This window comes from Glandiceps talaboti, chromosome 22 (assembly GCF_964340395.1).
Source record: "Glandiceps talaboti chromosome 22, keGlaTala1.1, whole genome shotgun sequence".
NCBI classification, from domain to species: Eukaryota; Metazoa; Hemichordata; class Enteropneusta; family Spengelidae; genus Glandiceps; species Glandiceps talaboti.
Genome location: NC_135570.1, coordinates 5,807,409 through 5,950,321, shown reverse-complemented (window position 1 = coordinate 5,950,321; position 142,913 = coordinate 5,807,409). Strand labels below are relative to the sequence as shown.

Sequence of the window (142,913 nt, the reverse complement as noted above, 5' to 3'; positions counted from 1 at the left end):
CAGCCTCATTGAAACGGGTAACAAGTCAGAATGTACATTTTCAAGTGAAGGCCACTGATGGTTTGTACATAATAGCGATGACCAATGTTAGTATTGAATTCGGCAGAGCGGGTAAGTGTCATAGGAAATATCATCAGATACCTGGGTATTAGAACTAAAACAATCATTTGGTTTTGGTTACCCGACCCCACCTAGTTTTACACTGTTGATCCAAAACATTTCTCTACGTATTCGAGAAAAAATCGCGACAATTGTGAAGTCTCGTTAGAAATTGTGGATGTGGAAACTTAAAAAGACACTATAAAACTGTTCTCCCAATCTGTAATGGCCGTACATCTGATGGGGAGAAACCAATAACACAGAGCCCATACTGGAACAATGGAAAACATAACTTCCTGAACTAGAAACTCACATTGAAAATCTAACTGTTATATAATATACATAACAATTATATTGCTACTTTTCTTTGTCTTTTGCAGATACAGGGGCACTACACTGTGGTAAGTTTTGATATATCTTTAGGATGTTATAACTTGGCTTATAGTCCCAATGTCAATCAGCTTCTTCGCAAAGCCTCACGTATTTAACGATAATTTTGTTATGGAAATTTATAGCGCTGGGACATTTCCGTGTAGTTTGTCCATAGCACAAACGTACAAATTTCAACTCCAGACATCACACATACATACATACATACATACATACATACATACATACATACATACATACATACATACATACATACACCGTAGGATTCTGTACGTAATATTGAAAATGCATGAGCATTACTTGATATATAGCTTCTACTGAAATGGTTAAACAGTAGGAAATTACAACAATTGATTGTTTCTAGTCATGCGTTAAATGATATACAGATACGAAAAACAATGATATAACATTAGGTTATAACGAATTATTTGAAAAGGGTTTCATGGAGTCGTTTTGATTTAATTAAAAGAGAACAGTAAAGCAAATACATGAGATAGCGCTAGAGAAAGACGTGTCCTCAAAGGTGGGTTTTCGGATCGGGGATAGGTTGTTTGATATACAATATACCATAATATCGGGATGTTGTAAATCAGTACACTGTGGAATTGTCTTGTAAAGGTCAACTGTCTTAATATGAGAGAAAAAACTACATACCATATTCCATTACATGTATTTGGGGAAGTAAAGGCTACAACATGTGACTGGGTTGCAACACGCCTTACTTCTTACCCAACGAGGTATGGGTCTGACTTGGAGTAATTCATGTACAGTGACAAGTATCAGTCGAGTCAATGATTACATAGTGCATACTAGACGTATTAATTAAAAGATCTATACCAGTTCTCTCAGTCTTTTATTCTCTGATGCAAAATAATAAGGTTACGATGTTCAGTGTATACTTTTTGAAGAAATGGCATGAAATCAGAGGACGAAAACAAAGACTACGTTATTCTGAAGTTCCTACAAAGAACGTCGAAAAGATAGATTTTTAGACACTTGAACAGTAGATATATAAATATGCTCGCCGAGGTGCAAAACTTGTCGCACTTTCAAACTGTTTTACTGCTTATACAAAATATCTCTAATTAGCGCGCCCAGGGGGAACTATTACAATGAGCTCCGTCCGTCCGTCTGCCCATGCGTACGTCTGTAATACATCATTTCTCTGACATGCAATATTCAATTTCATTCAAACTTAGCACAAGAATGACATACTACCTATATGTGTTTTTTTTCTTCTTGAATAGTGGCCATATTTGGTGAAAATCCACCATTTATTTGTACTACAGTAATTCAACAACAAACAAAAACATGCACTCTATTCAAGTATCTGTCCGTATATTGTCAGATGTGACTCTTACTTTAAGCTTGCATCTGTTTATTTGACCCTGAAATTTACCTTGTGAGTCACAATGTACCACAACCATCCGGTACGGTAGTCATAGAGGTATTTGGGGTGGGTATATGTCTTCTACGAAGACTTGTTTCTTATTTTCTTGATGTAGTATTCATTTGGAATAAAATGTGTTTTATTGATATATGAAAGTGTAATGATATCCAACTCCAGCGATTTCTGCTGTTGTGAAATTAAAGGTCATTGAATCATGCATTTTTATTCAAGACCAACTTTCCTATTGCTCTGCTAAACAACTGATCTCGCCTCTAAATCTTACTTGATCTTGAGCAATGTTTTGTAGGAATAAAAATAGGTTAAACGTAAATTTGGAGACATTCTATTTTGCATGTACAGACCCTAAGCAGTGTTCCATATTTGACAACAAAACCGGTTGTGAGAGAGCATGTGGTATAGGCTCTCCAACTGGTAAATGTGTCTGGAGAGAAAGGAAAGGACAGGGGATGGTGTACTCCACCTGCTCCCCGAACAATGATACCTGTCCTGATCGTGTGTGTGATGAATGGGAAAACGAACATCCGACACTGTGTCTACAGGACTGCGTAGGTGAGTAGGGGGAAGACCTAGATTACATAACATTATACAGCGCTTAAAGAATTACAACCCATTTCCACAGAAGTTCATTCACAGTATTTAAAGATTAGACTTAAATTTTTACAAATAGTCGTTTCAAAAAATAGGTTTGAAAAAGCGAATGGAATATGTTGAAAGCCCAGGTGGTAAATGTCAAAGGCTTGTCTTTTGTAAATATTAAATGACCATGGTAGTCAACTTGAAAGGGCAATCCGTGATTATAACACGTACTAAAATAATAATATGTGTACCCTGAAGAAATGTTGCAAATTCAGCCTTGAACTCGAAATATAATGGATCTTTGTAGATAATTAGATGTTATTCCCAGATGTTTTCTTCATTTAGCCAAGGAAAATACAAGTGACCTAAGGGGCCTTTGTCACTATGGGCTGCTAGACGAAAAGTGACAAAACCCTTAGGTCACGACTATTTTCCGGCTGAATGAAGAAAACTATTGGAGAATAACATAATTATACCAGTGCCAATAACATGAATGAAAAATCGGGGAAAATAATGGCAATTTAGAATGTTTTAACTCATATTTCGAACACAACAGAACCAGTGACGTAGACGAGCGTTGTCGTGACGTAGAACGACCAGAGTATATATTCCATATTTTTGTTCAACTTGGCTTGTGCATGGTATAATGTATATGATTTATCATGATTTGCATTATTGCGATGATTAAACTGAGAAAATAATTCAAAATAAAATACATTTTGACAATCAAGTTGACTGAAAGATCTTTTCTTTGCATAATATTTTTCGAAATCTTGAGTGATTGCGTAAATCGGAGATTGCCAAAGTCCCCACTGGACAGCAGTCTCACTGATATTGAATATTCATAAGAAATCTAAAAACTGGATTTACATAATTATCAGTCGTGATTCAACACTGGTAATTTGTCATGTCAACTATATGCAGACATATTAAAATGTCAAGGGAAGATTTTGGATAAAATGATTGACGTAATCACACGAGATTTCGTGGTCACAAAGATTTCACTTTTTATTGTATATCTTATACATAAAACGATCACAGAAATTTGAAAGAAAAAGAAAACGCCAAAGAACAAGTTTAATCAAATATATAACAACAATATTGTTATTCTTTTAGACGGATCAAAGGTCTCAGGTTCTGTGGAGGCAACCGTTAGGGGTATTAGTGCTAAGGGTGTGTGTTACTGTTACCCCACTCTTGTGTGCTATTGTGGTGACCCAATAATACCGACAAACGCCTTCTACCAGCAGGCCATATCTAGCACTGTGAGATATGAGGATACCAATACTATGGGCAAGTATTATTATCTAGAATTCCATTTTGGCATTTAGGCCATAACTAATGCACACCCATTATGCTCAGGCTTAAGGTTATATCAAACCCTCAAAACACAGAAAATCACAGTCGAACCATCACCACCAGTGCTAGCACCAGTACATTTATTACCACAAACAGCACAGTCATATAACATCCATGTATTCCTATTATGCCAATATGCAGTATAAATGCATCATAAAATACCCCAGGATATAAAATTAATGGCTTTTATAATACCTTACCAGTTTTATCGTTTAACAATATACAAATATATCATAGGTGAACGAATGTATGGTAGGGATTAAAGAAAGGCGTCAATGCGACATTACGTTATTAGATTTTCTTAGGTTGTAAACGAAAACAAGATACTCAAGAGATTAGGAATTTGCATTGTGTCATCACATTTGAACTACTATATGACTGAAAAACAAGTCAAATTGTATGAAGTCAAGGCTTACACCCTGTAGGCTCACAGTGTCAATGCTGGCAAATAGTCACCTAGTGTAAAAACACATACGCAGGAATAATATTTCGAACTTAATTGAAGTACACAACCTCATCCACACCATCTAAAACATCCGTGAATCTAACAAGGTAAACCTTCCAATCTAAACCATTTACATGTGACTAATCAAAACTCTTTACTAATTTGCAAGCAATGCTACAAACCACATACACTGTACATTGATGGATGTCTCTGACGTTTGACATTTCAGGTAACCAGGTATTTCCAATTGAAACGGTGGAACAAAACTCTGTTTGCGATAGGAACTGCAAAACATTGCTTTCCTTTGGTATTTGTTCAGGATCACTAATCTTAATTGTTGCTATAGCAATGTTGCGATACAATCAACGGAAGAAACGGCGTCGAAGTCCTAAAAAGTATAATGCCAAGGATATAGGTAGTAATGTATCCATAAGTGCCATTCCGTCGGATTATTTAGACGATACGCCGCCACTTGTACAAGAAGTTGCAGACACATGGCTTCCAAACCATAGTCGATTTTACAAAACAGATGTAAGAATATTTACAAGCTAAAGCTCACATTTCCCTGTTTGTCATTACATACATCTATACATCAAACCTCTACTGGAATTGGTATTAATAATAGCTGGATTATCTTTATATTCACTGTGTTACCATGTATGTGTATTCTTGTTTAATACCTTAAGCAAACAGTCGCGAACATAAGAGAGGCAATGAACATTATTTATTTATTGACAAATTGAATGTTTTATGGAAAGTTTGATCACTAGGTAACCATATATGCGCCAGAAAGTACAGTAAATATACATTAGTTTGAAATAAGTATAACAACTATGAAAATCATAACAATTATGGTGCCATGTACTATGGGTTTAAGACTAAGGTCTACATTCGAATAGATACAAACGTTTTGTTATTTTTATAATTAATTGATTAATTATTTATTTATTTATTTTTTCATTTATACGAGGGGGGGGGGGTTCCAATCTCAGTAAAATGTGAAGCTGAAAGGCAACTTTACTAGGGTAATGTGATGGCGCTGATTCCAAACAGCATGCCTTCTCAGCAAAATTTTGCGATTTTACTGCTCGTATTGGCAAAATATGCATAATTTGGACTTTATAGTAACAAACAAAGTAAAAAGAAAGTTTCGAAAATGAATTCTTCCCATTTTGACTAATTCAGATACTTGTTTGGATTGTCTAACATCTATAGACCTTACATTCTACTCGGTTTAACATTTTATGACCATTCACAGTTTCTCTGCACTTTTACAGTTTGACCCAAAATGGGAATTTTCCAGGTCTAATCTTCTATTTGAGAAAGTGATTGGTGAAGGCGAGTTTGGACGTGTTCTGAAAGCCCAAGCACTCAATATCAGGGGATTGACAGGTTATACACCAGTTGCAGTAAAGATGATAAAAAGTAGGCAAACCAAATATTGTAATATTGTTAATATTGTAAGTAATATTGTGTCTTTGATTGAATATATTCTTAAATTATACAAGACACACATACACAAATAATCACATACACATACATACATACACACACACATACATGAATACATACATACATACATACACATACATACATACATACATACATACATACATACATACATACATACATACATACAGACAGACATACATACATACATACATACATACATACATACATACATACATACAGACAGACAGACAAACAGACAGACAGACAGACATACAGACCATGGTATATGAAAACTAACATTTTCTCTTGTGGTATTGAGGATGAAATGGTAACCCAGGAAGGGTTCAAATGTGATATTAATAGTATTGCCCAGGCGTTTCAGATATTTCATATAATAACCTCGTAAATAAATTGCAAAAATCGAAAACGAGCATTAGTCACGTGCTTGTTGGTTAATTTATTCATGAAGGTTGTTCCTTTAGGCATAGTTTTATCTACATTTCAAATTTTATTGCTGATGAAACGATCATAGAATTCTCCATATAAATTTTATTAGCAAATGGAAGTAATTTAGTAAAAAGGGGGCCATTGCTCCTTCCGGTGTGTTCATATTGTGAATGAAATAGTACGGGAGACTTTTGTATATTTCGATTCATACTCAATTCATTCTAATGGTTTCAATAATCGTATAAATTGTTCAAATGGCGGAAATGAATACACCACCAGCATTTGACAAGCAAGAGTTTCTACCAATTGGTTTGTTCTGGATATGTATTAAGACGAAAACGAATCTAGTGTTCAGAGGGTTGGCGACATAATTCAAATTGACATTTTCAAATTACTATGCATTAAATGGCTCGCAGGTGGTCTCGGCACTGTCATCATTTTCTCTTGATGGACCCCGAACACAAAGTGTATTACAGAACGTCTGATTTGAATACCAGAAAAGTGAATATTTTTCTTATAAAAATGGCTACAAGAGAGCGAGGGCGTATTGATATAATGTGGCGATTGTCATGATTAATATTTCAAAAATCTAATTTCGCAGATGGAGCTTCAAGCAGTGAGCTACGAGATTTGATGACAGAACTTCACCTTCTGAAGCAGGTCAATCATCCTAATGTCATCAAATTGTTGGGTTGTTGTACACATAAAGGTAAATATTATGAACATTATTATATATCCAGCTTTCTTAATCATGGACACTGCTGTCCTTCGAGCAATATAACAACTTAAACAAGTCTTTGTCGAAGACATATTTCCCTACATTTCAACGTAATCATTCACACGCTGATGTTTTGTGACAAATAAGGCACAAATCAGTCATTATCGCGGCGAAGGTCATGAACAGCTTAATGTGTTCTGAACAATCCATCACAGATCACTGCAACGCGAAACATAATTCACGTTTTGAAGTCATCTTAGTTACGGTCAGATTTTAAACAGCAACTAATCCTTCATATTGACATACGATATCGTGACACATGTGCAAAGTTCTATTCAGGGGCTAGAGGTAAAGTTTGATGTTTATTGAACAAGACTTGCCATATAATAGTACCCTCGGTACCTTGAGCTACATTGAAACTGTTTATTCTGATATGTTTACTGTCATACAAAGATCTGTTCTAAATACATACCAATTTTGTAATATAGTTAAGGGTCTCGGAAGATACTTAGTTTCCTTTCCTGTTTATAGGTATATGACAGTGTCACTTACCCATCTAAAGACATTGTCTAATTTGCTTTACTTGAAGTGGAATTACATGTAGCTGCCACTGTTATAAATGCATTGAGGGCGTTTAAAACAGAAAATATGGCTTTTACGCTAATGCAAACGCGTCTTCTCTAAGAAGAGAAAGGTCAATTGTCAAATTTTGGGATATACAACATGAATCAATGGATGGGTTAGTTGGCGTTCAATTTACATAGATATTACTTTTGCTTTTCTGGAGCTTAGGTAGCACCTTTTTCTGTTTTATTAGTATATATAATAATTTGTTAAGCCTGAGATAATGAAATTCCTCAAAATCATAATTGGAATGGAATAAATAACACTAAAGATGCACACACCGACTCACTACAAATGGAAACACATAAAATCAGCTGTGATACACTGCTACTACCCGGCCCACTGCAGTAGACTATATAACATGTATACATCGAAACCTTTACCGACTTCAGTGGTTACACACACAGACACACAGACACACACAGACACACACAGACACACACACACACAGACACAGACACACAGACACAGACACAGACACACACACACACACACACACACACACACACACACACACACACACACACACACACACACACACACACACACACACACGCACACACACTATTTCGGCGAGGTGAAGTTGGCTGTATAATTCCCAGTAACCTGATCTTATCAATATGACTTGGTTGATGTGTTGTACAACTTGTTTGCACACACCATACCCATAAATATAAATTTTTCAGGATATTTACAACACCCATACGAGTCATCACCACTATGCCAAGATGAAGGCAAACTATAGACATTTACTCGAGTCAGTTGTACACATGTTTGCCTTACAGGAAATTCAATTACATTTCCCCTTATCGCATATGATTATATTGCTTCGGCTACTTATCCTCAATGGAATTAAGTTTAAAATAGTATCAATTACCCAAAAAGTTGATTCGACCATGCCAAAGGATACAAAACTGACTAGATCCTCTCGACACATGAGTGTTTGGTAATTACCTGTAACCTGTCTATACTCGAATGTCAAATGCTATCTCAAATCATGCAGTGGTTTTGCTCTTACATCTACATGGCTTGCTCATGGTTCACTCAAGTTAAGAAAATGCAATTATGTTGGTAAGGGTTTCGTCAGGGCTTGCTCATGGTTCACTCAATCCACTGAATTAATAAAGCTGTGTAGTATTGATAAATATTCACTTTGGTGACTCTTTCACTAGATTTTGTTGTCATGTGCAATTGAAACTAGTGAACCTGCAGTAAATTGTCGTCTGGCCCGACGAAAACCCTCTTTATATTGCTACATTTCATGCTCTTTGCTTAAAAGATAACTTTGTTACATTGCTATGCATTTTCTTTGTTTGGTGGAATATTCATGATAATGGTAACTCAAGTTTAAAAAATGCAATTATGTTGGTAAGGGTTTTGTCAAGCCATACGATGAAATGTACATGTAGAAATGCTAAACAGAATTCTGACGTACCGCAAGACATTCTGCTTCAGGTCATCTGGATTCATTCGTATCATAACGCCTTATTGATTCACTTATAAAGCGATCATTTGCCTAATAGAAAGAACACTTCTCCCCAACCTATTTGAAAACCATTTATATACACTTTCGACACTCCACATTCAACATCAATTATTTTTCGTATGTTGACCAGGTCCACTTTATCTGATAGTGGAATACTGTAATCACGGTTCCCTCAGACACTACCTACGTGATTCTAGACGCCTAGAAACCTTGTATGTGCAAGACCAATTTAATCTAATGGTGAATGGAGACAATCCGTCCATAGAAGAAACAGTTACTTCCAGAGATCTGATGTCATTTGCATGGCAGATTTGCAAAGGGATGATGTACCTCACGGAAATGAAGGTACAATATATTTACCTTAAAGAGTGTTCGGTTACAGGGGTTAGGAGTGCAATTAGGGTTAGGCTTAGGGTTAGGTTTTAAGGCGGCGAATGATACGCTAATTTTACAGTAGATTTTACAATAGTGTTGACTTTAACATATTCGTTTTCAATCGGAATACTTTTCAGAACATTTTAATCATGTAAATGCCACAACACAGATTCTTTAACAAAGTAAATATACTTGATATGCACAGTGTTAAGTTTGTCAAGAGTTGTCGTTGTTAACATTTCATTTTATGCTATTATTATGCTATATAAAAACGTCGGGGTATGTCACATATCGAATACCACTTGCGTGCAGCTTATTTTGTTGTTGTCTATCAAGATTTTGCTGACATTGAAGTAATTTAATTATAAAGTTGAAATCGATCCTTAAGATCCCTGTCCCCTGTCCCTCCTGATTGGTGTAATACAATATCATTGGTTAAGGCGGTATATACAGGGAAATTAAATATGAATGGATAAAACGATATTTGAATGAAATCTCATCCTATTGTTTGACAGTTAGTCCATCGTGATCTGGCGACACGCAACGTTCTAGTAGCCGAAGGGAAAATAATGAAGATATCTGATTTTGGATTAACGCGGGATATTTATGAGAGTGATGCCTATCTGAAAAAGAGTAAGGTATGTTTTAACGAAACAGAAAGTTCTCTTTACTTAATGACAAATATGAACAGAAACTGTATATGAACTACGAACGTTATTTAATCATGACCCAAAATTTGAGTATTGAATTTTATCTTCTGCACATCATAATATCACAATACTAGTAGTTATCACAGCGTAAGACATACCGAACTTGTGATAGGAAAAAATTTCCTGTTGATGGACAATTCAGAAAGATAAAGAATGAAATTGCAATTTATAGCAGGCAGATATGAGTACACACTAAAATGGGAGGGTAGTGGCAGTACAAATTTTGTCTTCGATTGGTGCGACAACACTGATCGATACTCAGAGCTACATACAACCAAGTTAAGTATTATAGCAAAGGAATTTCATGAATACCGCCATTAAATTAGTTTAAGGAATAAATTAAGATTGATAGTCGCAATACGATCGATACTCCAAAGAGTGTTGGACGTTGGGCATGTTTCTTCCCTGAGTACGAAATTTGTAACTGGTACTTAAGGCTAAAGAAGTTCACTAGAATCTCAAGTTGACAGACATGTCGGGGTACTCGTATCCTATTTATCATTTTTTCGCCTTCTCAAATTTATACGGAAAACATCAACATTTTGAATGAATTCTCATTTTTGAACTTTAACACAGGGTTCTAGGTAGCTTAATAATACAGGATAACATCCCTTTTCCTGAGGTCGCCATGACATCATAAGCCTGATATGGATTAGTACATCATAAGCCTGATAGGGATTAGACAGCGACTTATTTTTTTCTAGTACCAGTCTTAAGATCTTCATATGACATCAAGTTACCCCAGAAATGCCGTGTGATATAACATTATGTTTGATTTAAGTGATTTTACAAAATTTAGTCAGATTTAACATATGTAGGCTTACTCGTTCAGCTATTTTATCAAGGGCATGATTTCATTGTGTATACAAATTTGGCCTGTTGTACCGAAATGCTGGGATTATTCATGAAATGTAATTCAAATACAGAAGATACTGCAGTGCTATTATTTATTTGCATATACATAGTCGAAGTTATACGATATTTTGCTTGGACCGAGTTTTACTCCAGGCCAAAATTATGTGAAATCTTCAAAAGGAAAGGAAAGAAGGAAAGACGTGTACAGGATGAAAGATTAAAGGAAATGCGATATGCAGGCTATTATGCCCTCACTACATCTCGTTGACACTGATCCAAACGTGCCCTTTTTCTATCTGTAGGGTCGAATACCAGTGAAATGGATGGCGGTAGAGTCTCTGTATGATCAAATCTACACAACGAAAAGTGACGTGTGAGTATCAATTAAAAATGCTGTTATCTTCGACTGAAAATTAGTCGGTGACTTAACACATGTAGACACCACCTCCTGACTAATATATCTACGTGGTCACAGTTGCTGACAAACTAGAGAAGTACGTGAATGTGTTTAGAGACCTGTATAATGAGGACATAAATGACGTGTAAACTTAGTCAATGCTTCATCAATTAACCATTCAATCAAAGATTCACCCATCCAAGTGTCAATCAATCAATCAATCAATCAATCAATCAATCAATCAATCAATCAATCAATCAATCAATCAATCAATCAATCAATCAATCAATCAATCAATCAATCAATCAATCAATCAATCAATCAAACTACTATCTACGGTACCTTACGTTCGTATATCCATCAGTCAATAAATCATTAAATCATTGAGCAGTTAATCGTTCAATTCATAAATGCATCTGTCAAACAATCAATCAATCAATCGATGAATCATTCATACATAATCCTGTAATGCTTACATGATCAATGAGTTAAACGAACACAACAAAAGAGACAGAGCATTCCTTCTATCATCTTACTGAGTTTAAAAAAAAAACAGCTCAAGTTGAACCTGTCGTTAATGTGTGAAACTTACATTTTGTCACACAAAGGTTTATATGTCTTCGCCAAAAACACATTTGTTGTATCACACTGAATCCCATGCAAATACAGCCACAGACCATGCAAATACTCATTCTTTCACAAAGTATTTGAACAACAGCAATAATGATGCACTATACTATCATTTTCTTTACCAAGAGCAGGACTAATATGACTCTTTAGTCAAACTGTCTTTCTAAGAAAAACTGAAAGACGATTGTGTCACTTGACAGTGTTGGGATTTAATCTCAAATTCCACTCATTAAGAAAAAACTGACCCAATACACACAACAGCAAGTGGTTTTGTAAGACAGAGTAGAGTGAATATAATTCGGCTAGATAGGTTTTGCATAGAAATCGACTCTATGTAAGGCATGATAATCTGACGGCACAGCAGTGTATGACGTCACAAGCTGATTACACATGTTTTTAATTCAATCACAGGTGGTCGTTTGGTGTATTACTGTGGGAAATAATTACACTCGGTAAGTATACTAGTTCTAAAAAACTGAAAGGGGAAATTCGTTTAATTATGGTTTTAAACCATGATTATCCGTCTGTTGATAAATTGCGAATTCTTTGAGTCACGACAAACGGGGTTGATAAAGTTATACATTCAAGTCTGTATCAAAGACAATCTGACCCACATATTATATCCTAGTCGAGTCACGACTTGCATAACCCGTACCTTTGATTGAACAAAGGTTATTTACGTGCTCGATTTCGTCTTTACGACTGCATCGGGGGTTGATCAATATACTATTACTTCATGTACAGCCTAGTTATGTGGTTGCCTTTGCATATCTGGTCAACCATGAACGGAAAGACACACAACATGTATGTCATATCATTAATCTAGCAGCTGGCGTCCAACTAAAATTATTATTGTTATAGAAAAGTTATGTCGGTGTTTTTGCATATCTGATCAACCATGAATTGTGAAACACACAGACCGTATATATCATGTCTCTAAGCTAGCAGCAGGCATTCAAAAAATTATTATTAATTTGTTTAGACGAATTTGCATATTCGATCAACCACAAACAGAAATATATGGATCGTTTGCGTCATGTGATCATATCAAAACTAACTACTGGCGTCCAACATTTTGACACACGATTATTAGCTTATGAAAAGAAACGTGTATTATGTAGTTTTATAAGGGATTTTCCATACCTGACTGGACTGGCATCATTCCCTTGTTGTCTCATAATCTTCAAATGTTTTGAATGTGTTATTCATTTAAATTCTCGGGAAGGAAAATGTAGTCAACTTTTTTGTCCTCCAGTTGGTGTCAGTGTCAGTGTAAGTCACCAGTGCTCAGATGTTATCGACCTGAAATATGGTTAGTAAACAGCGAACAAAGAGAGGATGATAGACAGGTGCACATATTACTCTAGCCAATCAGCAGACGAGAGGGTACTAAGACTAATTTGCATTCATAGTAGCCTTAGTCTTTGTAACTCTCTTTTGAATTTGCCAGAGTAATCTGTGTACCTGTCTATCATTCCCTATTATATTCGCTGTTAAGTGACCTCATTTTAAGTTGACACCAGCCCTTTGGAAGGCTTCTAGTAACTTGGAAAAAATAAAGATAAGAAGTTGACCACATTTTCCTCCCCAAAGTTTGAAATGGGTAACAAATTCGAAACATTAATTAAAGATTATAAGACAGAACCAATCTGCCAAGGGACTGGTGCCAGTTTAATACCTGACTAACCACGAATTTCAACACACAGACCATATTTGTTATATCCACATGCTAGTAGCAGGCGTCTAACAAAATTTATTATTAATCCACGAGACAAAAACGTGCATGGCGTAGTTCGTAGGTGATTTTCCATATTAAATATTTGAACAACCCTGAAAGAAAAAGTATAGACTGTATGTATCATATTAAAACTAGCAGCAAAAATAATTACTGGTTTATGAGACATGAAGCGAGTCAGATCCTGAATGGTAATGCAAAGTAATGTACTTTAGACATTTACAGTATATAAATGTACATTCATCTAAACCATCACATGTATGCATGCTATCATCCTCACTACAAGGGGTAGGGGTTGCTAGCGTAACACTTGGTTTCGAGGAGTGATTTATTCACGTTGATAATAATGTTTGATATTTCTTTCAATCGACGGCTCCATAAAACAAATAAAAATGCTTTGAAAGGAATGTCTTAAAGTAAAAAATAATAATGTAAAGATTTAAAGACTATCAAAATATATTACATGAGTTAAAACATTGTTGAATACACGACATCACGATATTAATCGTACACGAATATATCACATGTACATTTATAGATATCGAAAAGGTCATTGAGTAATATATCGTATTTCTGTTCATTTGCAATGACTAGAATAAATGGGTCGTAAAAATAAAGTGGGAGACATAGCAATTTAAGGACACGATGTGTCTATCTTTAAACTTCACGACATGTGTAGCTTTGATATCAATCAAATATACCTTGGGATGAATTGTCTTAAGCCCATTCGTCCTTTTTTCCAGGTGCTACTCCATATCCTGGTATCCCACCAGAAAGACTATTCCATATTCTAAAAACAGGATACCGTATGGAAAGACCTGATAATTGTTCCGATGAATTGTAAGTATCGCATTGTTACATCATTTCAGTTGTAGATATGCATTCTTTCATCTGTGACAGTGTTTAGAAGATTTCATGGGCAGCGGGCAATAAAACATACAATTGGCAAGGAATTTCGGATATGACATAGTCACTCTAATCGCCTTTACTTCGTCCCTTGTTCGTCACAGATTGTATAAAAATATAGACCATGTTGCTCTGCAACGACGGTCCATAAATATGACGAAACTTAGAGGCGAGAGGATATTTGTGTATATTTGACCTCTCTCATAATACCCTCTACTATTCGATTAAAATTGTTGTCCATATTCCTCCGATAACTGAATATAAGTGTAATCCTGCAAGTATTTAGTCTAGTTCAGTGTTTTCTTTTGATGGTACATTTAAACGTTAAAGCTATTCTTTGGCTCCTCCCTTTAGATACGACATAATGCTGAGATGTTGGAGAACAAGTCCAAAAGAAAGGCCAAACTTTTCTGAACTTGAAAAAATCTTTGAACAAATGCTTGAACAAAATAGGGTAAGTTTTCTCACTATACCTTTATTTTAAGCAGACATGCACGAATGCTTTGACCTTGTGTATTGTATTCAAGTGGGATCTTATCCGGAGTGGGGGGGGGGATTTTCCGGTATTGCTGTCAACAGAGATGACATTTGTATTGAAAGTGGCCTTGACAACGTTAACGCTGTAGTTTGGTACTCAGATCTAAATTTGGAAATAATTAGATCAATTTAAACAAACTCAAGAGCATCATCAAGTCTCAATGGAGTACATTCGTGAAAGAGGCTTTCAGCTGCATATTAATTGGTGTATTGTCTGTAACGTTATGGAAACTTTTCACGAACAAAAGTGATCGCTCATCAATGAAGAATAATCTGCTGATTTTGGTTTCTCATGGGCACAGTAGATTTGTAGACTGACTAACTAGACTGAACCATGAAAAACTTCATGATGAGTCATCGTTGCTTGTCTCGATAAACAGTGATTACTAAATAAAGCGTGCAAAATTCAGCTGCATCTTGTTTAATGTAGTCAATGTTACCTACGAACGTAATCTTTATTATTAATTTCGTCTCACATATTGAGATAAATCGACACTTAAAAGGACTCTGTTGAAACAGTTCATTCATCCTGATGACGTGTATTTAATTATTCAGCATTTAGTTAATTTTTATATAAACAAATACTCCAATTACTAATATTTTACAATTAACTATACGTTACAGAAATTTACACAAATAAGAGTATATTGAAGCTGATTCCCTTGCAAACTTTTGATCATTACGTCTATAAACGTGTATTGAAAAATGCAACGTGATCCACAATAATAGTCCCTGTGGAGTGGAAGAGAAATTATCTCCACATACAATTTAATAGCATGGGGTGCATACATGTTTTTCATAACTATATAATTATAACTTTTCTGTGAAATATGATTGCATGATCACGACATCCATTATATTTATCGTAAAAATGATAAGGAATGAGAATTTACGATCGAGGCTTAAGCTTGCTGGTTTTAAGAGTGTCATTGAGAGATCTCATTTTAACTCGAACACTGTGATAGCAATCAGACCTTTCCAACTCATTTTCACACAAGATAGTTGAGTGTTTCTGAAAGCTTACGTTTTTTGTGCCAAAAATGGTTTATATTTAATACGACGCGAAAATAGATATACAATATTTTGAAAAGGAGACTGTTGAAAAGTCCGAACAATAAACTGTTTTTTCTTCATTTATCCCCAATCTAGTCACCAGTCTTTACATGTCTTCACACTTATACAAACATTCGCAAACCCTGTTAAATCTGCTCATGAATTATGATAGGAACAATCCATGCCCTTGTGTAGTAGCATGGAGCATCTTCCTTGCCCAAGATAAAAGGAGCCAGCCGAGGAAGAATATCGCTGCATGGCATCTTAAAATAGACTTGGTCTGTCCATCATATTCTCTTTATATATCATTTTGTAAAATGAACTAAGAAGAGAACTAAGCACATGAAACATGATAAATTATTTTCAATTATCTGTAGGAATATCTCGATCTTAGTAATGATACTTCGTTGTCAGAAGGCGAGGCTGATCAAAGTGATGATGAAGAGGTGAAAGTAAGCCTCATATCATCAGAGAGTGAAGGTAAGTATGTAATACATTAAAAGACGCACATACACAAATAATCACATACACATACATACACACATACATACATACATACATACATACATACATACATACATACATACATACATACATACATACATACATATATACATACATACATACATACATACATGCATACATGCATACATGCATACATACATACATACATACACACACACATACATACATACATACATACATACATACATACATACATACATACACAAACACACTCACACACATACACACACACACACACACACACACACACACACACTGACCTACCGACTGACAGCATAACATATGAATACCACATAATCGTTCACTTCACAATTCTGATTTCTTTACATTACTCTTCTCAATGCAAGCTGTACAACACCTATGTAGTAGGTCTTATACCCATATAATAAATCAGAAAGTGTGATTGGACTATTCAATCAATACTGCTAATAGTTCTATAATATGGTTACATCGTCCTTTTGTTACAGACGGAAGTCAAGGAAGAACTAGCGACGAATCTCTGTACGGCGAAATCAAGTTCCTAACTCTCAGCAGATCATGCTCTGATATCCAGAAAGTACGGAATGAACAGAATAAAATGACTGAGTTACCACAGAGACCACGTTGCCATAGTAGCACTATTCCTAACATGTACAACAAGTGTGGATCAACGGAAGTTTGATGAGATTTCCAATTTTCTACGTTTACATTTTTAAACAGAACGTTTTGAAGGACGGCGTCCTTGCTATGGTGCTCACCAGCGTCTGTTCACGCAAGGAATGGATATACGAAGAGGAACACTGTTTCTCAAATTATGAAGTATAATTGAACTATAATAATAGAGAGATGAGAAAAACACAAAAAAACACGAATTTTCTCAATGAGTGTTAACGTTTTAAAAAAAACACCATTTCTATCATTGAGAATTCTATGAAAATTATTTTCATAAACGTGTCAGCAATGGTGGACAATTTATGTTTGTTTTCCCGGAATAGATGACTAAAAGAATTGTATATCCAGTTCTTTGATAAGTAAACGGTGTTTACAATAACGACCAAATAGTATTATTTGCGAGTCGTCGACGTCGATGATAGCCAATGGGGTTGACCATTATGGGGCCTGCTAACGTACATAATTCTAGTAGAAATGAGTTTAAGCGGGGATTCCAAAAACATTGTAAGTCAGAATCCCCTGAGTATTGAAAATGAGTTGAACAGGTATGTGATGTTACGGTGATGATACGACGATATGAAGAAATAACTGTGGAGTATTTATTAAATAACAAGCAAGTATTTTGAATCAAGAAAGTAAGATCCTAATATAAGGATGAAATCACATGTGTTAGAAAGAGATAATTTTACATTCAAGTAGAAAAAAATCGAAAACATAATCAAGAACAGTACACCTAGTAATCCCTCTACTCCTCCTTAAGCATTCATACCGTTTCCATGGGAACAATTAGACGTATCGGCTAAATCCATACGATTTGCAACACTTGGTTACACACGAAAAATGGCGTGTTTCCCCTCTCTCATCGGCATATTCATCAGTATTTGTATTAGCAGGTGATTAGAAACCATATTTCTAATAACTTACTGACCATGTCGAATAAAACATATTCATGATATAATAACTGAATGCTATGAGTTATTTCACCTGTTCAGATGAGCCGCACACATTCGCAGATTAAGTCAATTTGTCTTCGTTGAAATATTATTTTTTAAAGCACAGTCACTCTTTTGAAGACAATGCCGAGTGCGTGTATGCCTTAAGCTTGTTTTTTAAACATAAATTGATAATCTCAGTGACAGCACTTTTTGTGAAATGTAGAATTTACGATCACACAGGAGGAGTGCGTTTTCATTGTATTGTAATGGTTCGAATACCTTCAAACATGACATAAACAAAGTGCTTTTAAAAGGTATTTTACAGTGCCCCTTGGGCATTTTAATCAATCTGTTATATATTTTTCAATGAACTAACTTTTCTATTACCGTTGAAGATTTTATGTTCTTTGTAAGTTTCTTTTGTCCTGATTTTGGGGAACAGAAAATTAACAAAATTTATCAAGAAACGTGGAAAAATAACGACGGTTATATCCCGAAATAAAACAAATCGACGAAGTCTTACTTTATAGTTCCCGATCCAAAGGTGTATGAAAGTCATAGATAGCAGAAAAGGCTACACCAATAGAATCACAATCCTCACATGCTTCGCTCAAGTGTATATATGTATTTTAGTCTGTTGTATATTATTCACGAATAACTATCGGAGATCGATGTTAGATAATTATTTATAACTGTTCTGTTTGATAACGCCTTAAGATTACATTCTTAAGTTCACTGTTATAGTATCATTACTTATTTATCTATATTAGAATAGGAGAACTTGATTTGGTATAAAGTAATTGGTTTTGATGAGAGAGGTTCTTTTAAGGTCATCTTTCTAATGACATAGAAAGTACATACATGGATATCGTTTGCGTGATACTTTGAGTAATGGTTTGAATCTCCTACTATGGACTTGTAAATAGTTTGTTATTCAATGATGATTATGTATTAAAGTGACACATAAAATAAATCATTCTATTTATTGAACAAAACATCAGTGTCGCTGGTTTGATGACTTTGAATCACGCCATCAAGGCTCACGTGGTTCTGAATTACCTTCTAGTGGTGGAATAATCTCAAAGATTACCTTTTAGATATTTAAAATACATATAGGTGTGTCCTGAATTGCCTTAGAGTTCAATCACATGTTTTGGAAGACTCAAAGTTGCTACAGTGACAATCCATTTTTTGAGATATTGATGACACACACACACACAGACAGACAGACAGACAGACAGACAGACAGATAGATAGATAGATAGATAGACAGATAGACAGACAGAGTCAGGCAGTCAGTCAGTCAGTCAGACAGTCGCGCACTCACACACACACACGCACACACACACACACACACACACACACGAACCATAAAATTGCATTCCCTTTGGGATATAAAACGTAAACGGTTCCCTGCTTGAGGCAAGCTCCTCACACATGTCACTTGTGGCTGGTTATTTTTGAGAATGTGTGTTCGCACCGCCTCACATTATATATCGTTTGTCGTTTTATTACTTTGTTCTACATCACTATTATCATCGAGAATGTCATGATAGCTTTAAAATGTCGACACCTTTAGGGTACGATCAATACACCACGGTAAACAGTGAAACTCCATCTTTTGTATGAACAAAAGATTGACGTCAATGTAAACGTCCCAAGTGGCACAGGACGACGTCTTTGAGGACCTATCAAAAGATAGCTAGGTGACGTCACTGCCTCTGTACACAGCAAAGTCTATGGATGAAAGGTAAAGTTATATCCAGAAATACAGCAATTAATTAAATGTCCTACAATAATTTATTATACTGAAGTATCATGAGAAAGTGAAAGGAAACAGAGATTACTAAAAAATACGGTACAAAATATTAACTTGAATGTGATCGCCAGGATCTCAAAGATATAATTTATCAACACATTCTGATTATCCATCTACTACCAAACTAGAGTGACTATAGAGTTTCAATCAGGCAGCGTCAAGTTGTTTACATCTCATACAACTTTTTATACGAATTAAACAAACAAAATATAAATAAACAGTTTTGTATTTGAATCTCCCTTGTTTCACAGACAGTGATGTTGATTTGTGTTCACAGTGAGATAAAATGTGTCATTTTATATGCCTGCATACTACCAGTGTCTGTATTTTGTGTCATGCAATTCGTAACAAATACTTTCAAATTGTGTGAGAAGGTAAAGAACACCATGTTGCCTTACTGAAACTAGTAGTCACTCTGGTTTGGTAGTAACAAAATGAAAGACCAGTCTACTGTCTGCTTAAGTCAGAAACAAACCTACGAGATGATATCGTCTGAAGCACTATTACACTATTACAGCAGAGAGATTGGTTTCGACAAGCTAAGAGAGACTATTGTAACAAGTTGACATTAATGTATGAGTGGATGTTGATAATTAAGCGATAAACTTCACTCACATTATACCCTCACACAAATTGAGAACCCCAACATTCAGTCTGGGGAAGACCACTGCAGTGCAAAGTTTTATTTTTTGTAGATTTACAGTGAACATTTACAGTGCTTAAACTATCTGATGAGATCAATGGTGATGGTTTATGGTATTCAACGAAATGAAACGAAAGAATGTTTTCGATTCGTTTCGTTTCATTTCGTTTCGATTCGAATCATTGATTATCATACTCCAGTGTGATTAGTTCGCCGAAGTGTCACCAAACTATCTAATCTACTACATGTTACACTTGAACTTTTAGTGTGTGTGTGTGTGTGTGTGTGTGTGTGTGTGTGTGTGTGAGTGTGTGTGTGTATCTGTGTGTGTGTCTGTATGTATGTATGTATGTATGTATGTATGTATGTATGTATGTATGTATGTCTGTCTGTCTGTCTGTCTGTCTGTCTGTCTGTCTGTCTGTCTGTCTGTCTGTCTGTATGTATGTATGTATGTATGTATGTATGTATGTATGTATGTATGTCTGTCTATCTATCTGTCTGTCTGTCTGTCTGTCTGTCTGTCTGCCTGTCTGGCTGTCGGTTTGTTTGCTTGACGGCACTAATCTCACCACTGTCATATATTTACTGTAGTATAACGGACAATCGTAAAAGTCACGGTCCATAAGGGGAGAGATCTCGCCCCTAACTCTAAATTCGTACATATTGGTATCAAAATATTTGAATATTTAAACAAAATCAAGTGAATTTTGATATTTTGACTTTTAAATTTATACAATACTACGGTCACCTATATGTTATAAATAAAGATGGGACTGAAGGACTTATGGAGCAAGACATATATACAGTATTACACTGGGGTGGTCACAGTATAAACGTATCAATATATTATCGTACTTATGAAAATTCAAGCACGGTTATTTCAAGTCGCCAATTTGTTATTTAAATAGAGCATTCTCCAGCGGGAAAAATATGAAGAATTATTGGGTGTTACAGACAGACCAATCCAGTGTGTACGATCGGAAGTAAAATGGGTATGCTGGGTAAGAATACAATAATGTCACAGATTGTTCACAACAATGACAGATTCGTGTTTGTCCATGGATAAAATCGCCATCTTGAAAGGTGTATTGTGGGAAATTACCATTGTATTACCCACAATGCACCTTATAAAATGGCAAGTTTCCAACTTCCGTAATAGTTGTTCAAATCAATAAACTAACACTAGGCTTACATGTAATGTAAACACTTACATAGAAAATATATTTTTCATAGTTCCGTTGAATTCAATTCAAACTTCTTCAAAATGCCCACTAAGGCGCGAAACTAGTCTAAGACTGCTAAAAAAACATTATAAAAAACTGAAGATACTAATATCATTAATCAATATTTCAAAAAAATTAGATTTTTTATTACGAGAACATTCATTGTATTATTCATTTCGTCAATTTTAAAATAACTGTATACCTTTGTTTTTCAGAATTTACACTTCTTTCTCATTTGCATATCTTTTGTTCCTAATATGGTCACACGATCTTGCATCATCAAACCCTTGAATTCGATAACGATTTCTTATCTTCAATAGCATTGGAATCTTCTCTAACTTCAAGACTTTTGCCATCAGCGTTTGGATGGACTGTGACGGTAGGACGACAGAAATGGCGAAGGCGATGATGATAGAGTAATTCACAAAGAACAAAGATCAACGCCACGGTAGCTCCAATCATTAAAATATAAAAAACACCAACCACACTTTGTATGTCAATGTCATTCGTGTAACTCCGTAACTTTGCCGCGTCATCCTCACAATCACTTTCAAGTTCCCAAGTTTTCTTGCGATATTGTTCAAGAAGACCATCCTCTCGCATTTCAAGTATACTGCAAGATGAAATATATCATTATTTGCATTATTTTTGTTACATTATGTTTAAATATGAAGTGTTCAAACTCTATGTATAATCCTAGTGGAAACAGAAAACAGGTGTCTGACCTAATTTATCATCGTTATAGAAGATTTGCCATGTGGACAGCATCACCTGTGTATGTTAATTTCAACATTTTTATCTTTTGAGTGACAAACTATTTATAGATTTCTGCGATTGCGCCACCAACGTTGGATATCAGTTTAGCAGACAAAATCCCAGAAAAGAACAATACCCATCTTTATGTACAGTAGAATATCTGTACTTGCGTCATATCTACACACCTCATGGATATATCTTCTCTCCATGGGGCTCCCTCTGGAGTCACAAATCCGTATCCTTTCTCGTAAAAGGGTTTTCCTACAGTCATCAATTCGCAATCCTTTCGTTTTTCTAATTCCAGGACAGGATGATCCCACATGAAAGCATATTCTTCATTTTTGACCCTGCGGTAACCTTCGTTTACGTCTTCAACGTAGGCATCTTCAATGGAATTCATAAATGTCCACATCCGCTGAGGGTGAATGAAGGGAAAACACTTGACTTTATGGGTTAAAATTAAATATATAGAAGGTCTAATTTTAAGTTTAATTTATTATTATGCAGTGCAAATGATACGAAGCTACGGAGTGAGTTCAGATAGATTTCATCACTGAGAGACAGCATTTTGAATACACATCAAATATATAAACATATTTTTCTTTGTTGTCGACGATTCGTTCAGATAAAAGTGGGGTTTACTTTTATCAAAGGTTGAGTCTTAAGATCTTCCCTGTCCGACAACTTGTCGTTCTTCCAAAAATCATATTAGGTTTACAATAATATTTTCAAGTCTAAAAATTCCTTTACAGCGCCCCCAATTGCACCATCCATGTTTTTAAATGCTGGTAACACCATATTGCCAAAAAAGTTCATTACCTAGCAAGTGATGAGCAATGATATATGGTAGGGTAATACACATTTCAGATTCTTGAGGTTTATTCGATTTTTTCAGCTTTCCTGTTCATGTAATTCTATCCGACTGTTGTCATTTGCATAAATTCCAAAATAGCTTTTAGTTTGTGATGATCGTCTAAACCAAGTGTCTCTGGAAGCATTCGAAATAGCAAGTACTACTCATAAATGTTTGCATTTTAAAAACAAAAAAGTTACAAAAACGCAGAATTACTTGAATGTAAAAGTATCATAGGAATAAGCAGTCAACTGGCATCACCTCCCCTCACCCCTCGTCAAGACATCTTGGCTGACGGCACTTTATTTGTTATTAGCAAAGGAGAAGCTACCCGGGTAACCGTGCGAATATGGGCGGACATAATAGCAGCCTACGCAACTCTTCTATGCGCAAATACATTTATCTAATACACTATTATTGTCTAATTTGCTTCAAAGATTTACATGTACGTGTACATAACGTGACAATCCTTCTCGACTACAACTTACAGGAACTTGTAGACTAACTCTAACGATTCACATAGAGCTCTGGTAATCATATCTACGTATTATGCGATGAACAAATGCAATCTTACCTGATATGGATTAAGATTTGATCTTTTAAAAAATGAGACGACGCTGCTGTCTTTTATTGTTCCATACTTAATTTTGTTTTGTCTTGAAAGTTCTTCGATTGAGGAAATGGGCGTTTCCATGCGACTAACGGTAAGAAATGCAGTCAGATTGGCTGTGTATGTGGCGATGATGATAAGTGTAAAGAACCACCAGAAACCACTGAGTAGTCTGCCTGAGATCGAGTAAGGAGCAGTGTCGCCACCTATTTGGAATAAGACGAAATTTAACCATTCAAAATAAGTAGGATTAAGATTATGTATGTATGTATGTATGTATGTATGTATGTATGTATGTATGTATGTATGTATGTATGTATGCATGCATGCAAAACAGTCCTGGTGACCCAGAAGTACAATCCTGACGTTTGGAATGACAAGATATAAGTGGGTACAAAGCCTGACTCCTTATCTCACTGCAAGTTTTTATTTATTTATTAACCTTCCAACAGGCATTGCTCAATAACAGAAGGAAAGTTCAGTGTTAATGCAGGAGGAAACCGGAGTACCCGGGGAAAACCTGCGTTGTTCGGTAGAGTTAGACGGCAGGAGGGATGTAAATAAGTATTCGGGGCCGTCTTTCCGGTTCTCCCAGCATGCAACGTATTATTTAAACCAGAACGAGGCGGGGAATACCTCTAGCTCAGCGATTGTCGTCTGCCACTCAGTAGACTCAAATGTGTACTGTCTTTTTTAGATACGGGTGAAAAGGACAACTGCCGTGTCCCCTTACGTTTTCTACAATGTTGGCGTGATGAGGAAATATTACACGTTTCCAGTAGGGCCAAAACCATGCCGAAATGCGTGGATATGTGGTAGTATGATCGCATCTAAAAATAGACGATTATGGCAACAAAGTGTCCACCAAAGGTATGTGAGGTACATTTCGTAAACAATGCGAAGAGTCATGATTCTAAGTCGTCTTCATATATTCCAACTATTTTTCTTTGGCATAAAAACAAAGGCACCCAGAAGGAAGGGACTGTTCAAGTTTTAAAAAAGGTTAGTTTAACTTTGAGACATTATTATGTATAGTCTTCCCACCGAGTGCTGCAGCTTGTCGATTATGTACTGCATAAATGCTGTAAAGCCATACAGCTGATGATAAATGGTACAAAAAACTCAACTAATGCTACAGTTATTGCACTGCAGCTACTGTGAAACTATCCCTTTACAATGCTACTCTGCAGAACTGGACCTTCAAGTTCCAAAAGCTAGTATTATAGTATAGTACAGTGTAATGATGAGTGCAGTGTAGTGCATCACACACACACGCACGCACGCACACGCACACGCACACGCACACACACACACACACACACACACACACACACACACACACACACATCTTTATTTGTTGATATTATTCATTCAGTCAGTATTTGTTTCACACACACACACACACACACACACACACACACACAAATTTAAATAATTAAATCATTTGACATTACAGGAAGACACAAACAAAGGACCTGATAATTCAACACTGGAGTGGAAGTTAATCTTGATGAGGTGGAAGATGAATGTACAGACAGTAGATCAGGTAGGGAGCTATTTATTTATTAATTGCATTGTGTTGATTTTCTCCAGTGTTAATATTTGTATGTAGAAGGGATTAATTATAATAAACATCGTTTAAAACTACATCCCTCTTTATGACACCGTTTTCTATTTCCATTACGGCGGTGTCGTTTGTCACAAGAACATCAAGCAGTATAGTTGATGGCTTGTTGTTCATGCAGTACTGAAAACTGAAGTGTAAGATGTATAATTTATAAACCAATACAGCATGCTCACATTATGTGTTGTGATTACATGCACGCCTGTCTGTCATGGTAACGTTCGAAAGTTTCGATTTTACACTTATGTTACTTCCTCTGTTAGTCAAATACACTTAGCTTACAATCCTTTGTCATTAAATGCACACATACCTTGATTCATAAGTGAGGCCAGGGCAAACCAATAGCTGTTCATGAGGTTAAAGTCGTCGCCTTTGCATTCACATAACCCCTGTCTTGCAGAATTATAAGAACTGTAGGGACTAAATCTTGCTATAAGGAAAAGCAGAACTCCAACCACAAAAAGTGCCGCTGCAATACAGGCCCAGACTGGCGCACTCAAAGGTTCCATAAATGCAAATATACCTCGATGTTTTCCAGGTTTACGAATAATGACTCCTAGGGCATATTGATAGTAAGGTTTGGTAAAATCGACTACTTCTTCTCTCTCCGCCATGATAGTTATTCCAGCAACTGCCATGTCAGCTCTCTGTGGAATGAAGGAAATTTAAAACAACTGTTTGAAAAAAATCAAGTACATTTTATATGAACAAGCACACTATTTGAGTCATTTTAATGTCCATATGAGTTAACTGTTTGAACAGTGGAAAAGCAAAGTGGAATTAAAACAGGACACGGTCAAATTCTTCAGAACTGCTTAAAGCCTATCAAGTATTGTGGAAATGTTGATTTGTGCCCTTCAAATGCACATTAATCTCCGCCTCGTGTTATAGTGTTCACTGTTCTGTTTGATACAACCACACACAAACTAATAATGTACATTCTATGCTTTAAGATATCGAAGTCGTAATTTCTTACTACATTTTGTCTACATGAAATAAACCATTTAAGCATATGAGCCATGTTTTGGTATCTGCATTTGATGCATGCATGGAAGCAAATTTATTTAGTTCATTTTTCACAAGAAAATGTCGCAAGAGAACCTATATTCATTCAATATTGCTAAGCTTCTTGTTGGTTTCTGCATGGTTGTATCAAACAGAGCCAATGTACGCTAAACAGAAACAGGATGTACGTATCTGTGACAGGTTATGTATGTCTCTTTTTATACGACGTCCACCTAGATGTCAGCACAATTTCTTTTGGGTGCACCCAAACATTATATGTTATTTAATTGTTCAGTTAGGTCTGCTTAGCTTCCGTACTATGGATCTTCAAGTTACTAGTCATCATACTAAACGTGTCTCAGTCAGTATACTAAATATATAGTATTTGTTTGTTCAGCAGTGGAAAACTTGATATGAGTGACATAGGGCCTCACTACAAGTCGAAGATGAGTATTCGTATAACGTGGTCTTTGTCCCTATATATGGGGGTTTAAGGTTACTTACACCGTACGCTATTTCACCCACAAGTCCATCCCATGAACCATTAACATAGGCACCATATTTATTATCAGCAACTTCGTATATAGTGTACTTAAAGTTCAGCTTCCGTGCGATTTCTTTGAAGATATCCATACAGAACCCCGAAAACTCATACATTCCACCTCGTACCTCTGTCTTTCTAACAAATGGCTCTTCCTACAATCACAAGAGGAAAATTAATTACAAACTGGTTTGTGTAATCCGGATCCCACTTTGATCATTATTTTGGATTCGCATTCAACAGGAGTCAACTCAGAATGAGTGTGGTAAAAGGAAGATTAAAAGTACCATGTATGACACCCACCTAGTACGAATTCAATCCCAAACTCCCCTACCCAAATCCAGGGGAAACTTTGATTATTCCACCACTATCTTATAATAATAAAATGATAATACTTTATTTCAACTACATTAAAAATTATACAACCGAAACTATAAACAAATAGTCAACAACAACAACAACAACAACAACAACAACAACAACAACAACAACAACACACGCGCTGTGGAGGTGGTTGTGGTGGTGTTGGGGATGGGATAGAGTATGGCTGAATTTTGTATGCATTATTTAGGTAATGGGTAGCCTGGCGAAAAGTATGACCTATAAGTCAATTTTTTTACTCTTGCCTGTAACTTTCAGATTCACGATCGTGAGTGATTCAACATTATACACAAATAGTTGTATCGTGTTGAAATAATTGTTTTCTGTTGTATTTTGGGTAACCTCCGTGGCTGGGTTATCGACCTGTCAAGCGTTCACATAATGTCACACACAGAATGTTCTAGGTCGACCCATCCACCCTACTACGAAGGCTGACCTTTTGGGTTGAAGTTAATAAGCGTAGCAACTCACCACAATTGTAACAATCCGTAGTGTTCGGTTGTATAATGCTTTGAAGGTCGATTGAAATGGTGTGTGAGACATATTCAACTCATTTATAGGGTCCCAGGTGCCGATCTGGAGGCAAATAAAACAATGAGATTCAATGTTGTAAAAAGTGGATTACCTGTAATGGATAAACCACGCAAGTAGCAGAGATCGATGAAATAAACTCGCTTGGGTAACGATGAAAACGAATACGTATGACGTAATATGGATAGCAAAATTATATTAAATTTGAAACTTTGACGCAAAATATTGTTTTAATCAAAGTACACCGTTTTACGAAAGTACATTACCACACTGAGTCTACATATTTCTACTAAGACCTATTGTCAATTATACGTCATGTACAAAGTAGAATGACCACATAACTCATAAAGCGAATATAACATAAATCGCTGTTTCTTTGCCAGGTATCCATGAAATAGAGAAACGTAGATTTGAAATGGGCGTCAAGTAGACATGTGTTAACATTCAAAAGTAATCGGTGTATTAAACGTTGTGCAACGAGCCTGTATAATGTAGTGACTGGTGTAGATACTGTGATCCTAAGATAAAAGTAACCGAAATGAATTAAAATTCGAATGGCCACATTAGAGTCGATTTGCTAATATTAAAGTAAGAATAATGACTGTTAAGATCCGCTGTCTGGAATTAAAAGTCCATTTAATTCGAAGGTTAATTTAACAAGTTTAGTCGTTTGCCTTAATATGGTATGCTTGATTGTTTCACTTATCATGAAAGAGCTTGCCAGTTTAGTTGGGAATTGTGGTACATACCACGAAAAAAACACAGTGAGCCAAGTAAAGACTACGAGCAAAGACACAATTAGTTGAAAACAACAACACAGCGGATTCTAGTACTACAACAGTGCCTTGTAAAATCAGTGAATGTGCCTTTGATATGGGTTCACACATTGCTTTAATAAATTTGTTTATATCTGTGGAAGTTATAATGTAATAGTAACAGTCATACTCAGTGTTATAACATGTAGTGTTCTATCAGTAAACAGAGCCATGGGAGTGTTTATGATTTGATAAATTTTCGACACTAATGACATTGTCCCATTCCTGCTTTACCACAACCAAACAAACGCACGTCGTGTGTTTTTTCGTAGGCTTGTTATGAGAGTGTTTATATCACAACTCAGTGAATTGTCCTGCCACAGCTGAGAATACATATATAAACTCATTTCAAAGCAAGTCACTCACAGCCATGAAACCTTTTTCAATCTTTTTCTTAAGAAATCACCATGTAAAGTTCACATCAAACCTGGTATGTACCATAATTTGGCACCGGTCTTAAAAAAAATTAATGGGCTAACTATTACGTCAGCAATATTAGAATTGATGGGTATATTCATTAGTGTTCACGCTAGATCTGACCATGGATGTAAAGGTGACCTGACAGAGTGACTTGAATTTAATCATGAAATAGCTGGAGGTATTGAACGAAAAGATATTGGGAAAAGGTTATTTGTAAGTTACATACACACCTTTGCAATATCAGTGATATTATCGTTCGCTGATGACACACTGATAATTTCCATGTTGTTTTTATCATTATAACCCCCAGAATTGAACTCGACCATACCTGTCAGTCCATCTTCCAGTCGGGCCTTAAATCATACAAAGAAAAGAGAGAACAATTAACCTTTGACCTGAAGAATAAATTCACAGAATATGATATATATTGTAAAAGTTTCAAGCTATGAGATGAATACAACATACCATTCTGACGGCATCCATCAAAATATAACGGTCTCTCTCGGCTTCATCATGTTTGTGGACTCGTTTTCGGTTACGATTATCGGTTCTCAATGGTCGACAAATTCCAAGATCTGGTCTGGGCCAGAGGAATGGGTTGTATGCACGAATGATAATGTCAAACGCCTTGGCGACTGCCAGTGTAGCATCGTGAAGGTACAGAGAAGATATCTATATATGAAAATATCATAAGGTTTAAAGTTAAAAAATGGTAACCTCGTACGTGTGTGTGTTTAACTTCGTCTGCATGTACCCCGGATGTCAAGTCTATTTTCCTTGTTGACGGATGTCATTTTGGAGCACAAGCGAATATCACATATGTCTTTAAATTGTACAACAAATTTATCATTTGCATCTCCGTAATCTTATGCTCTAGTGGGACACACTCCTCTTCTAACACCATGACTAACAATTGATTCTGCATGGCTGTCAGTTACTAGTGATTCGAGTACTATATGTTCTGTTAATATAGTGCAAGGATGGGAGTGGTGGCATTGGTTGGACGCCAAATCATAAAAAATGCAAAACTAGATTATAAAATGAGTCAAATTGTGACCCACTCCTAATTTCATTTTCTTTTAAATGTGGCCCTGACTTGTTAAATCTAGCCCATCCCCTAATCCACCCTCCCCACCTGTAATTATTGCAGGTTCCCTTACACTGACATCCACATAACGCCTCCTTCTTTTTCGTGGCCTTTTACTTCCCTTTCCAGGTTCCCTGTAACGAATACGTTGTCTTAGAAACAACACTATTCCATCTGCTGCAGGCACATCTTTTAGCTCCGCGTCACTGATATCCTGATAATGGAAAATAGCAAATGCTTGTTTGAAATTGAACTATTAATCGACCTTGTCAGATGATACCACAAGAAAACAATTAAAAATACGATGCGAATTCTAAACGTTGCAATCGAAATGTTTGTTATAATTTGTTACACATTTTTTTATAGCTTTTTGCAATATATTAAGTTCCAAACACAGACTTGGTCTATATTTTTTACATTGGTTTTTCTAGTAGGAAACCATCACGATAAGATTGTTTCATAAATTAAAAATCAAAAATAAATACCGAATACTCATACATATGGCGATTCTAAGATAATGATACTTATGCAAAGAAAATGTAGCAATATTAGTGTGATTTTGCGATGCCAGAACTTCAGAAGATGAAAAGAAGCAATGTTAGTAGACTTTTATTGAGCCAGACAAATATCTTAGAAGGTTGCTAAGACTTTTGTTAATTCAGACAATAAAATGTTGCAATGTTAGGCAAAATAAAAACATATGTTTCCGATAACCGATCGATCCTAAGCCACCGATCCTAAACATTTTGTAAACATTCAAAAACAAAAGGATAACAAATTCTTAGTCTTCTTGACCTTCATACACATCTGTTTTCTTTCCTCAGTGATGCCTGCACATATTTCATCAAAGTTCACAGATGGGGTATTCTGACCGACATTTTGTTTGTTTTGGGGTCGAAGCAATATATTTCAAAATAAAAAGATAAATCAAATAAAACCCTGACATACCTACCCAATTTTTTGGGGCCATGTCATTGGAAACACACAATTATTTTACTTTTCGCCTTAGTACTTGATATTTGTCGAACAAGACGAGGTTCTACTTTAGGTTTGTTACCTGACTTTTATTGTATAAATCATTGCTTTTGATTGCTTACCTGGTTTAGGATGACCCAATGATACTCACGCGATCTCATTCCTAAATGATTAGCCTATGACAAGAAGAGTAAACATTTCAGTGACGTTTTGTGACGTAATTTCAAACTATAAATCCGTATTAAGCGATCAGTATTTAAAATTACAGGTGATTTTGGAATGCTTGCCTTATTAGTCGGTGCATTCTCTTCAAATATACCATTGGTGAATATATTTGTCTTATCTTTTTGGTTTGGTTTTATTTGTTCAAAACGTAATATATTGAAATAAAAATCATACGATGACGTAATACACTGTCAAATAACGGAAGAGCATGAAACTCCCTGAAATTACGCAAAGCACTCTAAAGTAATGGGAAAGTTGGAAAATCGTTTTATGATGAACGAAGACGTACCTTCAGCAATAAATCAAATGCATTATCAACATCACATACAACTACAAAGTTTTTCACATCCTTGACTCGGCTGAGTTGCTGTGTCGTCCACTGTGTGCCCCCTGTGTCACTTGACTTCTTCAATAAAATCATGTCTAGAACACAGTCGGATCTATCGGCGGCTTCAAGGATATACTGTATTCGGTGGTATGCTATAGCGAAATCAAACACATATTACAGCGAGCTCCAGGTTACTGTTCACTTGTTCTGTTTGATACAACCTTATAATTACCAATAGGAAACTGCAAGTGAACTATAACCTGCAGTGCATTGTATAAACAAGAGAGGTAAATAATTCCACAAACCTTTGCATTCAATAGTTTGTGATTGTGGTGAGGTTGTGACAATAGACGAAGACACAAAGTATGTCACTGACAGTGCCAACGACGAAATAGGGAACTTGCAATCCAGACTGAGCATGCTCAGACGCAAAGGACTATGGGATTATCTGAGGTTATCGTATTACCTAATCTGGAGCTACCGATAAAATAAACCTCCCACAATGGTCAGGGTGACTATGAATTGATCATTTGTGGTTACAAACAATATAACAATATTGTTCATAATACTAATTGATCAGCATTTATTATCACATTTCCCATGATGCAACATTCAACATGGCGGGTTTGCACGTTCCCTATTCACTGTGAAGAATACAATTTATTTATTTATTGTTGATAACAATGCGCTCGTTGGTCACAATACTTCTGTGATAGTTTGGTGAGATATAAAAGTAGTACATGAAGACAACATGAATTGTATGTGCAACAGACAATATAGAAACAGTGACTACATTGTATACATTCAACGTACAGTTGTGAAAGACCAGGTTTCTTTGGAATGGGGTCTTTTTTTTTAAATGACTAAAGATATTCAGGCAAAATTATTAATTATACAATAATAGACGTAAACTCTCACCGCTTTACCTTTGAATGTTAAAGAAATGTTTAGGGTTGGCGGTTTAAACTAGGTTTGGTCTATCTATCCTAAACACTCCATTTATTTTTTTATTTAGCATCAAAGCTCTATTAAAGGAGAGTTGGAGAAATCAGTACATATTAAGTATAAATTTTCAGTTAATTTGCACAACTGTCGGACTCTGTGGAACATAACACAAATGGATAATTCGGCCTTAGATTAACCTGTATGCCTGTAAGTGTGTAGGGACTCGGTAACTTTGTAGTTTCATTTAATTGTACATTCAAAGCATAACCTTTTGGTGCAAGCTTCACATACACATTGAAAGCCTCAAATAGCAAATGTCTGTTCAAATCAGACCTCACCTATATAAAATAAACAAGGGAATTTACTCGCGTAAAATACATTCATGCTGCTAGTTTCCGTCTGTGCTTCAACCTTCAGAGCGTCATGAATACGATTACAACTGGATATAAGGTGTAGATGTCATCTTAAAGATAACTATTATATCGAAGGTAATCTACGGAAGCTACAATCTTATGTACATATTGATTTTTGTCATTGACTTTTCTATAAAAAAAGCCAACACCTGACCTATTTTTGGCTTTTTAATAGCCTCTGAAGGCGGGGCTATTACAATGCGCTCCGTGCGTCCACATGTACAGCATACATCATTTCTCAGACATGCAATATCTTATTTCTTTAAATTGTGGCACAAAACTTGAGTGACATACCATATGCGACATATGCACGTCAGTTTGTTTTTTGATATATTATATATAACAATAATTGATATCCAAGTAAGACATACTGCATTTTATCAGCAAAATAAAAACTCAACATTGATCAGAAGGTTTTACATTTCCTAGAGGTTGTGGTCATTTTGAAGTTGTTCCTGTTACTATTTTCGTGGCAGTTATGCAGATTTTGCCTCGCCCTGGTAAAATATGCAAATTTTACTGGCCCTGGTAGAATCTTCTACTAAATATATTACTTACCAATCTCTGTATCGTAGAAAGCCACAACTTCCGTCCACTGGCGTAGTTTAACCAATGACAACAGTGCCATATCGGTCACCAGAGTGTTAGGATTCATACTAAGAGTGAATTCTTGATTTTTCACAGTGCATGGCTCCAGTGATATCTTTATGTACGGTACCATAAATACGTTGGTTGCACTCTGTAATGTTTCGGCCGCCTTGCATGACGTCACACTGACAATCACAGAGGGTTCTTTTTCATACATTCTACATGCTGCTAGAAAAATACAGGGGTCAGTGTACTGGTTAACAAGTGCATTTATGGTTATTATATTTAACAGCCCTAGCAATGCAGGCATGTCATAAATTTAAAGGTGTTGATGGCTGGTTACACTCAGTTTCAAAGTATGGGGTAACGGGTGTATATGTTGAACACAGAAACACGCTACTTTCCAGCAAATATAGAATTAGAAGAACAATATTGTCATAATATTGATCAATATGAAGTAAAACCAAAGTACCTCCTTTATTTAATAGTTAATATTCAGATTTTTGTACATAGCGGGTTTTTTTCAAATGGACTACACTAATTATATATCACATGTTGGGAACAAGGACACCACTGGTGGTTCTAGTTCCGCCTGGCCCGAGAGAGGGAAAATAGAGCCCCAAGTGGAGTCTGGATAACCGAAACTAGAGGATGGTAAAGATGGTAAGGGTTGGGAGGGTGTTTCTAATTGCTATTCATTCTGACTCACACAACCAACAAGTTAAGTTTGAGATATTGTCAACAATTGATAACTTCGTTTGCCACTCTGTTGAACGAGTAGCAAACATCTGTCATCGCTATTAAACACTTTGACATTTGTGTCGTTCCAGTGTTTTTTAATCTAAAACTCATGTAGCCGTGTTTCAATGGCGATGATGTCATCGTCCTACTGACGTCACACTCACCTGCTTCTATGACGTCAAATGCGTCTGTTGAAAGGAGAGGTTCACGATGGACAATAAATTCGGTGAAAGGTAAAATTGCGGGATCTTCTCGCACCCTTTTGATAGCCTCTTTCAACAAATGTCTTTCATCGCCAGGTGTCTCCTCCAATATAACACCTGTAATAGGTAACACGATAATGAGTACTTGTACATACATTGTACTTGAACAATGTATGTATGTATGTATGTATGTATGTATGTATGTATGTATGTATGTATGTATGTATGGTAATGCTATCTATGTATGCATGCATGTACGTGTACGTATGGGTGTAAAATGCTATCTAACTACGGCATTTGCACGTGGATGAGTGTATTCATATATTATATAATCACCGGTGAAAACTAATATAAATATCCCATTATTTTCATGTATGTAGTTTTGTATGTTCATCCCTTCATCTCCAAAGAGCAATTATCATTTAACTTTGCGTTGACTCTTATTGGAAGAAAGTTAATGAGTTTTGATACACTATTGACGTGATTGATAGCAGGAGTTGATTAAATTTCACCACTTCTAGTCTGTCTCCATCACAGGCTTAAAAGTGTAAAGTCAAACAAAAAATTGATTTACTGATTCTATCCTTCATCAATTTTCTTGAAAATTTAGTCATCGATTTTGTATGACGTCAACGGTTGAATGTCCTTGGGAGCTACACAAGTGACTTGAAAAGGGAAGAGATGCATGTTGATTTACTAAATCAGGCCGACATGGTTGACTGAAGCGGGTTATTTAAGCCTTAACCGTGTATTGGATTCTTCAAAACTGACAAGTAGTGTTAACCACATTAATTTATTTTCCATGTTTTCGATTATGTAACTTTCCCCCTGAAATTATATTGCCATGTTTCCATGTAATGTATCATTATCATTACCATCGATTGAAAAACAAGACGACAAACAGATTTCTTTTGTTTAATTGATTTTAAGACCCTTGAAAGTAATGTTTTGCATGGTACATGGACCTATTTTTAATAACGCATTCCAAAACTGTTCCTAGCACTCCCAACTGAGTTAGTTTTGTAGAGTGTTTGATAGATTTTATTTTCACAGTATAATTCCTACAGACAAAGTAAATACGGGATTTGTTGGTACAGATTGATCGAGTGAAAGCCTTGCAGAGGATCTATCTTTCGGAGTTATTAGTAGCTTACTTTTAAAGATCTTAAAGTGGCCCAGCCTGTAACTTTATGGTTAATTTTGGTTCATATTTGAATATACGTATGTTATTCCAATTATTAAATAAAACAAGTTTAATTATCAAATAAAAATATCTGTGTTGGTAAACCATAGTATTGGATTAAACTTTTAATTCAAACACAAACTTAAAATTGTTACCTGAAATTTTCGACTTTACACTTCAGTCTCTGTCAACAGATTTACCCACTATTCAGTACACATGACCTTATGGACACGTGAGCCTAATAAGCATATGAGCTCTGTTTGTGTTGATTACTAAAACTCCCTGATATTTTACAAGATACTGTATCCAGTGTATCGTCAAAATATCAATGCTTATTAGTGTTTGGGCAAAGGGATACTGCTGTGTTTATTGTGCCTCTGTTAATGTTATAGTCTAGAGTTGAAATATGTCTAGCTCTGTTTCAAAAACGTAATGTCCCTTGAGTGAAACACCAAGCCTACATCACATTAGTTATAAGATCTCACAATCGATGAATTGAAGTAATCTAAAAATACTCATTTCACCTGGCTGTATTGATAACCAGGCTCACTGCTGTAATATCCTTTCCTTGGCCTAATGTCCGCTCATTTAAAATAGATTTGGTCGTACGCGTGTGTTTGATTTTATTTGCAATATCACCACTTATGCTTTGCAGGCGACTATACCATAGCATAGGTCGTATACATGCCTATTCATTCGGCAGATATTTTGGAAGGAAATACACCTTCACTAATTTCAAAGATAATAAAGATATGACCAGAACAAAGTGTTCACTATAATTTTGATATCTTCGGAAGCAGTTAGTTATTGCGGTTAGAGACAACGCATTTACCATGACGCAGGCATTTGACCTCAAAACACATTCGTTTTGAATTCCAATACCGTCAAACAAAGCAAAAATGTAGTCTTAATTAAATGGTTCTTCAATATTGAAAAGATAGCAAATTTTTCAGAAATGGATGGATTGTGGGATAGCTTTGATGTATCTAATGTATAACGATAACCAACTAGAAATCCAGAGGCAGATTCCAGGGCATGACTGTAACAGGGTGTGTGAAACAAATTTTGTTACAGACTCTGTAAATATGGTAAAATTTGGTAACTGTATTCGCAGACATGTAACAGTTCTGCTGGCATCGGCATGTATACAGAATGGTGTGTGATTTCTGACAACGATTCTTCAGACCCTGTTCTGAACTTATAAACTGTACACACATCTCTGGCTAAACATCCCTATTTCAGTCATATGGTTCCAGCCATGTATATAGTCAGAAAGTATACACCTGTACACACGTGCCCGTACTAACAGACCTGCTACATGTCTATGAATACAACTATGAAATCTTACCAAATTTACAGACTCTTTAACTTATTCAACAGAACTTGTTTCACATACCCCATTATAGGGTCTGCACAGAGCCTAATACAGTCATGTCCCATAGTCTGCCTGTGGATTTCTAGCTGTGTAAACATCGAAGTTGAGTGAATGGAACAGGCAATTAAAAGCTGATTAATGAAACGAAACGAAAGGTTGTGTTCAGAGGGTGATATTTATCCGTTATGCTAATAATGTGCATTAGTCATGCTTGATGAATAGAGTAATTAAATCTACAACCAAAGATGAAATATTAATCATCATTCTTTATCATTTCCTAAAGACATAATCCCAACAACGATTGCCGCCAGTCAATTTGTTATAGTCAATTTTGTTACTTTTCCAACCAAATTCCTTATGATGAAAATAAGTGAATTCGAAGCATCATCTCTGCCGTAACTTGATATCAGAATCTCTGATACGATTAGATATCTCGTGACCTGGCTATGTCAGCTCTCTGCCGTACTTGTGTAAACTAGGTCGCGGTATCGATATTCTGCTTACAATCATTCTCATTCAACTGTTCTAATTTTCTGAATGATCGGTTCCTCCTTCTTCGTTAAAGTTACAGTACATGAATGATATGGGTATTATTTTCTCAGCTAAAAAACTGACTTCACTATATATGTTTTTGGTCTACTTGAAACAACAGTGTGAAATAACATAGACCAAGTCCATGTTTGTAAGGCTATGAGTTGCATAAAACTACAGATGTGTAATGTTATTGTACGTACAGGAAGTGATTTATATATAAACTTGGTAAACACAGACACATAGTACAAGGATATTTTCTACAATTTTCTACAATTATTGATACAGTCAGTCTGTGCATGTGTCTGTCATATGCCCATACTATTTCACCATGTATGGACCATTTGATTACTTGTGTGTTTATCATTTTTGTATTTATAAAGTTTGTTTACAAATTATTTTCCGTACGTACCATAAACTGTTCACATGTTTTGAAAGTTTTTTTTTTGAATTTATTGAGTTACAAACAAGGACTTTTGCTATATTGTTTCAGATTTGTTTTCAAGTAAGAAACCATGTAATAAAGTTATTTAATCGATTACAAAATTCCTTCTAATCCATACAGCCACTCTAACATTAGGTCTCTAAGGACTGCTAAAACAACAATTACAACTATGGACAAAATAGCGTTGACTTTGCTTGCTTGTTTGTGGCAATTGCGTATGAGACAAATTTTATACCAAGACGTAATGTAAAAAATAGCATTCGTAACAGACCAGGTAAATGACACTATGGATCACAACAACTTTGTTAATTGATATTTGAGAAGTCAATGAGTGTCCAGTCTAATTATAAGAAGACGCAGACAATTTGCTATGCAACGATTTGTTACAGAAATAAACAATCTTATGATAATGACATAATAATCCACATCAGACGGATAGACGGGTCTAAGCGTCGCAAGCAATTCTAATTTATTATTCCAAACTAATTATATGTTACGGCCCTATTTGATTCTTGGAACCATGACCAATATATTTTCCATGGTTTTATTAATATGTTTATTACGACTATTCTAATCGTAAACAATGTTGCTTATTGATATGTATCATATACACATATCTATCTAGCTGACAGTGATATGTAAATAATATTTTGTGGCATTAATATTTACGCTCTAGTAATTTATGATTTACTTGATTTGCACTGGTAATATTGTTTACAGATTGATCACATTTAGAGGCACCGTACAAGGCTGATACAGTACACATTTATTTACACCTGATATAGATGCTATGACTGGTTCGGATACAAACTGAACAAATCGCTTTACTTTAGTGTCATGGGTTGTATGTACACTGTTTGCCGATAACATTCAATATTGTCTGATGGCTGTTGGTGTCATGGAATTCTGTGACGGGATCATTCCCTCCCTGATGTGTAACAGTATAATGGAAAAGGTTGTAATGGTAATTTCTAGTAAATTGATAAAAGTATTAGACGTCATTTTCGCGATCCTCATAATGTCGTGATGTATAATGTAGCTTCGAAACATTCATTCTGACTTACTTAACACACCATTGCCTTTACTGACAAATCATGACTCGGTTGCTTGAAGTATACAATTATGCAAATATATGATTGCCGAGGAAATCTAATTTTAACCCAAAAGACCTCCATAAATTAGATTTTCGAAGTGAAAAACGCAACTTTGTGCATTTAGTGTGTGAATGTTGTCTCCCTCACTAAGGCGTCATCATTTACGTAGTTTTTGAAGGAAATCACAAATCAAATATCTGTCATTGCTTTGTATCATAAAACTTACTACTGTAACGAAATTAAATTAAAGAATAACCTCAATTCTACTGCCGACAATTTGAATTATGTTCAGAGTTGCTCAGCTAGAACTGAATTGGACATAAAAGCACTATATCATCACATGGAAGATCGATCAGAAAATTACTGGTTACTATAGGCCTGAGACAAGATCTGATAATTAAATGCAGTAATGTTTTTAGTGGTTGATCATGCAAACTGTCAGAATTGAAAACCTTCGTTTTGTAGATTTTGATTACCAAATGAAACCATCAATTTGGCCGGTTGCGATATGAAATAAACCTGCCTTTCTTTGCTTTGAACTATAAAATGAAACCATAATTGTGTAGGCTTGTTATAGAAACAAGATTGACCGTTGTCTAATTTTTTGAGTTTTAAACAGAAACCCTGTGTTGGTAATTATTAATTATTATAAAGTGAAGCAATATCTCCTTAACATTATATTTTAAAATGAAACAATCTAAATTTCTCGAGTTTTCAATTTATAAAGAGAAGGGACCACTGTGGGTTTCAACTATAAAATGAAATCATCTTCCTCTAATATTCAATAATAACATCATATTTCTCTTTTTTTCTTAAATATGTAGTGAGGCAATCGTTCTCTAGTTTTGAATTATCACCACACTTTATTCAAGTCTTCATTTATTCTCATATTCGTCACAAATAGGGAAATTATTGAGACGAGATCGGAACTTAGGCGGAAGTGACGTATAGGCCTTGCTAGGCAACTTCCATTTGATGTGTTGCCGACTGTCTGTATCGTTATATATTGTATAGCAATACAATTAGTCGACAATACTTTAAACGGAAGTGCCTTACCAAGGCCCATACGTCACTTTCGACAAAGTTCTGATCGATGGTTATTTCATTTAACATTCAAGTTGTCAAAGATAAGGAATTCGCAAGGTATCCTTTCACTTGAACATACACAGGATTGATGTGATATTATCTGTCTAAATTAAGGTAGAAAGTGCCAAAGGGACCAATTTCAAATTCTTAGCATCTCTCCAAACTCCAAAACCTGCCTCTAGTCCTTTCATAATAACGAAAGGTTATGTTCAAGGAAATCGAAAATATCTTTCTTCCCTATAGAGTTAATACAATATTCGGTATCCACATTGGAATTTTAAATGGCTCACTTTATTACCATTTTGACCTATCATTTCACAAATTTGTATGATCTAATGTTCTATCTTGATTTCAACAAAAATAGGTGAGATTTCTTGACAATAAAACTTCCCGAGTTCTGTTTTACAATGCGCATTCTATGATAAGACACTTTTGAATACGTCGCATACATTTGTAGTGCAGTGGAGATACTTTTCCTAAAGTTAGTAATGTATATTTTCGGTACGGCTATTTTCGTTAGTTTATATCCGTCGTAAAATTTATGAAACCTTCAATGGGAAACAGTGCAGTTCTTCGGATATGTTATGGTCTTCATTCCTAATCGTTGATAGCGATGTGTACACTGGCTTGTTACTCTTTCTTTGTTGAAAAAATGGATGTAAATGTATTCAGTGTCATTCTGGATTGCACCATTTGGAACATTTGGCAGCACAGCCAGAAATTAAGAATGAAACATATGACGCTTGATGAAAACAGAGACCGGCACCGCATCAGTAGTCTGTACGATCGCAAATTGAAGACCATAGACATAGCACAGACACACATCGAATACGTAATGTATTTATATCCTTATGACATGATCACAACTATTCGTCCTATCGATGATTTGGTTAAAAACCTGTGTAAAGGGTGTTTGTCTTCGGTTTCACGAAAAGTCGTGTCTTGTGTTGTGTCGTGTAGTCAAAACTTTTTTGTCGAACTATTTAAGGAAGTATCACATTTATATTTATATACATGTGCCAGTCTTTGTTACAGTCATGGCTTATGTGATATATGTATTTGAGACTACAAAAAGGTGTGTTTTTAAAAAATAAATGATGCTAACCTTTCTTGCAATCTGATCGCCGTCTTGTATAAAATAAAGACGTATTAAGATTTCCAACATAGCTATTACAAAATCATTTGCACGTACAGATAGAACTAGTTCTTAATGAAAAAAGAAATTTTCAGTGCGATAAAAATAATCTACACGAACTTGTTTGCTTGTAATGATTCTCACCATGAAAAATTAGTGTCGTTAGAAATCAAATTCAAGGTCAATTATAATATACTGATATAAATTCAAGATAGTTTAAATGACTACCTACCAAGCGTAACATTCCTCGGGTAATTTTCTCTCCGTACCACTTCACTTAAACATCCTATTAGCAAAGACAAAATGACAGCCTGCGAACACAAAATCATCCCGGCCATATCGGCGAATAAAACCACTATCAACTTCCACAACACCACAAAAGAGAGAGCAAGGCCCTGATTTTCTATCCGAGCGCTATTAGGTCAACTAAAGAGCAGATTAGAGTTCCGATTTACGGAAAACATGCACTTCCTCAATAATATCTTTGGAATGTTCCATTTGGAGGCAGGAGAGCATGCGTAGTTGAACTCAACAAATGCTCTCATCCAGGTGTGTCCTTAAGTAATAGTTTTGATAAATGGGTGTGGCTCTATACTTAAAGGTTGACAAGATATAATACATATATTTCAAAACATGGCATCCGTGTTAATAACGGTACTCACGTCAACAGATAAACCAATTTATTAAACCTGTATTTAGTATATTTTCCTTCAATTTGTACTTCATTCTATAAAAGATACTAATTGAATTTCAAAGGACTCCTGATTCAATCTATATTTGAAAATTATATGAAGTAAAAAATGAATTGATATCATATATCAATATCATTCGATTAATAGCTCGGTGTAGTGTTTTGTACATTTGATAATATTGTTACGTTCTGGTGATTGCCTAATGTTACGTTTCCAGTGTCTAATTAGCTAGATCGACAGAACGTACACGATTCTCCACTCTAACACTACATTCTTTCTAAGGTACTCACGATCTAATGAGCTTGTCTAAGTTAGGAATCAGCCACACAAGTATCGTCACTCACATGTACGCTTTTACACTCAGACACAGAGAGAGAGAGAGAGAGAGCGAGCGAGCGAGAGAGAGAGAGAGAGAGAGAGAGAGAGAGAGAGAGAGAGAGAGAGAGAGAGAGAGAGAGAGAGAGAGAGAGAGAGGGAGATACTGTACACCAACAGTTGCGTTGTAATTCAAAATCTAAAAGTGTCTTTATTTCTCCATATCCCTAACATATAAGTTCTAGTTGTCACCTTAAAATTACAGTGATGTTATTATTCTAAATATAATTTGCTATAAGTAAATGATCTCTCACCTAGATTCATTGTTCTAGAAGACATGGTGAACTTTCCACCAGATTCTTTAAGACTGAGATTTAAGATCATGCCATATGTACATTTTCCACGTGTAAGACAAGTGTTAATCACGCTATTGGAAAATTGGGTATTAATCTGAATTCGATAATTAGCAAGGTATCTTGTTTACAAGTATTAATCTATGTTGTTTAATCACTGGACAATAGGGAACTTGCAAACCCGCCATGTTGAATGTTGCATCATGGGAAATGTGATAATAAATACTGATCAATTAGTATTGTAAACAATGTTGTTAAATTGTTTATAACCACGAATGATCAATTCATATTTACCCTGACCAATGTGGGAGGTTTATTTCATCGGTAGCTCCAGATAAGATATTACGATAACCACATATAATCCCATAGTCCTTTGCGTCTGAGCATGCTCAGTCTGGATTGCAAGTTCCCTATTGTTAGCTACTAGTTAAGTATAATGTATTTGATCCGAATGAGTTGCAAATTATATTCTTTATATACTTCACCAGACTGTGAACACGCTTAAAATGTGAAGTAACTTTTCTATCACTTATTTACTAGCCTATATCTACTCACTAGACTGTGAAAGCTAAGGATTTACGTTACCTTGTAATATTTGTTAACATTAATTGTGGATATCTGCCGTTTTGCATGGTTCTCTATATGTTACTTTGAATGATCTTGTATAATATAATCTTGTTATAATTGTGTACGTTAATAAACTCGTCATTGTTAATTGCAACTAATAGCTTAATTTCATGAAAGTTTCAGTGAACAAATCGTTTCCATTTATCAGTTACATTAGTATTTGTCGACGCTATTTCCCTTCGATTGGATTATCATGAAGTCAAACCAACCGTATCTTGAATTATTGACAGTTCAACATACATCAAGTGGAGGCAGTGGTATTGCTGTCGCTGGGCTTTCAATAAATCTTTTGAAAATAAATCAGGTTTTGACAACATCTGAATCATTTTATTTTAATCATTATTTGGGCATGTTTAGTTGATATTGTATCAATAATGACGACTGTGTTGAATGGCAGTTGCAATTTCAATAAATAGTGCATGCGACTGGCCAATGCGACTGGTTACTGTTTATGAAATGCCAAAACATTTTGAAATGTCAAAATCTAGAACAGTTTTATTCATTTTGTTATTCTGTGTCACCAAGAACATTACTTTAGCAGTGATGTCTTTGTTCAAAATATAGGTGTTGATTAACCTATGTTTAATGTGGACTTTTTTTATAAAGAATAGTTCAATCCAAAAAGTTGGTGCTGTTCAGTTATTTTTGTATTAAAGTCCATTAATTTCAGAAAATCGAGATTTATGACAGAAGATTAGGCTACTAATTACACAAAACGTTCTGTAAAATACAAGCAGGCGTTCTGCACCTTTGAGAGTGTTGACTTCTATTTGCAAGTCGCCCAGTAAGTCGTTTGATTAATTACCTCTATCGATAACTGAAAGTCAGTTTGATATTTTAAGCCGAGACTGAGACGTTTGAAAATCGACAGGAAAATTTATTACACTGTAATACAAAATCTTTAACATTTAAGGCTCCCTCTCGATTGGTAATAAATCAAATCACTTAAGAACTATTTACAGAATTTGCTTCCAACAGCATATACTCCGAATGGCTTACAAATCTAAGCGTTTTAATGGTGTTTCCTCTCCGTATGTTATGATCGCTAACTGTCAGATCGTACGTCCGTTTGCAGCCATATTGGCGACTCGGGGAGCCACTGGTACCTATAAAAAGGATGTGCTTGACAAGTACCTAATTCCAATCACAATTACGTTTTATTTCAACTCCATGCCACCCTGTCCACACCATAGAGCGTGTAAAGAAGACATGCGTGTACATTAAAGAAGATTAACCATACTGATGTATGTAATTATATTTTAAAGACAGGCTTTCAAAATGATAAACTTGATTGGGTTCTTTTATAAAATTTACAAGCATCACTGTTCGTAATTCTCATGAATGCTTCAACCTGGATAAATGTCTATCAGTAGCCTTGAAACATTCGTTCATGGTTATTATTGTGTCATATTTATGATATTTACTAGTATGTATGTATGTATGTATGTATGTATGTATGTATGTGTGTGTGTGTGTGTGTGCGTGCGTGCGTGCGTGCGTGCGTGCGTGCGTGCGTGCGTGCGTGTGTGTGTGTATGTATGTATGTATGTATGTATGTATGTATGTATGTATGTATGTATGTATGTATGTATGCAGTTTAATGATTATGTTTTTCCTTTCATAATATGAAGAGGTTTCATTGAAATTTGTATGTGCATTGTCATATGAGTCCATGGCTAGTTAAAAGACATCAAACCATAGACGATTACTGTAAACATACAGTGTGTCAACACTGCAATCATACGCGTTTGAATATCATATCGATCCTCAAAACAATCCTTTGAAATAGTCGCTGATAGTGACGACAAGAGAGAACTAATCTGACCACAAACAATTTTTGATAAATAATTACATGTATTAAGTAGGAAAATGGTAGTGGGAAGTGAGAAAATGGCATTTCAGATTGATTAGTTGGCTCTTATTGGCACCATCTAGTAATATTTCAAAAGCCCGATACTTATAATGGATTACATCCTGCCGCGTGATGTGGTTAAGTGTATACGGAAGAGTATTTATAATCCATTAGTATGATGAGGAGAACAACTTTGGGCACCTGCAAAGCCAGTTTTAATCATCCATCCACAGGGCTCGGGAGGGATGAACAAATATCATTTCCTCTGCCTGTTTTCCCTATTTTCACCATATGAAATAATATTAGAAATCCAGGAAATCATGAAAACAAAGCTGTTTATTCCTCCTGGGCCCTGTGGTCCACAAGTAATAAAATAACGTTGTCCAGATAGAAACATGCGAAAAAGAGGTGCAATGGTTGTAATGGGTATCATGTCCTAATGTCAAAATTAAGACTTATTAGACTGAGACAGTCAAAAACATCAAATTTTACAACGGGGTACGGCAGTATATCAATTCCCAATATATATGAATAGTCGATGAAAACTAACCCCCCCCCCCCCACCGACTTCCACTTCCGGTAGAATGTTTGAATCAGTAGCGGCCATGTTGGATATTTCACTGCTATCAACAAATAAATGCGTATTTTACTGTTATCATAATCTACATCATACTCTTGAACTTCACCTACCGTCTCTGATAACAATAAAGTCCAAGTTTCTGGAGGGAAAAGAAATACCTTGTATATTTTAAGTATTTACCCTACTATGTAGTGAGACATGGATGCAGACCGCCATCTTGTTTACAACTAGTCGCAAGCAAAAGAAATCAAATATGGCCGCTACTGATCGACTCGATATATTATGGAATGTTGATGCGCAGGATTTGAGTAGAATATCTCAAATCTTATTTTTTCTCATAAAGCTTAACCATCTGATTCAGTTTCATTGTCAGTGGAGGGTTCTAAATAATTATAACAGTTCATGACTCTGACTTTGATCTCCACAATAAGGTCAAGTAATATGAGTAATACTTGCAGAAATGATGGATTGTTTTACTCTAAATATAAGTTTATTTATTTGACAATCAGATTGGAGATATTGACTCTAGGACCTGTTAGGTATATAAATAAGACGATCAAGTTTCTGATATCTCTTGTCTGTCTAAATTATTTCACTCTAGGGTGAAATTCAAAACTGTTGATGATTGCAAAATGTAATTGTTGTTGTTATAAAAGACGTGGATGGAATTACTTTTTGCACGAGTTTTCTTTATACACTGGTCAGGTTATGCAAATATATCGAAAGGTTTACATAGTGCAGGTAATAAATTTTCTACCATATATGTTAGCATTGACTTTGCCCATGTCCTGAGCTGGTTTCTTCTGAGAATTATTCATTCCTTACACTACTAGTATGGTATATACATGAACATATATACAGTCTGTTTCATACTAGTGTTCACTGGCTCTGTTTGATACAACCACATGGAAACCAATACGAAACTACACTTCCTACACTTTAACATAGCAAGATTGAATGAATATAGTTACATGTAACCATGCCGACATCAATGGATACATCAAAACATTGACACACTCGTGTATGCGTTCAGTTTATTTAGAAAAAACAGCAACAAATTATGATCTTGCTATAATCTTCTAGAATGTGCAGTTTCTTATTGGTGTCTACATGGTTGTATCAAACAGATACAGTGAACACTAGCATGAAAAGGGGGGGGGGGGTACTTGTGTTCTCAAATTTAGATGGATGATTTGACCATAGACTCTCTAATTCCTCTATTCATCATAACAATTACTAATAATGGATTATCAATCAATTGCGTTTTTAATGTCATAACTTTATTTACTGGTCACAGTATCGTAGTCTGTCTAACAATTGTACAACTTCCAGTTGTAATTACTTGTAATAAAGTCTAGTGTTGGAAATGTAATAGACTTGTCAGAAAGGTTCACGGCCATGCATATGGTTATAATTCGAGTTTAATCAGCGAATAGTATGGTTGAAATATGTATTAGGAATGATCATGTGAAAAGTGCTTGTGGTGTTCTCCCTTGCCAATTAACAGTCGGTCAAATGGCCCTTCTGTTTGACTTGTCATCATAAAGTTCAGAGTTGACCTGTGACCTCCAGTGACTTGGTAAAGGGTAAACGATTTTTCATTTATCATAGTCTGTGTGAACAGCCACGTAGATAGTTGCGATGTTATCTAAAAATAGAGCTTTCATTGAAATAGATTGATGGGAGTAACTATATTGAAGATGTAGAATTCTATCATGATTCATCGCTTCCAACATCTGAAATCGTCGATAAATTGAAGATTACGACTTTCCTTATTTATCATGCCAATTTGAAAGTGGAAATCTTCCTTGGTCCGTATGACGTCTTTCCTTTGTGATTGTTCTGACATCTGACATTTTTTGATAAATATCAAATTTATTTTGATTACTTATCAATGATTGAAAAGCAGGAAAAGAAAGAAAACACACGTAAACATCAGAAATGTATTGAGGCATTGTCATTTCCATTTACCCTATTATTATGTATGGTGACATGGGTGTATAGTTTAAACCGCTTACGCCAATCAAGAAGACAGTAATTATCCTTGATAGAGACTTACTCTGGGCTAAGATAGATATATATTGCCCTAAACAGATGAAAAAATATACAAATGATGTATTCGTTCATTCTCACAAGTCAGACAGTATATTTTCCAGCTGGAGCAACGAAACATAATCCTCTGTGAGGATAAATATATGCAAAAGTATGGTAATTTTCGGATGAATACATCGTTGTAAAATCGCGAGCGCCAGTAAATTTCCTCGACGACCGCCCTCAGGTATATATGTACACGTAAATTTTGTTTACGCTCGTCCTTCGATGCGAATTTAGCCCTCAACGACTAAAATGCCTGTCTGAAGAAGAGACAGAGTTTGAATGTGATGATTTTTTTCTATCTGTCTATGGGACAGGTTTCGATTGAGCAAATTCCATCCAGTTGTCTCTCTTTCGTGTCAGCATATTGTATATTACATGACTGTACATCCTTATCTTTACGGATGTTACCATCCTTTTTCATAAACGGAGATGAACACACACACGCATACATGCAGTTTGACATCGATACACATTAACAAATAATCGGATTATATTTCACCACCCATCTAAAAAGCGAAAAGTTTCACAACAGAGTTTACCATTATTTCATTTATTGGTTCTTTCTTCAAATGGTTTATGCGGTTGATATATCAAATGTACCGAAGTTTCCATGAAGGTCAAACGCTAAAACACTTTATCAAATATAAACTCTAAAACTGAGATTGGCACATATCGAATATCAATACTCACGTACATATCATTTTGTAGACAAATCATTATCACTCAAAACTTCTATTGTAGAATTTTGAATTCTCTAAAATCGCGGTTATAAAACTGTATGGTAAAGGTGTTTCTAAAACATTACCTAAGTCGTGGATCTGTACTAATACGTTCGCTTCATTTGATAGAGACCGAAATAGAGTCACAGATCCGTGACGTAGATAAACTGACTTTACGTTAATACAGGATCTCCAATCAAAGAAAATTCAACCTGTACTGGTTGTCATTTTACCGTCCTCAAAACAGCTCTAGTTAAAAATATAATGTTATGGCGCAATACCAGCCATCCAAAACACTCATACATAGACGGCGACCAGACACAGCTGTGGTTAACATATCCATGTAACTAATTTGTAATATTGCACAAACTTTAAAATATCACGTGATTAATATGTAGATATATCCGTCAACAAAGACAACTTTTGGAATCACAAAATATACTCTCACAAAAAACTATAACCCAGTATCTCAAAAGTTCAGTACATTGACAAATTTATACAATAAGAACTTAGATATATTATAAATAAAGCACACAAAAGTCTTGCAAGTATTTACATTTTACGTTACATTTTATGTAAAAATAAAATGGGTGGGGGGGGGGGGGCATCTCTGCATACATTTGATGTATGCCTAGCCTTTTAGTACTGCAACAGGGTGTTCTCCGGTCAGCACAACAAAAGAGACAGTAAATTAAATCGAACTATAAAAGAAGGCTTCACAATTTAAAAGGATGGTACGGTTTGAAGTGATTCCGATGAAGATTACGTGTTGGTCCGATAAAACCACCGTTGGAATGGTTTTCGGCATACGTTGATAGAAGCGTATTCCTCAAGAGAGGGCTGTACGGCAAAATGGACGGCAAGGCGTATGGCATACTCAGCATGGGTACATTGGGTCTTATCGTTCCCATATTGGGAAGAATGTACCGTTGACCCGAGGTCAATAGGTGTTCATGTGACGTCATAAACATGTCCTTTGATGTAATCGGTGATCTTGGGGTCGTTGTTGGAGACGGTAATAACAATGACTGGGCTGTTTTCAGTTGATGTTGCTGCTGCTGCTGTTGGTGTGAGGGTATCTGGCCATACTTTAATATATCAGCATGGGTTTGAAATGAAGGTTTGGAGCACAGAAATGGGCGTTGAGGCCATGCTGACCGATGATGGTGATGAAATGGTGATTGTGTCAGTAGATCTTCTCGTAATCCAAATTTAGCGAAACCTGGAACAATGAGATCAAAACACAATATTTGTAAACCCGACTCTTTGAACGTTCATGCGATTCAACACCTTAGAACAGTTTATATGCGGACACTAAGCTGTGTACATGGTGTGTACCACCAATAATTAAAGATAAATTCATCTAATTAGAAAGATTCAGCTGTTGCAGGTTACTGTGCTCTCTCTCTCTCTCTCTCTCTCTCTCTCTCTCTCTCTCTCTCTCTCTCTCTCTCTCTCTCTCTCTCTCTCTCTCTCTCACTCACTCAACTGCTTTGCGCATCTTAAGCAGAAGTACAATTTAATCATACCATTATGTCTGAGCTTTAATACATACCTTGTTCTGTTGCTGTTTTCAGGGATTTTAGGAATTCCACTGCGGGTCCTTGACCGTGTATGACATCATTTGATTTCAGTTGATCTTTCCTACATGCCTCACATCCACAGGTCGATGTTTTTGTCTCCTTATCAAGGCATTCTGGAATACGAAAGATGATTTCATTTAATATTTGACTAGTTCAGTAGGGAACTTGCAGACCCGCCATCTTCAATATGGCATCATGGGAAATACATTTATCATTCAATTGATGAATATGAACGAATCGCCGTATTTATGAAATATGTTGTCACATACATGTATAAAACTCAAGACTTTAAAAGTTCACATTCTCTCTAAGGCATCATATATAAGATTTACTTCTACTGCCGTACTGCGGTTATTGTTGTTAATTATTGCAGATCAGACAATGCCTGTAAACCAATGAATAACATTACATGGTAGATGTCCCTGTAAGCCTTGTTGGGGCGCCCTCGTCCTTCATCCAACCACTTGCAAAGACCAGACCGCTGAGGGCGGAATGACATCGCGTATCTTGCAGTCTAATATCCCTATATTGTGACGTCATCCTTACCTTGGCCAGTTGTGTTCTGGGCTTTTAAACTATGAATTATATTCTGTAAACCATCCTTGATGTGCATACGTCGAAACGATGTTTTGAATCCAGCTAGCGTCGCTTTGGTTACCCCACAGCCGCCGCCATGATCACCGTCTTCAGTTTTATCATTTCCTAACTTGTAAGCGTCAAATATTGCCATGGCAACTGGGAAAACCTTGCAGGAAGCAAGTTCATTCCCCCAGTACATCCAGAATTCGTTTATTATAGGTGGTCCAAGAGTAGGGTCCTTTAAAGAACGACAATAAACAGAGTGTCATCATCAACTTAACCACAATTATAGTGAGTAACATTCTTGGTAGCCTTGATTCAAAACTACTAAGTAATCAAATAAGTCTGGATCTCTTGATGCACACTTTAAGTTTTGTAAAATTTACAGTGATTGCACACAGTGAATTTATATGAAGATATCGCGTTTAAAATTCCATGACCTTGAATTAGCAGAGTTGAGGACTAGACCGAAAACCACTGGATAACATCGCCTGAAGGTTAATATCCCAAATCCATGACTTTATCCCCTCTCTCCATTGAGAGACACTCTTCTCCTCACAACTAACAATAGATTCACTGCATAGTTGTGAGCAGTGATTACACAGATTTATTCTGCTACTGTGGAATGACGATGGCAAAACAGTGCAAAGTTAGATGATGACATGCTAAAATGTTACCCTTCCCTTATTTCAAAGCTCTCTTTCATCAGATACTCACCCTTAGTATCAAATCAGCTCTCTTAAAATCGTAGGCACTACACTTGGTTGATGTCATGTGATCCAATAAGGCAATAAAACGAGCCGCGTCTTGCTCTGGTAACTTGGAGCCAACCTCGTTCAAGGCGATGTAAAAGTACTCGTGGAAACTTTTCAAATACGGAAGTACGGCAGTATCCTGTAGCATGAAAAACAATGAAGGTAATAAGGAGTTAGGCTGGTATACTACCATACTTATCATACACAATATAAACATCAAAACAATAGTATAACACGACTTTTGTTTCAGAACCTAAATCTCGATAGGGTTTAATTAACGTAAACATTAAAAAATATAGATGCAGTTGAATAATAATGTTAGTTTTATCATGGATGTATTATTGAAATGATATATCCATGGTTTTATACAGTGGTTTCCCGAAATGCTCAAAGTGTACCCTTGGCATGGACCTATAGCGGTATAACGACCCATTACACTTCCTATCCTAGGGGAGTATGCACTCCTCTGCAGCCTATGTCTGCGCATAGGATCCTTCATATAGCACCCTCTATCCTACCCGCTTGCCAATTAAACAGCTTAGTTGACTTGGACACAATCACCCAAGGACTTTAAAAACATATCGGAGTCGTAGCAGCGAGGCTCGGGCCAGCTACAGTCCTTGCAGATTCCGACTGGGGGGACACTCTAATCATTCCGAATCTGTCACGTGACCATATGGGTAACTACAATATTTAGTACCTTCAGCATTTGTACAATATCTGATGTACTTCTCTCTGGAAAAGTCTTAACCAAATGTTCTCTCTGAAATTCCAAAATCGTCTCTGCGCATGCCTGGATGACCTGGTCCCGATCAGTTGGTTTTAAGTCAACAACCATCACCTGTTTACAAATGGTATAGAGTTCGAAATATGTTATTTACACCCAGGTTTAAGTGAGAGGGGGGAGACAGACAGGGACAGACAGACAGACAGACAGACAGACAGACAGACAGACAGACAGACAGACAGACAGACGACGATGAAGGTGGTAGTGATGGTGGTGGTGGTGGTGGTGATGATGGTGGTGGTAATGGTGGTAATGGTGGTGGTGGTGGTGGTGGTGGTGATGATGGTGGTGGTGGTGATGATGGTGGTGGTGGTGGTGGTGGTGGTGGTGGTGGCGGTGGTGGTGGTGGTGGCGGCGGTGATGGTGGTGGTGGTGGTGGCGGTGACGACGACGACGACAGCGGCTATGATGAAAACAGCATGTTGTCTTTACTGTATACTTACAGGGAGACGACAACAGGAAAAGTGAGCCACTGGATCCAGAAGAACTTTCACAAGGCTTGAAAAGTGACGACGTAATCCCTCTATTGTACCTTTCTGCCATAATGTCAATTGAACGATAGACATGCAACCTCTGAAATAAAAAATAAACAAAAAGCGAATTTATAACCGTCATAAATCACCTCTGAGAGAGTGTAAGGATAAAACGTGACAGACGTAAGATCACATTTCACGTCAAATTCCATGAAATCTGATTTTAATATAATAGTAATACTGCACACTTCCCGAAATGAAAGGAACGGGTTTTTTCACTCTTTAAGTCCTTCTTAGTCTATTCCCATGAATTCAACCCTATTTCAGTAACTCCGATCGATATTCTAAACATGAGCAGAGTTTGTCTTACATGTAAGGTCAAACAGATAAAGTGCGGCAGTCGTCCAAGTACCCACATGCGCCACGGAGTCCCACGCTATGAAAGCCTCAAACCAACCTTTGTTTCTGAGCAGGAATATACACGATTTTGGAAGGAGTTTTCCCGATGTGAACTCAGACATTATGCAAGTAAACCAAATAGATAGGTAACTTGTCATATCGTGTTTGTCACCAAACAAAAAGTTCTTTGTCCGGACATGCGTCTACTTCCCACGATCATTGAACTTTGACTATTTGTGAATATCTCCAGCGATTTACACTCTCTTAATTTGACCACGATGGACATGCTAAAATCTCATTATAACGGAATGTTAATGTTGCCAATAGCATTGAACACTTACCTTTGGTAATTTGGTGCCATCGTTATAACAGTTTGGAACCCTTCAATCAACTCCAGGCTATCATCACACAGTAAAACTGGCGTCACGTGATGAACACGTGGTAACCCTTCTCGGAATTTCATTTGTTTAAGTATGTCCAACATGAATGGAAATGAGAACGTTATGTGCTGCTTGTCTGGCTTAATTGAAAAACTTCTGATCGCCTGAAAGAAAGAAATGAAAATATTTACCTTTTTGAAATTTTGGATTTTGAAAGTGTAAATATAGTAATTATTTTACATAAAGCAGTCATCTTTGGCAAGTACCACAGTGACTGTACTGTCGATCAGTCTTGGTCTATGATCCTTTACAGCAGTACGATAAGCAGATATTCGGATGCTGGCCGTCCTCTTAATAGATCGAAAGTCCATTAGTACATTTATATTTAATCGAATTGCATGTTTGAATTACTATTATAATCGTCTTGAAATATGGGACTGCCTCTCTCTCTCTCTCTCTCTCTCTCTCTCTCTCTCTCTCTCTCTCTCTCTCTCTCTCTCTCTCTCTCTCTCTCTCTCTCTCTCTCTCTCTCTCTCTCTCTCTCTCTCTCTCTCTCTCTCTCTCTCTCTCTCTCTCTCTCTCTCTCTCTCTCTCTCTCTCTCTCTCTCTCTCTCTCTCTCTCTCTCTCTCTCTCTCTCTCTCTCTCTCTCTCTCATATATATACACTTACCTGTTGAACATTATCAGGTAAACAGCCGATAACGTCCATTGTTAACACATTCTTCGGTTGAGGCTCTGTTGAGCGACAAGTTGGTGTCCTGTCGGTGACGTCACGTCTCTGGCGTGGTCTCGTCACTTTCTGTTGTGCCTTACAGAAATAAGTGACATGGTTTAGAAGACTTAGAGTGTGATGGAATATAAGCCGGTTAGATAGAAAGTTGACTGACTAGTCAAAATCAACGACAATACGAAATGTAAAAATGGTGTACATGTACACAATTTCTTACCAATCTTAGTTCTGCTTCAAAGACTAAAGCTGGATCGACGCCTAGTTCTAACATTTCTGTCGGTATTTTCCGAGTGTCTGGTCTTGGATGATCATGGATACCACGTGATTCAAACGTGATGGCGTCAGAACGATCACTCCATAAGTGTACTACTGGAAATCCATTATTTCCTCGACATCTGAAGATTGAGGGATTGAAATATAAGTGTTCATATATGTACGTGGTGGGAAAACATGTCAGTTGTTGTGTTATTATATGTATGTATGTATGTATGTATGTATGTATGTATGTATGTATGTATGTATGTATGTATGTATGTGTGTGTGTGTGTGTGTGTGTGTGTGTATGTATGTATGTATGTATGTATGTATGTATGTATGTATGTATGTATGTATGTATGTATGTGAAATGATAGATTCAAAATATCAAACTTACTTTCTGTGAACCAATATTCCCATACAAGAAGGATTAGGACAGGGTTTTCCGATCTGTTTTTCTCTGACTTTGTCTGATATAGCTGGACGAATAGCAATCGGTGCCCAATCAATGTGATGTTCTTCACTTTCTTCAACAAAACTCGGATCGGAGCAATTACTACAGATGATGACACCGATGCAAGCTTTCTTTAGGATGTACTTGTTGTGATTATTTGTGTATTTCATTGCCCAGCCTGTGTGAAATATGACAAATTTATTTTTTTCTACGGTTAATTAATAAACTACAGTCAATTATAACGACTGTAGCAGTTGTATACTCATAGCCCAGAGAGTTGTATTGGTGTAGAGAGCTACGATGCGTTTCACATTAGTGTTCATTAGCTCTGTTTAATACAACCACGCAGAAACCCCAAAAACTAATTTTGACGACAGTTTAATATACTGAAAAAATGGATGATTTTAGTGATATTAATGTACTCATCAGACGAGATAAAACTTCTGCTCCACGACTTTACTCGGACCACTAGAGTAAACATATTAAGTTTGAATAACTCAACAAATATTAAAACTGTTATCTTTACCTGAAACGTGACCTTGCGCCTCTGGGTCAGTCGGGCGATATCGCTTCTTCACACTGCCATTTGCCCATTCATCAAAATCGTCAAAATCATCGCTCTGTAGCAAAATGAAAAGAAAAATGTCTAATAAAGTCATAAAAACGCAATTTGTGCCAGAATGGTTACAAAATTTTGAAAGTTTTTGAAAAAAAATGTTCTTTTTCAATAAAGTCAGTACCTGTTCATTTGACTTCTCGTCACTACTGTATTGCTCCTCCGATTCAACACAACCTCGTTCCACGCAAGGAATTCTTGGAATATCCAACCTGAAATACGAACAGAAGATTTTAATAATGACATAAACTGTTACTAATATAGTTACATACATTATTTTTCTGATACCTTCTTTGTTGTCCTATTTTGAAATTCCATATCTCACGTGTGAGGCACCCAGTTCTTCAAATACGTCACTAATTTATACATGATAAACTTCACAAGAAATGATAAAGTTTGCATAGATTAAATGATAACAAGTGATAACTGAAAATGGTTACATTGTCCCAAAAACACAAATATGTAAGTTTAATTTTCTTATCTAATAATGGTATCTATTTGGGTTATCTCTAGTATAAGCCAAAGTAATTCATGTCATGTATCGTAAGGGCGTCTTTTCACACACCTTAAAAATGATATGTCGGTCAGTCGTTCGGTCGGTTTGTTAAAATTTTCAAAAAAGTAAGTAAGTGTACGTGAGTTTGTCAGAGAGGCCAGAAAACGTTCTGTTTACTGGCTATCAGTGTAAACAGTACCGTTCGTAATATTTAGGAGAATATCATGCTGTTGTAACTACGGTTTGCTAATGCATGGTGGACGATACCTGAACTGACGCTCATTTGTGTTTAACTCTCAACATTGAGGGCGACACCATAATTGAGCATTGCTCACAATCCTCGGAAAAAATCCACCAGAAACTGTCAGGTATGAACTCACCGTTCGTTGATTATTGATCCAAGGGCGTTATTAAAAGTAGAGAGTATTTCATTATGATCATCCAAACTAACAGTTCTTTTGTCATCTGTCTCTGCTGATGCCGTGGATCTAGAGAAGGACGCCCTCTCGTTATCCGAGTCATTATATGATAGGCTTGTTTCTTTTTCATGTTCATCTTTATAGAGAAAAGAAAACATGCATAAAATGTTGACATAATATGGATGAGTTGTCTCATTACGTGTTGTTTCGTCTTCCTGGTACTCAGTGATCGGTTGGCATGTTCGCGGGAGGTCTCCCATTTGAGAAAAACGACCTTTCAAAGTTTGAACAGGTCGAACGATATTTTTTGAAGAGCTATGATCAAAGAGACTGGTCGCTGCTAATACGAACAAGATATTTTGTGGATACAAAAAAGGACAGTGTGCTTTTGAAGTCGGATATATCCGTAAACTTTCGATTGTTTGTGGGTGATACTTTGGGTTAGAAATTAACTGCAAAAGGGGCTGACAGACTTAGGGAAAGCAAAAATGTCAACAGACTTCAATTTCCATCATTGTCATGACATGACAGAGGTGTCAGGACAAGTAAGTGCTATATCAGAGTCAATAATGCTCAAATTACTTTGAGGATCTGTTAATAATACTAGTATATATCTATATAGAGAGGGGGGGCTCTGAGAAACGAAAATGCTTTTAGGTAACCGTTTCTTGATAAAATCACATCAAATTTCGCCTAGAGTTCTCTCATACACGCAATTTTATATACAATATGATCACAGTCGTGTGTATCCATTGAAAAGCGATTTTTCGTGTCTTACCTTGTCCACTGTGATCTTCATTCACATCCTGAACTGTACCATCACTATCTTGTCCACCATCACTGCTATTACCGCCCTCAACGTCAACAATGTTGATATCTATCGCTGAATCTGAGCAAGGAGAACTGTGAGGGTCTTTGTATAGTGGGTCATCTTTGTTCTCTACGGGCGTCACTGTTGTAGGGGTTTCACCGCCCACAAGCTCCATTGCTAGAATATCGAAAAGAAAGGAAAATCAACCAATTTTACTTTATGAAATATAACAAACAAACATAGTTCATTTAGGCCGAAAAAAATAATTGTTTGGTTCCGGTTACCCGACGCCGTCTAGTTTTTCACTGCTGACCCTAAACGTCTATTTTTTTTAACGTATTCGAGAAAAAATAATAAAATCGCAAAAATTGTGAAGGCTCACGAGAAAAAGTGGATGCGAAAACGGACATCAACTTAAAAAGACAATATAAAAATGTTCTTCAATCTGTAATGGCTGTATATCTGATAGGAAGAAATAAATAACACAGAGACCATTTGGAAAACAATGGACAACCTGAACTAGACACTCACACATGGAAAAAATTAAATTGAATTTTAAAAAATCTACCTATCTACCTACCCTATTCTAAAATTGAGCGTAATCGGAACCACACAGTTTTTTTTACTAGGCCTTAACCAGACTGTTTATTCTATATGGTGGTGAATTACATGAAGCTTAAAATTGACGGATGGGGTGGATGTTGCAACCTTTTCTCAGTAGTTTCGGCCCCCTTTTAAAGAAGTACAAGGCAAGTTTAATGAGCTACCGAGAATAAACAATATAAATAAATAAATACGCTTTGAATATTTGACTAAACGTAATCAGAGTCAATGACTTTTTAATAATTAGTTTATTAGAGGACAGCATCAACAACAGGAGATAGAATCGGAAATCACAACAAACATGTTTTCTAACTTCTGATTTACTAGGCAATTGAATAATTTGTATTCCTTGTGTTTGAAGTCAGGTGGTTACTCACCTAGGAAAATGATGATGGGGTGGCTAACAAGAGACAATCCAGACATAAACAATGGCGAAGTATCTAGTCCTTTTCAGACATCCCATGAATAATAGACATTCCATGCCATCGATTTAACACCGAAAACAATATGAATCCTCTATATGAACTCCTTACCCGGGACCCCTTTTCAGACAAAACATATAATTCACACCTCCATTCCAAAGTTGGACGCCCAAAGAAGAGTACATATATTCTAAATTTCATAGCATTCGAATTCAAACATACAATGAAAACAAGAACGCGCAAAATTGCGTTTGCGTTGGTTTCTGTCCCCACGACAATTACTCATTCTTTGGGCAGCACCTACCTAAACGGCTTTTCCCATTCGGAGTAAAATCTCACCCCTCCCATCCCCTCCGGTTTGAGGTCTGTCTATTTTGAACGTTATTTTACTGCAGTACCAAAAATATACGGCTACGGAGCAACAGTATGACGTGCATTAGGTCTATACTCGCGTCTAGTGCTTAATGTCAAAAGTTGTTTTACTGAGTACTTTTTGTCGATATTGTCCATCCATGATTCCACAAATTTGTTGAATCACTGGTTTCTCTTTATCTCAACACATCTCGCTTGCCTAAATCATGGTATATTGTGTTTTCAGTCTACTTGTCTTTTATACCTGTCACTTCTGCAAATACCTTACCTTGAACAATCGTGAGAATGCATGACTAATCATCCCATATCATAATATTTTCATGAAGTTCAATCTCGATGGTACCAATCAAAAATTTGGAAGACAAGGTCATTTTGAAGGGAGAAAAGAAGTTATGCTTGCCGCGGTTAGCGACAATTGAATGATGATGATGTGAACAACAATTGACAATCCTGATTCGCACGGTAACTCACAATACTTGCGAACATGTACAACAAGTTCAATTTATAAGTTAAGAAAATTCTATTGATTTGACTGCGAAACTAATACGTGTGTTACGAACTAGCGAACGTTGTTAAGATCTCTCAGTAGGCTGAGTTCGCTGATAATTCAGACAAAATGTTGTATGATAGATTCGTGTTCTCAACCGTTACAAAAAATCATCACCGTCTAGCTAATATCATTTAGCCAATGGAACGCGTCGCAATTGTGCAAGAGTTAGGGAATACTTGTATATGAAACTGAATAAGGACACAGACTTGAAATGTTTGGAGCAGAGAGGCACACAATACGCATGAAAATCCATCAAACAATTATCACAGTGGGGTATTTCACCTAAGAACAAAATTGTCTTACCTTAATAGGGACAAATGGTAACAATTAGCAATTTATCCAAACTAGACCAAATTTTATGCGACGCACCAGCCTCAAGAAAAAAACATTGATCTGTCGTGCTGGGTCCTTACCGAGCTACTGGTCGCTATTAACTGAACAAGGCTGGAGTTGGACCAACATTCCAATGATCATTTATTAATGGTGTAAATAGTTTAGACTATTTCTAATCAATGTAGCATCGTTTGATCTCTTGTCAAATATGAGACAGTTTGCTAGACGGCCCCTTTACATATCGACTAAGTTATCTCACCCCTGCAATCAATATTCATATTTAATGCATGAGGCACTATCCATTATTAAAATGTTATATTATTAATGTAGACATCAGCAGCTAAATCTAGGAGATATTTTTTCACGGTCTAAATACTAGAATAGTTAATACCCCAGTAAGTCTTGCTTTTCAAGGCGGGTTAATTGATAAGGTAAACAACTGAGACGTGCTCCGTTGTCGACAGCGGCGTCGATTGTTCGCATTGCCCCGAGTAGTCGACCTTGTCTAGTCGTATTGTGTTCGGGTCGTTCCTCGCCAAGTTATCGTATAGCCTTTAACCTGTATTTAAATCAAATTGACTTAATGTCTCGAAATTCATATAAAACACAATGCTTCTGAGCTACGTATGTTGGACCTTTTCAAACGCCCCCCCCCCCCACAACAAAATACCCCCAAAAACATACCCCCCCCCCATAAAGAAATAACAACAACAACAACAAACCACCCGACCGTCATGTCTTTGATAGTAACCTGCTAAACGTGTTTTAAATTCGTTACTTTAGAACTGATGTCCATGTTCTTATTACACCATACGTGTCTGGTATCTTTTAATGTGTATTCTATATTGTTTAGAAATTAGATGATACATTTTTTCTATTTCTTCGATTAACGAATATTAAGTTAAGTTATTAAGTACACAACATGATTATCATGTGTTGACTGTTTAGGAATTTGTGCGGTGTTAGCTGCCAATGTCTTTTGTATCTGGCAATGTTTTAAATAAAGATTTATCCCAAATAGTACGGGAAGAAAGTATCACTTGTACAAGAAAATCGGTGAGTGTGACGGTGGCATTTTTAGGAACCCGCAGTGTTGTGTACAGTAACGCATCTACAATGGAGACCAGTTGATTAGAAACAGTCATTGTCTGGCTCGACAGATATCTTACTAACATCGTTACATTTCATCGTCTGAAGTGTAACAAAAATCATCTCACTAATATTGTTACGTTTTCTTTCCTTGAGCTACCATCCTCTTGGCAGACCATCTCGAAATCATATACATTGTAACAAAATGTAATAAAACTTTGACACATGGCATGGAAACATGAGAGGAGGGACAAACTTACTAGTATTTATATTTCCCAGTGTGGGAGGTTTTTTTAACATTGACACCAAAACGTCATTCTATTCAAATATTACACTTCCACACTCGATACACTTACTGAATTCTAGAAATAACTCGATATAAGTAATTCGCTTCTGATTTCATTCTGAAACTTAATTTCAAAGGTCCCTGCGTCCACTAAAATTATCAATTTATGCCATGACGCATGTACAGTGTAGACATACAATTTGCAAACGGCAAAATTCAAGCGTTTTCAAATTTCTTTATCAAATCATAAACACGTGGACTCGAGCATGAATCTGCCCTCAATATACAAATAATACATGTGACAAAAAATCATCGTGCGAATTCGAAATTGAAAAAAACCCCACAATTTTTAAAGACGCGTTTAAAAAAAAGGATTTTCACGTATTTTTTTGAACCAAAGGCATAATCAAATCATACCTTCAGATTTTGAGGCGCCGATCCCTTGAAATCTGTGGAAAAATTACTTGTGCTCGCTGCAGGACATACGCTGTTTGGACGCTGTGGGTATCGCAACGGAGGCGTGGTGTGTAGCCTTTAATTGAGTACGGTACTGGCTACTTCACAAGCTCGGAACGTGATCTTAGCGAGTCTGAAAAACACTACATCACTATATCGTCATTTCTTGCGGTGATAAGAGTTTTGAAAAGTAAAAAATAAACGCTCAAAGGGCGACTACTCGTAGTGATATTTGTTTTAATAATCTTTGACAAGATCTGATAATAATTATGATTTAAGAAGTTATTCCGGAAAGGTTTCATGTTAAGCTGTCAAAGAAACAAATAAAAACCAAAATTATTATTTCCCGCGCAGATGTTGTAGTACGGAGATATAAAATAGCATGATGCAAGAGCTTTTTCATATCAAAAACCACGACTTTCTCGATACCATTAAAAAGTCTTTGTTGTACTCTTGCTGAATTTCAAAAAAAAAATAAAATAAATTGAAAATCCCCTTTTTATGATTATTGGGTTTAACGATTGAAATTTAGAACTTTTACACACACAATGGCTAAGCCTGGATTGAAGCAACATAAAGAAAGTAAGGTTGTAAAAAATAAAATAAAGTAGTTACCTAATTATTGGAACACCAATGAACAATTCAACTAATTGGAGTGTTATGTCCTATTTCAGAATGAATATTCTATTTGGAAATGAAACATACACATAAAATTGTCTGGTGATATGTACATAGGGGTTCAAATCTCGGGTTCAACACGAAAGGTGGGAATTTGACAGGTGCAACCGATACTCATCTCGATATTTCAAGTGATTGTTAGTTTGTTGATACCGCTATTCACTTCTCGTGTGAAATGTTGATAATCTGCACACGCACATATTGATAACAAGTAACTCCGGTGACGTCATCATTTGCAAACTGACGCCTACCGCCTCTCATCCATTTTTCCCCGTTCTTATTTAAACTGTATCAGTAGGTGTAAGGTATATCATGTCGAACTTTAACCAAGGTTTGGAGATGATTGACGATTTCATTCGTCTTTTCTCCTTTTAATGATAATGATTGGCTGTGCGATTGATTGATTGATTGATTGATTGATTGATTGATTGATTGATTGATTGATTGATTGATTGATTGATGATTGATTGATTGATTGAATGACTCATTGACTGAGCGACTGACTGACTGACTGACTGACTGACTGTCTGTCTGTCTGTCTGTCTCTGTCTGTCTGGCTGTCTGGCTGTTTGTTTGTTTGTTTGGTTGGTCGGTTGGTTGGTTGTCTGTCTGTCTGTCTGTCTGTATGTATGTATGTATGTATGTATGTATGTATGTATGTATGTATGTATGTATGTATGTATGTATGTATGTATGTATGTATGTCTGTCTGTCTGCCTGTCTGTCTGACCGACTGATCGACTGACTGACTGTCTGTCTTACCGACTGACTGAATGACCAACTTTGTCATTTATTTATTTATTGAGCAATTCGTTCGTGCATTCCTTCATTCACCTAATTATCCTTTACAAAACTAAGTCGCAACTAAATTGTCAGATGACGAACGAACGAACGCAAAGACGAAACAACATAGTGACTGATATTATATACAGTGGTTGGTAAGTATGTAGATTGTGAGCAAGTGGATAGGTAGGTAGGCACTGAGTAGGTCGGTCGGTAGTTATAGGTATATATTCAGTCCATTTCATAGGACGCCAGCTGATGCATGGCACTGTCTGATGTATCACGTGTACCAAGTGATCAGACCAGATAGGCAGAGTTGTTAATAATGATACCATCTATATTTAGTCGTTGTCTTTACTACCTCGTGTGATATCTGTATTTGTTGTATTAAGTTAGCTCCACAAGAGTTTTGAAGACTGTCTATCTACAATCTCATATGTTTACAACTACACACTTACATACATGCAATGTCATGCTGACTGGTCGACCTATATCGAACCATAAATGTGACACACAAATTCACATACATACATACATACATACATACATACATACATACATACATACATACATACATACATACATACATACATACATACATACATACATACATACATCTCACGGGATGTTGTACATTGTGGGCTGTAGATGTAATGATGCAACATTTTTTGCTGCTTATAAAGATGATGATGATGATGATGATGCTGCTGCTGCTGCTGCTGGTGTAATCGATAATGCAATGTTTCTTGTTTGAATTTGCCCATACTTTGTAGGTAATTTATTTGAAGGTTCAGTAAATTATCTTTTGGTTAAGTTGGACTGCTTAGTTTTGGTTTGAATTTGAAATGTTAATACTTTGGATTTTCCATAAACACCAACATGTGTTGCGAACCTTTATTTACACACTAGATAAAGACCAATATACCGACAGTACTGCCACTGGTCGATATATCGACTCAACGGCATTTATCTTTCGTAAGTTCCCTCTACCCGGTTCCTCTATTCTACATCATTGAATCGAGACATAAGGAAGCGCCTAGACACCATCGAACAGACAGGGAACAAAACACAGCGTCGTTAATCGAGGCCTTCGGATCAATGTGAACATTCCAGCAGCCCGCTCTGAATGTGTTAGCCCAATCGATTATGTTTACTTATGACAATAGCGGATTACGCCCAGTTTTTTGTATTTTTCAATACGCGTCACAATAAATCCATACTAAATACCCAAACACAACTTATTCAACTTTTACACCGCCAAAGAATTTCTGTCTTCGATCACCCCAATAATATGTATGTAGGTCCTTAAATTTTCTGACCGGGATGCATGATTCCATACGTTATCTTCAAACTCAGAAATATTCGCCGCCAGCCGTTCTGCACAGTCAATCAATCCAGATTCTTTTTGCACGGTCGGGTCGACACTTTTCATCGTCCCCGGGAACACAGATACAAGTCTTTGAATAATTTAAAAATACAGACATATAAACGGCATTCAACGATTGAGTCAGTTCGAAGAGTTTTACTCCTTATCTATCGTCACTCTTTAATTATTCATAGAGTGGGTATTTGTGTTGAGTGTACTAATCTTTTGCTTCTCAGTAGTTTTCTATATAGCCTTTGTGTACGACTCCTCAAACAGCCAAAGTTCTCCCATGTGAATTTTTAACGAATTCACAATAACACAGTCACGCGCGCTCGCAACAATGACAATATCGAACAAAAACCACGAGTAGACATTAACGTCATATGCTTTAACACCGTGAGCACAAACGTTACAAAATTGTGTTTGAATTTTGTACTTTAACCATGATAGAATTAGATTTTTTATATCATAAATTTTACTGAAATCATGTTCAATGTACACCAATAACAATATACCAAACACAAAATGTTGAAGCTAAGACCACAAACTACGAATAAGTCCGTAAACGGGAGGTGTTGAATTAAAACGAAGCTAGAACCATTAAAGAAACGATCGACGATGAATATTAAAATATTAACTACGCCAGTAGTAAATAAAGCTACCCTGCGTGACGCCGGTACTGAAATTCATACTATGTATGTATGTATGTATGTATGTATGTATGTATGTATGTATGTATGTATGTATGTATGTATGTATGTATGTATGTATGTGTGTATGTGTGTATGTGTGTATGTATGTATGTATGTATGTATGTATGTATGTACGTATGTATGTATGTATGTATGTATGTATGTATGTATGCATGCATGCATGTGTGTGTGTATGTATGTATGTATGTGTGTATGTATGTGTGTGTATGTATGTATGTATGTGTGTGTATGTATGTATGTATGTATGTATGTATGTATGTGTGTATGTATGTATGTGTATGTATGTGTGTATGTATGTATGTATGTGTATGTATGTGTGTATGTATGTATGTGTGTGTATGTATGTGTGTGTGTATGTATGTATGTATGTATGTGTGTGTGTATGTATGTATGTATGTATGTATGTATGTGTATGTATGTGTGTGTGTGTGTGTGTGTGTGTGTGTGTGTGTGTGTGTGTGTGAAATGGTGTTAATGAAACCGTATATAGTCATCCTCAGCATCCTTAAAATTGAAATGTCGAATGTTCAGATATAGTCTTGGAAAACACCAAATCACCACCCACTGACCTTTTCCCCAAATATGTCTGTCATTCGGCTTTTTCCATGTCCCATCTCTTTTATACGTTCTCCCCTGTCACCACCCCACCACACACACCTTTGCTGTCACGTCTTTCGCCATCGTTATCAACTGAGGTACCTTGATCGTTTTGTATTTAATCCGTCCATAAAATCTAGAGTACAGAATGCTATTTCTTCACTACACTCATCTTTAGATAGAAATATAAGTGTTTGGAGGGTGAATGGCCATCCAATTTAATAGTGAATGTTGTTTCTGTCATGGGTGTGTTTTGAAGTTGATTCTATACAAAAAAAACACAGCATTCTCTTTGGCATGAAATGAATGATAAACTTGGAGATGAACCATTTTACTCATATCCTTTAGCAGTCTTTTGTGAACGTAGATATATTGCCTAATACTAGCATCTTGTCACGCGTACAGCTCACCTTCGTTTCTCGATTCAATATCTTCTTTCGCTTGAAAGCGCAATTTGCCAAAAACTGCAGTGAATACTGAAGTCTTATTCCACTGTACACATAGACTCAAACAGCGACAAGTCACGATCTGACACCATACGTGTATCTTTGTACGTGCTTTATTGAGGAAGACATCGTTAAACAAATACCCCACAAGGAACATCACTGCCGGTGGTAGGCAGTGTTCATTGCCGCCTTAATCACGATAGAGTCAGAGGTGGCATTGTGAACTTTTAAGGAAAGCCTCGTCGCAGAATGAAACTCTTTATATGCGTAGGATATCTCCAATTAGCTTCGAGCCATGAAGTGAAGATTTTCTCCGTATAAAAAAATTGTTAGTCGCACCTACAATGATCAAGACGTGTGACGACAAGCCATATTATATCCACGCATTACTCGCACAACACCTTTAGCATAGGATTAATTTACATCGACTGCTAGCATGTTTTTAAAGTTACATCTGTCACTGGAAATGTGATAAATTCCCTCGCCTAGTTTTTACCAAAATTAGCCTAAAATGTTGCTTTTCGTGTTTCAGATCACATAAATATACAACATCCAAGACAAAAGTATAGCTAATACAAAGGTCGATATCTTGACAGGACAATTATCAATCCGTGGAAGAATGGTTGGAAGTAGAAGTCGTTAAATGAGATTAGAGCATATATGAAATACCAACTCAGACAAGATGCGCAGGTGGTCAGTATTTGTTATGATGATTATGCTAGTGACTGTTTATCACTATTGTGGTCTGAGGATAATGCCTATCTCTATCTCAGTGTCTCCCATTATCTCTGTATATCTAGATCTGCCTCTGTTTCTGTTCGTCCCTCTGTAATCTTTATCTGTTTATGTCTGTCTGTCTGTCTGTCTGTCTGTCTCTCTCTCTCTCTCTCTCTCTCTCTCTCTCTCTCTCTCTCTCTCTCTCTCTCTCTCTCTCTCTCTCTCTCTCTCTCTCTCTCTCTCTCTCTCTCTCTCTCTCTCTCTCTCTCTCTCTCTCTCTCTCTCTCTCTCTCTCAGCAGTGCAACTCGTCATATTTCCCTGCAGATGAATTGGATGTATGCTCTGCATGAATACATAAATCACATGTCATCATACACGAATAATAGAAGACGTTTGAAATTCTATATTGTATTTTAGCAATGGATATTTGATGAAATATCTCATCGTTTTCCTTGGGTTCTAAATAAAATATGATTATGAGTTTTTATCCGAGTCGCCCACACGATATCAACGAAAATAAGAGAACTAGCCAAAATCCTGAAGATTACCTCAAATTTCAATCGACATGTTTTGTACGTGCAGTTGTGTACTTTGTTTGTTCGTTTACTTGCTTGATTATTTATTGATTGTTTACCTTGAAGGCGAATAATAAACAATATTGAATACATCTTAATCCGTTCGTTAGGAAAAGGCAATGTCACGCTTATATAAAATATAGATATTGACGCAATCGTGATTATTTGACAATATTTAGTGTTTTGAAAGAATAAAGCATTGTGTAACTATACGAGACAGATAAAATTGGCGGTAATTGGGAATCTAAAGAACTGCAGATGCATTTACATTTAATAATAACGATTAAAATCACATACATGTACAATTTAAAATCACGAAACGCGAAACAAAACGTCGTCTAACTTGACAGAAAAAACGTACTTACACGGCGACATGTTATCGTCTAGTTCAACAAAAATCTTACTACATGTGTATCAATATTTGTCAAGCAAGACGATAAAATATGGCAACTATAGTAAGATTTTTTTGTTGAGCCTGACAATTGGTTAGAATTTTGTCAAGTTGAGGCAGACGACAAAATGTGTTAGTATAGTTTTTTGTTGAGCCAGACAATTTGTTAGAATTTTGTCAAGTTGAAGCAGACAACAAAATGTGTGCTTTGGGGCGTTGATTTTTGAGTGCGGACCCAAAGATCAATTTGATTAGATATATTGCGTCATACTTTGTGTATTGCTACACAAATATGCTTACCAACATGTGGTTGCATACTGTACAGGGTGTACGATATTCTGATTAAATCATTCGACAAAATACATTCAAAAACATTCAAGTTTCAGCTTTTTAGTTAATCGGTTTCACTTAAGATATGATTATTCCATTATTATTTTTGTCAGAAGATCAGTTGTTGACGTAACACATATTTAATTTAATCTTCTTGTGACCACCCCGGATTTTTCCAATTTAGTCAACAAACTGTGCATTGATATTTCTACATTTACAATCTTACTACAGTATTGTGTGTACCCAATACTATAATAGCAAATATAAAGAAAGAAACTTGGTCTGAGTTGGTAATATGAAACCTTTGTATTAATTGGAATATGAAGAAATCAAGACACGCACATTATTAGCCCATCGATGACGTTGTTAATTAGCCAAATCAAAGTAGAGAAATGACTTTAAGCTGTAGCTAAGTGGATTGATTAGTTAATTGGATACTTGACTGGCACTCGTAATTTGATACAGCTCAGAATAAATGTACTGTTGAGTTAAAGCCACAACATCTGTTACGTATACTTCAGATATTTCTGTGACAGCCATTCGTTGCTGTGTGCTTGTGTACATGTACATGTATGTACAAGCACACATTATATTGTTCCATTATATTTAGAAATGTTCGGGTTTTGACCTGGCATTTTTGTGTCTCGCCAATTTTTCCTTTGAAAAAGAATATTTATTCGAAACGTCGGATTTAACAGCTATATATACGGACTGGTTTATTAGTTCCTTATGCATTTCTTTACATGTATGTATGTATGTATGTATGTATGTATGTATGTATGTATGTATGTATGTATGTATGTATGTATGTATGTATGTATGTATGTATGTATGTATGGGTACATTTATGTGTATTAGTTTGTCTGTGTGTATTTGTTACTTTATGTGTGCTTGTCTGTCTGTCTCTGGGTATGACTGCATGTTTCAAATTAAATATATATATACAGATCTCTAGATCCATTACCTGAGAATCGACATTTACCAAAATGGATGGATTCGCTCAAAGTGATGCAAAGTGTACATGTACTGATTGTGATTCTTGTCAATGTGAGTTGATTTGGTTTGTGACCTACTGAATTACAATGTATGCACAGTATATACATACATAATTCAATAAAAAGCAAATGCATAACGCGGCAAACTTGCTAAACAACAATGTCAGTTTAATCATGGAAAGAAAAAAATGAACCGTCACTGATCAACGTGACTATATTACTTGTACAATAGGAAGTCAAGCAACACAACAAACATACACGTGCTCGCCATGAGCGATTATTTGAACGTTTAGAAACGTTTATGACTTTCTTTCAGATCGCCGTTAGTCAGTCGTTTTATTTCTAACGCAATTAAGCCAAGTAAAGCTCAAAGGAATAACGCCTTGGGTTGATTTTCATTGAAAACAGAGTGCAGGCTCTTCTGGTTATAACTGGGCAATATACATTTGTCGAGTTCCCTACAAAGTTGATCATAACTTGCCATTTCCACCATCTACTTTCCCCCAAAAAATTCTCTGTATTCCATTGCATTTGTTAATGGTTTAATTGACAAAACTGAATACAAGATTAGGTGGTAAATTTTCCATATTATAATTAGCTAGGTCAGGTTCGTATATTTTATTTGTTTGTTTTTGTCTTTTTATTTGTTTACGTTATTTTTATTTGCATATTATGGTGTAAAGCGTTTATTGATGACTGATAGATATGTACCTACAAGTCCAATCTGAACTCTCAAACGCATCACAATGTTAAAGTTCAGTACAGTGGACGCCCACTACGCATGTCTGAATATAGTACCCACATCAAGTTCCAACCACCATGTCGGATGCCTCAATTCACACTGGAAAAAATGTCTTTCGTAAACTTTTCCTGTGAGACAAATGTTTGTTTGAGCGTCCCTAGTTACTAGATTTCGTGGGACCCCGAGGCGCGCGGGTGTGCTAGACGACAGTCGCGTTTTACCCAGTGTATGGTGTCGATGCATGCATTAGACAAATGTACATTTATTGCAAATTTCAGCGAACGCCACTCGTGTACAAAAATATCTGAACCAATACGTGAGATTCAAAAATATATCTAGATGTAAACATGGGCATATCATCTCAAGTTAAACTTGCTAGTGAGATTTGAAAACAAATTTAAAACAGAAACAACCCCCCCCCAAAAAAAAAAAAAAAAAAAAAAAAATCTGAGTGGTAAAACATTTGGCGAATAAAAGGAAAATTTTAACATAACTTGTAGGCAATACCAGAAATTGTAGAAATACGTCTTTAAATATAGATGTTCGGCTTTTCAAACATTCGCAGTCCTTTGAGTCGCATGTATATAATTCCTCACAATTCACACATATTCCCATTCATACTTCATATTGATGCGTAATCTGATAAATTATGGAATTTATACTAGGTAAGAATTGAAATATCACACCCCTTTACTTTCCCCCTTATTTATCTCTACTTCTATCATAAAAAAACAAAAATCATTTCACATATTTCTTGGTTATGTTAAAAAGAGTGACTATTTTTGAGAATATAATTGCAAAACTGACAATGAATGCCTTCTGTATTAATTGTGGAACCCACTTTTACTGAGCTGTCAGTTAATGAGATTACATTGTTCTCTTGTGATGTAATATTGTATGACTTCGTTACTTACATCGATGAAAAATTCGCCTCAGAAATAAACCCTTTTAACGTTTCCTTTTATTTTGTTCAAGAAATCTCCAACTAATTCTGTTAAAATCACGAAAAAAAAATCAGGCGTCACTGTACAAAATTTTGAAATCGAGATCAAAATGTTATCAAGATTACCCATTTATTGTCGGTTTCCTTATAATATGGCCGCCGAATACTGTGTTAACCACGTGGTAAAAATAAAATATTGTCGGTTTCCTTAAAACAAGATGGTGGACCACAAAGTTTCTTTAATTATTTTAAGAGAATCAGGAATAAGTTTCCACTTTTTCCACAGATTTTATTTTGATTTTCAGTGAAATTTGTCCTTGAGGCGCATTCTACCTTAATAGGCTTGTTAGTTAGTTGTTGGTCTAATATAGTCATTGCTGATTGTCGACATGTGTGTTTGTGTCAAATCCGGAGTATGATTATTAGTAACAACTGAGGTGTAGAACATATTTAAATGCTGTCAACGTGTATTTTTGTTCTAAACTTATTGTAGATTACTTACCTGAACAATGTTTGCGCCAAAATAAATCAGCGTGAAAATTTGATCACTTTCACTGGTAAGTTTTGAGTAATAATCGACAACAGTCACAAATTGGTGAACCACCAAAATAAAGCAGTGCTAAAATATGAAAAATTGTCATTCGGCTCATATTTTTGTGCGCCAAAATAAATACTTTCCTCGACAGTTGGAGTAGCTTCAATATCTATATGTAAAAATTGCACAAATGTGGCCTGATCACTGATGTAAAATTTATAATCAACTTCCTTGGACCTGATTATCACTTGCTTTTCACTATTTATGATATCCCGTCAGTGGAATAACATCTTTGAGCGTAAAAAAGAAAAGCGTGTAAAAATACCAAAGGGCGTACTGATTAAAAATTTACTGTAAACGTGTCACTCTCTAAGGCATCGTGAATGATCAGTGCAATATGATTGAAGTTTGCCAATGCGATAAAAATTTCAAATCATTTTATGTATAATTCATCAAGCTATCTACCGAGTCATATTCGGTACGAATCACTCCGATCATTGAAATGGGCTGAAAGAGATAAAAGCTATAATGTTTTGTCTTAAAACATTTTCATGATATATTTTGCTAAATTATGTATTCGCTTCTCTTGCCTCTTCAAATGCCTTGCTTTTATTGTTTATGTTTGAGTTTCTTTAAACGGTCAAACAGTATTCCCTAGATCGGTATATTGTGTCTTCAAAGCAGCATCCGTTTATATATTTAACAAAAATGTTTTGATTTTTTACAATTCTTTGACGGTAATGTGTTTGCTGTGATTTGCTAAAGAGTATGTAGTTACCCAGTGAATTAAAATACATTGTTTGTAAAACGATGTACTTAAACTTTTATTACACGATGATAGACCCTGTATGATTAATACACATACAAATTATCTTCATTCATTTGGGATCGAGCAAACCACTTGTCCTTCGTAAGTGTCCAATCTAGATATCTGACAGAATGATCCAACTGATAAAATTCGCACAAGCTAACCTGGTCAACTTTTCCCTAAAGTGAAAATACTTCCATAAAATCACGATTAAACTATTATAATATATAATTTCTGTTGATACATGTCTTCTATGATATCACAATTGTCTTCTGGCATTGTTCGAAAAGTTGACTACATATTAGTGATTCTAATAAATTACGTCATCGAGTACGGTTTTTCGGTTATATCTTAATACTGGGTTTGAGTTCAATCAGTTGTAAGTTATAGTTAAGTATGTTCCAGTAAGTACAATATTGCGAGTACCTTTTGGTTATGCAACAAAAATTACGTCCAACTCAGTGTATGTCCCTTTAAATTCGAATTTGAGCTAAAACTCGCATATTTACTCTCTATTGTTTCTCCAGGCTAGTAGGTAACCATAGTGTTAATGAAGCGATGAAGACCAACATTCAATTTGCAAAAATATCTGTACATTGCATTTAATGTGTCAAAACTCTAGGAAATGAAACCCTGGTGGTTTTGATGTACAATAAAATCAACAAAATGAGTTGTAACTATAGATTATGTAAACAATAGGATAATCACACTCAATATGTAGTACAATCGTTTATCGTCTCCCTAACAAGACATACATGGTATACATCGATATGGTCCTTGTCAATCTGTGTATATACAGGTTCATGTCATGAAGCCACTGAATACATGCAATAGAGCCAAGTTAAGTTGAAATAAAACGTCGACAAATATCTTACAAATATTGCTACATGTTATCGTCTGATACGATAAAAAATGACGTGCGATTATTACGTTTTAATCCATCTCCATACCTGAAAAAATATACACGTTGTTTAGATATATATATATATATATATATATATATATATATATATATATATATATATATATATATATATATATATATATATATATATATATATATATATATATATATAATGCCGCCGTAAACCAAACAGTTCTGAATGGGCTCCTCTTCATCGATGGGTTTATAGACAGAAACTCAGTGTAAAGTGGTATATATATATATATATATATATATATATATATATATATATATATATATATATATATATATATATATATATATATATATATATATATATATATATATATATCTGTGTGTGTGTGTGTGTGTGATTTGGCGACGATCTGACCATATAGCTCACCCAATAGCTCACCCAAACAGAGAATAGCCATGTTGGTAAGATTTTTGTCGCGCCAGACGATTCGCGTATATATATACTTGTAGTACACTTTTAACACTTGGACGAATCCCAAGATTAAAAAATTGTCGTATTGCAACACGGTGGGGATTGAAAGTCCGACGGGAAGAGACAAATTGACACACTGGAGAGAGGATAATAACGGAAGACTCGAGGAAATGTCAGCCATAAATAAAACATTGTGCACAGAACTTGCGGCAAGTCGATGTCCCATGCATGGTGAAACTCCTACATTGAATGGGAACAACTACACATGTACTGTAGTTGTAATAACGGAAACCTGTGTGATTGCAGAGTTTCCAATAGATGTATATACATATATCGACTCAGCTTGGATATGAAATACTATCGAGCAATTTAGTAAATGAGAGAACAGCCCGCATTTATTTCCAATTCAGGGAGATTCACTTATCTTAAGCTACGGCTTGATATCGTTTAAGAGGATTTGAAAAGTGTTTGCATTATTAAAGAATGGTCTCGAATTACACCATTTCAAATCGCTCTGTTTGATTGCTTGTGGTAACTTGATGTGGATATGCATAGAACTATCATACTGAGTCTAGACGAAATCTGTTTTTCAAAATATCCTTATTCTGGAAGTACCCATAGTTTTTTTTTAATTGTTAGTTAAAATTGCGATTATATTACAACCATAATTATCGCTTTAATAAAGTGATCTATTCGAAGCTGAAAACTTTCGAAACTGAAGCTAGCAAAAATTAATGAAACGGAAGATTGGGAAAAAAAGAGAAAATGATGGTACGTGTATTTTTAAGTATAACTGGTATGATAAAACTTACCTTGTTGGTGTGAATAAATAGGCTTGTCTCGATGTGTTAAAAATTAGATGTCATCCGATGGAAAGACTCTACGTTCAGTGACGAGTTATCGAGCGTTACGTTCTGTTTGAGTTCATACGACATCGACCACCGTCAGTTCTTTCCCGTGGAACTATCCACACACATATTGAACAACGATAAACAGAGAATGGCAGATACCACTCCTATGTGGGGGGGGGGGTGATTATGAGCGATCATACGCTGCAAATCATATGATCATGAATTCGTTTACAAAGGGTCACGTTATACCAAATTTTCATATCGTTCAATGTTGACTCAAGATTTGTTCGGCTCGTACTGTTTTTTCCTTAAAAATCCATCAAATTCCTTCAACACATAAATACCTGTCGTTTAGCATTTTTCTCCAATTCTTTCCACCCCTATGAGCGGTGATATGGTACATATACAAGCGTGTGAACAGAACTGCTGTTTCGGATCAAAGCAGGTTTTTTAATGGGTTTTTAAGTGTTTCTTGTTTACGTCCTCGATACTGAAACAAACCAAAATAAACAAGAAAAAAGTGTGGTTTATAAAAAAGAACTTCATTCCAGAAACGCTAATTTTGTTATGGTATTGACAAAACGGTGGAAAACCTAGAATAGTGAATGTAACAATCCAATATCATGTACAGATGACCTGAATGGCGGAGTTTGCTTTAGATATTTACTGTCGACATGTTTCTTTTTGTTGGTAATCACTAAATTGATCACAAAGTGCTAAAATGCACTTGACCACGGGGTTTGTAACGATCATGATAGCAAATTGATCAATTGTCTGGAAAGAGCTGACAAACAGACACCAACCGTTGGTAAATTACAGAAGTAGTTATTAGCTTGAATTCAACTGCACGGACCAGTGAATAACCAGGTAATAGCTAAGTATAGGATTGAAAATTGCATTAAGAGTTTCTCTACACTTTTCTCTCTTTCCTTCTCCACACCCATTTTCATCTATTACTTTTCTCCATCCCTCTCTCACGTAACCATTTCATTCCGTCACTCGCTATAGTCGATAGTTCCACCTTCTTTACTTTCTCTTTCAGACATTCCCCTCTTTCTAAGTTTTTCGTCACCATTCTCCCTTCTCCCTTCTCGTTTTCTTCTCTTTATAGTAGTAATTATAATGTTCTTCCTATATGTGTCTCCATTTTCCTATCTCCTACTGTATGTTAAGAAGTCTGTGCTTCTGACAGTCCATATGCATCTGTCTGTCCGTCTCTCCCTGTCTGTCTCTCTTTGTGTGTGTGTCGTTCTCTCTCTCTCTCTCTCTCTCTCTCTCTCTCTCTCTCTCTCTCTCTCTCTCTCTCTCTCTCTCTCTCTCTCTCTCTCTCTCTCTCTCTCCCTCTTCCCCTTTCTCTCAACATTTATTTTCTGTGACGACAATTTGTACTATACGGAGAGCTACATGTTTAACCCCGTCGGCAGAGCATACGCATCACGTATTTGTTTAGACGGCCACAATACCCTCTTATTGTCGTCTACAGGCGCAATTAAATATTTTTACGAAATAGTTATTCAAGAAATCGATTGCGAATCTTTCTATTGTAGCATTTAGGGTGTTAGGACCGAATAATTTACTAGTAGCAGGTCAACCTGACGTGGATTGAAGCGTTCGATAGTCACGTGGATATGTATACTCACTATTTTCAGACTATAAAAATCTGAAGTACGTAGAATTACAACAAGATATCATTCACATAGTATCGTACTTGAGATAACTTCAAGATCCTTGAAAACAGGGTAGTAAATTTCATTTCAATTCCAGTATGTCCAAAACAACGAATTGAACGATTTTGAACGTAAAGTTTGACCTTGGCTTAATAACGTCTGGCACGTTATATATATATATATATATATATATATATATATATATATATATATATATATATATATATATATATAGCTACTTCAGCTCCTCTTTGAGTTGTCAGTAACTGCATCATTCAGGAAATTTCACTCAGTCGAGAGGTACTTTCAGAATCAGTGCACTTTGACCAACAGGATACTGGATACAAGAAGATTTATTTCATATATAGCTCAACAGGTTGCAAGCCCAGTGATAAAGATCGACCCTAGCATGTAGCATTGATATGGCACAGAAAATACCACATATACAAAACACATGTTACACCACAACCCTGTCATCCGAATTGTGTAATCGTATCCCTTTGATGTGATTTTGAACTATAAATTAATTTATTCTTTTGAAAAGTGTCTCATTAATTCTGTTTGATATCACATGCTATCAAGATGTCATGCGTCAGTCCGTAAACTTGACTTGTTTTCATACAAAGAGTTACCAACTGTGACAAGACAATAATTGTATCAGCTGTTCCAGATCAATTGGAGGCCATTTTCTTATCATAAAAATCAGTGGACTTCAGATGAAGCTCATGGTTCTCAGCATGTTTTGAACCATTTTGATATTACGGTTGATAACAGTGTATGCGACAATATACTATAGTATATACATGTGCGTGCGTGCGTGCGTGCGTGCGTGTGTATGTGTGTGTGTGTGTCTGTGTGTGTGTGTGTGTGTGTGTGTGTTCTGTCTCTATCTGCCTGTCTCTCTGCCATTGTCTGTCTGTCTCTGTATCTCTGTCTCTCTCTCTCTCTCTGTCCCTCTCTCTGTCTCTCTGTCTCTCTATCTCTCTCTCTCTCTCTCTCTCTCTCTCTCTCTCTCTCTCTCTCTCTCTCTCTCTCTCTCTCTCTCTCTCTCTCTAATAAGCGAGGAACTCTATTGTGACAGGTAAATCTCAGTAGTGTATTTGACTGTTGACATTTCATCACAACGCAACGTAACTTTACGACATTTCCAGGTTTTCAGGATGGGAATGGCACTTCAGTTTTGTTATTGATAATGAGTATTTGACGTCATAGTAACTTGAAGAATTGTCCACTGCGAAGTGTAATAAATGTACAATATCTGATTCGTAACCTTGAGCTGTAACCTTTGAAGGATATTTTTGTTGCTTGTTGACTTTACCAATGACAGTGGGATCGATATTTTATACTCTATCGGAATTTATTTTTCAACTCTAAATCATTCTATATACCTCCGTGATATTCTACACGAGTATGAAAGCCAGTGTACTAGAGGGGTAAACGAAACGAGCGGCAATCTCTATTCCCGGATAGTATTTTTGCTTCGAGTTGTCTTACCCGCATTTTAATTCGGCTAATTTGACATGTTGCAAAATGTTGTAATACAAAAGCTTTGGGGGTTGTTCGCATTTTGAAATACCGGTATCGCCTAAAAGTCACCAAAGATTATTTGACAAGATAAGACATTTATTACTTCACATATCATAATGGCCGATAGTACAAAATATGGTATACCTACTGCGCAATAGTTGAATTGAACAATGCAAAGTTTGTTAACATGGAAGAGGTATATTTGGACGGGAGAGGTATATTTGTTTGTTTGTTTGTTTGTTTGTTTGTTTGTTTTAGAAAGTGAAACGCTATAACCTCCTCCAATAGTAGGGAGTCGTCCAGCTATGGTTTTCACATATCCACCCTCCATATATAACGGGCTGTGTGGGCGATTCAAAGTTCTCTCGCTTCAAGTTGCGAAGGCAACCATCTAGCTCGCTGCCGAAGCTAATAGATGCCAAATCAGTAGAATGAGACTATTTTACCCTATTTTATATTTAAAAAGGGTTGAATGTGTGTCAAGGTTAAGAGTGACAATAGTTACTGCGTGTGGTCTTCTCTGCATTCATTCAAAAGCATGATTTTTTTGTTCAAGGTTGATCATCACTTCGTCACGTGAATGTGTCAACGTACCATGGTCAGTTTCTCTTTCCTGTTACAGCGAGACTTTGTATTTTGAACCGATACTTGACCATGTGCATTTATAGCAACTCAAGTTATATTAACTGTCTGGTATAAGGGATTAGAGCCATAGGAGCCAAACTCCCATTTTTGTGTGTGATTTTTCATCTAAATTTATTCATGTGTGATTTGTGATCTCCCAAAAGGCCAACCTTTTTTTTCTAACATGTAACTAACTTGAATTAAAGTTGGCCCATAGTCAAAAGGCGCTACCGAAAAAAAAAGTTTATTTTTCATTATTTTCTAAAATTTGACATTTTTCAAACGCCCAATTTCAGTTTCAGCTATATATAGTTTGTTTGTTTGTTTGTTAGTTTCTTCTCTTATCTCAACACAATTATTCTGGGTAAAGAGAGATTATGGGAGAAAACCGTGATTTAAATTTGACTTATATGGTCATAAGGGTCTAGTGCCGAAAATATGTTTTTGGCCATTTTCTGAAAATAGGAGATTTCTAATGAAACTCTCCTCCTATAACATGCTGCATATATGTTTACATTATTGTGTTTGCTCTGAGGCGGTTGATGGTTGTTTATGCAACCTTGTGACACTACACAGATGTAATAGCAAATCATAACGAACCCCAACCGTGGTGGGGCCCTGGGGATGGGGAAGACTGAGTAGACGCCTCCGGATAAACAAAGATTTTTAGTAACTACTGTCGGACGGAGGAATACTATAAAGTGAAATTATAAGAATGATATATGAACAAATAGCTAAACAATGGTGAAATAAATATGTTGTAATAACTCTACCCTGGATTTATTATCGAGAAAGTAGAGAGAAGGACACGGTGACTTCTAACGCAGTAAGATTGAGACTACGTATGTGGCTTCTGCACTATTCACGCACTGGGAGCTTGCTAGACAACAGCGCGCTTTTACGCTAACAATTGAAAATCCGATTGCTTTCAAAAAAATGCTCAGCGCTATAACAAGCTGAGAGTGTGCTTTTCCAGCATTTCGATAAAAGACGCTCTGTGACTACGTGACAAATCTATCAAAATGGTATTTCGAAAATCCGCCCAAACATGTCGGCATTCTATAGAGTTTCGTCGAGAGGGCTTCCGGTCATCGCTGCGGCAATTACGAACATTCATTGATGTACCACGCAGGTATTGGAGGACGTTATTCACATGTGAAAATTTCACTTTCGCAACTTTGATTTGAAACAGATTTTATAAGTTGAAAACGTGTTGTTTTGCTCGTCAAAAACGAACGAAAAAGCACATAATTCCACTTCCATTCAAATCACGAAATTTTCTATATCATAGGTACAGCACGAGCTCGTCTGCCAAACAACTCCTACAATAGAAATTCGCTTATTTTCATATTAGCTTCTTCACGCTGAAAAAAAACGTCGTCAAAATTCGTCACACAAAAGATGTATGATGAAACAAAACGAGCACATCTTTTGTTTTCTTTACAGTCTTGAACACATTGTAAGAAAACTAAAACTCGTCTCGAATAGCTTTTGAAAATGCCGAATGTGAAATGCGTGTATGGAAGTTTGTCTACGTTTCCTGAGTGATAGAGACTCAGAACAATATCCTATCAATGTATTTTTATACACGTTGTGAATAAAACTTTTGAAAATTTCTTCCAGCTCACTTACGAAGAGAAAAAAACACGATACACATTCGTTTCTTTATATATATTTAAACTGCAACAGTCTTGGACGACTATACTGTCAAGACAAAGATATTGAAAATCATCAATCCTACATTGTAATTTATTCATTTTATTTATTTATTGTTTGGGTCGGGCTCAAGGCCCATATAAAAAAAATACACCAGGAATAAGAAAATGCATATAAAAACCCTAAAAAAAACTAATACAAAAAAAAATAAATAATGACATGAATCAATAAAGAATATTTCTCCAGTGCCTCCACTGGAGAGAATCATACATTAGTAAACACACTGTACATAAACATTAAATTACTACTATCTAAAACTTTCTTAACAAAATTATAAACACTTTTCCGGACAAGTTCACCAAAGACAAAACTGAGTAACAGACAAACATAGAACTAATACTACACTGCCTGGACAAATTTAAAAAAAATTCTAAAACAATTATTATACGCAAGTCGAACTTTGTTGTATGTTTTCAACTTAAAATTAGACCACAGATGACAACAGTATAAATTAGAACAAAAAGACTTGAATAACCTAACCTTAACTTCACTAGAACAAAATGATAATAAGAACATCATAATTCACTCACTCACTCACTCACTCACTCACTCACTCACTCACTCACTCACTCACTCACTCACTCACTCACTCACTCACTCACTCACTCACTCACTCACTCACTCACTCACTCACTCACCGTCTCACTCACCCACCCACCAGTACAGTGCAGTTGCAGATGGATTAACTTTATGACCCCTGACCTAAGTATATCCCACAATTCAATGCGCCTAGACCAAAACATGGAAAATGGCGTCCGAAAAACCTTCAACTGTAATTTGGCCTGACAGATCGGGATTATCGAGGCAACCAGGTGACCTTCGCCCAAGGTAGGTGAATATATGAGAAGTTGAAGAAGTAGTTTGTATCAGGTGGAATTTAAAATAGTAAGGTTGTAAGTAAGGGTTACCCACTACCTAGGAAGCCGTGACCGTGATAGGCGGGAAATACAAACTGACAGAATCAAACACGGAAGTGAACTGAACTCTGCAGCAAAACAGACGACACTGTAAATTATATTATTAATTTGACAAGAAAGAGTCGAGGTTCTTTAAAAAGAAATTAAACTCACACTTTCACTTCAAATACTAATAAATACAAGAGTTTAGGTTTCAGTCACTGTAATAACACATTTTCGTCTACGGTCAGAGCCTAGAGGTTTGTTATGTTAGTTTTGACTTTGAGTTGGCTTTTGAAAGATAAATCCTGTTGAGCAGGTCTTAAATTTCAATATCATCCGGTCCAGCCTGGTGTTTTACCGGCACAGTAAGTAAATATCTACTAGCATTTTTTGTCTATCTTGACAGCAAACGAAAAGTGACACTTCGACCCTTCACATTTATCCGAGATTGGGAAGTGAGTAGTCCTGTTGTTAGCCCTCAACCAAGGTCCATTTCAACAGTAAGTATTACGTGTACATACATCGATGTGAATTAATAATCAACTCTGCAATAGTAACTATATTGGTTTTATGGGTACACATACACATATACGTGTAGATCAAATTGTCCTGTTTGATTTTCAATTTCATTGAGACTGTCACTTAGTCACTACAGGAGTAGTTATTTTACCACTAGTCCTGCTTGAAATCAGAGTAATTGAGGACTCAATTCTGACATTGTCCCTTTTTTCTTCTACATCTTGTGAACAGCTGTGTTACAAACCTGAACTACCCTAGTACTGCCTAGTATCATAAATTAGAAGTTACAGGTCCAGCAGTCAAATGTCTGCAATTGGTTGACTATTTACTCATGTGACACCTCTTTTAACTAAAGATATCCTTACTCGGACCAAAACTCACAAAATTTGAATTTTTTGTAATTTCAATAGTTGGGTCCCTCTTAAACCAATTTACATATGCTCAATGTGTATACAACATAGCAGCATACTCTGCTTATCAGTATTCAGGAGGATGTGTGAAATCATGAAATGTCCCAATTTCAAAATTGATGGTTATCCGAGCTGGAGAAAGAGATGTGAAATTATAGATAGTTGATTGATCAGCAATATTTGATCGCTTGGTCTGTTATTACTTTTGTTATTGGCACCAAAGCATATTGCTTGCTTGCTTCGAGTAGGCTTGTTACATAGCTTCTCACCGGACAGTGTTAGAGAAGAACAATGTCAGACCTGAGTCCCAGTATGCCCTCTAATGATAGCCAAATTTTGTTGTTGTGAGTCAAAATTAGAAAAATTGGGATTTCTTGTGAGTCACCACATAGTAAGAGATGGGGGAACACCAAATTTTGGTGCGTCACTAGCAATTATGTGCGTCAGTGGCGCGTCAAATTGTCTTAGAGGGCACACTGGACCCAACTAATTCTGTCTGCAAGCAGGACTAGGATACCACATGCAATTTTCCATTCCAAAGTGATTACATGTATAGTTCACTCATTCTTGTAACCATGAACAATATATTTTCCATCTCAACCCATTCCGGTGGTCAGACCATTTTCTTTGCCAACACAATGGCGGAATGTCTTAGACAATGCTGTCAAAAAGAAGGTGTGGTTTGTGATGATGACTCAATTCTTGTCTATGTTTTCAATCATTACAGATTCCAAGAGATGGCTATCTATCTAGTGACCAGAATGATGTCAGTCAAAGAAGTGACAGTGATTACTCAATGCAGTCCAGTCAGTCATCAAGATTTATTCGTCCTAGTCCAGTACCTGTGGTACTAGCGAGATCTCAAAGTCCAGTCAGGTCACCACGATTCAGAAGTTCAGACAGTACGCTATCGTCTGGTCAAAACCTAACTGAGAGTCGTGACAACTCAGTCAGGAGGTCGCCGAGACTTACTAGTTCAGTCGACCCATCACGGTCTGGACAACTCCTAACTGAGAGTCGTGACAACTCAGTCAGGAGATCACCAAGACTTAATTCAGTGAACACACCAGGGTCTGGTCAACTCCTAACTGACGATCATGACAACTCAGTCAGGAGGTCGCCGAGACTTAATTCAGTGAACACACCAGAGTCTGATCAACTCGTAACTGATGATCATGACAGCTTGGAAAGTTCAGCAGTTACACCAAGCCAATTGTCTCGTGTCAGTAGTCAGCACTCACCAGTCCTAGAAGTACCAGAAGAACAAAATCTCAGTTCTGGTGGCACTTCAGCTAAGTCAACAAGACCAGCATCAACACAAAAATCAAAGAGAGTTGTGTCCAGTAAAAAACAAAATCACAGTCAAGTCTCTAATGCATCAAACAAGAAAAGTGAGTTCAACTTACAAGCTGGTTGTCCAGCACTCCTAGTTGCCAAACTATACAACCTTTTGTTATTCTAATCATAGTCCACCTCCAAACAGCACTTTTAGTGGCTTAACTATACAATCTTTTGTTTTGCTAATCATAGGGCCACCTCCTGAACAGCACTCCTAGTGGCCAAACTATACAATCTTTTGTTTTTTTCTATTAAGTTGCATGTAGCGTATATAAAGATGTATTCACAATACAAAACCTTTAGACTAAGATACTACTCACTGTACTTCTGGTTACTGAAAGAGTAATGCTATTTCATTTTTAGCACCAGCAGTTTCTGCTAAAAGAGGGCAACGATTCAAGACCCCAGCAAGTGTGCAGCAGAAGGTATCAGAGCCTGATGACTCTTATCAGGTAGTGAATACAACAATGCCAGCACCAAGGAGTAAAGCTGTTGTCAGAGTGAAAAGACGAAGAGAGCCACCGCCATCACCTAGTCAGCAAGATGATACACTACCAACTGAACCAGGTAAGTTATGCAGCATTATGCATGTATCAGCATTATAAAAAAGGTGTATCATACGTTGTTGAACACCTCTGATAATGCTGATGCAACATCAGTGAACATTTTAGATTTGCCTCCAAGTCTGTGAGTAGAAATTTTCACTTGTAACTTAGAAATGTATAAGCATATAGAGTCCATGAATATTTTGATTTCTGTCTATCTTGGAAAGCTGATGGCTTGTTTTTCATAGCATTAGCATAAAATGATAAATTTTACAAGAACAAGGATTTTCTTCCAAATGTGAACAGGTTATGTCAAAATGTGGAGTGGTTCTGGACGGAAGCGAACCATGATTGATTTAACCGATCTAGATGTTATACTTGATATGGTTGAAAATGTTACTCTAGATTACAGGTAAGGAAATTATTTCAGATGTTTTGTCTCTTACAATGGAGACACTCTTAGGCTCTGTTTACATCATGCTACTTCCAAATGAAAATACAACTACTTTGTTGCAATTTTATCTACTGTTACCAAGGAGATGCCAAAAAACAGACACTTACCTTAAAGGCCCGTTTTGGCTTAGGATTAAAATCAAAAATATCAATTAGGTGTAAAAACTTTTTTGAGAGAGCCGGAGAAAGAGATTGGGCAGAATAAATGACTGGTCCCATGTAATCCTTATTAAGATAACACTACTGCGATAATTGAACCATAGCACTTTACTTAGATTTTTGTTCATGTACACATTTAGTTTGTTTAAAACTCTTGTAATTCTCGACTCTTGGAATTCGTGCCTAAGTGGACAGATCACAGTTTGATGTTAAATTTTATTCATTTTGAATGAGCCAGAGAAGCCATCTTTACTCACTCATTCTTAGTGGAGATGTTTCACTGTCTTGTAGATAAAGTTACTAACATTATTATTTTTCAGCCCCTATGTATTTGTATTTTTAGGGTTTATTTCTAATTTTAATTTTAATTTGCATACTTTTTTTTCAGGGAGAATATAGATTCTGGTGCCTGTAAAAGAGCAATTAATGAATTCTTCTTACAGTTCAGGAAAGCTGTAACTGATTATGTGAGTTTAGTTTTCAACAAATCAACTACTGACTTTGTAATTATAGCTGGTTTCTAGAATGACAAACTGAAGAAAGGGTCTTCTGCTTTAGTATAAGAAAATATGATTGGTCGTAATGTTACAAAACATTATTTAGGTGATAACCGATAAGGCTAGCTTTATTGAAAAGACAGAAAATGTGTGTGGAGGGGAGGGTGTGTGTGTATGTGTATTGAGATGCTTATATATGTATGTACATGTATGTGTGTGTATGTATGTATGTATGTATGACATGTATGTATGTATTTTCATACATACATACATACATACATACATACATACATACATACATACATACATACATACATACATACATACATACATACATACATATATATATACATACATACGTATGTACGTATATATTCATACATGTATTTATTTATTTATTTATTTGTTTACTTTGTTTTTGTTTGTGTACTCACGTACATGTTTGTATGTGCATTTGCATGTTTACATATGTTTATAGCTCTTCTCTTGATTCATACAATTTTTTTTATTTCAATTTGAAAGTATCATATAATTTTATCAAGAATTCTAAATTTGTCTCAACTTGTCTGTTTGTCGTTATTTTATTTAGATTGATTTATCCCAAGAATTCAAACTGCTAAGGTCTGCTGTATCCAGAAACACATCTAGGACAAGGAATTTGAGGAAAACTATATTTCATTTCAGACAGGAAAATATAAGGTAACTACAATTAAGATATAACTCAGTGTCATTGTGTGTGAGCTATGTCATTAGCAGCCAAACAGGAAGCTTAAAAGATACTGGGCATCTGTCTGTCTGTCAGTCTGTCTGTCAGTCAATATATCTTCTGTCTGTCCATCCATGTCTGTCTATCTGTCTTTGTCCATCCATTCATCCATCTGTCTGTCTGTCCATCTGTTTGACTTTGTTTATCTGTCCGTCTGTCCATCCGTCAGTCCTTCCAGCTGTCCATATTGAGGTTATAGGAAAGATAAAAGATTTCATAGTTTGGCCACTAGGAGTGCTGTTCACAAGCTCTTTGGTGACAGGAAGTGATGGCCAGACTAGTGGAGTATGAAGCATAAAGGCAGCAGAAATGAAGTTACTAATCATTCTCTGTGTTGTTCCCACAATACTATTTTATCAGTGACTACCAGTAATCAAAACATGCCTAACCACTATTGTAATGTTCTTTTATGGACATTCAGAGTTCTTACACACACATTTCATTCATTGCTTCATGCAACCAGTGGTCATGACAAAAGTTTTAGCGCTCAATTTGCTGCCAAGTCTTATGCACCTTCTTGAGGTGCTTATCTGAGAAATGGGCAGAGCTTCAGTAATTGGAATATGGCCTATTAGCATATACCCTTGCGATTCTCCTTTTTTCTTCTCTTTCAAAAACAGACTTGATGGTGAAAAAGCTGAAAAGAAACAAAGATTAGACAAAAGCTACACCCACAGGAAAGCAATGGAGGAAATTAGTGAATTCTCTACTGATCTACAATACTTATTACAAGACTTTGCTGATACAACCAAAGATACAGACACCCATGTAAGTCTGTTTTATATTTCATAGTTGTATTTTTTTATTTCCTTACCTTGTACTTTATACTAGTATTTGGTGAGGAACCTCAGCCAAATACCTGGGAACTCAAATGATAGATTTTGTCGATATACAACCCCTTAAAACAGTCTGTTTAATGAAGCATTCTATGTGTCAAGGTACCGTAAGTTAGTCTAACATCTGGTCGTAAACATTTGTTTTATTTTCTTCGCCTAGGATTATAACTGTGCAGCTAACCTGCCAGCTATGATGCAAGATATTGGTAATACCATGAACACCGTTACAAGTCTTAGATCAATTAATGATAATCTACAACAATGGTTGGACAACCACTAGTCCGTGATACTCTACAGCGATGGTTGGACTACCACTAGTCTTGGTCCATTCACAACCACCTACAACAATGTATGGCCAACTGCTAAGTCATAGTCTGAACCTACTCACCAACAGAAACAGTCTGCTGCAAAAGACATTTTATTTGTCAAATTCTCATAACATTCTCATCATGTGTATTACATGTGACTTTTATGCAGAAGGCCACTTCAGCTAAAATAGGATAGATTTGTGTCCCTCTATCCTAAGGTGTTTTTACCTCCACCTGTGCTACTTTTCAGACTTCAAATAGATTTTTGAACTTTAGTTTTTGGTGCCAAAGGCTTATGAATGCAACTAGCTGTAACACTGCCCTCTGGTGACAAGTTGACTGATTTTAGATTTACACAAAAAACAAAAAAGACAAGGGGTGAATGTAGGACAGTGGACGGACTGGTCAAAGTCAAATACATGTATTTCCAGTTACATATATACACTAAAACCTAACTCCCTAACTTGAATGCAATTGTGTATTTATTGTACAGTCAGTCCACTGTTCTACAATTTGTCCCAGATGTTTTTATAAACTATGCCATCAGAAAGCGACAAAGAACTTTTTTACATACAGCAGAGCAAGACAGATATTCAAAACCAGAAAACCTGTTAAAATTGAGAGGTTTGATTTTTTATGTTTTCATTAATATTCAGGATACAAGAAGCATAAGATTATTAGTGGATATGAACTTACCATAACAATTCACTAAATTTAATAAATTTTTGTGAGTTGTTTTTCAATATGTGTGAGACACATTAATTAAACATTTGAAATTGTTTACTGATACCAATAGTATAGTATGCATGCATGCATGTATGTATGTATGTATGTATGTACATAAGTGTGTATGTATGTATGTATGTATCACTATGTATGTATGTATGTATGTATGGATGTACGTACGTATGTATGTATGTATGTATGTATGTATGTATGTATGTACATACATAAGTGTGTATGTATCACTATGTATGTATGTATGTATGTATGTATGTATGTATGTATGTATGTATGCATGCATGTATGTATGTATGTACATACATGTGTGTATGTATGTGTGTGTATGTATCACTATGTATGTATGTACGTACGTATGTACATACATACATATCTGTATCTATCTATCTATCTATCTATCTATCTATCTATTGATCTATCATCCATATCTATTATCTATGTCATCTATTGATCTATCTACCAGATCTATTATCTATCTATATTGATCTATGTATACTATTACTAGTATTATCTATTGATCTATCTATCTGTCATCTATTGATCTGTCTACCAGTATTGTATATTAATCTATCTACCATATCTATCTATATCTATTATGCATTGATCTATATATCAGTATCTCTGTCTATGTTGACTTGTTTTCTGTCATATTTATAGATCAGTCTGGTGAGAAGAGATATTTTATATTAACTTGATAAAGGACAGGAAACGACATTATCTTGTATTGATCATGTTCTTTGATGTGTGAACCTTGGCCTATTAAAATACAGAACTTCTTTCTACTTTAATCTCAACTGTACACTGGTTTCATGATGAATTGACCTAAATTGTCAAATGAATGAAAAAGAATGGGTATTGTTGAGTGTATTGAAAATATTGAAAAGGAAGCTCTAATGAGATAATGGTGTTGTGATCAAAGAAACTTAAACAACCGATTTTCTTTGTTCATGTACTCTATATACTGTAAACCTACATAGTTTTTGCCACTAGAAAATTTTGCGTTTTTTGGCAGACCTAAGCTAGTTCTAATTTTTACTAATTACCAGCCTGGTACATTTTATTCATGTATAAGAAGGCATTTTAGTCACTACTTATTTTGTGTTTTTGTTTTTTCAACAAAATAAGCCAAAATAAGTCTTTAGTGAAATTTTCCAGGTTCTAAGTACTTTTAAAGTGGCACAAGCTGAGTTTATAAACATTCTCTTCAAGTGAAAACACTTGCATTAGACCTTGATAAAACTATTTTAGTATCATGTTAATGTTAATGTATGTATTCTATCACATATAGGATAAACGTATAAATTATTTTAGACAGTATGCTATAACGTGTTTACAGAAACATTTCCCCTGTACAACCTATGTCCAACCTCTTTCTTTCTTGTAGGTTTTTGAGAGTAGAAAGCATACATACCTGTTTCCAAATGCGCCATATCGTAGATGAATACATGCTCCAGATGTGAGTGGTCAAATGTTAGTTTATCCCAATCAGGATACAAGAATGTAAGCTTACCCTTTGAAAGGATAACAAGGGTGGTGCTGGTTTTATTGTAGTCACATTTCTGCATGCTTTAATACCGAGAAACGTTATTTTCACCAAAGCTGTATCATGCAGCCACTCACCAACCCTGTGTCGTGCAGTCACTTACCAACTATGTATCATGCAGCCACTCACCAACCCTGTATCATGCAACCTCTCTAAAATAGAGAATTATAAAATTGGCAAATCTGGCTTAGAACAAGCCTGCTGTACACTTAGACGAGACTTTCTGGGAAATTACTTCTCGTTAACCTATGCTCAAACAACGAGATGGACGTGGCTTGCGAATTTATTATGTGTAATTTACATTTAGATCTATCACTTTGACACCATATTACAACCTACGTTCCTTTTTTCAATTGGCACTTGAAACCATCCGAACACAATTCACCGAAACATCGGAAATAGCTCAGTTGACTTGTAAAATTTGAAGCTAATGATTAAACCTATGAAAACAACATATCGAAGAAATTGGAAGGCTGCCCTCAGCGGCCATTTGCTGTCAAATAGTGATATAGTTTCAAATAAAAAGCCACTTTATAATCCTCTGAAATTAATTATTTGTCACCAGTTCGATATTATTTACTCGATTTTGCATTATTAAAGAAAATCAGTAATATCTTCTAACCGGCTGTTGATACAGGAGGCATTCAGTTTTGGCCTACGTGGACCTAGTTACTTCCTGAAATGGGTCAGACTAGAATTAAGTTATTCTCAAGATCTAGGACTCAAGAAAACAAATGTCGATATGCTCGGACACGAAAGAATGTATACAGACATCGTTATGGGTGTGCCACGCCAAGCTGTTCTGTCGCCATCCCTTTCTCAAAAACCCAAGTATGTTTACTACTTCCTTTGAAAAGAGAATGTCCCCTAATATAAGGATGGAGCGTGTCCGTTGAGAGGCATAAGCTTAAGGTTACTAATGATGATGTGTCGTAAACAATTTGCCAGCTGTTTTTGTGTCGTTGACAGTTCTTTTTACCGGACCGACACGGAGAACCTCTCATTGAAATACTCTCATTAAGATATTCTTTTATCTTCACAAGTGGTGCAAAACGCAAAAGCGATTTCGCATTATCGTGTCTGTGTTTGCGTCACCCCACTACAAGTAGTGTGAGTGTGCGCTCTAATAGTCGAGACTCGACTAAGGTCGTGACCTTGTTGGGAGTGCGGTCATCGCGGCATAATAGGAAATCTCGAACTACTTATTGGGCGTGAGACAAAACCCGCCCAAAGCTCTCTTTTGTAGAAAGTCGAGCCAACAGAGTGGTCGATTGTCATTCGTTTTGGGTGGAGTACGGTAATCAAACAAAAAGTTGAAAGGACGAACTTTGTAAAGAGGATAGACACAAAATAAAAAAAAATAGACTCTCGTGAAATCCAAGTTGAGTAAGCGATATTTAGTATTATCATAATGATTTATTGTGTATTATTTACAAAATAAAAGTTCATGACATCACGTGTTCAATTAACATATCATATTTGGTGACAGTTTTCACGTGGGCGAGAGTGTTTCACAAATTGCTGTGTTTCAGTCTATTTATTGAGGGCATAAAAGAAGTAATGAAGTGAAAGAGATGTTGGTCATACATAAATTGACAAGTTTTATCGCGTGCCGACAGTTCATAAGAACAGCATTGCCGACTTAACATATCTCACCGGCCGTCACATGTGTACTTATTTCAACACTGTGCTGAAAAAATCGCGGAACTACAACCAACATTTGAAGTAGTGAACACCATTGAAGGACTTAACCACAACTGTCAGACACTCGTAGTTACTTCAGCACGGAGACCATATGTCATATTTCGTGACCGAAGGATTTTTTTACAGTTTCGACGATTGACAGGGGCCTCTATGAATCATACACGTTTACTCGACTGTGTGTTTCTGCCTACCAAGTAAACAAACCATGTTTTGGCGGACATATACAGTTCTGCTGTGCCTAGTATGTATCCATTTCCAGTGTCCAACTCATGCAGTAAGTGTCATTTGCATTGTCTATGTATTAGCATAGAAGCCTTGAATGTCACAGTATATATGAACAAATACTATGCAATATAACATGCCAAACTAGCTAGACTCCTGTAAAAGGCTGTATCAAAATCCGATCTCTACGATTTATATAGGCCAGCATAAAACCACAGACTAGACAAGTCTTACTTGTCTGTGATAAAACACTTCTTCCTGGTTCTTTTGTTTTCGTCACTTTCGTTTCATTGTCATGCACAATACATATACTACAGTATCCGACATATATGCACTACTTATTCCAACCATAGGCAGGGTCTACGTTCTAACGACTAACGTAAACAGTACAGTCTGTATCGAACAGCTGTGAGTCCCGTCCTGAGACGGCCCGGTCCATTCACTGGGGCCAGTGCACTGTGTGTGAGGAAGCCCGCTCAACCGGCCAATTTTACGCCCCCTTTGCTTCTATAAATGCGCGGTATGGTGATGTTATACAGTAAAAAAAAAACAAGGAAAAAGGCAGGAACAGGTCAATTTCAACAAGGCGTTCCAGAATGACAGAAAACGTTACCCGTACATAGGACCACTGGAATGGTCTGAGCTTGCACCATATGTACTCAACTATCAGCTATCGCAGGTTTTATAGCGGTCCGGGCAAGGAATTCTAAAGAAATGTTGCTGAATTTCATTGTTGTTGTTTTTTTACCTTATGACAGCGTAGTACTTAACATTTGATATACTAGCAATTCTTTAATGTGTAGTTTGTTTTCAAATACATTGTTACACTCTGAGTATGCTGTTGTTACATATTCGCTGGAAGCTATTTCACAGACGGCGTATAGTCGACAGTCAGTTATAGTGGCAAGTGGGGTGAAATGAATATTACCGACAGGCTAAACCCTATACTTCCATTGTAAATACCATTGTCAAATTAATGTAATTATCCGGGTAATTAGGTGATATCAGAATGTCTGTGGTATGGTGGTCCAATCGTAGACAGCGTGGGGGTGGGCTCCATCTCTATATATGATCCAATACAGTCAAAATGTTGCGGTGAATCAACAGGTGGTCAATTTCGTCAACTCACGTAAATTTACAACCCACGTACCAAAAACCAGAGCGTGTGCCTGAATGAAGCGAGCCAATGAAAGAATTCACACAAAGACAAAAAATAGGTAAAATAAACAATACAACTAATACAAAAACAAAAGTGTCACCAACTTCCATGCTTTGGTGTAGGTGCTTTTATCAGTTTGTTTATATCTGTTGAGAATACAGTGTATATATAATAGTACCAGTCGTAACCAATGTTATTAAGTGTTCTATCAGTAAACAGAGTCATGGTATCCGGGCTCCTGTGGTCTTTATGCTTTGATAGTTACTGACACTACATGCATGTAATTACATGGTATGTCTTTGCATGAACCTTGTCTCATTCCTGCTTACCACAAGCAAGCAAACGCATCGGTATTTTTTCGCTGATTGTATGTGTTTTCCGCCGTATTCCAAATTAACACTAGGCAACAAATTCTGCGAGATACTAACATTTTCTCACATGTATGTGGATGATAAAAAAGGGATATTTATCACATGACTAGACTTATCTGAGTATTGTTACTTCTCGTAGTTACAATGTGAGAATTCGTTTTCTTACTGGTATCCTGTGAAAACTTGAGATTCCCACAGTTTTTATAACCGCGAAGATATTCTTCTCCTAGGAATCTCTATGAGAATTCTATATCTCACAGGACTGAATTGAATTGAATTGAATTGAATTGAATTGAATTGAATTGAATTGAATTGAATTGAATTGGATTGGATTGAATTGAATTGAAATTCAAATCCCACAACAAGAGATAAACATACAAATAACAAGTAAACATTAACATTCACATCCAAAAAAGAAAACGATTTAAAGTCGTGGGTGAGAGACTAGAAAATAGTTTTGAGAAACTAACCACTCGATACAATTGCATTCATACTGTGGTGACTGTAGTTGTTCAAATTAAATAACACTACTTACAAAATCAGAAACTTCTAACAACAACAACAACAACAACAACAACAACAACAACAACAACAACAACAACAACATATGTTTACATAATATAACACTAATAAACACACTACGTGGAAAGAATCGTTCCACAAGTGAAAATAATGAAATAACTGAGTGTGGCGTACAACAAACTGCCAAATAAGCAAAGGTACCTGACTGTTGTGAGAATTCTCTCATTTTCTTGCACAATTCTCACATAGGAGTGACAGCGTTAACATGACCGGATTCTGGCAGAACTTGTTGCCTCGTGTGACCTTTCACACTTTGTCTTTTCCCCCTTTCCCAACTAGAACTCCCTCTCATCCCTTCCGTTCCTCCGAGTCATGACGTAGTAAACTTTAATACGTACCGACTACTAATCCTGCGACGCGGTAATATTGATACACTTTTGAAAATATGTCTGTCTGTCTGTCTGTCTGTCTGTCTGTCTGTCTGTCTGTCTGTCTGTCTGTCTGTCTGTCTGTCTGTCTGTCTGTCTGTCTGTCTGTCTGTCTGTCTGCCTGCCTGCCTGCCTGCCTGTCTGTCTGTCTGTCTGTCTGTCTGTCTGTCTGTCTGTCTGTCTGTCTGTCTGTCTGTCTGTCTGTCTGTCTGTCTAACTAAGCTTTAAGACTATCTAATTAGTATAAGTTTTTGACTCGTTGCTCAAATCTATCCATTTCTAGATTTATGTTAGTATCAGGAATCCGGGATCAGAATTATAGCTGTACCAGCCACAACGTAACTGGGATAATATTTTTTGAAATTCTTTTGTTAGATAAACGATTTACTCGTAATATCGTACACCCTGAACAGTACTGAATCACATGTGGGTAAATGTATTCATGCAGCTGTACATACAATATGGTATGTCCAAATCCCATCAAATTTGATTTTTGGGTCCGCACCCAAAAATCTGCACCCCAATGTGATCACTATTTCAATCTGTTGTTGTACATATAGCAAGTTGTTAGCATATAGAATGTATAAATTTCAGTAAATATATTGTCTGATCGAAAATATCTCCCAGTTATAAAACGTTTCTTGGTCATATGTCTAAAACGGTTGTTGATGAGGTTGAGGGCGCACTAACATTGTTCACAAAGTGTAAAAACTTCCGTGCGATATGCATCAGGACTGCTTACAGAAATGTGCGGCCAAGACTTCAGATATATGAAGAATGAAGGTTTGTGTCCTATCCACTACACATAATCATGTATTGAAATGTGCGCAGATATATTTTTAGGTGTACATACTGCGGTAATAATAGTCCAGACTAGCAGACGACACTGCACGGTAACATGCTCGATATTTCGTCATATATACGTTTTTCGTGTTTTGTTCTATATTATGTAAAACTTTTTAATTTTCTTTTTCCCCCATCTTCATTCGATGTTTAATACAGAAGCGGTTTCAAGAAATGTCACATGCAGGAACAGGATTAAGCTGGGTTTGTTCAGAAGGTAAGAATATGTATATCACTGTAGGTGGGTGACTTTCAGGTGTTGGATACCCAGGAACAGAGAATGGAAAATTTGTGAAACTAGCTAAAATTTCCTATAATTGTTCCTTGAATAATAATTTTGGTTGAGAACAACAGTAAATTACTAGGGAATAACATATTCAAAAAGTCTTATTTACCACCCTTCAGGCCTCAAACAAAAACGGAATTTGTTAAATATGTTCTTTAATGTAATTGTAACTCAGAGTTTGCAAGTACTACAAAATATGAATCCAGAGCAATAAAAAGAACATTTTTGGTTGTAAAAGTGGAATAGTTTGAGTATGTGTACATTCGTTATGTTTCAGGTCAGTTTATGACTGACAAATTGTTTTTTTTACGACTCATATGTAAAACCTATATTGTGACAGGTTGGACAAGACAAGAAAGTATATGTTACAGTGTGTATAACCATGAAACAAGTTGGTCAGCAGCTCACCAAATGTGTTTATTGTAAGTCAGAAATTTTATCATTTGAAAAATTTTATCACTTGAAAAAGTCATATGTGAATAATTAATTTTGAATATTTCTAAGAAAGAGTATGCATGACCTAGTGGTCAGCTGTAACTATGGAATTTGTCATTCTGATGAGGATTGTCAACCAAGACAGATCGAAAGCTCAATGCTAAAACTTTGAACTGCTTGTGTATAATCTTCGTAAGACATTCGATCTACCAAGCTGATGAACATTTTTGTCATGAATGTATTTATTTGGCAATATGGTGCAATATATCCAATCAAGTTGATTTTTTAGTCCACACCCAAAAATCAAGTGCCCCAATGCAATCCCATTTTCAATCTGTCACTACTAATTATGGACACAATTGATCCCTAATATATGTACACTACTTATTGATATTTTAATTAACAATTTATAGTGACTATATTTTGGTTGTCCTTCCAAAAAATTTTAATATTCCAGTAACAGGTAGTCAGCTTTAATATAATTTCTATGTTTTCAGGCAAGGTGGAACACTAGTTACTATAGAAGGCTATGTGAAAAACCAATTTTTAGGAAACTTTGTAGCTGAGTATCTTTCTGACATTCAGGAAAATAGTACCACTTTATTTTGGACGGGTAAGTGTAAATTAAGTTACATTCTGGAGAGAGATGTTTTGAAAAAGAATTCGTAAATGAGGAGTCATGATGGTTGAATGTTTTAATAGACTGGCTGGCTTGGAATCTTCATATAGGTTTGAGCCTCACTGCTGTTTGTTTCAGAATGTCTAAAGTCCTTGGGAAAGATTTGAACCACGATTGCGCCTCAGTCAACCCAGCTGTATAATTGGGGACCTGGTAGAACAGATGCTGCAATGTGAATGCTTTAATCATATGTGCTTACATAGGCTGCTGTGGACTGTATGCTCCGCAGGGAGTTGAGGAAGTATAAAGGGCTGTTTTGCCGCTATAGATCCATGCCAGGGGAAATAATTGTTAGCACCTGGAGCTCTTCAGAAGATAGGTGTATTATAAATACACTTTACTATTATCACTATTATTACTACTAGTATTATTATAATTTAAATGCATATTTAATGACTTTATAATATAAAACAATAGTGGTTCTTGTGAGTCTTTGCATGATAGTTAGGGATGGGGAATATCCATTTTTTTATATCTTACAAGAAATATGCTGTGTGGCAGTGATGTGTCCTGTTGGCTTATAGAGGATACATACATAGGGTGGCACTCCTCTGGTGGGTAACCACAGGTACCAAAAACCACATACATACCCCCCACCAACCCTGTTGTCAGACAAAACTTCCAGTTTATTATATAGAACATTACATTACACTTGATATCCTGACATGAATGGAATACGCTTTTCTGCAATTTGATATAAAATTTATTTGATTTTTACATGACTAGGCTAGACTAGAAAAACATATGTACTAGTCTTAGAATATGCTAGACTTAGTCTAGGTTAAAGTAGACTATAGACTAGAGTAGACAAGAACAGACTAGACACAGTAATGGGGCAGTAGACTATAGACCAGAATAGACAACAGATTACATGAAGACTAAGTATACATAGCTTGTCAGACTATCGACTATTAAAACTTCTATAGTCAGGGTAAAAATAACTTCTTTTTTAATTTTGTTATTTGCAGGATTTCATGGTTCTTATGATAATTATGAATGGGGAGATGATTCCCTAGCCTCTGCCTATGAAGGATTCTGGTCATGGGAAGACCATCCATCAAATGAACACACCGATAACAAATGTGCTGGTGTAGACTGGTCCACAACATACCAAAACAAGTGGTTTCTTGGTGATTGCTCACAGGCATTTTATTATGTATGTCAACAACCTGCTTGCTTGGAAAGTATGTTGTAATGTTATTATTCTCAATTGATTGTATTTAGACTAATTCAGGTAATGAACCCAGCAAACTGATTAGAGTAAAAAGCAGTGTCACAACCAGTGTCTTGATGAGATGTAGACAATATTTAATGACATTTATGTTTTACACTCTAGTCTATAGCTATGTTCAGACTACAAATGTGAGTTTTACTGTAAGGTGGTGTAAGTATTATAGGTTAATTGTGTTGCATTCACGAGATGAATACTTTGAAATACAAGACTCAATCACTAACTGTGACACTAACATAGTAATACAGCATATTTCAGGTCTCTGTTCATTGCCTCTGTTTGATACAACCATATGCAGAAATCAATAAGAAACTGCGGATGCACATCAGCTATGCTTTAAGATAATACAATTTAATGAATACAGTTTCTTGAACTTTTTGTCTGAATGAAATGGACTAAATGTGTCACCATGCAGACATCAAAACATTGGCACTCGTGTGTCTGCGTCTAGTTGCAGTATCACGGTTTATTTCATTCACACTAAATGTAGAAAGAAATGGCAGTTGCTATCTGAAAGTGTAGCATATGCAGTTTCTTATTGATTTCTGTATAGTTGTATCAAACTGAGCTAGTTAACATTAACCTACAATGTGCTGTACACATTTGTCTATTCACACATGTTTAGAGGACTTCAGATGTACTGATGGTGGATGTATACCAAACTCACAACATTGTAATAGACAACCTGACTGTGCGGATGGATCTGATGAACTCAATTGTCCAGGTACAAACTGTTTTCTGGTTGTCTTAGGAACAGATGAATTCTACATTGATGTTCTTTGGGTTGAGGAGTAGAGTGTTCATTTTATAAAGGCAGAGATATTAGCATTGTGTATAATTCTTCTACCATCTGTTTAAAAGGCACAGATAAAAGCCAAGATAGTGTATAAAGGCAAAAGATCAACTTCATGTTTTTCTGAAATCTCAAGTAATTGTAGGTGATGTAAAATCATGACATGACTGACCAGAACACATAGTTTATGGAAATGCCTTTCTTTTGAGGAGTGCCATGGCATTCCCCTTCAAGTATTTCATATTGTCAGAGAAAATAATGTGGTGATATTATTTTTGATTGATTGATTGATTGATTGATTGATTGATTAATTGATTGATTGATTGATTGACTGACTGACTGACTGACTGACCGACTGACTGATTGATTGATTGATTGATTGATTGATTGATTGATTGATCATTGATTGATTGATTGATTGATTGATTGATTGATTGATCAATTGATCATTTATTGATTTATTGATTGATTGATTTATTGCATCCCTTTTTGCACTGGGGGCTCACTAAGCTTGATCTCATGTCATATGTTATTACAGATAATTGTGATGTTAAAATTGAAGGCACTTCTGGCATTATAGAGAGTCCGAATTATCCAGAAAACTATCCTATGTATTCCCATTGTGTGTATCAAATCCATGGTCCTGTTGGTACACGGATTTGGATTCAGGTGAGTTAGAAGTGTTTCTACTATGATTTTAAGTTGGAAAAAATTCCTTAAAGTGGCACAAGCTGAGTTGATAAACTTTTCAAGTGAAAATACTTCCATAAAACTTTGATTAAACTATTCTAGTATACCAATAATGTCAATTATGCATACCTTCTATGACATTACAATTGTCTTTGATGGTATTGTAGGAATTTCTTCTGCAACATTGTTTATTTGTATGATAATTACATGTCAAAATGACATTATTGGATCATTTATAAGTTGTATCTTAATCATAAAAATACCAGGTTTGAGATCAGTCAATTGCAAGTGATGGTCAAGTTTATAAATTATGTAGAATACTGCAAAAATAAAAAAATGAAATGCATTTTAAATTTGCAGTAAAAATTACATGCTCATTAATACAAAACTTGAGTTTCCACCTTGATTATGCCACCTTTGCACTCGCGCATCATGAGGTTATGTCATAATATTTTGTTGTATATTTTGTTGAAAATTTTAGATGGAAGAAACAGACTTGGAAAAGAAGTATGATTTTGTTACTGTCTATAAACATGGTATCATTGGTGATGACAAATACAAACGTAGATATACAGGGATACATAACAACTATAAAGACATTAATATGCCTAATCATTGTGCTGCTATTGTCTTCACAAGTGACGGTACTGTCTCTAAGAAAGGATTCAGACTTACATGGGAAGCCAGTAAGTATGGCTTATTGATAAATTAAAATTGTCAAAAACAGTATGGACTTGGCTATTGCATGTGTATTCATTTTGTATGGCCTCTTACATAATAGTTCACTTTCACGAACAAATTTCTAGTTCTCCTGGCATTTCATGTACATGTAAAGAAGCCATAAAACTGTTTTTATCAAACCATGGTGTGTAATACAAGTCTCTCCTGTTCCAACATGCTGAGCCATTAGTGTTAGTAATCCAATTTGTCTTTTGACTTGCCCTGTTTGTAACAGGTTGCATTCGTCGACGGTCTGATGTCAGCAGTTGTACATCTTAGGCTGAAGAAGTTAGTTTTAGTGCTAATAATTGATAATTTATTCCTTGCAGGAGACCATGCATGTAAGACATCATCCAAACTAACTGCTGAGTGGACACCTCAGGATCTATACAGTCCTGGTTTCCAAACTAATGACAATTATCCAGAAGAATCCACATGTGTTTGGATGATTAAGACATCCACAGATCAATGTGATAGTCAAGATGATCCTGAAAATATTAACGGTGATGAAAGTTTAGTCAGTACATGCCGGAATACAGATGTTGATGTATGTGATGGATGGAATGATATTGTTACATTACAGGTAGGGGCTGGTGAATATTTGATGTAAGAATTATACTTTGCTACCAAAAATTCATCCCATCTATATACTTTTATTGAATAAAATTACATTCACAACAACACTTGCACTCTCTACCATGAAATTACAAACAGTCTGCCAGCTTGGAAAGTTTTGAGATGAAAATGGAAATTTTGTTTGTAATATAAAGTTCTAATTACCCATTTATCAAAGTAGTTAGATTTCTTTATATTTCTTTATTTTTTTATTTATTTTTTATGTATTTATTCATTCATTCATTCATTCGTTCGTTCGTTCGTTCATTCATTCATTCATTCATTCATTCATTCATTCATTCATTCATTTGTTTATTTGGCAGTTCATTGCCTTTGAGACAGAGGACTCCAGTGACTTTGTGACAGTATTCAACTCTAGAGGGCACACTCACAAGGTACTAGATGTGTTTTCAGGGTCATCACTCCCACGTCCATTGATTACGACAGCAAGGTTCATGAGAGTTGAGTTGACCTCAGACAGTGACAACACATTCAAAGGATTTCATGCAACCTACAAAAAAGGTAAATTTATTAAATGGGGCAAGTCAGACAGGATTATTATGATTTGTAATCAATACTTGGTCGGTTGGTAGAGGTATCATCTCTCTGCTGGTCTCCTTTAAATAAACTTCATCCCATAACTTCTGAAGTGGTACTTTGTTTTGATGCAGAATTGTTTTCCTATAGGTCTTATTCCTGTTACCAGATAGGTTGTGTTCTTGTTACCATACATTTTATTCTTGTTGCTATACAGGTTATTAAAGTGAACTTATTGCTATCGATTGTATCCTTGTTGCTAATATATATGTTGTATTCTTGTTGCTATAGGTTCTTTTCTTGTTGCTATAGGCTGTGTATTCTTGTTGCTGTAGGTTGTCTTGTATCCTTGTTGCTATAGATTCTATTCTTGTTGCTATGTGCTATATGTTGTATTCTTGTTGGTACAGGTTATGCTGTTGTTGCTATAGGTTGAGTTCTTGTTGCTATATAACGGAAGTCATATTCTTGTTACTATAAGTTGTATTCTTGTTGCTATAGGTTGACTTCTTGTTGCTATATAGTTTGTACTCTTGTTACCATGGGTTAATGTATTCAGGTGATTAAGCATTTATTCCATTGTTGTTGTCTTAGGATGTGCTGATATCATCATGGATCAGAGATGTGGAACTATCACATCGCCAGGATATGATATCGCAAAATACAAGAATAAAGTAGAGTGCTCCTGGAAGATGGTCCATCCAGATGGATCAGCAATAACTGTATTATTTGATGCTTTCAAGCTCAGACTGACAGATCATATCTGTGTGAGTATGCAATCATGTACTTCAGTTTTCCCTAAGGACACTAAAGGACTGGGATGGACTATCTGATTCCATCTTAATGTAAATATTGTAAATTTCCCTTACTTGACATTGTGTTAGAAGAGCCTTTGGCTCAACAATTTATCGAGTTTAAATAAAGTCAAACAAACAAACAAACAACAAACAAATCATAGAACTTTCAACATTACAACAATTCAAGGATTCCATTGAACCAAAATAACTTGTTTGCATCTTACTATTACACATGTAGATCTTAAAATATGGATGCATGTCAGTGTGTTTTGTAGTTTACACCTATATGTCCAGTATTTTCTCAATCAGACAATCACAATATATTCACTGAAAATTGTTAAAATACCACCAATTAGACATTGTAAATGTAACCAGTGATTGATATTAATCAAAAGTAGTAGAGAAACATATTGAAATCTTGATCATAATTGAGGGCACAAAAAATTAATTTGACTCACTATACCGCCAGAAAAAATATGTTTACTCACAGGTGATGCAAATATTGTTCACATTTACGATATTATGAGTAAGTTATCGTACCTAACAAAATATATTCAAAAATACATTCCAGTTGCAGTTAGTGCAGCTTAACTAACTATAGGGATACACATTAGTTTTATTTGAAGGCAGCCAGAGTGTCTTAAATTTGCCAATGACTAATGGATATCTGTACAGGTATTTGATGGTATGGATAAAAATGATGAAGTCTTGTTAACTGAATATAATGGTGGACTCAAAGGCAACATAGCACCACCACCTCTCAGATCAGAAGATGGAAACATTTACATGGTTTTCTATAGTGATCGTAAGAAGAGAAATGAAGGATTCTATGCAAGGTTCTCACAAGGTTAGTTCAATTAGTGTTTATAATAACTTGTTGCAAGTACTTTCATTGATGTTTTGGTGTAGGAGTTAATAAATAGATTGTAAGACACCATCAATTAGATTCTTTGTTTGCCATCCATGTAAAACAGGTAGGTTTTTTCAGTAGCTTTAGAAAATACAACCAAATTTCATATGAAGACATTTAAGTACTGAATAATTAAATCATTGCATGATCAAGGTCCGTAGTATACAGATCAAAACGTCACATTCGTTTCCAATTTTCCGTTCCTAAAGTAACTATATTGTACTGTCCTATTGATTCTTGGAACCATGAATAATATACCAGACTAGAGTATTCTCAAATTTGGAATGATGATAATGGGTAAAACTCAATCACATGATTAAAGGACACAAATCATGTGACATGATCCTATGAGTTAGAGCCAATCCAACAAACAATCATATGATAGCAAAAAATCAAGTGGTTAATCATTTGAACTTCAAATTTTTATGGAGTGGGGGGTGGGGGTGGGGGAATTAGCAAACAAACTTTGTTACCAAATGGTAATATACCAAGAGGGTGTATATAATTTAATTGAAGCGTAGCCTGTCAACTGTTCATATTTTATACAACATCAATTCCAAATTGAAATGATAGGTTTGCATACTTCATTGCGAGTATATTCACTACATTTTATACTATTGTCAACTAATATTTATGAATTTCCCCATAGCAATCATCCATGCCAGGTATGAAGTTATTATAAATGCAGTTTGTAACTATAAGTTGTCCAGCGGGATGGCTGTTGTTTGGTATGACAGTTTTGTGTCCAAATCCTTGATGCTCCTTCATTTTGACTAAAGAGGTGGTGGGTGACACAATAACGTAGTTGAATTATCACATGATACAGAGAATCATTATAAAACAGTTGCCATGGAAAACAACAAGTCCTGTAGGATAGAGCGTAATTAAACTAACTCGCATTCCTTTCTCCCAACTTTGTATTTACAGATTGTCCAACCTTTGACCTATCCGAAGGGGTCATACTAAGTACAGATAGTAGGCAATTTGGAACTGAAGTTGACTTTAGTTGTGGTGATGGTTATTTATTTGAAACTCCTGAGAATTATACAAGGGTTACATGTGACTTTTGTGGTGTATGGAACTTTGGAAGTTTTGATGGACCACCTAGATGTAAACGTAAGTAGAATGTACAAACTATGAAATTATTTCACATTACACCGTGCATGAGCCAAGTTGAATAAAAAATATGGAATATATACTCTGGTCGTTCTACATCACAACAACGTCACTGGTTCTGCTGTGTTCAAAATATGAGTCAAAGTGTTAAAATTACCATAATGTAATTACTTTCATCGATTTTTTTAAACATTACTGGGGATGTTATTCTCCAATATTTTTCTTCATTCAGCCAGAAAATACTTGTGACCTAAGTGCTTTGTCACTGCTCGTCTATCGACTTGTAGTTGCAAAGGCTCCTTAGGTCACTCATAAAGTGACCTATAACTACTGAACATCTAGAGTCAGCTGATCAATACTTAGAGATCAGCTGTAACTGGAATGGGTCATTCTGATAAAATGGAGAATTGACAGGGACAGATTGAAAACAATATTGAACTGCTTGAATGTTATGACTTTTAAGTTGTAAATTTATTTATGCTAAGAAATTTGTTAGAAGCAGTATTATATGAGTGCACAAAAGAAGACCCCTTAGACTATATTAGCATTAAGCTAACTAGGTTGTATGTATGATTGGTAACCTTCTTTGAATGATAAATACATAAATATAAATAAATAAATAAATAAATAAATAAATAAATAAATAAATAAATATGACTAAATGATAAAATCTTTGACTATAATTTCATACATCAGTACATGTTTTCAAGAAATTGTTTCATAAAAAGTTTTAAAACTTGTTCCAAATTTATATTTTATTTTAGCTGTAAGCTGTGGTCAGCCTCCATCACTAGATAATTGTATCATTGAAGACATCACTAGCCGTACATTTGGTGGAGCAGTTACATACAACTGTCAAACTGGGTATGAAATCCAGGGCAATGCTGAGATGGGATGTCAGGCTGATGCCAGCTGGGGTCCATCTCATCCTACCTGTCATTGTAAGTACATACATACAACAGTGGAAACTGAACATTCAGCTAACTGATAGTTATAGGTCAAGTCAGAGGCCATTAACTGAAAAGTGTCCTGTTAACTGAAAAAGTGTCCACTAAATGAAATTGAGAGCATGGTTGAAATGATATGGGGAAGAGTTGGAAAGGAGTATAACTAAGGTTTTAGACACCAACTAAATCTGTTGTTGCAATGTATTGATATAAGCTATTGAATGGACATTGGTTTAATTGTACTTAAAGTACAAAATTTTAATTTAATTGTGTCTATCTTTGTGTCAAAAACATACAGTGAAACACCAAGCCAACATAATTTCAACTGTAACAGCACAATACATGTTGTGTTTGGAAGTATGTCTTCAAGCCTTGCCATCTTTTGTGTTTATCTTTTAAGATTTTTAACCATTGGGAAATTCTCCAAAAATTCTAGAAAAAAAAAATTTCAATTCCCAACAAAGAATTTGAGTTAGGATAAATTGTGTTGGGATTGGGTCTTCGAACCAAGAAAACTTGTTATGTTTTGTGTTAATCTCTAAAGATTTTAACTATCAGGAAATTCTCAAAAATGTCAATTCTCAACTGCTGATAAGTAAACAAAGAATTTGAGTTAGGATAAATTAATGGCAGACATAAAAGTGTTCACAAATGAATCAATAAATTCAACCCAAAATGACTTTTTTTTTTTTTTGCATTGCAGTAATCACCTGTGAAGAGCCAACTGCTTCTGTTAATGGGTTGATTGTTAATCTTCAAGAACTAAGTGATAGTGGGTTCCCCTATAATTCAGTAATCCAATATGGCTGTCTGACAGGATTTCAGCCATCGGGGATCACCACAGCAACATGCAGATTAGATGGACAGTGGACCAATGATCCCCCTATTTGTGAGCGTAAGTATTTATTAAGTTAATTTTGTGGCATCATTAATGGCATTAAAGAACTACTGCCACCACTGATACTACTTCTACTACCATCATCACCACCACCACCATTAATCAACATTACCACCACTACCATCATTGTCATTACCACCAGTATTACTTCTACCATTATAAGAACCATAATCACCACTATCATCACTACCACCATCACCACATCACTATACCCTCATCATTACCAGTGTACCACACCACCTATTGTCAGGCCACTACAACCACCACTACTACCCCATCAACATACCACTGCCACAACCACCACTACAAGTGCTACTACCATGCATCACTACCCCATCACTACCACACTATCACCACCACCACATGTACTACCACCCCATCACCATCACTATACAACCATCACTACTACCCCATCACTTATCACTACCACCATCATAGCCACTGTCACCACCACCGCCACCACCACCACTTCTACCACCACCACCGTCATTACCACTACCACCACTACCACTGATAGCATCACCAATACAATCACAACCACAAATTCCACCATTATCACCATCATCATCATCACCATCATCGTCACCATCATCATCATCACCATCATCATCATCATCACCACCATCACTAGGTGTATAACTAAATCTGATATTTCCCTCTTGTAGGTGCATTATGTGTACAGATATATATGGATGACACTACTAGTATACTGCTACCATCAGGACCATATAGAGTTGGTGATAGTGTAAGATTAGATTGTAAACCTGGATACACATTACCTCCTAGTGAAGTCATAACAACTACACAATGTGTTAGGTCTGACTTGTGGAATCCTGACAAGTTAACATCCTGTATCGGTAAGTTAACATCATGTATTGGTAATTAATTGATCGATTGATTGATTATCTAGAGTCCCTCACTTGCACCCTCCAAAATTCCATAGTACAAAGTTGAAGGTTGAAGGAAATGATTCAAATTACCGTATTTGGGTCTGGATGAATTCGGAGACAATATTATAAAAATTTAAGAGTTACTTCAATTCAAATCATTTAACATTCAAGCTTTGATTCACCAAATATATGTGATTAGATGTGAATTAAGCAGCAAGTTTTCATGCAGATTTATCTCCATGTGCAACACATTATTTAGATTTACAGCTAAAACAGAGTGTTCACCAGATACATTATACATACATTTAATTATCAGTGTCAATCATTTGCCAAGTTGACTGAGGTAGATGTTTTACTCACGAGATGTGCACCTTTTTTTTTTGCTGAATACAGCATGATTGCGACTGAAGAGAGAGTTTTGTTTAGGTTCATTCAACTTTTTAGATTCCCTCAATAACAATCATGCTGTGTGTTCAGCAGTAATAGTGTTGTTATCTATCAAGTAAAACAACAACCTAAACTTACAAAATGATCAACTTTGATTTAAAAGCCTATATGTTACATACAGTCTTCTGTTGGACATTGCCTGTTTTAACTGTGATGTTGTTTGATTAAAATTGTATTTATCACAACAGATAAGGATGAATGTCGTCATGAAATGGACAATTGTGATGACAATACACAAACCTGCCATAATCTGATTGGCTCTTATGAATGTCGGTGTACACCTGGATATGAAGTTTCACCCGATAGTCAATCAGAGTGTCAAGGTAAGAGATGATTGGTTCTTATGAATGTCGATGTACACCTGGATATGAAGTTTCACCCACTAGTCAATCAGAGTGTCAAGGTAAGAGATGATTGGTTCTTATGAATGTCGATGTACACCTGGATATGAAGTTTCACCCACTAGTCAATCACAGTGTCAAGGTAAGAGATGATTGGTTCTTATGAATGTCGCTGTACACCTGGTTATGAAGTTTCACCCACTAGTCAATCACAGTGTCAAGGTAAGAGATGATTGGTTCTTATGAATGTCGGTGTACACCTGGTTATGAAGTTTCACCCACTAGTCAATCACAGTGTCAAGGTAAGAGATGATTGGTTCTTATGAATGTCGCTGTGCACCTGGTTATGAAGTTTCACCCACTAGTCAATCAGAGTGTCAAGGTAAGAGATGATTGGTTCTTATGAATGTCGCTGTACACCTGGATATGAAGTTTCACCCACTAGTCAGTCAGTGTCAGTATCAAGGTAAGAGATGATTGGTTCTGCAACAAAACTGTTACAAACTGGTAATAAATAAATGAATAATTAATTATGGTAATTAATTTATTATCTTTGTCTAATTAATCCACAGATATTGATGAGTGTGCCAATCAATTATTGAATAACTGTAACCAACAGTGTACTAATACCGATGGTGACTACATATGTTCCTGTAATACTGGATATGTACTTTTCCAGGAGGATGGAACCAATGGATTCTTCTTGCCACCCGGAGAATCTGGATACAATTCCCTGGATTCATATATATTTAATCGAACTTGTGTTCGTAAGTACAGTACAATACTGTAGCCTTTTGTTTTAATCTTAAAAGGGAATGCTACTCAAGGAAATAAATTAAGTTATTTTTATAAACCATGGGTTCTTGAGAGTCATATGTCATTATTTTACATCATATAATTTCATGTGAATTGCCAAGAAATGCCAAATTGACACTAGTTTCACTTTCATTGCCCTAGCGTTTGTCCAGTTTTGTCTCAAGGGAGTTAGTCGAAATGAATAATTAATTTTCATGATTTTATCTGTTGGTAACAAGCACATAGAAGTCATGTATATTTATTATTCATCTAATGAATATGCATGCACTTGATTCCCATGAGGCAACACTGGATTACTGCTAAGACAATCACAGTACAATGAATGTGAAACAAGATTCAATTTAGTGTTTCTTGGTGATCACATACAATTTATGTGATGTTCTCCTCAGAACTAAAAGTTTATGAATATGCCTATATTTCCTGGAGTGTTCTTTTTTCCCTGTTAATGCTAAAGGGGAGTGCCAGCGAAGGAAATTATATCATTCTATAAAAATACTTTTGTAATTAATTAATTAGCCTTGCAAAACTAGTTAATACAAATTTGCCTCAATGGCTAAAGTCCTTGTGCAAGATTTGAACCATGATTGTGCCTCAGTCAACCCAGCTGTATAATTGGGGACCTGGTAGGATAGAGGTTGATATGTGAATGCTTTAATTCTATGTACTAATAGAGACTGCAATGGATCTATGTTCCCCAGGGAGTTGAGGAACAACTAAAGGGCTGCTGTGCTGGTATAGGGCCATACCAGGGGTAGTAATTGTTCAACACTTTGGGCACACTGTGAAAAAGTGCTACATAAAAATTAACATAATTGTAATTATTATTTCATATTTTTTTGTTTTTAGCCATGTTGTGTTACGCATCAGCAGATTTAGATCCTTGTGAGATTATTTATCCAATGGATGCTGTACAGAGAGACGATGGTATCTATATAAGATATGCCGCAGCTATCAGTATTATACCTCAGATGGGTTTTATAGTTGATGGTGCTAGTATCTTAGTGTGTAGAGATGGAGGACTTTTGAATGGTGATATGCCTCAGTGTATTGGTAAGTCAACAACAATTCTCAGTACCTGAAATAATAATAGAAAGTTACTGCCTAGGAACATCATAAAAATAATGAACATTCGATTTCTTGGTCGACACAACTTTCGCACAATCTACGTACTTCTAGCATGAGGTAAATGCTACTGCATGGAGGCCAGTGATTTCACAGCAATAGGTACTGTATAGCCAAAATACAAACCATTTGATCATGTGGCAATCATGTGACACCCATGTGACTAGACTTTTGACCAATGAAATCTTCTGATATTTTGATATTTTGTATATATCTGCAGCTGCTACGTGTACTGCTCCAGAAGACATAGTAGATGGTACATGGGTTAGCTCAGATCCTGGTAACTATGGTTACAGGAGTACAGTGGAGTATAGCTGTGATGAAGGATACTTTCTGACAGGGTCTCATATCAGAGTCTGTGAAAAGTTCTCTGAGTCATATTATCTCTGGAGTGGATTTCTACCTGTGTGCAGTAAGTACATTAGATTTTGTACTTGTTAATAAAGACCGGTATAAATTTTATCATAGCTTGAAAGTCATTTAAAAAAAAATTGGAAGAATGAACGTATACATACTACTACAGAAATCAAAGCTATAGACAAACAAAGATAGACACAAACTAAAACTGTTGTTGATGTACTACTTTTGAAACTGACATAAATGTACCCACAGTAGGGTGGTGTCTCAGGTAACAAATTTTCTCTCAAAGTGGTCACACATCCAACCTTATTCAGTGTTTACATTATCTTGATTACAGGGTGATTTTATCCATATAGCCCAGGCCCTGATTACAACCACTTGCGTAATCTACCACACGAAACAACAATTAAAGTTTTAGTTAAATGTTTCTATTGTATGCACTGAATGAAGGATAGTTGCTTTTCAATATCTTCTTTGGACTGAGGACCTTTAAAGTGGCACCAACTGAGTTTATAACAGTTACTTTGTTTCCTTGAGTGAAAATACTTACGTAAAACCTCAATTATAATGTAAACTATTCTAGTAATAATAATAATGAATAATGTTGGATTCTTATAAAGCGCTTTCCCACACCGTGCTCAAAGTGCTTTACAATTATTACCTCTGGCTCGGATCAGAATGGCACAACAGCCCGGCCCTTTAGTCTTCCTCAACTCCCTGGGGAGCATACAATCCATTGTAGCCATTTAAGTGCATAGGATTAAAGCCTTCACATTGGAACCTATATCCTACCAGGTCCCCAATTATACAGCTGGGTTGACTCAGGCACAGTCATGGTTCAAATCTTGCCCAAGGACTTTAGCCACTCAGAAACAAACAGCAGGCAGTGACAGGGCTCAAACCTGCAACCTGTAGATTCCAAGCCGGTCACGCTAACCATTCACCCATCATGACTCCACATTTTATAATGTTAAATGTTGATGCATGTCTTCTATGACATTACAATTGTCTTCTGACATTCAGTTGTTAGAAAGAAAAGTTTATTGCATAGTTGGGATTTCCATGACATTTTTTTGTACACTTGAAAAATTACATCATTGGCCCATGTTTAAGTTAATAATTCTGATACCAGGTTTGAGTTCAGTCAGTTACAAGTGATGTTTTCTTATACGTCAGTACCGTTTGAATATGGAGCAAAATTTACCCCCAAAATGTATAAACTCAGCTTGTGCCCCTTTAATCTTATTTTTATCATATTCAGGTCCTAGGAGTTTTACATAATTTTATTTTTGATGTTAATCCTATTCTTCAGCTGTTGAGTGTGGCTCATTAACAAGTCCTGTGGATGGCCTTGTGCAGTATGATGATACAACTGAAGGAAACACTGCAGTTTATTCCTGTGATATTGGCTATCAGCTGTTTGGATCTGAGCAGAGAGTTTGTCAGCTGGACGGAACATGGAGTGGTGATATACCACACTGTCAATGTAAGTCATTTCAAAATGGATGAGATTTACTGTACTGATAATGTACATTAATCGTCCAGATATAACTTGCACCAGTGCACGAGCATACTAGTGGTATTTGCACTGTAGTGCAATACTGCCAAAATATTATTGCATACCTGAATGCAAATGATATGTAAATGAGGATGCAGTCATTCATTCTAAAGGGGGAAGGGGAACACCACTTCAGGAAATTAAGGCATTTTCATAAACTATAGGTTCTGGATAGTCATTTCATGATTTTACATCTGATTCATTTACAATTACTGCAATTTCAGAGAAACACAAAGTTGATATTTTGCCTTTATAGAATATCTAATTGCTGAAATAACATGTTCATGGTTGCACAATGAATATTCATGACTCATCAGTGCTTATTCCTTTCAGTGTAAACATCTTTCATGAATATTCATTGTGCAACCGTGAACAATTATATTATTTCTGCTGACTCTCATGATAAAATAGCGCCTAGCAAAGATATCCTATAAAAGACATAAGATCAACTTGGTGTGTCTCTAAAATAGCAAGTAATTGTAGATGATGTAAAATCCTGAAGTGACTCTCCAGAACCCATAGTTTATGAAAATGTCTCTATTTCCTGGAGTGGTGTTCCCCTTTAAAGTAACAGAATTAGAATTTAGAATTTTAGAATTTATCAATCAATCAATCAATCAATCAATCAATCAATCAATCAATCAATCAATCAATCAATCAATCAATCAATCAATCAATCAATCAATCATACCCGTTTTTCATATCATAGCATTCAAACCTCTAAACGCAAACGGTGACCAATTTTATCTCTTTATTTGTATATAGTAAAATCCTGTGATAATCCAGGAACTCCAGAAGGTGGTCAACAGCATGTTTCTGATCTGAGTTTCTTTCTTGGAAGTACTGTATACTGCACTTGTAATGTTCAAGGTTTTGCCCCAGTTCCAAGTGAGCCTATAGAATGTATAATGGATGACTTTGCTCCAGGTAGGTGGAAGTCAAGTTAACTCATATCCATTTTCAGCTTCTCTAAGGGTCACCCCTTTTACATTGTTACAGCAATTGGTTAGTCAGTTTTTTTATCATGTGACACCAATTGGTTGGTCTTTTCTTGATAAAAAAACAAACCCATAGGTGTGTGTACATGTTGATGTGATATGACTGCCACAATAAGTTCATCATTGAATAATGTATTTTTGTGTTTGTAAAGTGGGAATATTAGAAAATCATTCAAAAATGGTACAGTGACAATGAATCTTTGTAAATCTTGATGAATGAACATTTTTCAAACCCAGAAATCAAAACAATCTGATGTCTTTATTTACCTCTATTTTTATCGATTTGTGTCCTTTGCATACATTCAATAGCACGTCGTCGTCGCAGGAATACAAACAGACAGCCAATATACCCATCTGAAACTAGGAAAAGAAGACAAAGTGATGAACCATACTGGAGTGCAGACATACCAATATGTGTTGGTGAGTGTACAGTATCGTAACATAACACTGTCAACACTGATACATATGGTATTAAGTACAAACTTGAAGTGGTCATATTAATGAGACAATGGTATTTCATATTGTTGACACACACCATTCATTAATTCATTCAACATTATGATGCAAAGGGCCATAACAAAAATGGATGCATTGGTATATACATGGCAAGGAATCAAGAAATAGGCACAGTTTAGTCTAGATTTTAGTGCTATTGATATACAGGTAGTCTCGCTGCCAGACTCGAGACTATCGTCCCTAATCTGTTTACCGAGCGGCACAGCCGCGAGAAGAGAGGGACCAGAGAGGAACGATAGAGTAAACAGATTAGGGACGATAGTCTAGAGTCTGGCAGCGAGACTAACATACAGGCAGACTCACACATAAGTGAAACTACATACAAATATAAAAAAGTCATTTAAAAGACAAAATTACAAAGTAAGTAAAATTGATGCACCTACATATTTCCATAATCCATTAATTTACAAAATAAAAATAAAGTAATACCATTCTATTGCAGATTATGTCGGTTTCAGGAATTTGTAGAGTTGATGGTTACTAAGTGTCAAGATCTGACAGGAGGAAGAGATGATATTTCACCTTGGAACATTAGAGTCTAAACAAAAACAATACTTTTATCATCAATTATCTACCAGTGTTCTATTTCTAGGTGTGGGCTATCTATTCGTGTGCATGTTCGTTCCATCTAAAGTGAAACAGTCCTTGATAAAATGTCTTTTACTGCTTATCATCCCTAATATCTGTAGATACTGAGCCACCTGTATTGTCCTGTCCTCCCACCAAAGTGATATTGACCAATGAAACTGAAGTGATTGTGACATATGATCCTGTAGATGCTACTGACAACGATGAAATAAAATCAATCACGTACAGTCAACCAAATGAACTTACTGTCAGAACACTGACGTATGTGAAAGTCACAGCCACTGTAACAGATACAACTGGTAACACTGCATCATGTGATTTCTACATTGATGTGCAAGGTAAGACATTTTTTAAAAACTTTCTTTACATTAATAATATCCACATGTTTTTGTATTAATTTAATAGTTTCTGTAATTCAAAAGAAATAATTTTTGTGCAATGACTATTGACAACAAAGACAATGAGATAAATGATAACGCAAATTATAGCAGTGGGGACCAGAACAAATCTGAATGTAGTTGGTCCTACAGTAGTAATCAAGATTAATACAACTCTGGTAATTTAGTTTTAGTTCTAACTCTAATCATTCTTGCAAGCCAGAACTGTTATTTTTTCCATGACACTGCGAAATAACGAAACCCTATTGGCTTTATGATGACTCTATACACTGTATACTTACAGTAAAGCTACATGTACAGAGTTCTAGTCTAAGAGCCAATCATGAACAAGAAAATGACATCTACCCCACATACACATTTGCTCTAAAGCACTAAATAAAAAGAACAGTAACTACCATAAATAGTAGATTGAGTGAAAGTTTTATTGAGAATTGAAAAGAAAATTCACATCATCACACAACTTTAGACAAAATGTCTTGACAAGAAACAATTTTTTTTAGTCTAATACAGTAGTAATTAACATTAATTTGATAATTAATTTGATGTTCCAAATTGCAGCAACTGATTGTCCAACATGGAGTCTAGGTGTACCAGATGAACAGCTCAGTTGTTCTGATTTGGCTGTCACTGACACAGTTGCTGGCTATTCCTGTAGTGTAACCTGTCCAGAAGGTTCCGACTTTATCCAACCTTTGCCTGAACCTGGATATTTTACATGTAGAGTTGGGACTGGTTGGGAGCCACACAATATAGTACCACTGTGTGTCAGTAAGTATAATGCTAAAACTAGACTAGACATATTTTAATAATGCCATCATACAGTGCTGGAAAGTATACACTGGCATTCTGTCAACACAGACAAATGCTATCTTTTCAGTAACATAAATATGTGACATGGTGGCTGAACAGCATAGCACCACAGCATGTGCATGTTGGTAATAAAGTACCATGTAAATCACACAGTGTTGGAAAGCTTACAATAGCATTTTCTCTAACAGAAACAGACAATTTCTATCTTTTGCATGTAAATTTAGGATACAGTACTAGGCTAAAAACAGTAAAAGTAACAGAATCTGAATTGTACAACTTTTTCTGAATAGTTACAAATTTCATGATAAACTTCATACAAGTTATAGTAATACATGCACATGGTAGTTATTTAGGTGCAAATTTTGCTTGTCCCCAAATGGACTGTTACATTCTATATTACCTTATTTGTCTAATTTGCGTGATAACATCTTTTAGCTCGCTTCATTCAAGCAAACTACCATTGTTTTTTCATCAGTTGTATAATGTTCACTTCATTCAAGCAAACTACCATTGTTTTTTTCACCAGTTGTATAATGTAGTATTACAGTAGTAATATTTTTGTTTTGTTTTTGACACAACAGTGCAAGAAAATCCACAGTGTCAGCTAAGTCTGGAAGGAACCTTCAATTCTCAAACTGGTGTAACAGAACGGTACTGCTACGATCTGTATGTTGAATTTCTGGAGGCTTTCTTCTTGGAGCAAGGAGAGACTCAGTTTCTCTTCCTGTGTGATCGTAATACTTTAGAAAATATTGAATTCTTATTTCGTGCCAAGATGTCAGTCTTATCTCCTACAGTTGTGAGTAGTATGAATGCTATCAATTACTGTAAACCTAGATATTTTTGCCACAAGAAAGTTTTGTGATTTTTACCGGCTTCAGCTATAGTTCTCAAAGACTAAGTTTTACTAATTATCAGACTGGTACATTGTTTTTATGTACAAAAAGGCATATTAGTCACTATTTATTTTTGCATTTTTGTTTTCTAGCGAAATAAGCAAAACTAAGTCTTTACATATACAATAGTTAAAGTGCAATATACTGGAAAGAAAATTCATACTCATATATTTGTATACGTGAGCATTTCTAATGAAAAGTGAACATGTTTTTTTAATTGGGGCATCTAACTTTCATTTTAGATTGAATTGATCGAAAATCATGTTCATGAATTGCAGTTCAGTTTGCTAAAAGGTCACCACATACACAAAATGGGTTGTAAAGAAGGTACTACATGTATATATCAGAATACCACTTGAACTTGTTTATCACCAACTGTTGATAAATTCAAGAAGGATATAAAGATGCATCTGTTCAGAAGAGCTTTTGAACTTTTTACAATGATCTGCTATTGTTCCTGTTCAGCCTCATAGAACATTATGTGGTAATGGATTTTGTCTGTTTTGTTTCCCCAGTGATGCCTGTATGTATTTCATCAAACTATTACAGAAGGGGTATTCTGACCATCATTTTGTTTGGTTTTGAGTCGAAGCAATATTTTTCAAAAAACAATTAAAAACATAAAATAAAATAAAATCCTGATCTACCTACCCCATTCTCTGAGGTCATCTTATCAGAAACACAAAATTATTTTTTTAGCCTAATCATTTTTATTTTTATTTTTATTTTTTTGCATTTTCTCTCAACCCCAGCTAACTGTAGAATTAGTAATTGGTCTAAACGTCGTTGGTGAAAACATCAAAATAGACAACATTGAGATTTGCCAAGACAACCTGTCAACACACATTATAAGTGAAATGACAAGTCTTTCTGTGGAAGTCAACAATGACACATGTCCTAACTTTGTGTTAAGTAGTGAAGGTTTCCAAGAACGGCAAGAATCTAATGGTGCTGCTTGTACGTGTCCTAATGGCTATTCCTTTCGGAATGATCATTGCTGTAAGTTTCCATAAAGTTAAAACTTTTACGTAAAACCAACAATAAAGGTTGAGACTACAATGCCTCTAGACATAAGGAGAGTCATCCAAGAACACAGAGAAACAAAAAAAGTACACGAAGAAGGAATATTGACTTGAATTTTTTTCAACATTGTGTAGTAATAAACAGACTCCACAACCAAGGGTTCTAAATACTTATGAGTAAAGTTTCACCTGTTCAGGTTGACAGGCATTGTCAAACTATCCATTTGCTGGCTTTATCACTAGGCATAGTGGTGCTTAACAGGCAAAACGTTACCCATAAGTTACTAGAACCCTTGGCTGGTCATTCTAAAAAGAACTAGTAAATAATATCTTTTACTGATTAGATGAACATATTTGGCCAAGACCATGGTTTATTACTTATGCGCACACAAATTGGATAGATGTTACTTATCCCAGGTTTTGTTGATGTTTACACCTCAATAGTTGAATGTGGCTTATCAAATATGTTTGATCATTGAAACTGAACTGAAACTGAGTATAATTTTGGCTGTATATGTTTGTTTTAAGTGAAATGTACCAAGGGAACTCATGAAATAGAAGACAGTTGTGTTGTCTGTAGCATTGGTACTTATCAGGATGAAGATGGACAACAGGAATGTAAATTGTGTCCAGAAAATCACTCTACACATAGGACAACAACTCAGAGTGCCAGTGATTGCATTGGTAAGACTTGAATATTGACTAAAGCTTAAACTGAGTTTGAAAAGTTGTCAAGAAGATCACACCATACATGGGATATGGGTAGTCAGCATTACACCACACATGGGACAGTAGTCAGCATTTCATGATTACATAGGTAGATTATTGAATGACTGTGTCATATGTAGTGTCTGCAGTTCTCACATAGTGTCAGTGTATTTTTCCCAAAAGTAAGATTTTACTGTATTGCTTTTTTATGTGTTCTGTTTTGCAGCACTTTGTTCTCCAGGTAGTTTTTCCAGCACTGGTATGATGCCATGTGACGTTTGTCTAGAGGATACCATAACAGCTATTTACGGTAACACTGAATGTCAGTCCTGTCCAGAAGATACTCATAGTAACCCAGAGTATACCCAGTGTATAGGTATGTAAAGCAAGCACTGAATGTCAACCCATCCTGCCCATAAAATACCCATAATAGCCCTGAGTATACCCAGTGTATATGCATGTAAGAAAGTTCTGAATGTCAATCCTGCCCAGAAGATACCCATGTTGAAATAAAGGTTTTTACTCAATTTATTTTTCAGAAAGCTGTGAAGTTGGCAGCTTTTCATCAAGTGGGCTTGAACAATGCACTGCTTGTGATGTGAATTTCTTTCAAGAGACAAGAAGAGCCACTTCCTGTGTTGAATGTGCAGACACTGAATTTACACAAGATGAAGGCGCATCGAGTTCATCAGATTGCATAGGTTAGAAGGGCACCTTTTTTGAAAAAAATGATATTTTTGCTTGGAATTTCTCCCATTTCCATTCAGGTGGAGAATATAATAAGACAGGGCTATATTTCATGCTCAGTATCACATGGTAGTGTTGTCAAGGCCTTTCCAGTCATTTCACAGTCTGTCCACGAGACCTAAGCCCAGGAATGCATAACACCTGTTCATTTACATAATGATGACATCATTGCAATTTGCAATAACTTCTGATCATGTCTTAGATACATTGTCATTTACATATTGATGACATCATTGCAGTAACGTCTGATCATGTCGTGGATACATTGTCATTTGCATATATATTACATCATTGCAATAACATCTGATCATATCTCTAGATGCATGTTTCAGTAGTCCATGTCTGAATGGAGCAACATGTTCAGCATATTCCCACACATGGCATTGTGAGTGTGCAGACAACTACTTTGGGTGAGCTAGTAAACACTTTCAGAAAATTTGTCTAAGTTGATCAAATTTTACTTATTACAATTTAGTAATTAACATTATTCAGTAAGCCAATATTAAAGTATAGCACACAAAAGCCGTACCTACCTACCTACCTACCTACTTCCAAGTTTTAAACTTTGTCACTTGAACATTTTCGTTATTTTTTACCTTTGTGATTTTGTTAATTTGTTAGCCCTGTCATATATAGTCTAGTTCTCAGAAAGACAATAGATTGTATAGTCTTGCCACTAGGGGTGCTGTTTGAAAACTGCCTTTTGACCAGAAGTGGGGGGTCATGATTGTCAAGTGCTATAGCCTCCTTTTGAAAGAAATCACTATCCATGTGTTGCACATCAAAAAATCCAAAAATCCAGCTAACCAGTTTAAACATTTAGCTAACTTTCAGATCAATGCTTTCAGGAAATCAAAGTGTATTGGCCACATCTTGTTGACTGTATCATGTATAGTACAGTCTACTGCTATGTGATTTTAGCCCTCATTTTTGGAGTCACTTGTAACACTTCTTTCAAAAATGATTGCATGGCAGGTAACCAAAATATGGCATGAGTAAGACTAGTTATGGTATGAAATGATATAATTATGTTTTGATTATTTGGTTTTATCTTTCAGAGTAAACTGTGAAAATGTTTATAGTTGCGATAATTACACTCCATGTTTAAATGGTGGTGTTTGTGAACAGACAGAAAATTCCTATCGGTGTTCCTGTCCAAGAAATTTCTTTGGTGATTATTGTGAAAACGAAAGAACTCCATGTACCACCAATCCTTGTGAAAACGGAGGAACCTGTTATCTAACAGATGATGGTGTTCAGTGTGACTGTCCTAATGATTTTACAAGTGAACTTTGTGAGCAGACTGTAAATGACTGTGCCAGCTTGCCATGTAATGCTGGTTTGTGTATTGATAATGGTTACCAGTCTGTGCAGTGTTTCTGTTTCTTTGGTTGGGGAGGCGATTTCTGTAATGTCAATCTGCGTGAGTGTTTCCTTTGAAATGTTTTGGTAAAATGTAGTAATAGTTCAGACATTTCAAACAGTGTACTCTTAGGCCTAAGTTCAATTTTAGAATAGGTGGGGTAGGTAGCTTTTTATTTATTTTTTGTGTGAGTGTCTATTTCAGGTAGTTATTTTTTTTATGTTGTTTTCCATATGGTCTCTGTATTATTGGTTTCTTCCCAACAGATGAACAGCCATTACAGATTGGAAGAACAATTTTATGTTGTCTTTTTAAGTTGGTGTCAGTTTCTGCATCCACTATTTCTCATGAGAGTTCACAATTTTTGTGAGTTTTTAATTTTTTCCTTGAATACATACCAAGTGTGGGGTGGGCAATGAAAAAGTAAGTGGTGTCAGGTAACTGGAACCAAACAATTTTTTTTAAAAGCCATATTGATGTTTCACATGACTGTGCCAGCATTTGGGATGTTGTATGTAGTTTCCTTAGGCTACATTTACATGATGATGTTTTCAAAGAAAGACGCTAAAAAGAGTCAATATAAATTTCATTTTTAATGCATTTTCATGTGTTTACAAGATAGGACAACAAACATTTTCAATTGTAACTGAGAATGGTTTTATATTTACTTTAAGAATAATAACAACAAAAGTTTAAAGTTTTTTATTTATTGAGGCACATACTACATTAAAGTGATAGGAGTGAATTTCTTTCTGATTGGAAATGTCTTCTCTTGATTTTTACAGGTGGTTGTGATTTCAACTTTTGTCTTAATGGAGGTTCATGTGTTGAGGTGGGTGTACTTGCATCATGTCAGTGTATGGCAGGATTTACTGGTTCACTCTGCCAAGTCAACATAGATGATTGTCTGGGTGAGAATTGTGATAATGGAGGTACTTGTATTGATGGCATAGATTCGTTCCAGTGTGCATGTACCTATGGATGGACAGGTTAGTTAGCAAGTCTTGCATTTCTCTGCATTTGCCACTACCAATCTGATTAAAGTGTAATTTAGGAATCAGCCCTGTTTTATCTTAAGTATGTTTGCTGTTGTCACCTCTTCTGACATGAAAACAAAATACTATATAAAGGTACTAAAGTTATATTTAAATGAAATCAAGCCAGTTCCTACATCACATTTCACTGATGCCAATATACATCTATAGTTACAGAAATCATGATTACTAGCTAATGTTACAAAATTCTAAAATGTTGTTCATTTTAAATCTATGACAAATTTCTGCATGTGAACTAAGATAGAAACTTTTGCAGTAGGCTTAATGGTTAATCTGCCAAGTGGTTCTTGCCACACAAATGCAATCTGCTGACTCAGTCATTGAAAATCAGGTTTTTTTTACCACACTTCATTGTCTGCAACTATTAACCATGAGGGAAAATCAGCATATTAGTTTGTTTCACTAACCAGGTGCACTTTGTGATGAAGTAGATATTGATCCATGTGATCCCAATGCTTTCAGTGGTTGATTTTGTTTACTCACCAGGTGCACTTTGTGATGAAGCAGATATCGATCCATGTGATCCCAATCTCTGTGTTCATGGAGTGTGCGTACAGACTGCTAATCCATCACTCTGTCACTGTCCTGGTTTTACATGTCAGTGTGATGCTGGTTTTGATGGACCACTATGTGCAGTATGTATTTTATTATTATATAAGGTTTGCATTAGTAGAGCTCATTTGTGGTCAGTTTGAAATTACATGCATTTTTCGTTCACTATAGCAGGAAATTGACAGTCTGTTATCTTCCAAAAGAGTTATACATACAGTATTCGGTGGCCATTTACACACTTCTCTCCACATCTTTCCATGTTTTCAATTGTTCCTCTGTATCCCCTCACTTTGTTGGTAGTTCTGTGTCTGTGCCAGGAGCTCTTCGGAGAACAGGCCTTGGGCGAATTATAAATTTGCTTTATTTTATTTTTATTTTTATTTTAGATTCTAACATGGTTCAATTTTATGATCATATTGACATAATTATGTGACAACAGGTGCCAATTGGTGAATAATTACCATGGGTAATGTAATTTTTTGGCCATTTGGGACATACACCAATATCACAGTTTGTTTTTTGAAAGGAAAATTCAAATAATCAAAAAAAGTGAATTTGAGAGCTAACATCATCTAGTGATCTTTTTTTTGTGCAAGTCATAATATTGTTAACATATTGACAGGTAGGATACCATAGATTGAACTGTTTCTAGCAAACACTGAATTTATATTTTGACTGGCAAAACTAACTTGTAGTGGCATCTTATGTGTCTTTATTCTTTTAGTTTGAGTTTGATGAGTGTTCTTCAAACCCATGTGCCAATGGTGGAGAGTGTACAGATCTGACTAATGATTTTGACTGTTCCTGCCCAGATGGGTTTATTGGTGCCACCTGCTCTGAAGTATTTGATTACTGTTCAACTGAAGAAGAGCCTTGCAAAAATGGGGGAACTTGTTCCAATGTGATAGGAGGAAAATTTTGCAGGTATTTTAAATTTATGACTTCCGATATTTTGTAAATATGGTATTTTTTAAAAATATGCATGCAAATTTTGTCAAATTGTACAACTGTGCTATGGCTATAAACAGCAAATTTGCATATATACCATACTGCCAATTGAATCAACAAACAATTTAAACCATTCTACAGCTATTATCATATATGTACCACATACTAGTGGTATTTTCCCTGCAGTGCAATACCGAAAAATGTGTTATTCTCCAATATTTTTCTTCGTTCCGTTGGAAAACGCTCATGTTCTAAGGTTGACACTACTCGCCTAGCAATTCATAGTGACAAAGCCCCCAATAGGTCACTCATATTTTCCTTGATTGAATGAAGAAAAATATTGGGGAATAACATCTAAGTAAACTACTCGTTTTTATGTCTACCTTGACAGCTGTACCAGTGGTTGGACTTCATCTGACTGCACTGTTAGCATAGATGATTGTATTGGTGATCCCTGTCACAATGGTGCTACTTGTGTAGATGGACATAATGACTTTACATGTGACTGTGTAACAGGTATGTGGATGCCCAAATTCAGATTAGGGGATTAAAATTTGGGTGTGAACAACAGGGTATTGTTGTTGCTGTTATGGTTTTTGTTGTGTATTATGACAAGATGCAGTCATTAAAATGCATAGCATAACTCTGTATTCCTTAAAATATAGCATCCTGCAGATTACTGTTTACTCTTCCTGTTTGATATAATCATACAGAATCCAATGAGAAACTACACATTCTACTCTTCAAGATTGCATTTTCTTGCTACATAGTTTGAATGAATGAATCAGTTAAACATACTGCTACTATAGACGCAGATGTATGAGTGTTGAACTTCTGATATCTGCATAGTGGCACGTAAACTCATTTCACTTATTAGAAAAAACATAGTAGGAAACTGCATTCAATCTTGCTATTGTAAAGTGTAGTGTGTGCATGCAGTTTCTGTACGAAACAGAAAGTAAACAGTAATCTGCAATGTCCTGTAATTAATTTTAAAAAGTAGAACAATTCAAACTAAGGCTTTTATTTTAGCCTCGAAACAAAGTACTCAACTTCTGTGGCCATCATTTTTTTTGCTTTGGAATAGCACTCCTAGTGGTCAAAGTATGACCATCATTTGTTTTGCTTTAGAATAGCACTCCTAGTGGTCAAAGTATGGCCATCATTTGTTTTGCTTTAGAATAGCACTCCTAGTGGCCAAAGTATGGCCATCATTTGTTTTGCTTTGGAATAGCACTCCTAGTGGCGAAAGTATGGCCATCATTTGTTTTGCTTTGGAATAGCACTCCTAGTGGTCAAAGTCTGGCCATCATTTGTTTTGCTTTAGAATAGCACTCCTTGTAGTCAAAGTCTGGCCATCATTTGTTTTGCTTTGGAATAGCACTCCTAGTGGTCAAAGTATGGCCATCATTTGTTTTGCTTTGGAATAGCACTCCTTGTGGCCAAAGTCTGGCCATCATTTGTTTTGCTTTAGAATAGCACTCCTAGTGTATATATTTCTTTCTTTTTCACAGGTTATGAAGGGCCAAACTGTGGCAATGATATAGATGAGTGCCAACCATCACTGGGTACTTGTAAGAATGGTGGTGTATGTATTAATTCTATGGGCAGTTACAAATGCCACTGTGTTCCAGGGTATAGTGATGAACACTGTCAAACCAACATTAATGACTGTGCAAGTAATCCATGTATGAATGGTGCTGTATGTTTAGATGGTCTAGATGAGTTTACCTGTAGTTGTACCCCATTCTATGAAGGAATCCAATGTGAAAAGGGTAAGTACAATTTGTGTACTCAGTCTAGAAGTTGTTTTTTTAATGATCCTGTGTGTTCATCTGTATGTCTGTATTGTTTTGTTTTTTTACTTTTCTCTTGTTGTCAGTACTGTATTAGAAAACTTGAAGCAAGCATTTGGCCAGACCTGACTTTGATGTATAAATGCATCTAATCAGCCAATTTGCCTGAAAACCAAAATTATACAAATTTTTGCCATAGGAAAACTTGTTCCTTGCTCTGTTGAAATAATAAAAGAAATTATTTTCAACAAGGAGTCAACAAACTTTTACTTTTCCCCTTATAGAATTTGGTGGCCATTTTGTGTTTAATATCATTATGACCTCATTTGTTTACTTGGTTTTAACTATCAGTGTAACAAAAATAACTAAGTAACAAGAAAAATGCAGGACTTTTGTTTCTGAAACACATTATTTATATTTAGTGATAAAAAAATTCTTGAGCCTTGACAAATGTTGATAAAAAATCTGACCATATTTCTGAAACCTAAATGCAAACATATTATCTCTATGTCAGTTGTAGTTTTACATTTTTCTTTTCATATGTACCTGTAGAGAAATCAGAGGACTTTGATGTGTATCTGTGTAGTACTAATAATGCAATGATTGGTACAGGAGTACTTGACTTTGGAAAGTCGGCTTTCACACTCATGTTTTGGATTCGATATGCTACCCTTAATGGCGAAGGACAACCATTCCAGTTATTGACATCACAGGATGGGTAAGAAAGATATCATAAACATCAATATTAACACAAACTTCATTTGTTGAAGACAAATCCTCCCTCCCCCTAAATGAACATGCGTCATCGATCCGTTTATATATGATGTAAACCATGACGAAAATTGTGGTGGTCACACCACCATGATCAATGCAATGGAAAATCATGATGGTAAACACATCAAAATACTACCCAAAATACGGCACTGTATGTCATATTAGCAGTAAATTTAAATCAACATCTCAATAGTAAATACAGAACCTATTATTATTGTTCAAGTGAAAGTGTGAAAGTTTCTAAGTTTGGTCAGAAGTGTGTAAATAAAGACATTGCAAATATTGTGTATTGCATTGATGCCAGACCCCCTGCCCCCATGATTGAACAAGTTCATTTATTGAGCTTGTGTGATATCATGCGATCAACCTTTAGTCACGATTTCCTCTTTCAATATATTACAGATCTAAGTTTGAAGTTCTTCTCAGCCTACCTTCATCTCCTGAGTTCACAGTTCTTCAAAGTACATTATGGCATCATGTAGCAGTGACTTGGGCCACAGACACCAATATTGTTAATTGGTACATAGATGGAAGTAATGTCTACCAATCAAATCTTGATGTTAAACCAGGAGATCAAACACCTCCATTGTAAGTTGTACATTCATTATTATTCAAACTATTTTTTTTTTTATAAGCCTAGAAAAAAAACCAATTGTTTGGTCCCGGTTACCAGACCCCACCTAGTTTTTCACGCCAACCCTAAACTATTTTTAAGTATTCGAAAAAAGAATAATAAAAATCGCGAAAATTGTGAAGTCTCTCACGAAATAGTGGATGTGGAAACTTTAATATAAAAAGACAATATAAAACAGTTCTTCCAATCTATAATGGCTGTACATCTGATGAGAAGAAACCAGTAACACAGAGAACAACAGAAAACAAAAACGAGACACTCACATATGAAAAAAAAATAAAATCGAAAGTCTACCTACCCCACCTATTCTAAAATTGAGCGTAATTGGAATCATACAATTTTTTTTTGTTAGGCCTTAGGTACATATACAGAACAATAGAAATTACACTGTTGACTAAATGGCAGCCATATTTGTAGAGAGCAATCATGATTTACTGCATAACTCAAAAACATACATAGAGAGTGAATTCAAATGTCTTCCCCCATATTATTAAGGGTAAGCTTTCTTTTAAGACCTTGAGCACTGACCTACAGGGTTGATGGTCAAAGTTAAGACATTTGTTGCATGTCACAAACACTTTGTAGTATTTATTTGTTGCTACCAATTTCATGCCATCGTTTCGTTACTTAGAGGAGAAATATTATGATATGAGGGTGACTATTAAAATGAAGTATTTGAGGGGGTCTGTGTCTTCTATGAAGATGTGTCTTTTGATTGCTAAAGGATTGATTGTGTTTTCTCTCTCTCACACCAGTGTGAAGGTAGTCCTTGGTGGTCAATACCAGTCTATAGATGATAGCAAAGCATTCCATGGTGAAATCAGTCAGTTCAATATCGATGACACATTGTGGACGGCCAATGATATTTCACAACTTGCTGGTAGTTGTACAGTTGGTAGTATTGGACATGTGGTACGCTGGTTGGACTTCCGAGCAGATTCTGCTGGTTGTACATATGTTGTAGAGCCATCGCTGTGTGGAGATAGCAGTGAATGTCCTCCTAGAGTTTTCTACCAGGGAAATGCTTGCCAATTTGATGAGATAGGTAAGAACTTTTTTATATATTATGTACACAAATGATTTCCAAAGCATTGATCCTAGTAGTTTGCTTTTTAAATTTTCTGATGCTGCTGCCATGCTTATTCTCATGAATAATGCAGACTCTGTGAATGGGTATAGAAATCCAGTCACACATTCTTCTGAGTGGTGTACTACAAACTTCTTGGAGTTAAATGTGTATAAAACTAAAGAGATGATCATGACTTTCATCAAAACACTAGTGCTGTGCCTAATAGCCCCACTGTGATTAATGGTGAGCCTGTTAAACAGGTGACAATTTTATCTTGGTTTGACCCTTGATAATAAACTCTCATTTACACTTCATACTACAGCTGTCCAAAAGAAGTGCCAACAGTGTTTACACGTGATTCGCCCGTTGCGCTCTTTCAATGTAGATGCTAAATGGCTTCTATTAGTCAATCATAGCATTATTAAACTTATGACATTTGTTATTTCCCTCTGTTCTCTGTCATCAATCGAAACAAACTTGTGAAAATTTCTTTCACTGCTGCTAAAATTGTGGGCCTGCCTACTCTTGCTTTCTCCAACCATACTGATCATGCAGTACTGTGCAAGGCACTTGTGTGATTGCTGTTAACAATAACATCCACTTAATGCATTTTTTGATATTCTCCCATTCATGCTTTTGGTAAGCTGAGCGCTTTCGACAGCAAACAGTCAGTCTTGTTCATTCATGATAGATGGCACTGTTCGTGATCATGGAGAATGCTCCCGTAGATCTTAGGGAGAAAGTACCGTACCACATCTCTGTTCAGGCTGTTAGGGCCGCTCTTGATGCAAATAGCCTCCTTGATACCACGCTTCTGCTAGTTAGACTTTCTATCTAGGACTTAACATCACTCCAATGGATCTGCTGTCCTTTCTTTTGGATGTGTTGTGCTCCTCCCGATGTATTGGCTGTGCTAGTTGGCTACTGCAGTCGCGTCTATACTGTAGTTACGCGTGTGTGCTTTAGGTCTCACTGACAAGGTGCGTTCTGATTCATGTATATATTCATGATTGTATAATTATATTTTTATATTACGTGACTATGATGTTGTAGTTTTTGGTGTTATTACACTTTTGTGTGTTTTTAACCCAACAGAGGAAATCATAGGGTGGGGGAGGGGCTAGGTACATTTAGCCCTGTGTGTCCACCAGTGCATCTACATATGCACATCACTTTGTTTCAAAAACTTGTTGTAATGATAGGCAGCCATATTTGTAGTACAAAATTTGCAATATGAATTATTAAGTTGAAATGTTGAGGCATATGTCAAATTTGATGAAGACTATTTTCTTTACAGATGTCACACCTCCAGAACTAGTTCCTGGCACTTGTCCAGACACGATCCAAGTCATCGATCCAGACAATCACCTAGTCCAGGTCATCTATAATGAACCTCAGTTTGTTGACAATGTCAATGTTACTGATATTACTTGCACTATACCATCTAGTACTGTGCTTGCTTATGGAGTCTATGAGAGTTCTTGTGTTGCTTATGATGATGATGGTAATCATGCTGTGTGTACTTTCATGGTCTATGTACTCCGTAAGTATCAGTATTGTCAACTTTGATTTACAAAATTTAGTCTTTATAAATTACAGTTACAACACTATAAGTTTTGGTTGACATTTTTTCTGCAATTGTGGATTTGTCAGCCATCTTATGACCTTAGACTGAATGAAAGTCTGATGGCTTGCAAACTCAACCTTTGATTACTATGACAGAACTCCGATGACACATAAGTGCAAGTGTGGCGTACTCGTGATATTTGCACTAGTGCTTGCAGTGTTCTCTGCATCCATACTTTCATGAATGTAGCGATTGAAAGGGCAGCAGAAACCACTGCAAGCATGTGTGCAAATAAGTACTCCACACTGAAACTCATATGTCATGGGGTTCTGTTATTATTGCATATGTTTATCTGAAATGGCAATTTCCATAAAAATCGTAAAAATCATCATACAATTTCATGTGTAGCAAACTATCACATCCTTATTTGTGTATCATTTGTATGAAGGTATGCAATGATGTATACGGTATTGCGCTGCAGTGAAAATACCACAAGTATGCACACACACCAGTGCAAGTAATCTCTGGTACATATGTAATGATAGCTTGAATCTTTGATGACTTCAGATCAATTGAATGTGAAGGTTATAAACTACAAAAAGTGTTAGGGAGAGGTCAATAGGTCAGGTCAAATAATTAGCATATTCCAACCATAGATTCAGTGCAAAAATGTTTGTAAGATTGAACTTTAGGTGAGATAAAAACATTTGCCTGGTAGAGCTATAGAAGATGTCAGGCCTGGGAAAAAGAGTATCCTATGTAATCCTTATGGTGCTACTAATAAGATAATACTAATATGACAACCTGGGGTTGAATTATAGGTCTTTAAAGGCCCATGACTCAATCCCAGGTTCTAACATTATTGTTATCTTATCAGAAGCCACTATAAGGATTACATAGGATCATTCTTTCTTTTGGACCAACTTTTTCTTTATCTTTAACGGGCATTGTTTTTTATACCTAACTGTTATTCACAATAGCTGTGTATGTCTTTTTTACCCTACTTCAGCACATGCCTGTGAAGACCCAGCAGCCCCTGTACAAGGTAGTAAAACCTGTGGTGTGTGGCAGCATGGACAGTTCTGTAACATTGCCTGTAATGAAGGCTACTATTTCACAGCCCAGCCAGCACCTTACTATGTATGTGGTAGGGAAGGTGTATGGGATGCACGTAGTCCAGATGAAGTCTTTACTTTCCCAGGATGTGCAGGTATGGATGAATCCTTAAGGTCCAATATCAGACAAGGAATCAAACATTTGCATGGAAGAACTTTAGAAAAAGTGGGTCTAGAACAACAGAATGGTTTTATGTAATCCTAATAGTGCCATTGATTCAATAACATTGACGCAAGGACTTGGGATTGAATCCCTGGCCTTAAAACAACAACAGTAAGAAATACATGACAAAGCACTTGAATGTATACTCCAGCCCAAGTCCTGTAAAGACCAGGTAGCTGTCAGTCTGTTTGTGTCTATTTCAACATGAAACCTTGTGATCAGTCTCACTGATCTTGATACATCGTACGTTTAATAGCATTTACAAGCTAAGACGAAATCTCCCATAATCCTATGCACCTCCAGAGGCTCCAATAGACAGTATTCACCCAAAGCCATCGAATAATTATAAAGGGGCATTGTGTTGTTAGGGCTGTACCAAGAGTATGAGCACTACACTTGCACACAATATGGGCAATATGTATATAAAACATTGGCATCAAGTATTTTGTTTATTCTTATCAATAGATGCAGAGACACCTGGTATACAAGTATCTGGAACCCTGAGCTACACTGTAGCTACATGTGATTCTAATGGAGCTAATCAAGAATTAGTGGATGCTTTCAAAGAAAAAATCAATCACTTTAATGGTGTATTAAACCATGAAGTGTGTGGTGCCATTGTGTGTGATTTCTCTACTCTTAGAGTCACATGTGGGACAACAAATAGAAGGCGGAAGAGAAGCCAAATTGCTACCATTGATTTCACTTTCCTCAGTGTGTATGTAATCTTTATGTATTTTAACAGCATTTACACTTTTAATGGACAGGATAAATGTAAAAATAATGCTTGTTTATGTGTACATTAAGCATAGATAAAGGAGTACAGACTCCCCTCGATGCTCTCACAGCCTCGGGAGCATCACTAGCAGCGTTTTGTTTACTTTCAATGTTTGTAACAGGTTCCGTTGATCTATGGTCTGATGACACCAGTTGTAAACCATTATCATAATCTATAGTTCCTTCTTTCAGCACAGGTACAAACTAATGGCCACTCATGGTAAAGGAAACTCATTAGTATGCTAGGGAGTCTTTCCCTTATTTTAACACATTGGCTGATAGTAACTCCCTAGCTTGGCTATTACTTTACTAGTTAATCAGTTATTTTCCTTCTTTCATTCCAGGACAACTGATATAGGTGATCAGAATATTGGTGATATGTTAGATGAGGCTGTATATAATGGTACCATGGATATTGATGACAATTCTGCAGATTATGAAAGCTTTGAGTATGAAGTAGTTATCAAGTGTTCACTTGGACAAGTTCAGTATAATGGTCTGTGTGGTAAGTAGTTATCAAGTGTTCACTTGGACAAGTTCAGTATAATGGTCTGTGTGGTAAGTAGTTATCAAGTGTTCACTTGGACAAGTTCAGTATAATGGTCTGTGTGGTAAGTAGTTATCAAGTGTTCACTTGGACAAGTTCAGTATAATGGTCTGTGTGGTAAGTAGTTATCAAGTGTTCACTCGGACAAGTTCAGTATAATGGTCTGTGTGGTAAGTAGTTATCAAGTGTTCACTTGGACAAGTTCAGTATAATGGTCTGTGTGGTAAGTAGTTATCAAGTGTTCACTTGGACGAGTACAGTTTAATTGGCAGTGTTGTAAGTAGTTATCAAGTGTTCACTTGGACAAGTTCAGTATACATGTAATATGTCTGTGTGGTAAGTAATTATCAAGTGTTCATCTACACTGGCAGCAGTCGCTTGTGTTATTTGTCTGTTGTCATTGTAATGATAGAAATAATTTGTAAATTTTCACAATTTTATCAATATTAATAATGTTGTATCAGTATCAGTAAATCAAATGTTAACCACAGTCAATGTACTTGGCCTAATCAAAGAGTACAGTGATTTTGTTTGGACATTTTGGTCAGATTTAAGAAATATATGATTGGGTCAATCATAAGAAATAGCAAATTGAGTAGCCTAGATCAATGCAATGTACCCTGAGAGTCAGTTAAGTTTTGACTCTTTTTTTTTCCAGTGTATTGCCCCCAAGGAGAGTTCCATGATGTGACTAGGGATACATGTAAGAAGTGTAGTGTTGGGGAATATCAAGAGAGCCAAGGCCAAACTGAATGTATACCATGTAGCGTTGGAAAGACAACAAGGGGTAAAGGTGCCACATCGCAATCTATGTGTCTAGGTAAGTTGCATTTGTCATAATTTGTTTTTACATAAAATGCATCTCAGGGATGAACTTTCCAAATCATCAAGTTCTTCAATTTTCTCGAAACTTTGCCATATAGAAGCTTGATCCTGGGCCTTTTAAAACTATAAATTAAAGAAATTTGGGGTTTCACCATCTTGTTTTCAAGGAAATTGTCAATCTTTTACTTTCCCATAACACAGTATCAGGTGACCATATTGGAATCTAAAATGAAAAATTGTTTGATATCATTTAGATCTCTGTTTCCAAAACTCATATGTGTTCCAAGATTTTTTTGTCATTGATTTTCACTGAAAATATGTTTGAGGTTCCTTTAAAAAAAGACAAAACAGAAGCTAAATTTTAAAGAGTTTATTTCTGAAGCACATTCAATCCTTAAGAAGTACTGTAACATCTTGAAATTGTGATTGCATTTGGAGTGCTGATTTCAGGGTTGGACTCAAAAATCCATTTGATTGTTTTATTGTACCATATTATTCAATGGCTATACTTCTATGACATTACAATTTGTGTTCTGGTATTGTAAGAAGTGTTGATTGCACAGTAGGTAGTTCCTGTACATTTGGTATTATGAAATACGTACTGGTGATTACTTGCACTGGAGCTAGTGTGCATACACTAGTGGCATTTATAATGACATGTACTGGTGATTACTTTCACTGTAGTGTGCGAACACTAGTGGTATTATGGCATACGTACTTGTGATTACTTGCACTGTAATGAGCACACACTAGTGGTATTATGAGATACGTACTGGTGATTTCTTGCACTGTAGTTTGCGCATACTAGTGGTATTATGACATACGTTCTGGTGATTACTTGCACTGGAGACTGGCTCACTAGTGGTATTATGACGTATATGCCATACACACTACATAAAACCATATCAAGGATATTGGGGTGTCAAATAAAGCTATAAAGGGCACATCTGAGTTTAAGTGTTTTGGGGATGCAATTAATTTTTGTTAAAAGGTACTCACAGTATTCTACTTACTCAGATGTATATACTTAACCACCACTAGAAATTGACTTTATGCAAACCACGTACTTGGAAATAACCTATAAACAATCCGATAACATAATTTATCTTATGTATCAAAAATGTACAGGAACTACCTACAGTTCTAACAATACCAGAACACAAATTGTAATGTTGTAGAAAGCATGCATAGCCATTGTATACTATGGTACAATAAAACAATGAAATGGATTTTTGAGTCCAACCCTTAAATCAGTACTCCCACAGTGACTGCAATCACAATTTCAACCTGTTACTGTACTACGTATTGACAGAATCTGTTACTATTTAACATGTACAGTGTCTGATTATTGGTATTTTAACAATTTTCAGTGAATCTATTGTTGGTTGTCTTGTCGAAAAAAATGATCCCAGTTGCTTCACATACAGTGCAGCATTAAGATTGTCAACAACAAAAACTTCATCCTTTTGGGTTCATATTTCTGTAAAAATTTTAGCATTTCACTTATTATTGTTTTTGCATGCACATGTTTTGTAATGATATAATTTCTTGCAGATAAATGTCATGAAGGAACATTCTACAAAGATGGTCATTGTACTTCATGTCCTCTTGGTATGTACCAAGATGAAAGTGGTAAATTTACATGTCTAGCATGCCCTACTGGGACTTCAACTAACAGAGATGGTGCCACATCATTCAGTGAATGTATAGGTATGTGACTTTATTAAAGGCTTGAGGGTCAAAATGGGGAAGGGAACTCCTCATCCCCGTCAATATTATATCAAGTGTATGGTATGTCTTTTACCAGATAACCAACTATGGGTTGTTAGATCAGGTTTTTAGTTATTGGAAGTATCTTCCAAGGCAGGTTCAAACTTGATTATGTTGTGTGGTAATTATATAAAAAGACTAACTTTAAAGCCAGTTAGCCACGTGACTGTTTTGTCAAGGTGATTCACCCTAGCTGGTATCAAGGTTAGATTTTGTTGGGAAGCAATATTGGTGATATGCCCCCCGGGTCAATAGCTGTTGACCCTTCTTTTAATTTGGGTTTCTTCATCAATCATCAATCATCAATCCCAAGTTCTTTTAGTAGTGTTATCTCAATAGTGGGGGTCATAAGGATTACATAGGATTATTCTTTTGTTCTAGACCAACTTTTTCTATATCTCTGCCAGACACCTGTTTTTTACACCTAGAATTTAACACTAATGTCAACCGAGCCTTTAACACAGTGACACTATTGTTCTCCAACGGATGTTTTCCAGAAAAAGGCTTCAATTAAGATCAGTACAGTGCAAAACTGGTAGACAACTCTCACGGTTTTGTAATCAGGTATAATTAAGATAGACAGTCTTTAATACATAATACTAAATTAACAGTAATTTCTTTTGAACACCGAAAACCAAACATGGCCCAGTAACTGTCAACACAGTCTGACAATAGAGACATAATGCAGAACTGTTGTCAATCTATTCAACATATTTTCTGACAGTGTACTTTTGTGTGCTGTGTGTGTGTGTGCCTGTTGTTACTGGATGATAACATTTTTTTCTACAGTGTACTTCTGTGCGTGTCTCTGTGTTGTTACTGGGTGGATATGTATTTGTCCAGTCTCCATTGTACTTGCAAGATCACAGTGTATAACTCAGTGAATAGGCAACTCCTTGGGTATTTGTCCTCAGCCATTTACACTTTACACGTACATTGTACATTCAAATGTATGTAAGGGAAGTTTCAATGAGTGTCCAGTGTTTGTCAAGGCGTAGACACACCTTATTAAAAAAATAAATATACAAAGGACAAAGAGGATAAAGTGACCTAAGGGTCAATGTCTTTGTTTATTGCGTCAGATTATTTTTTCCTGATTCAGCATTCCATTTTCTATCATTTAAAGGAAACACCATTGTTTAATTTACCTTAAAACAACAATCATAATTATTCATATTGTGTTATAATATCTATGGTTGCGGACTCCCACAAGACAAGGGTGGCCACTGAACAATGAATGAATGAGGAGTAAGTTTCAACTTAGTGATTCTCGGTAATGGCACATAATGTGAGCGACATAAACTCAAAGTTTACTAAAGATATCCAAAGTTTACGATTTACAATCCTCTTTAAAGTTAGCGTATTGTGCTAAACAGTACAGCCAAGATTTTATCACATAGAAAACTTTACAATGGATTCAACACCTGAAAAGAAAATGGTGCAGTCCACTTTTTATTAGCATGACGTTATGATTGGCCAAGTTTGAAAAAAGTCGTACTGAATTAGGCCAAAAAAAATAACTGTGTGTTTCTTACAACATGTCCTAAAAAAATATGGTAGGTAGGTTGGAATTTTATTTTATTTTATCTTTTTAATTGTTTTTTTTTATTTTTGACAAATATTGTTTCAACCCAAAACTAAAGAAAACGATGGTCAGAATACACACACGCATTATTAAAGAAAACACATGTGCTTGAAGGTCAAGAAAACAAAGAATTTTTTTTCTTTTTGAAATGTTAAGGTCAGTGGCTTAAACTAAGGGTCGATTGGACTATCGAAACACCCAACTTTTTTTATTTTGCCTTATCATGGAATTGTTTGAATATCATATGGCAACCCTTTCTTTTTCAATGTCTTTTATCTTAACATCTTAAAAAAAGTGTGAGTACATCTTAGTGGTGCTTTCAGTTCATAGTACTTCTAGTTCTAACACTCATAGAGCTCCAGAAATGGTAGTTGAAATGTGAAAGATACCATGTTCCATTTGTATTAAAGGCCTTCTTCAAATTAGGATTAAAATCTTGGTGTGAAATATGGTTGCTTGACAGAGCTAAAGAAAACGTTGATCCAGAACAATAGAATGATACCAGGTAGTCCTTATTAAAGATAACACTAATGTGAAGACCCGGGATTGAAACATATCCCTTTAGGCTTTAAGCAATCATTTTTGTTTAGATATGCACTTGTGGTGTTACCACTTTTAATACCAGCTCAGATTTGTAACTCTGATCTGGCCGTAGATAGCTTCTATTTTTTACTGTCAGCTTCAAGAAATATATGATGCTGGTCATGCCATATTCAGCATAATTGAAATGGGTATATTAAAGCTCCTTTTGCTGCAACTTGAATATTTTATTTTAATAAACTACTTTGTTACATGTAATGATTTACTTGTAATATCGTCCACTCTGAAAAGTATTACATCACCTATGGGTAAATGTATTTGTGTAGCTGTACACATATATCCGATATGCAATATATCCACCTTAAGAACAGCGCCCCATTGCAGTCACAATTTTAATCTATTACTATGCTACTTATATGTAAATGCCACTCAAATTTAATACCTGCTCCTTTTTACCAAACTTCCCACACTGGTGTCTATTTTGAGGAGTTACCGCCCTGTCAGCTCAGTCAAATACCATTGACTTTAATAGTAGAGTATTAAAACGTTCCAATGTATTGGAAACTATGCCAGCTTTATCTGAATTTAATACCCTCTCCCCATCACCAGAGTTTCCAGACCTTAGCAAAAAACACCGCAAAGTATTTATTTTTTAGGAGTTACGCCCTAACAGGACAGTCCTTAGTATCACGTTTTATGCAACTGTTTGACAAAGTGTCATCAACAAACAAGTTATAAACAGGACACACCCAAAGTCTATGAATGTAACACCTGTTCTTGTCAGGAAGCTAAATCAGTACTTCTTGTTCTATTAATTGATATGCTGTCATGTTTCAAGGAGATAGTATGAACAGAAGCATGAAATGAAAATGGGTCAATCTTATTTGTGCATGATTTTTATTAACACAACTGAATAGTTCAGTAGACCTCTAGGGATTATTCTGGATGTCTGACGGTGTATGCAAGTGTGTGTATGTCTGTCTGTCTGCCTGTCTGTCTGTCTGTCTGTCTGTCTGTCTGTCTGTCTGCTTATGTCTGTCTTTTTGTTAAAAGTTTTGAAGACATCTTCTCTAATATTGATCTTTGCCAAGTCATGTCACTTTGCTAGTTCGTACACACAGATATATAGATGAAATTTTGCAAATTTAAAATAAAATTAACAGGATCTGGCATCATTTTGGCTTAAAACAAGATCAAAATTAATCAAAAATGATTGTGTATCTTGGTAAGTATATGACACTAGATGTTTGATATTTGGCATGTAGTATGCTCATTTTGGGATGGAAAGTGTCTTATGCAAATAAAGTGAATATGGCAATAGATATGCAAAGTAGTTAGGAAAATGGGAACAATACAGATGAATGCTTCAAAAGTCTTCTTCTCTGAAGCTAAACATAAAGCCAATATGCCACATGGTTAATTTATTAATACAGATGTGTAGATGAAAGTTTGTGAGAATAACATTGCTCTGATTAGACCTCTAGATTTGGGGTGACAGATATCAAAATTGGCCAAAAATGTGAGTCTTAGAAATTATTTTCACTTTGTTTAATATTTGACATGTAGCTATGAGTTTGTAGAAAGATATTTAAAAAGTATTCAAATCAGGCATCAGGGTAGCATTAAAATTAAATAGTAATAACGACTATTTAGATGTTATTCCCAATATTTTTCTTCGTTCAGCCAAGGAATATATGAGTGACCTAAGTGGACCTTGTCACTACGAGTTGCTAGACGAGGTCACAAGTATTTTCCCACTGAATAAAGAAAAATATTGGAGAATAACATAATTATACCAGTGCCAGTAATATCAAAGAAAAATGGGGAGAAAGTAATGGCAATTTTGAATGTTTTGACTCATATTTCGAACACAGCAGAACCAATGACATAGACATCCATTGTCGTGATGTAGAATGATCATAGTATATATTCCATATTTTTTTGTTCAACTTGGCTTGTGCATGGTATAATACGTATTGTTCAAATGTTTTGTTTTCCTGTAGAGGTGTGTTTGGGTGCAGGACAGTATCTTGGTATCAGTGCTATTTGTGAGTCTTGTCCAAGAGGCACATACAGCATAGAAGGAGAAACATATTGTAGGCAGTGTCCATATCAAACCACCACTAGTGAACCAGGATCAGTATCACTAGATGACTGTAAACAAGGTAAGATTTGTAGGGAAGAGCTCACAGCTTGTCCATAGCTTTGTATGATAAAACACGGTGTCCATAGCTTTGTAGGGAAGAACAGTCACATGTCCATAGCATTGTAGCATAGAACAGACTGTACATTGCTTTCTAGTGAACAACAGTCATATGTCCATAACTTTCTAGGAAACAAACAACAGTCACATGTAAATAGCTCTGTAGGAAATAACAGTCACTTATCCATGACTTTGTAGGGAATAATATAGTTTTATAGGGAATATCAATTTTTCCATAGCTTCGTTGGGGCAAGCGGCCACAGTTCCATAGCTATTAAAGTAGGAAACATGTCCATGATGATTACCATTATATGACTGCAACAGAGTATGATAAGGTGTATAAGGAAGAACATAATATAAATTAAATGTACTTTGTAACAATGATACAGTGGGAGTTGGAAATTCTTCTAATAAACTTGTGTATGAGGGTAAACCACCCTTTTAGATAGAGACAAAATATTTTTGCGTCAAAATTATGTTATGTACCACCTAAAGGTTTTCTTGATGAACCAGTTGCTTGTCAGTTTCATTGCTGAGATTCTAAGTTAACATGAGATGGAGTAATCAATGAAAATTATTATTATAGTAGTAGTTGTATGTAATCAGACATTTTGAATAGGGGTCTACATTGCTTTCAAATGTCTTCTGCATTCAGATCCATGTGAAGATTACTGTCTAAATGGTGGTGACTGTACATTGGATGACTCAAACGTTCCACAGTGTGCATGTCTTAATGGCAAGACTGGTGTCAAATGTGATATGATAACTATACCAGGTAAGGATGATATCATAGTGTGTGATGGGTGGTATTAGTATGTGATATGATAGCTGAATCAAGTAGGTGATGTCATAGTGTGTGATATGATAGCTATACCAGGTAAAGGTGATGTCATAGTGTGTGATATGATAGCTATACCAGGTAAAGGTGATGTCATAGTGTGTGATATGATAGCTGAACCAAGTAAAGGTGATGTCATAGTGTGTGATATGATAGCTATACCAGGTAAAGGTGATATCATAGTTACATAATAACACATGATACCAAGGGCAATATCACGATTTACTGCCCATCCGAGGGACGAGGGTAGCCAATGAATTGTGATATTGCCATTGCCAATCATGTATTAATTATTTTATTACATTATTTGAAGCTTGCCTTATGACTCATTGTCTCTAAATAAAGTTTAAGTACTATTTCAAAAAGTGATCAAACCCAGACCTAGGCTTAATCTGAGTAATGGCAAGAGGCTAGCCACTGACAATAAATTTTAAGTCACTCTGTGTTGTGTTTTTTTTTCACAGAGACAAAACAGAAAATGGAGGGGTATATAATTGGTATAGTAATAGGTGTTGGTGGTGGAGTGATTCTGATAATTGTAGTCACTGTGCTTGCAAGGAAGTAAGTATAATGAAAAGAATGTTGTCATTAAACTATTTCACATTTATAAACATTCAAACATTTGACTTTGTGCCATTGAGTGGTGGATACATCTCTTCCAGCGGCTCACATTGAACCTTGTTCAAAGAAAATACACCATGAAATGTGACTTCTTAACTAAGCTTTCTCAGTGTTACAAAATTGGAATTTGTAATTTAATTCTATTTGAGGAGTTGGACTGACATGATGTTTATAGGAATTTTCAGTGGTTGAATTGACCAAGAATTTGTGATGTGTCTTTTTTCAACTATTTCAGTGTCAGAAAAGAATAATAATTGAAAACGTATGTATAGCCATGATCATTTGTATTAACTAAAACATTATGTCGACAGTGTAAGTTTTTTCATTCATTAATCATTGCTTTGGTATTATCTTGTGCTACAGATACAGCCATCCTGTATCAAAAAGAAGACAACACAAAGAAGAACAAAGAAGTGAGACGTATGCTCTCAGACCAAGGTTTTCTGATCCAGTGATAGTTCCACGGGCAGGACCAGTCTTGGTCACAAGTCATCACACTGCACCATTTCCTTTAGTGTCAGAAGACAAGTTCCACTATAATTATGCATATCAAGATGATAGAGAAATAGATTTCAGTAGCTCATCAGATGGGGCATGTTCCTTCACAACAGATAATACAGGTTCTTCATCCTTCGATTGGATTCGTGATGATCCAGGGCTTCTCAACATGCCATCTGATGAAGTGGAAATTGCTAATGGTGTGAAGGTCCACTATTATTGAAGTCCCATGTTTGAATCCTATAGTATTAGATTGTACTAACTTATTAGTCAAACTTTAACAACTGTGTTCGGATTATGATTAAAAATCTGTGGTGTGAAAAAGTTATTTGGCAGAGCTTTAGAAAATGCTGGTACCACATTAAATTATTCCAATAGACATACTGATATTATCTAAACAGGCAGTCATTAACTTTGAATATAGACTTGTGAACATGCATAAACAGAGAGTGGCATACTTATCATAGTGCCATTTAATGAATACATGTGTGTGTGTGTGTGTGTGTGTGTGTGTGTGTGTGTGTGTGTGTGTGTGTGTGTGTGTGTGTGTGTGTGTGTGTACATTACACAACAAAAGAATGATAGCTCATCCTGTAGCCCGGTTATACAATACCATTAATACAAGAACCTGGGATTGAAACTCAAGTCTTTAAGGATTATATTGATGATTCATTCCTTTGTTCAGGATCAACATTTACTGTGACCCTGCAAGTTTGAATGGATTTCTCAATGACATGTAGATTCCTTGAGTGCAGGGAAAATACTTGCCAGGCCTAGAGGTGGCACCTGATAAACAGAAATCACTAATAAGGTAATAATGGTGAAGCTAAGGTATATGATAGAGGAAACAAATGAATAAACATTTGAACAAAATAGCTGATTACAAACACCTATTAAAATATCCCCAAAATGATGCATAATTAATAATTTGCCTTTGGACAATTTGAAGTCTCATTGCACTAGGCTTGACATACCAAGATGAACAGCATCATCACAAGACAAGCCTCTGGTGTTTTCAATATTTCAGTAGTTATGTTGTGAAGAAATGCTGGTCATTTCCACATCTTAGATTAGTATATGTATATTTAACATTTCAATCTTTGTGATAAGATTTACTGTAGCTTAAAGGTACTGCCATAGAAATAACTTTGAAGAAGGTAAGATGTCTGTTTGTGGGGGGAGGGGGGATAGCCTGTAATTTATTCATACTTCATTTTTGGATTCTTTCAGAATCGGATACATTCCATATTTGTATGTACGCAAAAGAGATCATATCATTAACTTGTGTCTGTCAGGTACAAAGTATAAACTTTGAAATGCTTTAAATTAGAATTTTTTTTCATAAAGAATAATTATGTAATATTGCCATTATCTGATTTTGAAATTTCCCACCTAATATAAAAATACAAGCAGCTGACTTTAATTACAACTCATGCGGATACATAATCAAAATTTTTGTTGATAAGAAAGGTAAAAATTTATATAAATAGTGTAGATTTTGAACTTTTGTAATTAATGTTCTGTGTCGTATTCCCAAGTTAATTTGACATGCTCAGGTATTCTTGAGTACAGTTTTAATACAGATTGTCTTATTCCAGATAGCCATCATATTATACTGAGTGGTTTGACTTGGAAAGTGATCTCATCTCCACTCAGCCTGTGACCTTTGTATTACCAATTTCAGTATATTTCATGGATACTATGTGTCAAAGCTGATTGGCTGAATATGTCATGTGATGTTGTCTGGTTGATAGTTTAGTGAGTTTGTAGGCTAGAACACTTACCAGGTTTGTCTCCCAGTCTTCTATGAAGACTGTATTCTAAACGATGTTCATATCAATGAACTATGTATGTGTATGAGTACTTTCATTGTTTTCAGTCCCCACTGTCCAGAATCCTTCAATTATATCGTTTCTTAACGTGAAACAGTTTTTCTTATATTTGAAATACTACCGACATTAGTTGAAACCAAAACTATCAATAATCATTATCTAAACTTTACTTGCAAGCACTTTTTATTGCTGTCGTCCCAAAATCTCTTCCAAGTCATAAAATCTTCAGTGTTTTCAATCTTCAATATTCAGTCCTCATAAGTATTAGTATACATTATGTATGACTGTCTAGAGGCTATCTGTTGACTTTGAATCTCTTGCAGCATCAAGTGGATGTGGGTAGAATTACTACTAACAGCTGTATTTACACCACCTGATCATGTTATCACATCCACATGTGATATACATGCAAACTTGAAGGTGGTGTTGTGATGTAAACCTAATTTACATATCAGGATCATGTTTTTGTTGAATTACCCAATTACAGCCTAATGACAGGTACCTGTCAATGTGTGTGATGGATTACTACTGACATGCGCTGTGTGTTCTCACTTTTGTTAGCAAGTTGTCAAGTTAGCTTTCACTTGGTATGACTAACCATTGGTAATGATTGCTAGATTCAAAAGTCAACAGCTAGATTCTAGTGTAATTATGTATATGTATTGTGTACACTAACTTTTAACCAAATATGTAGCCTCAGTGACAGACCATACTAGTGAGACTTATATCCATATGTTAAACAAAGCAATTTGTTACATGTATGTCATTATATTGTACAGTACTTATATGTTTCTTTGATTATAAATGCCCCAGCTCATGTATAATTTACCTCCATGACAAATTCTGGTATAATTCAAATTCTACGAAAATTAATGTTTAAGACACATAACTAGCTAGTGCACAATTGGAGGTCAAATTAATATTCAAAATTCAATTTTTTATGGAAAGTATAAATATCTAGTGCACAATTGGAGGCCAATTGAATATTCATAAATTCATTTTTATGGAAAGTTGATATGTAAGTAGGACAGACACAAACATCTAGTGCACAATTGGAAACCAATTTGTATTAATTTATTCCATGTCTATGGAAAGAGACACATATACCTATCTAAAGCACAATTGGAGATCACTGTATTGATTTAGTCAAAGTTTACTATGACAAGTGACAGCTATCTAGTGCATGATTGGAGACTAATTAATATTGATTTATCCGACTTCCATGGAACCTTAGTACATAAGTAGAATACACCAACATGACAATGCTTGGGCCTCGAATTGTGCATTGTGTACTTTCTTTCAGTATATACATGAATCCTTTTCATATTTGTTTTACACGGACAGATACGTTCCGTCAAACCTCAGACCACTAACCTGGATGTAAAATTATTCTCTACAGTTGAGGAAACCCATTTTTTTTTTAATTTGAATTGTATTTACATTGAGAGTACTGAAAATGTTTAGTGTTGTAAACATGCTGTATAAAATAGATTTATATATTTTTGATGATTTTACAAAAACAGTTTTTATCATATGTATTTTTTTTTAAATAGATGTAAGATACTACCGAAGTAAATATCGATGGCTTTAAAACTCAATTTCTTGTCAGAGTCCTCAATTGTGTTTGGAGAATTTCTTCTGCAAGAAGAGGCAACGCTTATACAGTAATGGGGGTATGAGAGTGTTTACGTCTACTGTGTCGTAAACCACAAGCCTCTTTACGGCACCGTCCAAAACGCACCCGCCATATTTCGTTACTCCATCAATATGTGCTCAGACTTGCGAGAATGGTTTATGTCGTTTCTGGCTAAAAGCAAGTCATAAAGGTGTATAGTTTTGACGGCGACCGTGGACCAAATACTTACTCATATTATGCAGTGTGTGGCATAAACTGGGATAATTGCACATGTGCTGCATATTAAAGGGATAAAGGTCAACTTGAGTTAGTTTTTATCCCAAGTTTAAATGTAACATCAATCCCATGTACTATCACATTGGTGTTCTTTTCTGTCCCGAAAACAGCATAAAATAAAATTCCCACATCGCATCAACATATTTTTGGGGCACATGCATTTTTCTATCGATCCTGATGTCGGTGCCACTTTTTGGTTGGATGAACCCAAAAAGTACTAGATTGAATCAATTATTCGGGTTGACAGTAGCTGGTATGCAACACCGAGATCTCACGGTTAGTGGTATCGATTAGACGTATGTTTCAGTGACATAGACCATATCTGAATATGTTTCATTATTAGACGTACAAATGTAATTGTACTCACTGAAACATATATCGACGTTAACATTGAATACTACTAATTCAACAATAATATTAATATTTAAATTTGTTTATTGATTGAAAAAGAGCCTATCAAC

General features: G+C 35.8%; 5 protein-coding genes across 5 annotated transcripts in view; 4 read left to right on the top strand and 1 right to left on the bottom strand.

Annotated features, from left to right (window-relative positions):
• Positions 1 to 17,499, top strand: part of LOC144452458 (proto-oncogene tyrosine-protein kinase receptor Ret-like) — a 25,772-nt gene extending 8,273 nt beyond the window's left edge. Inside the window, exons 7-21 of the mRNA XM_078143555.1 lie at positions 1 to 111; positions 480 to 500; positions 2,240 to 2,449; positions 3,593 to 3,649; positions 4,510 to 4,811; positions 5,558 to 5,705; positions 6,781 to 6,888; positions 9,138 to 9,352; positions 9,898 to 10,020; positions 11,250 to 11,320; positions 12,386 to 12,426; positions 14,453 to 14,549; positions 14,970 to 15,069; positions 16,583 to 16,685; positions 17,198 to 17,499. The exon at positions 1 to 111 is cut by the window's left edge and continues 142 nt beyond it. Coding sequence (XP_077999681.1) covers positions 1 to 111; positions 480 to 500; positions 2,240 to 2,449; positions 3,593 to 3,649; positions 4,510 to 4,811; positions 5,558 to 5,705; positions 6,781 to 6,888; positions 9,138 to 9,352; positions 9,898 to 10,020; positions 11,250 to 11,320; positions 12,386 to 12,426; positions 14,453 to 14,549; positions 14,970 to 15,069; positions 16,583 to 16,685; positions 17,198 to 17,391 — 1,901 coding nt within the window. The 3' untranslated portion in view covers positions 17,392 to 17,499. The remainder of the gene's footprint in view (positions 112 to 479; positions 501 to 2,239; positions 2,450 to 3,592; positions 3,650 to 4,509; positions 4,812 to 5,557; positions 5,706 to 6,780; positions 6,889 to 9,137; positions 9,353 to 9,897; positions 10,021 to 11,249; positions 11,321 to 12,385; positions 12,427 to 14,452; positions 14,550 to 14,969; positions 15,070 to 16,582; positions 16,686 to 17,197) is intronic.
• A 4,784-nt stretch (positions 17,500 to 22,283) lies between these two features.
• LOC144452456 (glutamate receptor 4-like) lies at positions 22,284 to 50,040 on the bottom strand. The gene is made up of 14 exons (XM_078143554.1): positions 49,896 to 50,040; positions 35,007 to 35,162; positions 34,072 to 34,329; positions 32,117 to 32,307; positions 31,725 to 31,778; positions 30,701 to 30,841; positions 30,006 to 30,212; positions 29,771 to 29,893; positions 28,246 to 28,350; positions 27,357 to 27,548; positions 26,158 to 26,494; positions 24,188 to 24,429; positions 22,946 to 23,175; positions 22,284 to 22,617 (listed from the first exon to the last, which is right to left on the bottom strand). The coding sequence occupies exons 1-14, from the start codon at positions 50,038 to 50,040 to the stop codon at positions 22,284 to 22,286; spliced, it is 2,715 nt and encodes a 904-aa protein (XP_077999680.1).
• Positions 50,041 to 81,075: 31,035 nt separating this feature from the next.
• On the top strand, positions 81,076 to 87,727 carry LOC144452455 (uncharacterized). Its single transcript, XM_078143553.1, has 9 exons — positions 81,076 to 81,162; positions 81,640 to 81,733; positions 82,890 to 83,553; positions 83,864 to 84,067; positions 84,352 to 84,457; positions 85,046 to 85,124; positions 85,744 to 85,853; positions 86,541 to 86,688; positions 86,917 to 87,727. Exons 1-9 carry the CDS (start codon positions 81,083 to 81,085, stop codon positions 87,034 to 87,036), a joined length of 1,605 nt encoding a protein of 534 aa, XP_077999679.1. The 5' UTR covers positions 81,076 to 81,082; the 3' UTR covers positions 87,037 to 87,727.
• Positions 87,728 to 98,540: 10,813 nt separating this feature from the next.
• On the top strand, positions 98,541 to 103,067 carry LOC144452454 (bone morphogenetic protein 1-like). Its single transcript, XM_078143552.1, has 7 exons — positions 98,541 to 98,690; positions 99,193 to 99,397; positions 99,761 to 100,014; positions 100,370 to 100,568; positions 101,178 to 101,350; positions 102,056 to 102,227; positions 102,940 to 103,067. The coding sequence occupies exons 1-7, from the start codon at positions 98,541 to 98,543 to the stop codon at positions 103,065 to 103,067; spliced, it is 1,281 nt and encodes a 426-aa protein (XP_077999678.1).
• A 5,526-nt stretch (positions 103,068 to 108,593) lies between these two features.
• Positions 108,594 to 139,209, top strand: LOC144452453 (uncharacterized). Its single transcript, XM_078143551.1, has 32 exons — positions 108,594 to 108,795; positions 109,088 to 109,279; positions 110,540 to 110,713; positions 111,551 to 111,712; positions 112,093 to 112,203; positions 112,989 to 113,225; positions 113,844 to 114,053; positions 114,677 to 114,894; positions 115,744 to 115,990; positions 116,542 to 116,697; positions 116,948 to 117,097; positions 117,261 to 117,422; positions 117,788 to 117,878; positions 118,527 to 118,891; positions 119,617 to 119,820; positions 120,373 to 120,521; positions 121,163 to 121,362; positions 121,778 to 121,902; positions 122,901 to 123,161; positions 123,735 to 123,900; positions 124,359 to 124,544; positions 125,346 to 125,635; positions 126,957 to 127,202; positions 128,236 to 128,436; positions 128,970 to 129,222; positions 129,626 to 129,786; positions 130,487 to 130,648; positions 132,208 to 132,363; positions 136,552 to 136,713; positions 137,407 to 137,526; positions 138,054 to 138,150; positions 138,574 to 139,209. The coding sequence occupies exons 1-32, from the start codon at positions 108,594 to 108,596 to the stop codon at positions 138,929 to 138,931; spliced, it is 6,174 nt and encodes a 2,057-aa protein (XP_077999677.1). The 3' UTR covers positions 138,932 to 139,209.
• The last annotated feature ends 3,704 nt before the right edge of the window (positions 139,210 to 142,913 follow it).

Excerpts from the sequence above, each read along its gene's own strand:
- LOC144452454 (XM_078143552.1), top strand. The coding sequence starts at position 98,541 with ATGTCATATGTTATTACAGATAATTGTGATGTTAAAATTGAAGGCACT. Across the intron at positions 100,015-100,369 it reads ATGATATTGTTACATTACAG|TTCATTGCCTTTGAGACAGA; the intron begins GTAGGGGCTGGT and ends TTTATTTGGCAG. Across the intron at positions 101,351-102,055 it reads GACTGACAGATCATATCTGT|GTATTTGATGGTATGGATAA; the intron begins GTGAGTATGCAA and ends ATATCTGTACAG.
- LOC144452453 (XM_078143551.1), top strand. The coding sequence starts at position 108,594 with ATGTTGTGTTACGCATCAGCAGATTTAGATCCTTGTGAGATTATTTAT. Across the intron at positions 117,423-117,787 it reads GAGTTCATCAGATTGCATAG|ATGCATGTTTCAGTAGTCCA; the intron begins GTTAGAAGGGCA and ends TCATATCTCTAG. Across the intron at positions 120,522-121,162 it reads TTGATGGACCACTATGTGCA|TTTGAGTTTGATGAGTGTTC; the intron begins GTATGTATTTTA and ends TTATTCTTTTAG.
- LOC144452456 (XM_078143554.1), bottom strand. The coding sequence starts at position 50,040 with ATGGGAACGATAAGACCCAATGTACCCATGCTGAGTATGCCATACGCC. Across the intron at positions 30,842-31,724 it reads ATTGGGTCATCCTAAACCAG|GATATCAGTGACGCGGAGCT; the intron begins GTAAGCAATCAA and ends TTCCATTATCAG. Across the intron at positions 27,549-28,245 it reads TACGGATTGTTACAATTGTG|GAAGAGCCATTTGTTAGAAA; the intron begins GTGAGTTGCTAC and ends TTGTGATTGTAG.
- LOC144452455 (XM_078143553.1), top strand. The coding sequence starts at position 81,083 with ATGGCGTCCGAAAAACCTTCAACTGTAATTTGGCCTGACAGATCGGGA. Across the intron at positions 84,458-85,045 it reads AATGTTACTCTAGATTACAG|GGAGAATATAGATTCTGGTG; the intron begins GTAAGGAAATTA and ends CTTTTTTTTCAG. Across the intron at positions 86,689-86,916 it reads CCAAAGATACAGACACCCAT|GATTATAACTGTGCAGCTAA; the intron begins GTAAGTCTGTTT and ends TTCTTCGCCTAG.